The following is a 144,179-nucleotide window of genomic DNA, read 5'->3' on the forward strand; positions in this document are numbered from 1 at the left end:
TGCACATATTGCAATCAGATGATCCCAAGCCCCAACATTTACAAAAGCTGCCCGCAGTTGAATAAAAGTATTTTTGCATCAGTAATACTTGACTAACAAAAAACTTATAAATTGCAATGGCTCACATTTAGGTCGTTACAAAAACCTAGAGACTACACCGAATCCAAGCAAATCGATGAGCAATTCCTTTTAATTAATTGCCCAAAGAGTAGTGCTAGGTCCTCAAGTGATCTAGTCAAATTCACTATGTGCGTGTAGGAAGTGCGAAACTTGGAAAACGAAATGTACCACGTCCGTAAGCGCCGATTCGGCCAAACCACTAGGTCATACATGACCGTTGCCACTGTCATTCGAGAAAAGAGTTACATATACTCTTAGATGGGAAGATACCTTTTATGGTGTATCATCCTACGCCTTTAAACAGCGTCACTGCGCAGGCGAGTGTCGGCGAATCCAATACCGCGGCGTCTGCTCTCCGGGCATACATCTTTGGGCGCGAGTGTTTCTCGAAAGAAGATTTTTCTAGGCTGTTGACGTTAGTTCGAAGCGCTCTTCCAATGAAAAGAAATAACATGTGTGGCACAAAAAAGAATGGTTCATGTGCTTCACTGGCCACATACATAACACAGAGAATGCAGCCGGGAGCGGCTGGCCGGCAAAAAAATATAAATAAACAAACCCAATGCATAGTCCACGGAAATATGTTTTAAGCAAGCGCATAATGGCGAAGAAAATCTCTACTTGAAGGCAAACCGCTACAAGTACATTTTGCTCCGGCTAGGACAGCATGAAGTTTAAACATCCTCGCGTGTCACAGAAAAATTCGCAATCCTTCATCAATTTCACCCTCAATATGTACCAAGGGAAATAAAAGCCCTGCAGGCGTCCTCTATTGTCGCGTTTTGCATAGTAATATTTAGCAACCCTTCATCAATCTAACCGGTAATGTGAATTTACTAAAATTAAAAATCCCCCTCACTAAAAGCATCCTGTACACGCCTTTTTGCATACTATTGCCCAAGGACTGTCCAACTAGGCATGTATAAGTCAACGTTTTCTTCTTATAACGCCAACGTTCTCAGAAAGCGAGATTTGAATTTACATTCACCGCAGCCGACAAAAACTACAAATAATAGGCTTAACCCATGGCGCAGCGGGAGCTCCATAATTAACCGGATATTTTGCAATAGCGTGGGCACTCGGATCCGCAGAGCGGGCATCAAACCACAGCTGTTATCTATCGCGCTATATTCACGACTGGATAACGCCCACACAAGCTGAAGGCACACTGTGATTCATTTGTAAAATAACAGCTTTAGGATATTGTCTGCATGGGCACGTAGCTGGAGCGTGCTGTCAGCTCTTTATTTTTCCCATGAGAGCGTCGCTCGAGCCTCCCATGCCGATGTCAAGTGGCTGAGGTAATCTCGTGCCTGAGGATATCCCTAGATAGAAACAAACAATCAATGATAAGGTTAACGTATACTGAAGACACCGATTTAATAAAGACTCGTGTAATATCCTCTATACGGTACTTGCCGTGTGTTGGTACGTTGAAATGGGAGAGGGTTACATGGAAAAGCCATCTCTGAACTAGCAGTTATTTCTGCAATTTTTTACTAACCCGCGCGTTATCCAAAAAGGGTGAAAATAGAAACTAGTAAAGTTTAGTTTGGCCACCAGATCTATTAGCCATGTGCGCAGACATTGCGCAGTCCACAAAAACATTCTTGTCTGTACGCACAAAACTTGTGCGTACAGACGAGAAGGCCTTCGTACTTTCCTAAAGGAGGGAGCAGCAAATGCTGGAGCCATTTGGCGATCTTTATTAATGTTTAGAGTATACCGTAATCCTACCCTTCTTCGTGAGATCATACAAAATAGGACAATGAGTTTTGGGTGGAGCCGACACGTAGGAACCCTTGATGAGTACGAATAGGTGCGCATGATAGCATGAACTATTCGGAAAAATTTAACGGTCAAACGTCCCCCGCTTCTAATATTCGGAGCTTGGTGCTACTGGTAATCTGAGGACCTCGCCACTCTCATCTACCTCTACCTCTTAAATGTGGAACAATGTAGATCTATGCAACAGCTTTTAGGCTCCGTCGTGCGATATCCGCTGCTCGCTAGGGCGTGTTTTTCTTATTTTCACATTTCCCATTGGTGTATAGGTTAAAAAAGGAACACCGTATTCGACGCACAGCCGTTGGCCAAACTAAATGTTTCCTGTTTAACTAAGGCCCCAACTGCTTGTTTCTGCTTTTTATCGTTGGAGAATTCAGGCGAATGCTCCAAATCTCGGCCGCATGACATCCGCTCTTGTTTCGGCGTGAATTTCAACTCTACTGCTGTCATTCGCAGGCACACTTATTAGGACGACTCGTTTCGGGAATATCACAGCTGCAGCCAAGAATGTGGTTTCCTATTTTTTAATTTTTCGCCGCAACTTTTCATTCCTCGTTGTAGCAGTAAAATGACAGCTACCTATGCGAAGGCTGGTGGATTCTGCTGCGCGATATCCGCTTCGCCCTTCGGCGAGTATTTTGTTTATACTTCCAGTGGCTATCAATGTCCAATGCGGTTGTCGGCCACGTTAAATGTCCTGTATTGATTTTCTGTCACGCCCGCGAGTGCCTCTCATGTTGTGAGGGCTATCAAGCCTGTGTGGAAGCACTATCGGTTGTAGCAAAAAGGTTACACAGGATAACGGAAATCACCCCAGGAAGTCATTGTACAGCACAAAAAAAGCCCATAGCTAGAAAACTTTCAAACAACCTACGCAGTAATACGCGCCAACCATGCGGGTGCGCAGGGTTCTCGTTTAGGGCGGGTGGCGAAACATTACCGCAGCACCCCCCCTACTTGCCGCCAAATTCCGACCTCTTCCCACTGAAGGTCTTACGGTCAGAACGGAGAGCGAGGACAGGAATTGGCTGTAAAATAAATTTTTTGATCAGATAGAATTGCACCACATACAACACATTTCTGAGCAGAAGTTTTCATTTTCCTCTGGGCCGGGCTCACCCAAGAGAGACTGTTATGTCCCTGTGGACTTTCGCTTGTACCACGGGGATACACAAGAGAATGTATACGCTCTCACCTTCTTTACCCCCTTCCCCATCCGTGACTAGACCTTCAGTCTCCCCTTCCAAATAAAGAATTATAATAATAATTTTCAAGTGGAACGTCAGCAAGAGCAGCAACACCCAGCGCGGATGCGGCATCAGTTTCACGACGCGCTGCCGAAAGAACTTCCAATCTGCCTAAGGCAGGTTTCCCTACCTGAAACATTCGACACATCTGTCTTTTGTAATCTGCAAAAAAAGAAGACTTCAAAATGTCATCCGGTAAGCTGGCTGACAGGGTTAGTTGGTTTTTCGTACTGATCATAAACAGCAAGAGCCAAGAAACGGGGACGAAAAGAAGGGACAGAGGACAAGCTGTGAATGTAACGGATTATTTATTTATTTATGTATTTATATATGAAATACTGCAGGCCATAAAAATGGCCCAAGCAGGAGTGGGAGGTGGTACAACGATAATGATATGACCAATTACACAGTCGTACAGGTGTAGAAAAAAAACGGGAAAAACAGACAGGTATACAAAATATTCACAAGTAACATTAATCACACTTCAAAGTAATTTTCGAAAGATTTTAGTACATTTTCAGACTCAAAAATATGGTGCGGCAGTTAGTTCCAGTCTGTTATTGTGCGTGGGAAAAAAGAGTACTTGAAGTTGCTAGTGCGTGCAAAGATAGGTGTGAATTTGTAAGAATGGTATCCTCTAGTAGGGCGTGAAGATAACGGAGTTAGGACGTGCGAAAGTTCCATGATGCTGTTTTTCCTGGAAAGTTGAAAAAGAAATTTAAGTCTCGCTAGTTTCCTTCGGGATTCTAAAGTTGGAATTTTGTTATTAATCATTAGTTCTGTCGGGGAGTCAGTCTGGCGGAAGCGATTGTAGATAAACCGAACAGTTAATCTTTGGACTCTATCAAGATTGTTAATATCTTTTTTAGTGTGCGGATCCCAGACTTCAGACGCGTACTCTGAACAAGGCCGGACTATTGTGTTAAATGCGAGGAGTTTAGTTTTAGCGGGAGAGCTTTTGAGGGTGTGCCTTAGTAACCCTAATTTTCTACGAGCAGATGAGCAAATCTTTTCAATGTGGCAGGACCAAGTTAAATTGTTGTTGATTGTGACGCCAAGATATTTATAACTTTGTGTAAGTAAAAGGGGAGTTCCTTTTATAGTGTACGAGTAAATTAGTGGTTGCTTTTTGTTAGTAATGCGCATAGATACAGTTTTCTCGGGGTTTATGTGCATGTCCCAGCACTCACACCAGTTATTAACTGCATCAATACTTTGGTTCAATAACACTTGGTCATCTGTGGATTTGACTGAACGAAACAGAAGGCAATCATTGGCAAACAGTCGCATTTCAACACCATGTTTGGCACAGGATGTAATATCATTGATGTAGATTAAAAACAGTAGTGGTCCCAGGACGCTACCCTGGGGAACTCCGGAGTTAACAGGAAGAGGATTTGAGTAGGTACCATTTATATCAACAAACTGTGTGCGAGAAGATAGATACGATGTTACCCATTTAACAATGGTCGAGGGAAAACCAAGCAAGTTAAGTTTGTGAATTAATTTGGAGTGGGGTATTTTATCAAATGCCTTGCTGAAGTCAAGGAAGATAATGTCACTTTGACCGGATTTATCTAGGACTGAGGAGAAAGAATGTATACAGGAAACTAATCGGGTTGTAGTGGATAGACCTTTACGAAAACCGTGCTGGAATGGTGATAGTACGTTGCGCTCCTCTAGAAAAGTAATCATATAGTTAGAAATTATGTGCTCTAGAAGTTTACAACAAGTGCTAGTTAGGGATATTGGTCTGTAGTTAGACAAAAAAGTGGTATTTCCTTTTTTAAGAACGGGAATTACTCGAGGAATGCGCCAGTCGGAGGGAACAATGCCTTGGGATAACGATAAGCGAATGATTACTGCAAGGAAACGGGAAAGCGACTCGGCGTAACGACGTAAAAAAGCATTTGGCAGGTTGTCCGGACCACAAGAAGATTTTGTTTTAAGGTTCAGAAGCATGGAAAAGACACCTTCAAATGTTATGAAGTCAGCATCAATTTCTGCAGAATTACTACCAATGGTACTATTAAACGAGCATGGATTGGAAAAAACAGAGTGAAAGTAATGGTTAAACTCTGTGGCCATTTGTTTCTCATCTTGAATATTTTGATCGCCAAGCACAATGCAATCTGCAGTTTTCTGTTGATTAACTTTTATGTGGCGCCAAAACTTGGCTGGATCACTCTTAAGGAATTGGGGTAATTTAACAGAATAAAATACGTTTTTGCTGGACCGTATTTTTTCTGAAAGCGTTCTCTTTAATCGCTGAAATGGCAATCCTTTTGAGTTGCGCTTTCTCATACGCTTCATTGTCCGTGCAATTTGAATAATTTCTCTAGTTATCCATGGATTTTTGGAATGTTGCTTTTTAGTTTTGTTTGGAATAAAATTGTCGAGGCAATAGCCACAGAGTGACCGGAATATATTCCAAAGATAGTTTACATCATCACCAGAAAAGCGATCGAAGGCTACATCAAGGTAATCTAGAATTGTCTCGTCATGGGCTCTAAAAAAATTTTTAAACACTTTTTCTTTCCCGTGCATATTGTCAGATTGATTACCAAGACGGCATGTAAAGAGAACCAATTTGTGATCAGATAGGCCATCATCAACCGATACATGTATGTCAGAAAGGCATTTGCTATGAAACACGAGATTTAATATGGACGATGTGTGATCCTGCACCCTTGTCGGCACATTCACAGCTTGTTCAAGATCGCATGCCAGCATTAAATCAAAAACAACCTGATCACTTGAGGAGGAAGAGCTTAGTTTGGACCAATTAATATTAGGTAAATTAAAATCCCCTGTTAGTATTGGGCGGCTTTCAGAATATTCTACACAGAAATCATAGATTTTCGACAAAAAATTGTCATCTGAAGTCGGAGAGCGGTAGGCCGCTACTAAAATAATAGAATTTCCAAACACGTTTAGTTTCAAACATAAGCTTTCATGGTCATCTATTTGTTTCAATGGCGTAACCATCACATGAGTGCTCAAAGTAACGGCGACACCTCCGCCACGCGACGGTCTGTCCCTTCGATACACTTTAAAGTTGCGAGGAACAATTTCAGCATCACTGACACCTTCGTGCAGCCAAGTTTCGGTCAAGACCGTGATGTGAGGAGAGTATGCTAACAATGTGCTCTCTAGTTCAACGACTTTGTTGATAATGCTTCGCGCGTTGATATTAAGAAGACGCAAGGTTTGATTACGTGGAGGCGGGATTTGTCAGGCATTTTCCGGGGGCTTAGGTGCCGGTGATGAACTTAGACGGGTAATGGTTGGAACCTTTACGCGACAATTGGTGCTGTCATCCCACATGAACGTGTCGTCATCGATACGGAGCTTATCGTGCAAAAGATAGGGTTTCTTGCCGTTTGCCTTATCAATTTTAGCACTGTCCCACAGCAGTTTACGCCTGCGGAGCGTGCAGCGGGAGTAATCATTTTGAATAAAAATCTTTCGGTGCCTTTGAGCTTCTTGGCGTTGGTTAGTATTTCTTGTTTTTCGTTTTAGTCCTGTAGGTACAGAATTATGGGACGATTGCCAGTTTTCTTTCCAAGTCTGTGTATTCGTCCAATCGACTTGCACTCTACGCCAAGCTTTTTGCCAAATAGTTCTTTAACGACGTCATTTTTTAAATCATTTTTTAGATTATTTATCAAAAATGTTTATATATTCAAGAAACAAAAAAAAACATAGCACTCGAACAATAAAAGCGTTGTTTCAAAGTGACCAAGCCATTACTACAGTGTAGTTTACTAACAACTCAAACGCACAACCGCCCGTTAACACGGTGAAAATTGTCATATTCACGCAACATTCACACAAAAAACGCGAAGCCTATTTAAAAATACAGCAATTTGTTCAACGTTTACAAGCACTAGAATATATAAAACAAAATGTACAGAGAAGAGCGAGTTAGCATATTTACAACTCGGAGTTTTTCTTCCCACTATCCAGTACACTGTTTAAATCGACTTCCTTACACCAGTGAGACTTCGTTCTAAAGGTGCATGCGACAAAAATCTTTCGGAAGGTAACATGAGGGTTCTTCTGCTGCCATTATTTTGAAAAAAAAACATGCGTGGTTAAATACTACGTGAGAGGTTCGATTGCGGGAGGCTATGGGCCCAATTTGGCGCAACCCCCGGAAGATGATTAGTGCGGTGACCGTTCTTACATAGAGCGGACTCGTATGGCCGCCACCTAACAAAGGTTAATAGAGCTGCCGACCCTCAGTACCACAAGTGTAGATCATCTGTACACGGCTGCAGAGTAGCCAGCGTTAAAGCAGACGCTGCTACGAATCACTGTGTACGAACGTTTCTCCGCGGAACTATTAACGTTACAACGTATAAGCATAGTCTCTTAATGCTTTTCTGGTCAAGAAACTGCAGCCGAAGGTTGATTTAGGGACAAAAGCTTCCGCTAGGGCAGCCACCATTAGCACAGATGACTACATCTTATGAGGACAGTCTTTCGTAGGGGAGAGGATTGTTGAACTATACGTTCTCTTGTGTGTGTCTACTTACCTTCATTCTTTTGCCAGCGTTCTATTGCCAAACGTTGCACGAGTGTTTCCTGAAGCCGTCATAAAGAAATGTGTCATCTTGTGCTCAACACAGAAAGCTAGGTGCGATTGAGCATGCTGACGTTATTTATTGTGCGCTTTACATGGCGTAGCGTTCAGATTAAAAAGCAAAATAAGTAGCTTGCGTTTGAATACGCAGTTGAGCTATCTCAATCCACCAAATACGTCTACAGCCCTAGTTGGTGCCGCTCAATTAGATATGCAACAAGATGAGGATTCAATTTGGTTTCTTAAGCGCTCACTCTGGCGTGTATTTTCAGCCGAACCAAAAATGTCTCCAAGCTTCTGGAAATATATAGCGTTTATAGTAGCAGTACCTAGAGAGTTTCATGAGAGTCGCAATCGAAGAACACCACTACTGCATTTATTACCAAATGATATTCACAATTATGGTTTGCAAACACTGCAGTACTGATTTTGCGAAACTGAGCGTTTTACTCTGCACTTGCGGCCAATTTTTTGGCAACGTGTATTGTAAATTTCCTCTTTTCTTATACCGCATCAATAGCAGCTCAACTTGGAAAGTAAATCTGTTGGCTACGAACTTCTCTGTGTTGCCAATAGAGAACAGTTAAACATCAACTCCCTTTTCTGGCGCGCTCATGCGGGAAAGTTGAATTTATCGCAGGATTTAAGACGATTCTGCAACAGTTGTTTTTTTTCGTGTACTTGTGACAATTATTATCATCTTCCTCAAGACCATCTCGACATCAACTGCCACTGGTGACAAAATCGGCATAGATCTCGCAGCTACAGCGGGCTTCCAACATTTACAATAACAGTAACGCCTCGTTATAACGAAGTTATATACAGTAATCCATAATTAAAGCACTTTATTCGAAATATCGCTTTATTCAAAATTTCTTCTGGTCCAAACCCAAACACATGCATTTTAGGCTGCATGACTCGAAGCCCACGAAGAACCTGAACCGCTTACAGCGAAGCGGTGAGCGGTGGCGGCGCCGAGCGGCGGCCTCCCAGCGGCGAGTCAGGCTGTGAACATGGCGGTCAACGCAAGCTGGTGTTTCCCTGGCGACCTTCTCGAGCGGGTCGTGTTTGATTTACGCCATCCGACTTTACACAAACGGCCCAAATGCGTGGTAGGGTCATTGAATTTTGTTCCTAGATATTGGTCCATGGCATGGACGCGGCCTAGCTCGAACACCGACCCTCGAACCGTAGAATTAGCATTGTCATCTACAACGTTGCGCCGGAAAACTCATGCTTCGCTATCTCACTGCTGCACACCTCGAGAAAGTATAGCCCAGTGATCTTGCAAAGTCGGCAGTGAAAAGCGGGTCAGTTTTTATGAAAGCTCTATGTACCCACAATGAGCGGTTAATCGCTTTTTTTAAGTTCAACAAACACAACTTCAGACTCGAGCCACGGCATTGGCGGCGCTTTCAGCGCGAAACTCTCGTAGCGTTTCGTGATGCTACGGGACGCTATGGAACAGCCTCATTCGATGCTTTGTTCAATTAGAGCAGGGGTTGCTCGGCCCCAGAAAGAACTTCAAACAGCGAAAGCTCTCTGCCTCTTAGCACATGACGTAAGTTTTCTTTCACTGAATACATTGTGTTTTGATTCTTCACAGTTGTGGCGGAAATTATGCTCAACTGCTTTAGTTTTTCTCGAGTGGCCGCTTATATCAAAATGCCGCTTATAACGAAACTTTCCGCCGTGCAGCTGACATTGCTTTAACGAGGGATTACTGTAGACGAACCTCGCCAGTGCTACAATTATATGGCCCCGCTGCTGAAGTATCGACACAATTTTGTGTGCGCTGATCATCCTCGTACATTTTATTTAATGTCATTGAACGCATGGACGCCAACCGATAAAACAAGTCGGAACAGTATCCTGCATCGACTACAAATGAGAGTCTGAGAGTGGTTTACTTTGGAGCGCAAGCATGCTGTTTACTTGTGAGTACGGGTATGCGTTACAAACGCCAGCGCCATTGAAATGTCTCCACACCTAATGTTAACCCATTCTGCCATCCTCATGGCTTTGTTACCCGCGAATTTACGCGTCCGCAATGTAGTAGCTCGCACGTATAGGATGACGATGCTTATTTTGCTCTATGCTTCCAAGTTTACCGATGGCAGCAGCTACTGTCAGACTGATTCAAAAACGTGTACATTTCCGCTTGGTCGAAGAACGAGAATGCTTATTTTATAGGTAAGCTTTGTGTTTTTGCTGGGCGGCAAATGAGACACGTGGCGTGAACATGAGACAACACAACTATACATAGCAAGGGCGGTCGCATTGATTTCTTTTCGGTTCGCCTTCTACGTGCTGCAACCCAAGTATAAGAGAAATAAACGGACAAGGAAGAAGCGTTTTTCCGATCCTTTAAGTGCAATTCTCACTCAAATATGAATATTTAGTGGAGGCACGGTATTATGCGCCCCTTCGGTTCCGCAACTTGAAGAGTTCTGATGCGCAATCGGTGCGGTTACGCAGCCGAGCCCTTTCCCTTTCGCGCGCTTCAGTATTTATCATCATCATCATCACCAGCCTATCTACGCCCACTGCAGGGCAAAGGCCTCTCCCATCAATCTGCAATTACCTCGGTCCTGTGCTAACTGCGGCCAATTTATTCCCGCCAACATCTTGATCTCACTTGCCCATCTAACTTTTTGCCGCACCCTGCAACGCTTGCCTTCTCCAGGGATCCACTCTGTTAACCTTAATGACCAACGGTTATCTTGCCTTCGCATTACATGCCCTGCCCACGCCCATTTCTTCTTAATATTAACTAATACGTCCTTAAAACACGTTTGTTTCCTGACCCACTCCACCCTCTTTTGTCCCTTAATGTTACACCTATCATCTTCCGCTCCATTTCCCGCTGAGTCGTTCTCAATTTAAGTTGAACCCTCTTAGTGAGCCTCAAAGTTCCTGCCCCGTAGGTGAGTACCGGTAAGATGCAGGTGTCATACACTTTCTTCTTCAGGGAAAATATTAGGCCGCCATTCATTATCTGAGAATGTCTGCTGTATGCACTCCACCCCAGTCTTATCCTTCTAATTATCTCTACCTCATGGTAGCGATCAGGGGTGACACCTTGCGGGTTCAGTAGTTATAGGGCATTTCAAATGGAACTTTTATTGAGATGGGCGAGGGCACATGGCCGTAGTTTGGAGAAGGGGGACCGAAGGAGGAAGTGGCGATCAGTCAGTCATGGTTAGGATTCGTTGGATATGATGCGCGATATCTAGGGGGGAAGAGCAAGAGTGTAGACCTCATGTCATACTAGCGTTGCCAGGCTACACGTTTATTGGAAAAGCAAGAGCGTGTAGGAAATTACGGTCTCCGTACCGGGAAACGTCAGGAGGAGAGTTAAGCACCAATTTCAAGAGTCTGCTTTTGTCTCGCAATGCACGCGGATACCCACCGGGGTGTACGTTTGCTAATGTTTACCGTTTAGAGTATTAATTATTACCTGCTGGTAATGCTCGAGCAAATATGAGCTACTACTAGCTAGTCCAAGATCACATATACTCTTTGGAAGGGAAGTACAGCAGTGCAATCTGGGACCTATTGTATAATTCCAGAGCTATCGCTCACCTAACTTTGCCGCCTGCTGATATACCACATCAGTCCCCCTTTATTGAAGAGGACGGGGTGCTGAAGGTTTTACGCATTCAGCGAGTCTGAAATTTTCTATGGTAGAGTAATACCTTTTAGTAAACAGATTTGCATTATGGATCAACGATTTCTATAAGGCGCATCTCACTTAGGTGAGAGGTGGACAACATGATTTATTAACAACAGTTTTTTTTAACAATGCGTGCAGTAGAGACCCTTATATACGACACATACAACACAAAGATGACTCGTTTCGCAAGTGGATAGTTTGTCCGGGATTTCGTCGAGTCTTACATTTTTATTTGCCCGACCGCTATCTTAGCAAGCTGCTTTTGAGACCGTTCGTGCCGATTCCGTGTACTCCGAAACTGCGCACTCAGTGCCTGCAGGTTGGAAAACGAACACACTGCCTTTTTAAAGACTCTTAAGAAAAGCTTTCAAAAGAAAATAAAAAAACAAGCGCGCCTAAAGCAGGTAAAGGCTTCAGAAACGAATAGCGGGCGTATTGTACTATACCGAGGGTATTGAGATAAGTCGAGCAATATTTAGACTCGTGATCCACAAAGGGATAAATGAGACTAAGCATAAAGTTTGAAGCCGAATCATTATAGACAGAATACTTGTGATCACTCTTAATCAGAGACGCCGCCTAAAGCCATCACAAAAGCTGAGCAGTAAGCATTATTAGGCTGGATGAGGAGGTTACTGTGAGAGTTTCTGCGTAGATGTTCAAGCTGCTATAGACCTATAAAGAAAAGTGCCTGAATGACAACCGACCAACCGACCAATCAACCGACGACTGAGCATTCTTTCCTTGCCCATTCGATCTGGTGCGGCAAGATGCCAGTGACCACAGATGTCCAGTCCGCCCGACGGCGAGAACATACATCGCCTCATCCGCACGGTGCAGCCGATCGGTTAACAGGCACTGCCTTAACAGTAGCTGTTGGGAAGATGAAGTTACAGTTGATGCGCTGGCCCCGTCGAGTCCCTTTGCATAACGGGTATAAGCGTATTCGTCCCAAATGGTGACCATGCTCGAAGCCAGTGCGCCGGTTACTATGGTTACTACAAGGTTCACCCAGTGAACTATGCCAATGCAAATGATGTTAAGGATTTACAAAATACGCTCTCATTGTAACCTTATGGAACGAATTAGTGGCCTCCACTGGTTGGAAGGAGAATTGTTTTTTCTGCAACGACTCACCCGATACGGGCGCCGTTGGGAAAATACTTACGCTCGATACCATAGTTCCTGCACCCACACAGATTCTCGCTTACTCATACACAATAATGAAAAAAAGTTGGCTCCAATTCAAGCTGTGAAGGTGGCTGGAAAGCAAAGCTTTAAATGACACCCACAACAATTACGGATGCAACGTCACTTGAATTCCCACACGTGGCTCTACAAAGAGTAAAACCAGAGTTTCTGCCAGCCCTTACATAGAATTGGAGGCGGTGGCGTTCCGAACTCAGCAGCAGGGTCGACCGCTGCCGGACTGGAGCGTTGGATGCCGCCGCTGTAGCCCGTCCATGAGTTCGGGAGAAAGAAAACGGAGAGGAGGGCTTTTCCAAGGGTGAGACACCGGAACCTACCCGTCCTGATGTGCTAGCTAAAGGCTACACCCTCCCGCAATACAAGCGCAGACGCCGCAACAATTTGGAGTGTGAGCTTACTAATTTTCATCTATATCGATTTAAACTAGTTAGTTTAAAAGTAAGTTTGAGAATCGGGGACAAGCTGAGACCACATTTATAATCGCTATTTTTCAGAACCAGTTGTTTCTTTTGGCTTTTTGTAGTACCTCTTAAAACACAAAGGAATTGGTAATCACCAATTTAGAAAACGGAGTCTCATTCGTGCAAGCAGCCCAAAGGTAGCGTTTCTCTACTGGCCAGATGTCTGCATCCGGTGTGTACATTCTTTTTTCCCGCCCTGTAATGCAATCTTTAACGTATGCTCGCCCCACGACGACTTAAATCCGTCGGGTGCGGGTTACGCTGGAGGTGCTGTGTGCAAAGGCACCGCACATTAGACGCGAATCTGCACCAAAACAGGCCCACAACAGCCGTCTCTAAACCCGACGACAAAGCCGCACCGTTGCTGCACCGCCGGGGAGCAGGCACTTATGCGCGGGGAACGCTGGGCAAATTAGCAGCGCCGTCGCTAGTGTGCTCCATGAGTTAAACCGTCTACCCGCGCTCCCTCCCCACGCCACCACGGCCTCCGACGTGTTGGGAGTTTGGTGTACCGCACGCCACGAAAAAATGGTTGGCTGGTAGAGCTAGAAAGCTTTGCTTTAAAACACTACGCCCGAGCATGTATTGTTATGCTTTTCTGCACTGCATACGGGCATTTTGAAATTGTATCTAGTTTATGGGCTGGTAAACAATCTACAGAAAGCTGCTGGGGACACGCAGGTAATTGGTTTCGCTTCTTACATGAACAGGAGGTGGACATGCGTACAGATGGGCCAGGCGGCGCGCCGGAGTGATAGTTGTTGCGCCGCGCGCGGCGGGAAACCGCCCTAGAGCAGCGTACGCGTACCGGGCTGCCGTGAGGCCGGGGCTAGTTTTGCCCGCTCTTGTCGAGTGTCTTAGCGCTGAGAGGCTAAGTACAAAAAAATGGGGATACGAAATTGACGTTTCGCCTGCAGATCTGCGGTCATGCATGGTCCGTAGCCTCCGGGACGTGCTCTTGCAAGGCGGGAATTACCGGCCGCTCTAAGCATGCCGCGGCTGTATGCGCCTACGTGAATAAGGCAACTGACGATACCTGCACAAGCAGACCCCAGCACTGTGGAAAACCATCGAAAAAAACCGAAGCGGGAAGCGAACAAGAGCATGGCGGACCTGGTCCCAGCTATTTTGATTAGGACTGTATTCGCTCGACTCCCCTATTCACCGTGGTTTCGTGATTGATTCATTATGATGGTTAACGCGACAACGCTACACAGACGACCAGGCGCGCCGTAGTGCAGGGTTCCCGATTAATTTTGACCACCTGAGGGTCTTTAACGTGCGCCGAAATCTCGAACACACGGGCAATTTTGCTTTTCGCGTGTATCAGAATAGCTGCCGCCGCGGCCGCGACGAGCGCGGCCGTCGACGCACGACAATCCGGAAGTCGACGCTCGCGGTCGTGAGCATCGACTTTCTTTTTAGTAAAGAGCAGCAGGCCCTGCTCCAAAGGCTTTTAGTGTAGCAGTCGTGTCTGGCGAGCCGTTGTCCTCCCAAATGTTCGACAGCACGTCCACGGGTGAAGATTTCTGGGGCGGATGTGGCTGTGTCAAATTTAGAGCAGCTAATCGACTCCGCTTCGCCCACCTGCTGTAAAAGGAGGGCGCGTGTAATTCAGCGCGAAATGTGGTCGATTCTTTGCTCCATGTTACCCCTCGTGTATCTCACCTTTTACCCGCCGCCTTTTGTAAACATAGGGAAAAAGATTCGGCAGGTAGGCTGGGTTAGCCTGGCTCTCGCTCTTCGTGTTGTTTACGAAGTGTGTGCTGCGTATTCGTGTGTGTTTTTTGGCAGCCACGGGGAGACATCAGAGCTATTAGAAAACAAGAGTATTTAGCGCAGTGGAGCCACTGAATCATAAGGGAAAGGCCGAGAAACCGTAACTCACTTCGCCCGCCGCACAGCCCAAACCCTGGCTTCTTGGCCATCTGTCTCTAACCACTTGCCGGGAAACATATAAAACTTAACGAGGGGCTCTTTCCCTTCGTGTTTAAGACGCTGTTGTGGCACCCAAATGCACAATATTATCTAGTGCACTGTCTTTTTTTTAGGAGCGTTAGTTTCCGTCACGGCAAAGCAGCAAGATGCGCACGTCCCTACTACTGAATCTTTAAGACTGTGTCGCACCTCGCCCCTTTCTGTCACTAACCTAAGGTTCGACCGAACGAGCACGTTTTGTTGCTTCTTCAGAAGCCCACTGTGGCGTTTGCCTAACGTCGCTTGTTCCCCATGGCAACTGTGCTGAGCGCTGGAACATTCGCAGTCATCTCGTTTTCCCGCTTGTTGGATGCGCTCTTTTTTGCCCAACAAACTCTGCAAATTGTGCCACTTATTCACATGTTGTATTCTGTTGCCGCCCGCACTGGCTGCAGACTGGATTTTGAAACTCGTACACGGGGCCCCGCCAGTCAACACACTGGTCGAGGAAGAGGCAGCCGCGTGCCGCACTTCTTACTTGCCATATTCATGCCAACGTGTCGAGGGTTGCTAAAGAAGCCCCTTCCATGGCCTATCTCTAAACTCCCGTGTTTTGCTTTCGCTTACTCCCTTCCTAGACGGGATGACGCAAAAAAGCCCAGAGTGCCTCAGGAATTTTGTCGACGCGCCACATCTACTGCTCACACAATAAACGACGACGAGAGCAAATCACAAGACGTCAACCGCCACGGAACGCTTTCCGCCCTGTAGACAGGAAGAAAAAGATAAACAGCCAAGCCTGGTTTTCTTGGCACGTCTTCGCTCCTTGGGTAGCAATTTTGTCTTAGTGTGGTTTCTCGCTAATAACTTTCCGGAGTCAGGCCCCGGTTCTTTACAATTGTGCGTATTTTTAATTTAGCGTAATATTTTGAGGAAAACCTCTACTGGCTGCGAACCGTTACAAGTATATTTACTTTCGGCTAGGACAGCATAAAGTTTACACTTCAACGCGAGTCACAGAATATTATTTCGCAATCCTTCATCAATCTCAGCTTCAAGATATATATCTACTGGAATGAATGATCTGAAGGTATCCTCTGCCGTCGCGTTTCGTGGAGTTATGTTTGGCAACCCTTCATCAATCTCACCATAAAAGTTACTCTACTAAAATTAAAACATTTCATCCTAAAACCATCCTTTACACGTTATTTCAAGTACTATTCACCCTGGAGTGGCAAACTATTCATTTATAAACGTATATTTTCTTCTTATAGCGCCAAAGTTCTCGGAAAACAAGAACTCAATTTACATTCGCCAAAGCTGACAAAAACAGAGAATAGGCTCAACCCACGGGGCAGCGGGAGCTCCAAACATAACAGGATATTCTGCAATGGCGTAGGCGCTCGGATTCGCCGTGTGCGCATGAAACCACAGCTGTTAGCTATACCGCTATGTTTACGCCCGGCGTACGCCCACACAGGCTGCAGGCGCGAAATGATTCATTTGTAACAAGGCAGGTTTACGGCGTCGTCCGCATGGGCCGCCATTTTTCTCATGAAAGCGTGGCTGTACAGTGCTTTTCGGATGTCAAACGGCTGCGGTAATTTCCTTCCTCCGGACACTCTTAGCTACAAACAAAGAATAAACGGTGGGGTTAAACTATACTAGAAGCACTCATCTAATAAATCCTCGGGCGAGATTTCTTGTAATGTATCTAATGTGTGTTGGTAAGTGGAAATGGATGATGGTTGCCTGCAAAATATAAGGTGCCACCATCTCACCTAGCAGTTATTTTCGGGTTTTGTAAAACTATGACGTGCATTATCTATGAAGAGTGAGCATAGAACCGCGTGAACTTTAAATCTACCACCAGATTTACTACCCACGTAAAGACAAACACACTGACAGCCTTGTCTACAAGCATCTGCATGATATGTGCGTACAAAGAACGGGAAAGTCTGCATACATTCTTATACAACTCAGCCACAAACGTTGGAGCCTTCTGACGAAGTTTTCTATGTTAACGTATAATTTAATCCTCTTTCGGGCGGGGCCGACACGTATAAAGTGTTAAGAAAAATACTGTCCACCTTACTCAGCTTTTATATCAGGAACTCGCCGCTACTGGCAAACTAAGAATATATTGTACATCCCCTAAATCACGTGGCAACAGTTCGGATCTCTCTACATTTGGCAGAACATGCGCTGATCAGGAGGGTCAGTTAGCAGTTTGACTTATGCAGTGACTGTGGGTTTCACACAGCGGTGCTTCTTTAATTTGGCAGAAATTGCACCCGCAGAATTTCCGCAGCACGACATTCTCTTAATTTTTTTACTGTTGTCGCTTATGTGACTGTTTTTACTCTCCCACCCGTAAGTTGATTCTACTGCAATTATTACTGAAACTTTTTATATTTATTTATTTTCAGAACCTGCCTCACCGCGCGTCCAAATGCACGTTAAGCAGGTCCGAGTGGTTGTGGATGTAACCGCTCTATAAAGAAAGCTGGGTTCTTCTTCGATAACTTTGGCCTGTAGCAAGGCATAGTGAGTGTCGGTGCCTCAGATGGTTAAAAACAGTATATGCAAATATCTCGCCCAGGCAAAATAATAGCAGAATACATCAATAAATTCAAGGCAGTGCGCGAAAAACTGTACCTTGTAGGTACAATATGTTACAAACTATGCACAGCTGCGAAATAACACAGAAATGCTCAATGATACTCCTGCAAGCTTTGTGACGGCTCGTATTCAGAGACAAAACTCCGGCAGCTGGTTGACCTCAAGAAATTGAGCATGGCGCCATACTGGTATGCCGTCATCCGGCAGCACCACCAATCTAGGGAACCGGCACTGAAACAGTCTAGCGCTGTCTCTAACCTTGTGCAGGGCTTGTTAGCCCTGTGTATGTGTGTGCGGGTGTGTGCATTGAACCTCTAAGGATCAGCGACGAGACACCGGCGTGTGACCTTTCCCAAAAACAGTCCAGCGCGCCACTCGCATGACGTCACTGGGCGACCTATGTAAATTCCGGGAGCCTGCGCGAAGAGGCGAGTATGTTGGAAAGTTCCAATGACTCACCTTGTATAAGGCATGTTGGTATAGTCTTGGAGACGCCACTCGAACTCCCCAATAAGAACACCTTTTCTGACAACCCAAGTGGCTCATTGCGTTCCCGCCAGACACGAGGAGACAGTGGTCACTGAAGGCGGGAAGGAGAAGTGGAAGAATGCTACGGGTTTTATTAGAAAAAGGAGCCTGGCCAGACGAGAGCGGCAGTCAAATCAAGTGACAGCGATCCGGGGAGCGGACAAGGCGAGTCGCGAGATGAGTTAGGCCGAAGCTGGGCTTTGGGCCCCAGAGTCTAGACATCGCTCGGGTGCGACGTCTGACGCGAGAGCGAGCTGGGGAGCAGACAAGACGAGTCGCAAGAAGCGGTAGGCACAATACAATGGAGCTTCTTCGTTCCGCAGTCTATAGGAATGGCTCGAGAGCGACGTCTGACCACCCGCCTCCACACATAGGCAACCGACGTCCAGCCATCGTTCGAGACCGTGTAGCAGCAGCCTCATCGCGGCGGGCCCTTCGTTCGTTCAAGCCCGAGCCGGAGAAGCCCCATCGCTGCGTACGCCACTTCTTCGTACAAGCCGGCGCAGACGCAGCCTCATCGCGGCGGACCCTTCGTTGGAGCCCGAGCCACCGCTGCATGACCGCCGCAAAAGTCAGGCCCTTTCTTACAAGCCCGTGCCGCATCACGACGAAACAGCCCAACAACGCTGAGCCGTAAGTGAGATCGAGCAGTTGATCCTAATAAATACTATGTAACACTTCCATACGTCTCCGCCTCCATGTGATCACGCCCACTGTGTACCCAGGGTCACGTTGAGAATAACGACCATCACACCTTGTTATTTGAATTCCATTCCTTATGTAAAGCATTCGGGCTTGTAATACTGTACGATAAAGTAACAAGAAATAACAGAAGTACTTCGTGTACGACTGGGTATTTTAAACAGAAAAAAGACGTTAGACTCTGTAAAACTAACAAAAAACCAAGATCCTTCCTATAGTCTGAGCAACTGTCTTGACAAACATCCGAAATACGGCCAGCTGGTTGATAGTGAAGTGCTCCAAAACTACAAAAAAACTAGCCGTAACAGTTAAGAGCACACAGCGCGATTGCTAAAAAAACTGAAAGCACTCAATAGGATATACGAAAATGCGCTTTTTTAATACCCAAGTGTGCGCAGCATGCCCGTAGGGAGCATTTACACGTACCAGATAACGTCGACTGATGTAAACTGCGCCCTCCTGCACCCCTTCAAGCACATTTTCTCTGTCTTTTATCAGGCCCCTCTGGGCATGCTGACACACTAATCTTCCATCGTGTAACTGGACTCATTTACATTATTCCTGTCATGCTGGGGTCATCTGCACGACTCGCAATGAACCGCAAGGTTACTTCCGATCGTGTCTTAAGTGTGCTTGCTTCTCTTAACTGGTCGTAAGTAGCCCAGAAATGATTGCCGCATTGACTAAACCTTTGCCACTACGGGTCACGATCACTAACACAAAGTATCTGGGCAAGTTCGTTATAATTCCATCGTTGCAAATTACATGTCACGAAGTAGTGACAAAAAAAATCAGCGTTCATATTTATTTCTGCAAAACCCACAGCGCTCGAATGAACTTTCTAAGCATGTACCCCGAAAATACAGTCCCTAAAATCACACCTTTTTCGCATAGAGTACATTTCGAGTGCATGCATTAGGTATTAGCGAATCGAAAAAATTCTGCGGGCACTTAATTCTTCTCACATGGTCTGAAGGCGATAGTGTGGCGACATTTACAAACTACTTGTTTACTGGTACATTGTATTTGCGTCGCTTTCTTTGCTTTCATTTTTTTGCCTCTTGGCGCGATTTCTTCGACCGGCTTCCTTTCCGCTACCCAATGTTGGCGGCTCTTAGAACTTGTTTCTTCCTCTTACTCCGCAAATTACGTAAGAAAGCAGACTGGCACACGCCACAGCTTCACCCGAATTGAGATTGTGTGCGGCTGTGGCACCTCTTGTACACACGGGCCACAACATTCAGGTGTTACGCGGCATTATTCTGCAACTCTTACATTTCGAATTCACAGCTTTGTGAATTTAGTGAATTAGCACCTCAAAGCTCCCCATTGCGGGAAATCCTCCAGTAGTAGTGCCCTAGAATGAAAGTAACCACATCCACTTAACTTCTTCCCCTTGCAACGTGCTCCTATCGGTGCTTGTCCATGACTGACTTTTAATTCATTTTACTCTGGTCTTATGGCCTTTGTTGTAGCTTCAGTTCTCGTGTTATGTGGTTTCTTTGTTGCTTCTCGCGTTTTGTATGCTAGGACTGTTCACCTTTTTTGCTTGGGTCATTCCAGTGGCATTTGCTTTCATGTAATAATTTAAGAAAATGCTGTGGTATCACATTCGCTAAAGGATGGGGCTGGTGCTGTGAAAACGCGGGTTCAAATTTCACCGGATGCCTCAAGTGGTTCTCTTTTTTTAAACAGGTTGTACTGTTTCAACCATATTTTTAACAGCGAAGGTGTTTAGCAAATCATAATTTCTCGTGTCCGCAGTTAAAACACCGAGAAATTGCCAAGCTTGCGCATGCAAGCGCGGGCCTCGCATCATCGGCCAGCAGTTAAGAAACCAAGAAAATGCCTAGCGCTCGTGTTTCCGTGCGTCCCGACGACCGCCCGGCGTCCCCTGCGCTGGTTTAGCAATCCAAGCATACTACCTCAGGGGGATTGGCCAAGATTGCGGTGACCACCGGCCACCTAAAAGTGTGGTGGATCTCTCTTTCATTGGAATCGGTACAACACGAAATCGAAATGCGCCTTGACAGGAGCAGTTCAATGTTTATTGTGCATCGATGTGAACGTGCACATCGCCATTTCTATTTCATCGGTATGGCACCGCTAGACGCATCAACATTAGACACTGGACTACACGTGCCTGACCATTGCGTAAATCTGACTGCAACCATCGGGGCTCACAAACCGTGCGAGAGAAACCGAACTGGTTATCAGCGAATCGTTTGGTGAAGTCACGGTCCGCTGCAGCGAAAGGGGCATGATTTTCTTGAGACCAGCTTTCTTGTGATGTGCTTTGGAGACCCAAGTCCTCCTGTCAGGAAGCTTCGGCAAAGGTGCGACCACTTCGGTCGTGCTCCGTGGCGTGTACGCAGATGGTTGAGTTGCGACGAGCTCAGCTTGTGGAACGCGAGAGGCAGAGTTCGCATCCCCTACCGTGAATGCGTGAACGTGTTGCCCTTCCCGCTGGTGTGTTTCTTGTTGCACCAAAGCAGTCATGAGCGATACATTCGCCAGTCGGGTCCTTACCTTTCTGCCTAATGCAAGTTTCTTACGCGTGGCCATCACACCCTCAGCAGCACGCCAACTATCGGCGCACGTTAGCGTCCCAACGCACTACTTCGCCTCACCCCTCCTAGACGACAGCATCTTCTGAATAGAAATTCTGATAGGGAAAGGTATAAGGCGCGTTCGTGGAACTAAACAGGCGTGAGTCAGTAGAGAGTTTTAGAACAACGTACGCAGACGTACGCAAACAGTTAGCGAACGCTATTTTCTGCGTAGTTCGCAGTGCGCACGCGCCGCGCGTTAAGCCGCTTCTGCGTTTAGCGGACGGAAGTATAGCGGACGCTATTTCAGCAAAATAGCGTGCGTACGTGATGCCGCTTGCGTTTCCAAAATGGCGGCAAGTAGCGCGACAACCATCCACGGTTACGCTCTTCTGTGCGCAATAATTTGCTTCCCATGGGCCAAGTTCTTTGCTCCTGTGTTTTTAAATACGTCGAGTGGTTAGCACGTCGCCCTCGCGCAGCTCTGTATCGTCGTAACACGGCTGAGTGGCCGAATGAACCTTGCAGCCAAGCCAGCGACCGAAGCTGTGTGTGTGTATGTTGTAAACGCGTTCGCTTCGCGAAGAAATGTGCCGTTGTGCTTCTGCGGGTGGATTGTGCTTACCATGCTCTGGATTATTTTTTTCGAGCGACGTAAGACTCAACCTCGCATCGGGTATGTGCAATGTGCGTGGCTAAAAGCTTTCTCGGCTTGCGCGCCAGAGTTAAGTGACTTGCTTTTCGTCCCAGCAAACCGCGCGCGAGGTGAGTGCCGAATTTACGACGGGCAGGAGGAGGCAACCAATCGCCGCCTGTCAATCGCGGTTCAGACTTGCAACGCGTGTTGTCATGTTGTGTTCGTTCGAAACGTATCTGTGGATTGTTTTGAAGTTGAATAAAATGTATGCGTCAAACCCGGGCATTCGGTTGTGGGCGTTCTCTGCAATTGGGCGAAAGAAGTGCCACGGGTAAGGTGGCTAGAATTCTAGCCACCTTACTACGGGGCTTCAACGCTTTCTTCATGGAACGTATACTCAGGTAAGAGAATATTCATGTCGTCTTATGGCCGTGTTGTATTCAATACTAACGGGAAAGTGTTTGTTTACAATTGTTTGGATAGTCGTAAAATGTCCAACCACTCCGGCACTCCACTGGCAGATCAGCCGGCGATTCATTTCGCGAAACATTGGACAGATGGCGCCGTAAGTATTAGCGTGCCGCTACGCAAAACTGATGAGACGCTCTACTAAAACTCCCCTCGCGGTGTTTACGTAGCGTGACGCTAAAATTTAGCGGCTACCGTACGCAAAGGCAAGAAACGCTGTACTAAAACTTCCTAGTGCCAAATTGGCAGAGCGTATCACATCTCCCGTTGCGGCGAGAGTGATGAAGGACTCGAAACCTAGCGACGCCGTGTGAGTGGTACTTATTCTGGCGATGTCATTTCTGTGACCGGTATGACATCGGTAATGTCCAGCTGTACCCCGGCATAGCACTATTTTGTGTTAAAAATCAAGACATACCGTGCGCTCTAGTGTGCGTGTATCGTGGTGAATGCCCAATGCCCTCGGAGCACTTACGTCAAGCCAAGGAAGCTTCGGCAGGCTTCGGCACTCAGGCAGATTCGACAAGATTGGCCTAAAAACAGGTGTAGCGTTCGCCATAATCGTGGCACCACCTGGTCGGAACGAGAAAAACAGTTAGATTGATAACAGCGCTGGTACAGGACACATAGAGGCGAGAAGATTCAATGAGGTTTAAATCCGGTTCAACACAAGTTAGGGCGTCACCCCCTCAGCAAGGCGTCACCCCCTCCTACCGGCCCTTCTGCGGCGCCCAATCACCGCGCGCCATGTGGCAAGAGACATGAACAACTTTTATTACGCTTGCACACTGCATGCCTCATCCCTCCCGAGGTTTCACGTTAGTGGAGATGGCCCAGGATTCTTTGGCATTCGACGCTTCGGCCATTCGCTTCGGCAATTTTTTTTGGGTACGGTCAAGTAGTAGTAGTAGTAGTAACTTTATTTGAGCTCGAGGCGTTTTCAGACGCCAGACGGAGCGGTTCCCAGGTCGCGGGAACCGTATTGGGCCAGCAGCTCCTGGCCCCTGGCCGTCAGCGCGAGCTGGGTCGGCAGGGCGGGGCTGGACCGCAAGGTCTCCCATCGCTCGTGGAGTGGGGTAGGGGGGGTGGAGGGAGGGTTGGGGGGTATAGGGGCTTTGAGTTTAGTGCACTCCGCCAGTATGTGTGCGAGCGTGCCGCTGTTTGTTTTACAGAATGGGCAGCGGTCCCCCTCGTGTTCAGGGTAAAATGTATGCAACAGGACGGGGTGGGCTAGTGACTCCGCCTGGATGCGCCTGAGTATTGTCTGTTGCTCCCTGCTCAAGGTGCGGTGTGGCTCGGGGAGGGTACGCCGCTCGTCTTTGTATTCGTTCGTAATTTCTTTATATGTGAGTGCCGGAGTTGGGGTGTCCGTGTCCTGCCCTGCCCGGAGGGTCATTGCTCGGGCGTGGTAGTCAGCGATGACGTTGCCGGCTACCTTTGTATGGGCAGGCACCCATGTGAGCTCTATGGCTCGGCCCGGTGCCCTCTTTTTCGATAGTATTGTGGCTGCCTCTGAGGAGATCACCCCCTTTCTGAAACCACTGTAGGCTCTCTTTGAGTCAGTGACCACCACCCCGACGCCCGGTTGAACGAGCGCCAGGGCTATGGCCACTTCCTCCGCTGTCGTGGGCTCCTTAGTCTTTACCGCCGCGCTGTTGATGAGTCGTTCTGCATCGGTGACCACCACCGCTGCGCGATTGCTTCCTTTCACAAGAGAGGCGTCTACGTAGAGCACTCCATTTTCTTGTTGTAGTTGCTGGGACACTGCTTTGGCTCGAGCCTGCCTCCTACCGTCGTCCTTGCCCGGGGCCATGTTCCGGGGTAGGGGCTTGGTCTTTAGGGTCCTAGTCCATTCTGTTGGTATGGTGGTCTTGATTGTCGCCTGTTCTTTGCGCCATCCTATCTTGTCCAGCACCGCGCGGCCGGGAATTGTCTGGCTCAGGCGGAGACGCTGGCTGGATAGGTGGGCCTCGATGAGCTCATCAACCGTGTTATGTACGCCCATAATGAAGTCTTGGCAGTTTTTCGCGAGCATCACCGCTCCCCAAGAAGAGCAGGCCTTATGCTGTCAGAAATGGGACAAACCTTCCCTTCCCAGTTTGCATTGCGACGCCCTGCCACCGCCTGCACCGTTCAACTTAGATCCATACATTCTTCAATCATCCATCCTTAGTTCAATCCATCCTTGTGGCCAGAATGGGTTACGTCTTCCGAAGACTACCGCGAGGCATCGAGGCACAACGACTGAACGCATGAAGCCCAGCGTAGGACGCTTTTGTACGCAATGTTCAGACAGGCCAGGAAATTTTTTAAGAAGCATTTCCTTACCGTGAAAAGGACAAGAAGCTACGCGGTAGTGAAGAAAAGTTTTGGCGCCAATTTCGTGGCCGCCAAGGGCATAGCCTTTAAAAGCGCTAATTTCCACTCCCGTAACTAAGAATCCCGTGAAATCATGGACACGCTTGTGACAGCCCTGCACGAATTAGCCGATCTCTGAGAAGCGAAGTTGCATAATTCTGAGGGTGAATGATCAGGGACATCTCCGTCGTAGGCCTCCGAGACGCACAACTATCGGACGCCCTCCAGATGAATGCCAGTCTTACGCTGGCAACCGCCCAAGCGAGGGCCACGCTCGAAGAAATCGTTCGTCGACAGCAATTCCAATTCCGGGCCGGCAGCAACGAGAGAAAAGACTGGGCTTCGTCAAAGCACCTCCGTCTAAAAGCCCGCAACCAAATCAATTCCGCTAGTGATATCCGCAAGAGCCAGCGGCAGAGCAGATGCATCAGCCACAGCTAATGGTCTATCAGAAATATCCGTCCAATTAGATAGTCTATCTGATGTGCGTATCAGTAGAACCCTGCCGTCCCCATGCGTACGAGTGCACTCCTCTGTATGTAGCTCTTCTGCCACCATGCCATGCTGAGCAATTCAGGATCTCGCGCACTGCACGCGCTGTCATCTTCGTGGCTGACTGCTTAACATTTTAATGCGCAGCATTCCTCGCCACGACCCCGATAGCCACGACCGTGTAACACCACGAACTTGCATACAAATATAAATTTGCCTGAAGTAACACCTATAATTGTTATTGTATCGTAAAAAGGATAATTGGCCGTACAGAATTTTAAAAACAAAATCTTAGATACATTAAAAAATGGCATTTTTGCAAACATAATCTCACAAAATCAGAAATATAACGCTCTTAACACATTTTCCCCCAAAACTGAGGAATGAAACAAAAACGTTCGCAAAAAAAGTTTAACATATGGATAAAAAATGCCCCAAACTGACCAAGTGTGCGGTATCTTTGAAAAAAAAACATATTACGTGAAATAAAGGCATTTCATTGTTATAACGAAATATATTTAAATCCTTCAGGGAAATACACAAAAGGAAACTTCAAAAGAATTGCAGAATCCAACGTCGTTCGCTACGCATAGCCATATTTGGCTATACGGAACACATACTCTATTCAAGGGGCATGCCAATGCTACGCAGTAGTAGACAGTTCTCTGAATATCTGCAGAAGCGAGAACGCCCGTCTGTCCGAGATTGCGGCACAGGTTGAAAAACATCAGGTGGTCAAAGTAAATGCGGAGCCCTCCTCTACAGCATGCCTCATCGCCTGTGCAGCGTCGGTGCGTTTAACCCCACTATCAAACAATCAATTAGGCAAGCAAGCATGCAAGCAATCGATCAATGGATATCTGCCGATTTATCTTCTTTCATTTCTGTTTTGAACACGGCCTCATCTCTGACTGCGACCGGCGTGCCTCCTGTGGCACGTGCCTAGAGTTCACTGCGCTGTGATTTGCACCTTTTTTCCTCGAGGCAACATTCTATTACGGCAAACTCCAGTGCCGGAATAATGAGCTGTCTATTTTGAAAACGCCCGTTGCGCGTCCGTTTAATTGCGACGTACTTGCAGCTGCAGGCGGGATTTGGGTTTACTTTTGCGCGACTGTTTTTGCCAACACACTCCAAAACATAGGCCTATGCTGGGGTATCTTTTGTAAGTTCATTTCAATGTATTTTAAAATGTAAACACGATAAGATCTTTCAATGACGAAGTTGACAGTCGTCACCGCAAGGGAACAAATGTAGAAAGATAGAAGCTGCAGCCAGGTGCTTCCGGTGGTAACGGAGAAAAGAAACATTTGAGGCGGAGCATGATTCAAGCAGCCAGGTTTTGCAGGTCAACCTCCTCCGGCACACTGCGATGTGAAAGCTCGCACACCCACCCTTGGCTCGTGCAGGGATTCAATTGTTCGATCAGGCTACCGTTGGAGGTGGAACTGCCTATCCGAATGCGCCGTGCGATATTTTTCGGTAACATTCTGCTCATTGGATCCTGGAAGTATTGCAGTGCCTGTGGTAGTAAACAGTAAAGAGTAAACAGTGCTACGGCTGCTAAGTTTTCTCACGCTTGGACCACATTTTTTTTATGCCGGTGGCAAGAAGCGTGTATCAAGATGGCCACCCTCTAATACCTATTTCCCTATCGATGCACTTGCGCATGCTAACGCGAGCTTTTCAAGGAACATCTAACAATTTGTTACAGTGCTGCATTTCTTGGGTATCCCCGAGAGAGAAAAATCAGTGATTGTTTTGGATTTTTGTTTCTTAGCTACGTGGGTACTTCGCTTCAAGTCTTTTTTTTGTCATCTGCTCGACACCTATTGAGGACGTGGATGATCGCCTAATTTCGCCGCATGATGGTGATGGCGTAGATGCATCGGCTCACTTAGAGCTGCGACAGGAAGATAGTTTCTTCGCTAATAACCGCTGACTGAAAGCTAGCGGTAGGGAGGAAATAAAGGGCGAATGTCACTCCGTTATTGGCAGTGAGCACGCGCTGCCACCGGCAATGTTCGTCTCGATGCTGGTCGCACACCCATGGCACAGTCCTTTTCGAACTGCGGTATGCTCTGCAGGAACGTTTACCGGGTCAGCATTACGCTTTGCCCTCCTGTGACTCACGTGATGACCGGTACGTTCTAATGAGAACTGCCTAGGTTGTCTGCTCCCAATCGTCTTACTTGAGAAGCTGCGGTTCCACGCAGTAGCTCCGCCACCATCACATGACGTCACATCAGGTTGTTTGCTTTCATCAAGTCCGGACTCGCTCAAGACGGACAATTTGAAACGGACACGAAATGGTCTAAACTTGAGAATACCACCACAAATTTAAGTCTGCAGCTGCTAGTTTCGATTGTTTTGTGCGAGTTGTGACTGGCGTTCCAGAATGCCGCGTTCGATTTGAAGCTTGCGTATCTGAACCTCCCTCGCACGTTCTCTAAATTGTGTGGCGGCATTTGCCTCAGTTCAAACCATTGCTTAAGCTCCGCGCTGGCCAGGCCTCGCTCTTTTCCAACTGCGAACAATTTCTGAAAGTCCATCGCCGGAGTCAACACTCTCCGTTTTTCTCCGCCAAACCTTGCCTCCTCAACTCTCTTGGAATTGATCAGGGAGCTGTCGCGGTCGCCGTTGTTGTGAGGCGGGTTCTTTTGATGTAGGAGGTTAAAGAGGAACATTCGGAGAGAAATGGAGTTCGGTCACGTAGGCCAGGGAATAAATGAAATTGCAGGGACTAAATGCAGGCCTGAAGTGAGACTAATGCAATTATACAAATACCAATAAGAATAATATAATTGGCGAGACAAATACAATTAACCAGCGTTTGATTTCCAACGCCGGCGCCCGCTTTTCTGGTGGAGGGAAAAGCGAAAACCCCAGTCTCCTCTGGATTTCGCACACGTTGAAGATCCCCAGCCGGTCAATATAATTCGGAGCCCTCCCTTACAGCGCGCCTCATCATTTGTAGAGCATCGCCAAGTTGAACCTCATAATCATTGGTGCATTGGTACAAAATAGAAAACAAACCTATGAACTAATTTATTCAGGCCAGTTCTATAATAAGGGTTTAACTCAGTTCGCGTTCACATTCACGTGCGGGGTCGATGTCGGTGAGCTGGCTCGACGTGATGGCCGCTGGCGCTGTCCTGGTCGATAGATGACAGGGTGCTGTTCCACGTGCGCACACGCTACTGGTGATAGCGAGTATTCTAAACGAGCTTCCGCTTGTCCTATCCAGGGGGCTTGTCGAGGTTACAGGTGCCGCTGTAAAGTAATCGATAGAATGCAACATCAGGTCAACAGAATGTCGGACTGGGCAGTCGACGTCGCATTTGTTTAAAGCATAGCCGTATTTTCCATTCCGGTAATATGTTATTTTTAATTTTTTTCCTAATTGCGCACAGCATTGCATAAGCTTCCTGAAAGACGCACTGTACCCCCCCCCCTCTCGCACCCCCTCGGATTTACGTGTTTTTTGGGTTTTACCTGCCCAGATAGCGCCCCTCAACACTTCCACGACCCCATCCAACGAAGACCTCTTAAACACATTTTTACAAAAAGGCTTGATATAGAAGTTTGCACGGCGACTGAATGCAAACTCTTCATGCATTTTATCGTAGAAATTTATTTACCATAAACAGATGTATTTTTCGCCACGGAAGAAAAAGCACCATTTAAGTAATTATAAAACGAACATTGCCGTCTTTCTGTAGGAGTCACCGCAGCGCACTTTAAACCTATACTGCCGTTGGGAATCACGACAAAAACGTGTAGATAGACGTTTTGGGTAATATATATTGCACAAACATTGTTATCACAACAGAGAAACACCGATGGCACACATTTAAATTTTAGAACGCAAACAGCTAGACATCTGCTAAGGACAAAAGTTCATCCCGTATATTTTTATGCATGACCACCTTACCTCGGCGTATCATGAGCTCGTTGCAGGGGTTATAACGTGCACGCCAACCCAGCTGCTGCTATAGTGATATTCCTACAGCTGGCGCCGTGCCACAACAGCAGGACGCACTGAACTGCCACTCCCGTAGGTAGTTCAGAAGCATTTCTGGACGAGACCCAGCACTGGCAATCAAGTGCAACTTCGCAAACAATTATCATTGCGCACAGCACCGTAACAGAAGCATATAGGTATGTATTGATCCATGTTTATTACTTGGTGGAGAACGCCATGACCGGTTTCGTAAAAAAGATCTCCTCACGGAGCCGTCGCTCGCAGAACCCAGAACGTCGAGACATAGACAAAAAAAAAATAACGACTCGGGAGGGAGTGAGGGGATAGGACAGAAGTGTATTAAATTTGCTAGGGGTGTTAGAAATAATTTCAATAGAGTAGGGAAGTGGCTTGTTGATAACCGACACCTTGATACGAAGAAAACCATAACCGGTATTCAATTGGCGACGTTCCCGTCACCCGCAATGGATTCTTGGGTTTGTGGCACAAAACGCCGCTGTTGTATTAATCAGTACCGACTACAGGGATCAGAAATAAAATGTTGTGGTTTAACGCCATCGGCTATGGAACTACACAACCATAAACCTACACTCAAATAGTCCAGACGGGAATATTCATGTGGTCGACCAGCAAATTTTATTGCTGCGCATTTCAGGAGATATGATCTATCATTTCAGGAGATATGATCAGGAGATATGTCTATTCTATCTGGAGATAAAATTACTTTCATTTTGTGCTGATGAGTACCTTTCTTAGTTAAGCTCTGTCATCCCACACGCAGACGTTGACAAGAACGACGTAAAGAATGTGCTTGTAAGCAACTCCAAGGTATTGTGTGTGGCACACCATCTATTTCACACTAAACAGGGCGTCTCATACCGAGAAAGGCACTACCGGGATGTGCACTTGAGAGGGTGCGGCAGCTCCACTACAATAGAATCCAATCTGTGGCAGCTTCCGAAGAAGGCCCACAAGGACAACAAATGAAAATGATAAATATGGCGGCCTATAGCGCTCAAGGACTGCAAGGAGGACGGCGTCTATCTTCTAAACTCATTCCGTAGCTGTTTGCTAGCAGTAGTTGCAGGAAACTTGTGAAAGAAATGTTCCTCTGCAATGCGGGTGATGCTATTGAACAGTGGTACGGAAAAATACACCATCGCTAATAACAAATTCCTCACAAAAGATACACGCAAAAACTTTGTTTCACACGCAGTCGAGTCTACACGAGATTCGCTCGGGCACCATGATAAATCAGCAACGACTGAGTGCAGTTACCCTAGAAAACATTACGCACAAAACTTAGAACTTTTTAAAAATATGGAGGCGAAAGCCTTTTCGGAGCTTCTGTTGATCCACTGTTGGACTTAATGTTGAACTTTGTTTCTGGATCTGTCACCCCTTGACTAGCGTCCTCTCAGAAACTCGCTCCACTCTTTGGCGCCATCGCCAGCTGACTTCTCTTTGCAACCTTGGGTTCTTTGACATCCGTAAGCGCTTCGCGTTGCACGTCCACAGCGGGCTGCCCTTCTTTGGCTCTGCTGTCCCCCTCTTCGGAGCACGCCCTGATTTTCTGTGGGAATCTGTACTCCTCAGAAAGATGCTCAGTACCTAACTAAGTCCCTGGAACATACACAGCTATGACTTTCCAGTACTAACGGTTGCCAAACACGCAAGTACGCATTGCCGACCAGCACCAGTCAGGAAGAACGATTACCTTGTTCGCCTTTTGAACAGCTTAGCTGTTTAAGCTCATGGTTCATCCGTGCTTGGCATCCCTCAAAAACCGGCGGCGCAAAGTGGAAGGGACGAAACTTCTACGCAAGAAACGTCAGAGAAAATAGCGCGGAGACAAGTAGCCTAGGACCGAAAGTTGGGAGTGCGCGCGCTATGCAAAAACGCTTCACGTGGTCGTAAGATGACCTAGGTCCCTCACGTTATGAAACCGGGGTCTGTCCCACTGCGGTATAATCGCATTCGGGGAACCCAGCATTTCCTTTGGAATCGTAGCGCGGGCGTTGCCTTTGGACTTTGGCTGAGTTGAAGTGGACTTCGCTTCTCACTTTGGCAGTATGATTTTGGGATTGACGAGTGTTGTTCTGGATTTGACTTAACTCAGTTCGCTTGGAGAAAGCTTCGCTCGTTACCCATCTTTCTCTTACGAAAAAGACCGAGCTAAGGGAACCCAACCTAAAGCAAGCGAAGATCACCTGCTCCGCTGTCCTCTCATTCTTCGCATCTCTATTGTGAATGTGGCCGAATTTTTTTCTTTGTGTGCACGTATTAACTTGGTTGTACGGCAAGTTAAGTTTGCTAATTTGAATTTAACCTCAGTTATCCATCCGCCTCTTCTTGCAATTAGCTTGCTTTCCTTGTTTTTTGTTCGTCATCTTCATCACCATTTTTTCTTGGGATAGATATATACTGGTGGTATCCCCATGCACACTACTCGAATAGCGTAATTTTATTAAGTCGAAAGCCTCTTGTATCTACTCAAACCAGAAAACTGGCCGTCATTATTGTCAGGGCCTTTACGAATCTCGCTGAAAGTGATGTGACCGCGTAGGTGAAACCTGCGCAATGAAGGACCGTAGTCGTGCTCTGTCGCATTGCTCGGCTGTCGAATAGGCAGGTTGCTGCTCGGCATGTGGGTGCCTGTATGTCATTGTAAAGCGAGAGTGCCCAACGCGCAACGGCGGCAAACGTATGTACGGCAAATGTGTTAAAAAGACAGCCCAATAAGGGGGCCGGCCATTGTTCACTAGTATCTCCAATTGACGTCTTTTGAGCGGTGTTGGGGGTGCATTTTAAGGGGCCACCTCAACATAATACAAGGTAGGTTCAAAAATACTAGGTTTTTGTAACTCACTGATCAGCATTCCAGCGAAGAAACTCGGTTTTTAGACCGAAGAAAGAACGCAAGTAATGTCAAGAAGCTTTTGAACTTTTTCCTAAAGTACAACACGGGTAGGGCGAACGTAATGTGAGCGAGCGTGAAAAAGATTAGTGCTCTTCCACTCTGTGAAGAAGGATGACCTGCGAAGCTGGACGCTGTCTAAGGGGAAACGAAACTAAGCTTGCTGGTTTGTAATTCGCGATAGAGCATACTGCCTAGCCAATTAGCTGAATGATACTTGTAATAACCTGAGGTTTATTCTCGCGGACAAACACAGAGATGTTGCATTCCCGCGTCGTAGGCATCTTACTCCCTGTGTAACACGCCAACCCAATCCTCGACCAGTAAAGACAGCAGCAAGTTTGCATTCGGCTGTTTGACGTCCCGGTTTAAACCTAGTTCCATCACAACGGAGTTGTCATGAGCCATCGGTATGGACACAATAGCTATAGCTGCACTTGCACGATCCCCCCCCCCTTCTCCCTTCACTCCCAACCCTCACAACCTGCGCACGCATAAACCGGCAAATAGTTATTTGCGCACGCTTAAAGGGACCCTGAAAGGCGTTTTGAGCACACTAAATGAAATAGCGCAATCGTTACATTGGGTTGTCAACGTCACCTGTGCCAAGTATTAGTCTTTTACGCGCAGCGGAAAGCTCACACTTTTGTTGCAAAGTTTGTCGCTTTTTTCTCACCCTTCCCTTCGTGTTTTTGGACTCCGCCATCTTCACATGTCTACGTGATCGATTACCAGATGTTCGTCATGAGCTAGACATCCTGCTATTGGGCGACTTTTTCACGTACTTCCGGCAAAGAGATGAGTCGTCTGCTCAGCGTCGGCTCGACGGCTGATCTGCCAGCGTAGTGCCGGAGTGCTTGGACATTTTACGACAAACGAAACAAGTGTAAACAAACGCTTAACCGTTTGTATTGAATGCAACACAACCATAACACGACATGGATATTCTCTTACCTGAGTACGTTCCATATAGAAAGCGTTGAAGCCTCGAGGCTCTTCTTTCGTGCAATCGCAGAAAACACCCTGAGCCGAATGCCCCGGTTTGACGCACACATTTTATTCAACTTCAAAACAATCCAGAGATGCGTTTCGAACGAACACAACGTCACAACATGCGTTGCAAGTATGGACCGCGATTGAGATACGATGGGTTGCTTCCTTCTAGCTGCCCGTCGTCAATTCGGCACTCACCTCGCGCGCGGTTTGCGGGGACGAACAGCAAGTCACTTGACTCTGCCGCACAAGCCGAGATGGCTTTTAGCCGCGCACGCTGCACATACCCCAGGCGAGGTTGAGTGTACGTCGCTCGAGAAAGATAATCCAGAAGATGGGAAGCACTATTCACCCGCAGAAGCACAACGTCGCATTCCATCGCGCAACAAAGGCGTCCACAACATACACACCATCGCCTCCTGCAATGCCAAACGCGTCTCGCACTTCCCAATGGGAGTGAGTGTACGCCTGCAGTGCCCCCCTGTTGCGAGGTGGGGCCCCAAGATGAACCGGGATCACGGAAGCGTAACGGACTTGTAGAGTGGTTTGTGCCTTATTGCCAAGGCAACCGATGTTTGAGATTGTCAAAGAAATGGCGCTCGCACCTGCGCTAGAAAGTTCAGAGACGTGGCGGAGCATGTTTTACCAACGTTGCCGCTCTCCACTACGCGTCGCCCCAAGCTGAACTGGTCACATGATTGAAGCGTTTTGTGCACGGGTTCTGTATCGGTTGGAAATGTCTTTTTCACATGCCGCCGGCAGGAATTACCACCGCCGCAAAATAAGACCCGGCACCGGCGGGGCCACATCTGATACGGCGTTTTTTGGATAAACAGTGCGCGGTGCATCAAAGGGAACGAGCGCACGATCCTCACCGTGCGGCTGCGAGTTCACCGCCGATAAAAAGTCACGTGCCGCCGATAGCAACTGCGCAACGTACACCGCGAAAGGGCAAGGCCAGGCCACCGCACACATGCGGCCAGATTTTTCGTTCGCTTTTCCAGCCTTGAGCGGAGTGCGGGATTCATGGTGTCAACAAAGCTTGCCCGTAGCAGACGGCAGTGTGAGCAGCGCAATAGCGGAAGTACGTCACCGCTGAGGAGCGCAGCATCATGGGAGGCAAGGCTCGCATGCCGTCAACAGCGGAGAGTAAGTCGAAACGAGGAGGAAACGCGGAGCGACGATAATGCGCGGGTTTTGATTTACGATTTCTCAGCTAATACTCATCGCTTTAACAAAATTCTTGCGGGAATAGATTGCTAATACATTGCTTTATTTGGTTACATGTACAACCATGCATCGGCGGAAGGTATTTCAGGACCCCTTTAAAAGTGGGAGACACCGTCTAAAATGGCGCTCTGAAAGCCCTGTATGCTGAACAATCTTAATTGGCTCCCGTCGGCGTTTTAAGATGGCAAGCTTCTGTTCATCAGGCAAGAATTCGCAGCTACTCGTCGAATTGGAACTTGAGGTGCTAACTGCGGCTGCTGCGGCTTTGTGTTGTTTTCGCGACCACTCGCGCTTCTCTTCAGGTTGACGCTTCTTCGACTCCTGCTCTTCTTCCCCCAAGCTAGCGACATGTCTCGGTCAAATAATGACCTAAACTTTTGAAGGCCTAAAGCTTTATTCTAGAGGAAAGGAAAAAGTTTTGGCTGTCCGTTTCCCTCCCCCTTCATAGGTGTCTTAATATCTGTGTAACACACGAATCCAGGCCCAAACCGCTGGATTACGGAGGACAGCTGACAGGGCGCGTAAAACTTTCGTATTTAAATCTCCCACCAGCTCAATGGGCGTGTCATTGGTAGCGGCATGAAGCCCAGCCGTGCGTGCACGCGCCCTCCTTCAACCACAAACCATGCACGCATAAACCGGCAACTGGTGATGGACGGATACTTCCTCGGAAAATACACCGGCGGAAAGGTCGCTCTGAGACTCTTCCAAGCTCAAGAAGAATTATGGGTCCACGCCGTAGTTCCGAGGCTAGCAAGTTGCTCTTTAGGCAGCTACTCGCAGAAATAGAATTTGAGGGGGCAATGTCGGCGGCCACATGTTCTGTGGCGGCAGGTTTCAGTAGCTTTTCCGCACATTCGCGCTGCCAAGCACGAGGTTGCGGGTTCGACTCCCCGCCACAGCGGCCGCTTTTCTGATGGAGCCGAAAATAAAAAACGCCCGTGTGTACGAGATTTCGGCGCACGTGAAAGGTCTTCAGCTGAACAAATTTAATCTAGAACCCTTAATCCGAAGCCCTTAAATTTAATTCATCGCCTGTGTTGCGTGGGTGCGCTAAACCATGCAATTACTTAGGTTTGTCTTTGTCTTTTGGTTTGGTTTGTCTTTTCAATGTCCCCGTCCCTCGTCCAAATATGCAGCGCACGTTTATACTGAATTCAATCAATCAACCACCATGCGCGCACCTGTTGAGTCTCCGCATTGAGCTGATATCGGAGCTAGTGCCGTTGTCAGCCGATTGCGCAAATGTGGAAGCGGTATCGATGCTGGGGTCATGCCGGCGTTCCAAGTCGGCAAGTTGATCTTTACCCGGAAAGGATGCGCAGCTGCTCGGCGAGGTTGATTTTGAGAGGGAACAGCGGCAGATACCTGTTCTGCTGCGGTAGCTTTGAGTTGTTTTTACGCCCATTCGCGCTTCTGTGGATTCTCTGCAATCATGTGATATCGGCGCTAGCACCACTCGCAGCCGATTGCGCAATTTCTGAAACAGGCATCGATTGTGGCGAAGGGCAAAACAGTTGTGAAATAGGGTTGGATAGTGGCGAGAAGGAGCCCCGGAGCGGCGCCGAGTAAACCGGCTTCACCACAACAAAACCTGGGCCGGGCATAAAGCAGTAAAACATAGTAATCAGCGCTTCTACTTGCACGTCAGCAATCACGTGTCATAATCAAGCAAAACTAGGGGCCCGAATGCCGTGTGCCAGTCATGTTCACTGGTCTTTGGCTTAACTCGGCAGCCCGAATCGCGCAAACACTGTACTATGTGACTGACGTAATGATGCAATTACCAGAAAGCGGCGGAAGAGTCGCATCGCATCCAGTATTTATACAAAGTTTGAGTTAAAATAAAGCGGCTTTCGTTTACCACACGCCGTAATGCGGACTTTAGCCGCCGCGGTACTAAAACTCTGCCCGACCGTAGGTTGCCTCGGTTCAAGCGCCGCCGGGGTACACCAGCATCGAGGTACCCTAGCTAGGGTTGCGGATTTAGCTGCTGGGACAGGCGTAGTGAATATCCTTCGTCACAGGTTACGGTGACATCATCGTCGAACGCGCGACGGGAGTCGCTACTCTGGTAGAATCTCACAGCGGGCCACAACATCCCAGAACGTCTCCGCGGCCTCTGAATATCGCCCTTCCTCTTCCACTATCGCCCAACTTTGTTCCCTCTCTTTCCACCTCGCCCTATCTCGTCTGTCTTCGATTTCATCTTCCGTCGCTCGGTCATTAGAAGCTGACTGCGCCGTCAAACCACAGGAGCGGTGCTTAAAAGCTTGCGCTAAAAAATGGCGGGATCGCTACCCGGATACAACCTTCTCAAGGAACCAAACCTATTTGATTTTAGTGCGCAAGCACTTTCACTGCTGCTGCTGGAATTCGGCGGTGGCTATGGCGACGGTTTCGTAGTCGGCGTTAGAACCGGGAGAACGAAGGCAGGTACGAAAAAGTGGAGGAAAATGTTCAAACGTTTGAGGGACTCGGTAAAAAAAACAGGCACTAATGAGAAAACAAGTAAGAAGTATTCAAGAAAATTAATGTTACCAAAAGTTACCCTCATTAGAGTTACTAAAGCATTTAAAACCGTATCTAATCCGGCTTTAAACTTAATAGCTAATGTCCCACCAAATCATCTGACGATCGAAAAAGAAATCGAAACATTTAACGTACTTTTCGCCGGAAAAATGCTCACCTGGAAAAACCGCGCTTTTAAGTGAGAACAAATAAGTAACAAAGTAGATACATGGCAGCTGCATCCAGCCGATAAGATATCTTTTACCTATCTTACCCAACCAATTTCGCAGACAGATTTTGTAGTACTTACAGACGGCTCGCAAGATAATACCGACATAGGAGCAGCTTTTATAATTCTAGACAAATCCGGCAAAATAGTAGAAACCAAACAATACAAACTTCCGGATTACAGCCACAACTTTGAGGCAGAAGGAATCGCGATTTTAAAAGCACTTGAATACCTCCAAACTAGCTTCAAAGAAGGTAACGTACAGTTGTATACTGATAGCCTATCAACTCTAAAAGCAATTAGCAATCCAAATAATTGGAACCCAAATGTATGTAGAATTAAACAAATGCTAAAAAAATAGCAAGACAGGCCAAAATACGGTAACTTACATTAAGGGTCACAGTGGCAATGTCGGTAATAAAATAGCGGACGAAATGGCTAAAAAAGCCGCAAAATATGGCGAAAAATTGATTGGCCTATTTCACTACAATTTATCAAAACAAAAACAGCTCAATAAAAACCTAAGAAAACATTGGAATGTTGAGTGGAAACAAGAAGGATATGAAAGCTACACATTCCAATAGATAAAGAATATTCACGAAATTCCGGACCACTTTCTCACCAACTATTACACGTCACAGTTTATCACTGGACACGGTAGATTTCCGTTTTATTTTCGTAGGTTCGCCATTACAAATAAAAACATATGTAAATGTAACCTACCAGCAGACACTTTTGACCATTATTTAAGGACTGCGCAATAACAAACAAACACAGAGAACAACTTCTTGATATCCATAGAAATTATCTCGTAAGAAGGAAACCAGAGCTAATAAAACATACAAAAAGATTAAAAATTTTAGAAGAAATGACAATACCAATTAACGCTAATATTAAACAATACTAACCACTCAAATATGTTGTCACAATTTCACACAAACGCAGAAACAAAGTCAGCGGCAAATAACGCGATGATAGCTTTTTGATCTTTTGTATTTATTATTCTTCTGTAGTGAGTCATGTTCTGCGTAATTATCTTGTTTAATTACCTTTTTACATTTTTTATTTTAAATCCAAACATCCATTTTCAGTTTTTTTTATTTACCCGTTATACCTCATTGGAACGGGAAGGGTTTCAGTTCGTGAGGCCGTTTAATAAAGTAGTATGCTGAGACCAAAGGAGACGCTCGTCAGAGCGTCTGGCGAAATTGTGAGTTGGGGTGTAGCAGAGGCTGCTATTGCGCCATCTGTCTCATTGCCTCCCCTCACACTTTTGGACGCCACTACTCTTCCATGTACGTCTAATCCGAACCACGTGACATTTGCGTTGGAGCTTCAGACACGATTTGCAGCAACATGGTCGCCGGCGGCAGCGACGTACAGCGAGATACCAGCATAGTAGCGGGTGCCGCCGTGCGCTCGCTGATCATGCTATCACTCTCTGAGACGCAGCAGATATTCGCGGTGATCTAAAAGGCTGTAGTTGGCGCTGCGCACAAAAGTCGCATTATCGAGTATAGTAATCATCATTACATTTTTTCGGTGGTCCATGTGAAGTCCATGTGGAGTCCATGTATTTCCGGTATCTTCACAGCTTTAGCAGTGGTCAGAAATGAGGTAAAATAGAAGTATGAGGCAAAATAGAAAATGAGGTAAAATAGAAATGAGGTAAAATACAAGTAAAAAGACAAAGACTAGTCCCTCATTCTTTTAATAAAGGTACTCATAAAATCCCATGAACAGCTAAGGGGTGGCATAACTCGAGCACGAGTAAAGACTGCTTCACCAGGGTTTACGAATGCCTATCGGGGAGGACGTTTTTTAGGGGTAATTACAAGAGTTTGATACCAATATCATACACTCTTACTTTCTTGTATAAATGGGTTTTCTCCCTCATCTGGTGTGTACGTTTCGCAAACCGGCCAAGCGTGTTCCCACTGCCTTGAACGTAGAATACAATCCATGCCTGCCGAACGTCAGGAAATTCTGCAAGCCCTCCGCTACATTCTTCGTCGCCCACCAGCAGAATTGGCCAGATTAACGGATTTGAAGACACCCACCGTGGTGGCTCAGTGGCTAAGGCGTTGAGCTGCTGAGCACGCGGACGCGAGTTCGACTCTCGGCCGCGGTGGCCGGGGAATGGAGGCGAAAAGCGAAAACGCTTCTGTATACGAGACTTCGGCGCATGTTAAAGATCCCCAGGTAGTAAAAATTAATACGGAGCCTTCCAATACGGTGCGCCTCATCGCCTGCGTTGCGTTGGCGCGTTGAACCCTACAATCAATCAAATCGGATTTGGAGACAACGCTGCAAACCCTACGGCTTGCTAGTTGCATTACCCTATAGGAGCATGTATCCCGCGATGTCACCCACGGCACCATCTAGCCGATGTCGCGTGGCATTTTGTGCCCTTTCAATGGGTACCTGCACGTTGTGGCATTCTCGGCAACGCGAAAGCAGATAAGGCGACTCGCTGAGGGTTGCCGCTGCGAAATATGAGAAACATTTTATTCAGCAAGAACGAGACTGTAGCGTTAGCGAAGCAGCTTGTCTTGGAGGAACAATACAGCATCTGTTTTTTCACCGAACCTCATGACTTCTTCCGGTACCATATAGAGTTGGACCCAAGAAAGCGGCTTCCAGAGTGAACCCCTAGTCAACTTGAGACGCTTTACCTTTGGTTGCGCCTCAACGCAGCCCTTACAAACTCCTACCGCCATCGCCGCGGTCAGACCACAAGTCCTTCGTGCAATGCCTGCGGTTTGCCAGAAATTTTTGAGCACATCTTGCTCGAGTGTCACGCTTAGAGCTAGGAAAAAAAACCCTCGCTAAAAAGATCGAGTTCTTCTACACCTCGCTATATCTTTGCAAGCTCTTCTTGGACCCTGGTCATCTTTATCACCCTAGCGAAAAAAGTTAGTTTTGCACGATTATTTACACGACATATGTGTCTCAAAGAGAGTCTGGAACTTGTTACCGGCGGGGAGGCGTCCCCGAACCGGGGTCCGTTGCCTCCGTCTTGTGAGGCAGTGTGGTGGTGTGCGGCCACCAAGTGTTGTTGCCCTGGCGATGACAACAAAATGCCGAAGGCAAACTTAACTGTTTACTGCATAGCGAGTGCTCAGCCGAAGAAATACAGGAACAATATCCTTCGGGGAGAGGTTACAGTACAGGCCTCGAGAAGAGCAACATAGATTGGCTCCCCCAAACCGAAAGAATCTGCGCTCGGAGGCACCGCGTATTTACGCGCGAAGCTCTCACGGTCAGTTCGCCAAGTGCTTTCTGCACACCGGCCGAATATAGCACAGACACAATGCTCTTTCCAGAGTTAGTCAGAGGCTGACAGCAGCGGCGCTCGTTGAGTCTGATAGGGGAGATCTCGGCTGTGGCGTGCGCGTCCTTGAGGGCAAGTTGCTAGACGATCCGTGTTCTGCCACCGAAGGTTGAGCCACCGACAGCGAGGTGCCCACGCCGGCAGTTCTCTGGCAAGCTGCAACCAGTCCAACGCGACTTTCGTAAACCTCGGGCACTTCGCAACTTGCAGTGCACGTGAACATGGTAGCGGCGCGAAGCATCGTAAAAAACCTATGCATCATCGACCTGTGAGACCACCTTGACAGTTACGTAATCAACGGAAGTCTCTATGTTGCCTCATCTTTACCTCTGCCTTTTTCCAACTCACTCTGTTTCGCCCTGCTTTCTTAAGGGCCTTTATTCCAGTTGTCCCATCCGCTCAGAGTACATTTTGGTGAATACATGCCATCAAAGATCTCTGCTTTCTTCTAATAAAGGGCTCTCTCTCTCTGATGCGGCAAAAGCGGGGCACGTTGCGTTGCCGACGGTCACACGGGTTTCTGCGCTGCGCAGGAAGTGATGTGCTTAGGCTTTTAAATCTTTTCGCAAGTGTGTAGCCCACCCGTCACGGCATGTGGTCGTTTCGGAGTAAGGTTCGGTGTGATTAAGTGTGCCTTTGGTGGCCATGTTTGAAAAGCGTCTCTGCTGAAGCGCACACTAGGTGACTTGCACACTATTGCCATCTACGGGTCCGGTTTGACAGTCCCATTAGTAATGCGTAGCATTCTTTGCCAAGTACTCGCACTGCCAGAACCATGTAACGCCCTGCATTATCACAAAAATGAAGCTTTGGAGGAAGTACCACTGCAGGACAGCTAACTTTCTCTGACCATGACCATTAAGTGTAGGAAATTGTGGAAGGGCAAAGTGTAGAAGAGTTAAAACGCTTCACTGCGAAGCGACAGCTTCGTTAGGCCCCCTCCGTTAAAGGTTGATGTGTTGCAGAGGGAGGAGGGGACACAAGCCAGCGACGGCGCGGCGCATGTAGGCTTAAAGTCACGTCCAGGGGTTAATGTCGACAGCTGTTACCTACAGGTTGACGTACGATGAGAATGACGCGGCGCTTCACGCTGCAAGGTTGTTACCCGCAGGACGTCAAACCTAACGTGGCATTTTGAGGTTAAGGCCGCTGCGCCTAACGTCACATTTTGAGGTTTAACGCCATCCACAGGCACCACTTTGAAACACTACTCGCTCTACGCTAAGCCACAGGTACCGATTCGAGCTGTAGACCCCAAAACCAATCGTTAGACGTATGCAGTGCATACACGAGGCTTATTGCCGGTATTCTAAAAAAAGTGGTGCGTACCACCAGCGTGACACATATTCGTAGTTTAGGATTGACAATCCGATGAATTCATCACGAGGGACTTTGCCATTTAACCATTGTCTTCATTAAATGGAGGGGTGCATAATTTTTTACCTCAGTGCCGCAGGGGTATATTATTCCCAGGTTTCAACGCTAAAGGCCTTCTTTCGATCTTCGGTGACTGGAATATTTCTTTCCCAACTTTGGAATTTTTTTACTGCTAGGTTGTCTCGTAGGCCCATTTTATGGAGTGTGTCAGAAACTAAAAATGATCTTTATTTTGTAAAGGAGTTTAGGCGTGGGCGCACAGTATGAGCACGTTTATTTCTGGTATTGAAGCATGACGCGAGCAACTCACTCAGTCGAGTTGCGCCTGTTTCTCGCTCCTTTGCCTATGCACAATTGGGTTAGCGAATGTTATGTCTAGTGGTAAATTAAGCAGCGAAAGAATTGACGAAGAGGTGGCATTGGATCTGATGAACAGTGCGCCACTTGGTCTATTATTGTCTACGATTTGTTTTTGAAAAAAGCAAACGAGAAGAGGCACCAAACGTGTTGTGCGCGAGCCATCTCTGGAATTACGGTACAAATCTTCATGCACCATTGTATACACTGATGCGTCGCAGTGCGCGCTCCATATGACCTCAACGTCAAAAAACAATAAACAAGAACACCAATATTTTTATAGGAAAGGACAAGTAATTTCCGTCGCAGCACAACGCAAACTTCACTCCAAATCTATGCAATTGTCGTCTTTATACACTTTTTCACTTCCTCACAGCTTTTCACTCACTGACATGATAGTGGTAATATATCATACATGTTTTCTTTAACAAAACAGCCGACTCCAGCTATACAGTTAGATCTAGGACACCGTGAAATTTAGGAAAATAGGCTGTCCGTGCTGACACTGGGGCTTCACTCTATAGTACAGCAGATGACCGACACATTCGTATCAGGAATGGAGCCGCTGATACGAACCAGGTACAGCGGCAATGATACGACGAATGGAACCGACAACCGCACAAGTGGCAACGCAAAGCAAATCCAACAATGAGTATATCCTCTAAGGGCATGCAAAACATCCAATGTAGCCTCTATGTACAGCGTGTTACAAGGTGACAAACACTCTAAAAATTACAGAACACTGAAAATGCAATATTTATAACGGTTGGTGAAAAATCCCGCATGTCTGGTAAACAGATCCTATACAACATGGCCAAAAGTTCAAAGAATTGGACACATAAAGAAATGCCCGGTGTGACGTAATTTTTGGTCAGGAAAACCTCTGGCAAAAATGAATAAATTGAAGCACGACTTAAGCCTCGCACCTGTTTAGGGCGAGCCGCACCGGCATTTTCGAGACCAATACATCTCGGTGAATCTAACTGGCTGAGGGTGCACGCAATGAACAGGTTACGCCTTCGCTTTGACATCCATGTCAGAAACACTCGCTGAGTGCATCAGCAATGACGCCGGCACTATATTTTCAGTGTGGGAGGGGGTGAAGCGGCCGTAAGTTTTGTTTTTTATTCAGTTAAAATTTTTTCACCTTTTCAAACCGCATTTTCTGTCGACGTAAAATCTTCCCTTTTTTCCTATAACCATTTTTCCTATATTTCTGAACGCTAACTGAAGCCAAGCGGGGTATTCATTACGTGAATTGACGATTGAAAAGTGCTCTATTCAAGCATTTTCAATGTGGCCCCTGTGAATATTCTTAACGTTGATATGAAGAATGTAGGTTTGACAACCTTCCTAATGTTGACAAGAAAAATAGGGCAATTATCCTTGCCCCAGTTCGTGTTCAGGGGTTGTTGTCGCCGGATACACCGTGCAGCTAAATGGCTAAGGTACAGTGTGGGGCCACTTAAATTACGGTGTCGATGTACCCACGACAATTAATTATAATTAAATGCGCCCCTTTTCTGTTTTTAACAATGACTAATAATAACAGCTAGACACGCTGGTTAACTCTTGTTCTGTGAAGATGTGTTTTAATCGACTCGTATTTTCACTTAACGCACTCCTTAAATTTCTTAGTGTATACGGATTTTATTGCAGATTTCAAAGCGTGTGCACCCTCTGACCTGATAAAAATTAGTCGGGTACTATGCGGGCAGTTAGAGGCTGAGATACTCTCACTTCCTTTGCTAGACACAAGGGAATAGGGGGAACACCCTAGTGCCGTTTTAACGTTAATATCTTCTTAATATTGCATCACACGCGCTGTCTAACATGTTAAAAAGGATCTTTTCGCGTATATACTACCTATTTTAAAACCCTTCTTTGTCAATACCATTGCCATAAAAGCAGTATATTCTGGTTTATAATGAACAAACCACGATGCTGGTGTTGTTTAGAATCTTTTGGTGTTAGGCCAAGAAAAAGGCTCAATATTTATTTTTGGGAGATATAGAAAATATATGCAGATAGAAAATTCGAAGAGAAGTTCAAACTGTTATTTACTTCGGTGTTCTGGGCGAATACGACGTACAAGGCCATCGGACGAGAGCGGAAATAAATAATCTATACAACATTCAAACCAAGAAAATGGAGTGCAGTTTGATTTCAGGATCGTCTTTAATGTCTTTTAAACAACGATATGTTCTTTTTAGCGGCAATATTGTTCTATGTTTTCAATCACTCTGGCTTCGGTTTCTTTATACTTAGAATATGTTGGTGTGATTATTCTTCACTCGATATCACTGAACTTGCAACAGCTTACCCTCAAGTGTTTCTTCTTCTCTGCTCATATTGTTGGAAAGATTCCTAGTAAAAGTTTTGACCTGCCTTGACTCATATTTTGTGAGGTCCGCACACATTCGTACGTTGCACGTTCGGAATTAATGGTTGTAGCATTTTGGATTTGACAGGTAGCCGTTATCCGCAAATAATGTTTTGACCAGTCCTTTTTCCTCATTCGGAATAATTTGCCAAGTTTATCACGTTGAGATTTCGGAATTCGGCACATTGTGTGATAGGTGGTTCTTTGTACCCGCACAGCTAACGACAAGCTTTCTGCATGCGATAGTGAAGTCACTTGGTTCTGTACATAGCTTCACACATTTGTTCATATTTGTTCCGGCGCACATTTGCGCTGGGCATGTGTACTTGTATTTTCGCACCGTCTTTGCATCAATGGCCTGCTGCCAAACAAGCATTCCAATTGTGATTTCTTCTTGTTTGCACACTTTCTGGGAAATTTGGCAAAGATCATGTAAGTGAAGTTATGGATGCCAGGAAGATAAGAGAGCCAAGCAGGCAGTTACAAGCCTTTCAGTGAGACATGCGAACCAAAATGACAAATGTGAAAGACGGTGTGAGATGTTTCGACACATGTGACGACGTCATCGAGTTCAGAAATGATTTTGCAAAGATACGAATCAAAGAACTTCTACAGTAAAGTAGCATCCTGAAGGCTGAAAATGAAAGGCTCACCAATAAGGAAGAAGAATTTAGCAGCATAAGATGCTGAATAATATTTAAATAAGGGGTATCCCGAAAAACGAGCAGCAGAATGGTGATGATGCGGTGGTGCTTGTAAAAAATCTGTGAATCAGTTGCTGCAGCTCTTGAAGAAAGTCACTATGACGCCTTCTACTGGGTCTTCGGCTTGTGTGGAGGAAAACGCGCGATATTGTCCCAGCGAGTAATTTCATCGAGCAGCCTTGGCTTAGAAGAAGTAACTGACATGCATTAAACTTCGCCTTTTCTAGAATCACCAAGTGTGCGTTAATGAACACCTAACGCAAACGAACAAAAAAAAGCTCACAGCTACGCGCCCATAGCTGTTTGAAGCTAAGTGCAAGTTTGTGTGGGCAGGAAGCGGAAAGGTTCTTGCGCAGAACGACGGAAGCTCACCAGTTATTCACATTACGTCCAAGAATGACCTCTGAAGAATCACCTAGGTGCCTTGACTAGCCCCAAACTCGAACTTCATCGTAACAGTTGCTGTTGTTTCATAAAATATTTGCGACGAAAACGCCTAATACAAGTGTTCAGTATTTCAAAGAGCAATTATCTGGTTCGGAAGGTTTGCCGGTACTCCACGTCATTCTGAGAAACGTAAAGAACGAAGTAAATGTGTTATAACATCTTCCAAATTCGACTGCAAATCAATTTGATGCCCTCTTCTTAAATAAAATCTCGTCATCCGATCGTGACTACCCCGTAGTTCTCAGTGGATATCTTTGTCCCAATCTAACAAGAAAAAAATGGTGATGGTGTCGCAATGTACGTAAATGATACGCTAACTTCTGCGGTTGTAGAGAAGTGTTCCGTAAGCAAATAAGATATCGAGTGCTTTTAAATACGTTCAAGGAAGCGTACAGCGACCGCTGTTTGCAGACGTCGCACTGGTGCTAAGAAAACATTTCTCCACTGCTTGCCAAACCTGTCGACGTCGGTTTCCGCCCGCAACGACCTGTTTATTGTGACGGGTGATAGGAATATAAACTTGAGCGCAGACGATGCATGGCCGTCCGAACTGAATTGTTTACTGGCCAGTTATAACTGTACAGACAATGTTTACCTTCGGCCAAAGCTCATTGCAAATACTGCAAGCTCCATCAATATTTGTGTTTCGAACTAGAAAAAACCGATGTATCTAATGCAGTTCTTCTATCCGATATTTTTGTTAATATAGCGGCATTTCGCTTTGAAAAACATAGCCTTCGTAGTCATCAGAAGCCCCATGAACTCCAGCAGTTTCGCAGAATCAACAGCAAAACATCAGAAAACTTTCAACGACTAGTCACAAGACTATGTTGGCAAGATGTTTACAAAAAAATGCCGCCAAAAAACCTGTCAATCTGTTCCATGAATAAACACAAAGTTGATGATTTAGCTCTACCAATGCAAGGATGAAAAAACCCAAGAAGAGCGGAAACCACGGATAACCGCTGAGTTGTACGAAAGCACAAAAACGATAAACGTAATGTACCGCGAGTTCATAAAAACACGCGTCAAAGAACTGCTGACTTCCTTCAGAAGAACTAGAAACAAAATCCCAAGCAAAATAAACGATGCTAAAATAACGCTTTATGAGCATCTCTTTTTCAGCGTGCGAAATAACCCGAAGCACATATAGAAGGCCGATAACGAAATAACAAACGAAACGCCGACGAAGCGACTGGAGGGTAACGAATGTTGATCAAAGGAAACTGGCCCTCGAGAGGGAAACTTTGTGAATGCGGGTGCGAAGTGTTTTCTGTGCGATAGCGCAACGCAGGCGATGAGGCGCGCCGTAGTGGAGGGCTCCGCATTGATTTCGACCACCTGGGGATCTTTACGTACGTCGAAATCTCGTACACACGGGCGTTTCTGCTTTTCGCCTCCATCAGAAAAGCGGCCGCCGCGGCCGGGAATCGAACCCGCGACTTCGTGCTCAGCAGCAAAACGCCTTAGCCACTGAGCCATCGCGGCGGGTGCAAGTGAAAAGCAGAATTTTTCCTCAGCCAACCGATGCAGCAGAGGTACACTTTCTGATAAGTAAAGTGGAGAATGGTATGCTGCTGGACATGGCCGCATTCAACCAAAGCCAATTAAGAACGCTGCAAATTAAATACGCCATGTGCCTAACGCGCAGTATGAGTCTTAACATTTCTACTAGAAACTTCGGCGATCAACTTCAGCTTGCATTTACGACACCCATCCACAAAATAAAGCATTCGAAAAAAATGTCGAACAACCGGCCAATATTCAGGCTGGCTGTGTTTTCTAAACTTTTTAAAGAAATAATTTTGGACAAACTCTATTTTCTTAAACAAGCACAACGTTATCGCCGGTGGTCAGTACGGGTTTAGAAATAAAGGAATCTACGAAACACGCGCCGGTAAGCATGAAAGGGAACATAGTCAAAAAACATTAAACAAAAATATACGACAGGGTTGTTTCCAAGCATTCGATTCCATTGATCATGAAATATTACTAAGAAAGCTAAAAAATTATGGAAGACGCCATATGGCAAATAGTCATCTGCAAAGTTACTGATAGAAAACAATAGCTAAAGCTAGGGAAAGTTTTCTCCCCACTATTGAGCAATCAACGAGGTGTACAACAAGGATCGATATTAGGTCCTTTGATAGTTGTAATGTTCAAAAATGATGTTATAACGCCGTGAACCATGCATGGGTTTGTTTATTTATTGTTTGTTTTTACTGCCAGACCACGCCCCGCTGTGTTATCTGCGTTTCAAGCAAAGCGCGTCTTCCATTGTTTATTTTTATGCCGCACGGGCGAACACATTCAGATAAGCAGACTGTTTCGCCCTAACGTCACTAGCCCAGAATAATCTTCTGTGATCTACAATGTTCTGGATGTGAATCGACGGTTCCAGAAACACTCGCGCCGAAAGAGAAAAGCCTGCAGAGCAGACGCCGTGACATTCGATTTGACGACACTCACCTGCGCAAGTCACTTTCTTTACCGCTGCTTCGCCGCCTCTGTATTCTTTTGAATTGTTAGGGGAGCACAAGTTCGCCCCAATAAATTGTTTCTCCTTCAAGACAACTGCGTCATCCTTGGCTTCGTGACAATATGTATACCAGCATCTCTTGAACTTGTTATGTACGAAGATGACCCAAACATTTTCTTTTCTTCCTTGCATGCAACTGAACTGGAATCGCAAATTACCAAGTACACACAGCATTTATCAACCTAGTTATTGCTAAACAAGCTAGAGTTCAATGTAAAAGAATTACACCATCTTCCCGTAGGGGAACCCTGAGTAGTATGCGAAGCAGCCATAAGGTCGACTGAAGTTCCCATTAGTTTTCAGTTCGTCGTTTCCGTTGACGTTCATCTTCGCGTGCCTTCGTTGTATCAGTAGCTTCTTGACGTAGTTTCAATGAGTGAAGGACATAAGGCGCGTTCGTAGCACGTGCTCCCGTCTCGGTTTGTAGCGCAGTGGGAAGACCGCCACGTACCTCCCGTTGCGGCCAGAGAGTCGTGGGATCAAAACCGCGCGCCGCCTAAGTATTTCTTTTTATAGTGGACTGCGCTGACGTCAGCCCAAACACTGACGGGGCTGAAAAGACGCGCATGCGAAGTAGAGTGCGCATGGCGGACAACGACAACGGCAACGAGGGAGGGAGGGACACAGCCCCGAGCATGAGATGCATCGCATCTAAAACAACCACCTACGTAGTAGTTAGTCTAGGTAACAACATCACACAAACAAAACTCCTGCATAATTTATTGGCGTCACAATAGAACAAGTATTGCAACAAGAACTCTAGGGGTTTTGGTTTGAAGAAAAGGTCACGCGGACTATACGCATCACTCAGGTTATAGAGCGAATTGTTTAAATGTATGTCGGTGTAATATTGAGAATGACACATTCAATACCGCTTTGGCTGAAGCAAAAGTTATAAATCCCTTTTCTACTGTAAATTCTGCTACGTCGTGCTGGCTTGAGGCACAGCGACAAAAACAAATTACTCCAAAATAACTCTTCTGCAAGAACAGATCCTTTATATATAATTAAATTACCATTGTCGCCGTGCAAATCGGCGAATGGCTCCGTTGTGTGAGCGCTTTGCTATGCTTTGAGCTCATAGCATACGCTACTTGAAGCTATTGTGCACCACGCTTGAAATAAAAATACAAAATACAAATACCCGCATTATTTCCCACTATTATTTATGCGTAAATCCCGACACTCCCTGAAGACAATGATAATTACGGAAACCAAACTTTCTCATATCAATCGACTGAAATTTTAAACAAAACTTGGAAACTTGTAAGTTTCCATGTTTCTAGAAAGTCATTCAAAAAGAAAGTTAAACTATTTCTCGCCGATAAAGTGTGGTTTCTGGAATGGCTGACACTTTTTATGCGTTTTCTTTTCTTGCTGTTTACAACACCGCGTACAGATTTATCAGCGGATTTTTCAGCTATTTTTATTGTGCGCATTTTTAAGTTAGATATGCTGCCCCAGCGCCGATCGTAAAAAGGTACTTCGCGAGATGCATATTTTTTTTCATATTTTTGTTCTTTGTCTTAGCAGTAGGTATTTGAGCGCGATTTTTTTCTGTGTCCCACAGTGTATACGTATGTGTATATGTATGCGTACACAAATATTCATTTTTGTTTATTTTTACCAGATAGCGTTTTTGAGCTTTTGTGCTGAAATTCTTGTTCTTTGTTTTTTTTTGCTGAAATTCTTCTTCTTTTTTTTTCCCCAATTCCACATGCTCTTTTCGCAGTCGTTTATCGATATTTCTTATTCACCTATTCGTGAAAACGATTTGGTGGGTTCAACTGGATGCATAGACAAGTGTACTGACATGTACGTGCCGTCACTGCGTAAATATCTGAGGTCCTCCGTCAGGCCGTCTCTGCCTTCAGTCCCATTGTTCTATCGGTCAGAAAAGACATAAAAATTAAGTTCATTTTCTAGAGAAATAGAATATGTGCACGTAACTTAACGCTACCTTAAATTTTATCTATAAAACGAAAAACAAACCCAGGACTCAAAGCGGTCGGGTTGTGAAAGAATTTTCCAGAACATTTTGGCGGCGGGTTAGGTGTCCGGTGCATTCCATTTTCCCCGCTACACTTCATATGTGTTCCCGCCCTTTGCGCAATGTACGTCACGGGTACTTCATACCCTTTACATGCTTGTCGTTCGCGTTCGCACATGTCATGTCTTTTTTCAGACCGTTTGAAACACGGTACACATGAATTCCATTACCTACTGCTCATCCCACTCGTGACTTACCGATCCCATTCTGCGCGGCATTACCTGCAGAATAACGACTGACGTTAAGTTACAGCTCTGGATTCTTCTACATTTGGTTCTCGTCGTGCCACTTGTAGCGGTGTTTCGAATGGATGGCTTGTTGCCTGACAGGACAAGATCAACCCCCAGGCGCAGAACAAATTCCTATAGCCCTTACGTGTGCATCTGCGCTTTCAAAGCGAAGGCATGGCCATGCTTATCAGACTTCTTTACTGCTACATCATTTTGGCGTCTCTGTTTTCGTTTTAACGTCTTTTTTTCCCAAACATCTGGCATACATAGACCTTTGTAAAAATACCTACTATTGACTGTGCAAAATTTTAATTGAATTGGTAGCGCGTACAATTCATCCTGCTACGAAGTTGGAAGACTAGGCACTCGAAGGTCACAATTCTTGCCGATCGTCGAAGTTGGTATGTGCCACATATAAAAAAACAACCAGTGTTGGTTCACCGCTTTCAACGTGCGGAAATAGCGCAGTTGTGGCGCATTCAGGCTCTAATCGGGAAATTTAGGATCAAATACTACACGAACCCAAGGAAGATTATTGCCCGTTGCAGTGGAGGTCGTTTTTTCTATAGGGCAACAACAAAACTTTATCCATGAATAGGGCGCAATTTTTTTGTCTCGGCTAGGCGTTAGCCACAGTACCGATGTAAAAATTGAAACGGGGAGTACGAAACATATTTAAACCCGCCGCGGTGTCTCAGTGGCTAAGGCGTTGCGCTGCTGAGCACAAGGTCGCGGGTTCGATTTCCAGCCGCGGCGGCCGCTTTTCTGATGGAGGCGAAAAGCAAAAACGCCCGTGTGTACGAGATTTCGGCGCACGATAAAGATCCCCAGGTAGTCAAAATTAATCCGGAGCCCTCCACTACGGCGCGCCCCATCGCCTGCGTTGCGTCGGCGCGTTAAACCCCACAAGCAATTAAATCAATCAACATATTTAAATCATCAACCGAAAGAAATAGCACAAAAAGGCGGGTACGTTGGGAGCAACGGTTATCGCGACAGAGAAGGGTAGAAAAAGGCCTAATAAAGAAAGAACGCTTCATCCCAAGACGCACATTTTTCCCGTTTTTGCTTCCACTTCATTCAAGTCCGAATGGCACTGCGAAACCAGAGGTCAGGATCAAAGGTTGACAAAGAAATTATCTTTAGTAAGTACGTGGCTAAAGGTCTTCTCGCAGACAACTATGTCTGTATCCTTAGATAAATTAAATTATTAAGACAAAAAGAAATGGAAAGGGTCAAAGTTAGCTGGCAGCAGCAGGGAAGGCACGCGGCAACTAATTCTGAGATTCCGTTGCTACAGCTCACAGCAAATATTAACGGGAAAATTCGAAGCCAATATATACCCCAAATTTTCTTCTTCTAAGACAAAATATCGATATATTCTGATGAAAGAAAACGTATAGTCTACATCGCTGTCACAGTGATCGAAAGGTTGCTGTAAACATAGTTCAGGGCTCACTGACCGGGCCTTCGAAATAAAACGCAAGAACACAGAGCAGCGGGCAGCCCCGCTGAGTAAAATTATCCTGTTCTGCTTGCGTTCTGCATGATCATCGGTTTGACCCGGGTATGTTTTGCTCGGAGGTGCAAAGAGGCTTAGCGTCACAACCCCAGGTGTGCTTTTCGCAATGCACTAGCTGTAACATAGGGGCAAACCCGGGAAACCGCAGTCACATTCACTGATATTACTCCAAACATTTCATTCGGAGGAATACAGCATCCCCCCACTTCTTTCCCACAAGCAGTGCGTAGAGGAGATCCTTTTTACAACACCACAGTTCATTCAGACGTCTTTTCGCGGCAGCAACTCGAAATTCAGAGAATTTCGGCATGGCTAATATTGGGAAGGAATGTTGCTGTGTGGGCTGTTACAACTTCAGCGTGTATCTCACTCAGCCTGTAAAGCCTTGGAAGCTGTTCTTTCCAAATGCATGGGCCTCACATTTTACCAGAAATTGACACAAAAACAGGCCAAAGATCTGCAAATTTCATATGGTGTTCATATATATCAAGTCAACTCGTGGCTATTGCCGAAAAGTTACTTTCTTTTCGTGGTTTTTCTGGGGTCCTGGGTAGTCGGAATTTTGTGCGAGAAAGCTAGAAATGTCAAATGGTCACCTTAAATTTTTTTCGTGCTGTCCAAAGCTCTTCATTAACCCTAGCTCGCTTGCGCATGAAGACAAAATGAGTACGGCTGCCTCTCTGGCCAGCTGTTATTCCGGTTTAGATGGATTGCTGTTTTTCTGCCATTCCTGACATCCCTTTATCATTGATTTTTTTTTCTGTTTGGTACGAAATATTTTGCAGGAGGGGTTGTGATTGTCGGGCGGCGCTTCATTGGGTTCCTGTCTAGTAACAGGTGAGTACGCTACCCACGTAGACATACAGTGCTAAATTATATCCGCTATTAATGTTTGCGCACTTGTGTAAGGTGGATACCCTTTGCGCGTTCACATCTCTGTCAGTGAGGGTTCAGGTACAGGAAAACTGCCCCCCCCCATTTCAACGGAACTTTTTTTAGAACTGACGACGTTAGACAGCAAGCGTTATGTCTTGCTGCTTGAGATAAAAAAATTGTTAGGATGACAACTTGCCCTATAGAAGTGTAGTTTAGGAGTGAAGTTTTGAAAGCAGTGTTTTCACAGTGTATGTAATTTCAAAAAAAGACGTTGAAATTTGTAATTATTACATTGTCGAAATATGCGAAATTGTGAAACAATGTCCGTCAAATTTTGCCCACTGTCCGTACTTCCTAGGATCATTTTAGTTTTGCGGAAGGCACCGTAGTTTTCAAGCATTCCATATTTCGTTTACGCATGAAGTATGCGTGAACGTACAGTGCTCAGCGATTGAAGCGCGACACTCGGAGCGCGTGGCTGCTGGTGCTTGTTGCGCCACAGGTGAGCTCTTGCGAATGCGAGCTGACGCATCGTGGTACACGGAGAGGGCGAGAACGTCCGTGACGCATGCTGACTGTATCCGGTAGAGAGCCCTTCAGTGTGTGGTTCTTGGGGGCGCCGTAGAGGAGCTGCGTGTCATGGCTTCAAAGCTCTGATTTGCGTGCCGTGCCACACCACTCGCAGCGGTCGGAGCTGGCAGCGCGTGCCTTGAAGACATTGCCAGCTCCCACAGCTTCGCGCTGCGCGGCACGGCACGCAAATCAGAGATTTGAATCCATGGCATGCACCTCCCCTATGGCAAGGCCAAGAACCACACACTGAAGGTCTGTCTACCGGATGCAGTCAGCATGCGTGACAGACGCTATCGCCCTCACCATACACAAATATATATATATATATATATATATATATATATATATATATATATATATATATATATATATATATATATATATATATATATATGTGTGTGTAAGGATGAACGTTAGTGACAAATAAAACGTGTTACTAAGCAATCATACAAGGGTTGTCCATACGCACATTCACAGTGTACCTTCGAAATTATCGTAAAATTAATGCGCGCAGTTTTATGTTTGCCTCGACGTCTGAGATCTCCCGCTGTCTCACCTATTTCACAGCGCTCCACTGCGGCGTGGCATGTAGCGAAATTTTAGCTTCGGAGCGTAAAGCCTGAAGTAAAACTGAAATTTTGATCTCCGGCGGGAAGCGTGTGGGTAAAGGTAAGGGCGGGCGCTGTCCCACAGCTGGCGCACGAGCTATGCATACGCAGAAAAAATGAATTGAATTCAACTTTGTGAGTGAGTAATTTTAAAAGACCGCTCACATTGTATATCTTGGACCGAACCTTGGGCTGAAATTGGTTTCAGACATAGTACGCACCGGTAGTGTTTGTAAGCGAAGTCAAATTTTGTGTATCAATAAACTAAATTGTCTTTGAGAAATTGTTACTTGCCCAAACCTTGATTCGAGACATTAGGTTCCTGTTAGGGAAAATCTTTTGAAGCAGGTATATAGATTAAATACACCAAGAACACCTCATCTGATATCTAAATGACCTTGCGATAACTGAGACAATTTTTAAAAAAATTGTTTCCCAGCTCACATTCCGCAGACCAATTTTTTTTTTAAATTCAGCAATACTGAGCTCGTGCAGCCTGATAGGAATTTTCTCTTGAAACTACAAGCCTTTGGTGGCGACAGCACAATTCTGCGCTGCCCTGTTATTTTTTCCCGCTGTTGAGGGTGTGATTTGAATATCCCTCCAGCGTCCTAATAGTGTTTTAGGCAAAACCACACATTTTGGCTGTATTTTTATGAGCAAGATTTGTCACCCAAAACCCATCGACATATCAATTGTTGGAACATATATTGCGTATCTGTAAAAGCAAGTAATCCATTCTCGAACGTTGATCTAAACCGTTAGGGTAAGTTCAGGCGAAACCATGAAACTACGTTTTACAAATACGATATCTCAATGGGGAAGCGAGACAACGACGAGCTTCCGAAAAAAACGATTTTGCCCTTTTTCTTACGGGTGGTATGTTCACCCAAAAGCCTTGGTTCCCCATCCACGTGCGCATTCTCGAAATGATAAGTTTCGAACTGCCCCTTCCCCCCTTCCGCCTCCCCCGATTACGGCTCGGCTGAGAAGAGTCACTCAGTGTGTTGGTGGTCCGGGGGCTTTCGTTGTATATGTAGAAAGGCTGCTCCTTGCTGATATTGCACTTGCTAGATTAAGCGATCTGTGCGTTAAGCCTACGCTTCCGGAGCTTCCAACTTCGAACTCCAAATATGCAGAGGAGAGGTTGCATGCCTGCTGCAGTCGGAAATCCGGCTTCGATTTCCTGGTTTCACTCAGGCAGGGCTTTGTTACAGCAGAGAGCTTCCCGAAACGTCATCCACCCGCCAAACACTGATAATTGTACTACGTACCACCATGTGTCAGCCGCAGCTGTGATGGTCGTCGCTAGCGCCTGTTGCATGTTGAATAAAGGCAATGAGCAGATGGCATCCCAAGTGCCGTATGAACAGCTGGTTGGAAGTTAGATGTAACATCCATTGTTGCCGGGGCCTTTTGCGCTTGCCCGATGGAGGTCCCACGACCGCATTCATCCTGGCTTTATCCGTTGGCTTCGTCGTCCTTCCCTTCACTCTCGCCTCCATCGTATTACCCCGCTTTCGTGGTCGTCCTGAATGAAGTGATGGGGCAGAAACTTTTGGCAAGTAAATTTTGTGAGGAACTGTTTTCAGACGAGATTTTTTGTAGAGTAGGCTACGAACAAAGTTGTTTTTTTTCGAATTACGCTAAACATTACTGCAAAGCCAAAGGCTGTGCAAAGAACTGTAATCTGAAACTGGAGAATTTGCTAGACCAAGATTGCAACAGTGAACGGTGGATGTACTGTTTTACCGTCTTGTGATCATGTGCGCCTCAAACGCTAGCACACTATTTTAGAAACGTATAACACATACACATAACCTACGTAACTTCCGTAGGATTCTAGGTGTTGTCTAATACTTCGACGTTCTGCCCTTTGTTGGAATGCGGTGGATACCGACCTTGTGAAGGTGATTTGTGCAGTGGCGTTTGGACTGGGGCCAATGCAAGACCAATGAATGGTGGTTCAATTAAACGCATCTGTGCTGCAGTGAATCCTTCTCAGGCACAAGTGCAAGATGAAGCCTCGCATCGAAGACAGGGTTGTGTATTCTCCATACCCGGACATCGAGATTCCCTTGTGCTCATTCTACACCCTGATCGAAGAGCAGCTACAGAAGAACCCCAACAGCATGGCTTTGGTGAGCACTTTCTTCGAAATGTTGACAGCTGGCACAATTCTCTGGTTTTTGAGGTTTTAAAATTAAGAAGAAAATGTTCCTTAGTGAAATCTCTGTGAACCATATAAGCATGTTGGGATATATAATCGTCCTGCATTGAGCTCCGGCGAACTTAATATAGGGAGTTATTTTTCGCTTGCCCTCACGGGTGCTATAATGTGCTACAAAATCAATGTTTCATTTTTGGGTCTTTAACGCGCTGAAGCTACCGATAGACGTGCTATGCGGCACGCCGTATCGAGTGCTCCGGAATAATTTTAAACACCTGTGGTATAAAAAAGTTCGGGTCTCACACAGGACAGTTCGAGAACCAACCCTCGGAAGGATTCCGTTAGCGCGATCGCTATAATTAGTTATTTCTGTCCTATGGCGCATTAAAGCGTGTATTAATGGCTCCAATTTAGAAGTTTGTAGTAATCTGTGCCGTGAAACTGACTTTTTCTTTGAAGTAAAGAAACGTATATTTAGTACTGGTGTCCTTAGTACGGCATGTTCCTAACGCGTTTCAGAAACATTTCTGAACCTAGTGGATGTGAAAGCGATTGGCGATTTCTAAATTAAAGAAAAGGATCGCCCGCTGCATAAGATCGGAGAATTTGCCAATAGTCTGTTCTTTCGCGCACTGTTTAATGTTTGACTGGAACCTCTCAATAGTGAGGTAGTCGTGAGGTGTGGGAAGCGGTTGCTGTGCCATAATAAATAATATAATTAGCGCAGCTCACCACCCCGTAGTGAACAGATAGATCGGATATCGCTCTGCATCTGCACTTTCAGAAAGAAATCGAAGTTGCATATCTGTGACTAATATATTCAATGAAAAGTGGATTCCGCCTGTCTGTCTTTATATTTAGAAAATTCTATTGTAAGTGCTAAATTACGCACACTGAAGCTCCTTGGATGCCTTTACCAGGCAAACAAAATATATTTCATAAAACAGGGTTATATGGTTGCAGTGCATCTGTTGTTTATTAACTAAATTATTGCCCTCAGAAAGAAAATACGTTGGCTTTACTGAATCCTATTCAATACAACACCTGTCACTGAACAAGCCTACTCAAGATTGTCTGAATGGCCATGTTGCTGAAATTTGTAATGATTCCTGTATTTACCGCATGCGCAACAGTACCTACTTTATTCATTTTCGGGAAACGCAGACGAACGCGATGAAACCCAGAAATACCCCAAAATATATGGAAACTGTTAAAGTGTATGTAAAAAGTACCATTAGTTATAAACTGTTCTTTGTCCCATCTTCCACAAAACCATGGCTGTCCGTGTGCGGTCTACGGTCAACAAATTGTTACACCGTTTTTAAATCGGAAGCAATAAATTAACCTAGAACAGGAAAGCCACTGTGCATCATCTTTAGCCGCAAAACAAGCCCGAAGAATGGCAGTGGGGAAACAAAGAATAAAGGTAAATAAATTGAAAAAAAGCAATAAAAATTTCGTACGCGATAGGATCTCAACCAGAGCTTCTGCAATGCGGTTCAGTTCCGCATTCACAGATCACAGGGCTGTCTTGTTTATTGCTGTGCTCGGGCATCAACAAAAACCGGTAAAATATAAGCTCTATGCACGCTGGTGGAGCTAATTTACAACGTGCATGCCTAATTATTTGATGAATTTGGTTACAAATTCATACACAGGACTCTGCGTTCTAGATCTCCACAATCCTCCGGATGCTGTCACAAAATGCCGTATTGCCTTCATAAAGCCATTGCGACAAACTATCCATCGTCACATATTCCGTCAAGCACAAATTGCGCAAACAAACAACAAAGCACACTGTCATCGTTTCTAATAACTAAAACTGAATGTTTCGACCATGTATCAGGAAATAGTTGTTTGGCCTACAGTAACAACATCTCACACTCTAAGAAGACCACACAATGTGGCTTACCAAGTTAGTGTGCACACTTCCGCCGTTTGTCACTTCGATTGGTCATTCGAGAGCGCTGTGGTTTGAGAAACGTGCGTTGCCTTCATCTCCGCCCAGTAATTGAAAAACATGTATTCCACAGTTTCTGCCGTCATCAGTGGGGTTCAATACGCACCCCACGGGAGCAGCAGATGCGTGTCCAGCAATATGTTCTGACAGGGGAAAGAAAGTGGTGTGTCATTACAGAAAAGAGGTCTTACGCCCGGTGAAGCTACAATCTTTCTGACCAGTACTGGCACGCTTTCTTTGGGTCGTACACAATACGAAGTTTTATGCATACGAACGGGTTATCGTAAGACATTAGGGGCGGTACACTTTTTTTCCATTGTTACTTTATGCAATTACTCCGAAGAGAGCCGCATTGGAACAGAGGGAGTCGCATGAAAAACATGACAAAAGCAACCGTATGTTCCTCTAGGATATGAGTAGATTGTTGCGGAAAGTTTCGCAAAGCGCGGCCTAAACCTACCTGAATGAGTGCGTAGAAACAGGACCTTTCTATTATACTGAAAAGCAAACAACCACCATTTTTTGCTGAAAAAGGTGCCACAATAAGAGACCCGTGTGTAGGCGTGCCGAAAGAGGTTTTGGAGACTCGTTCGCTCCAACGGAAACCAGAAACTCATGGCGTATTTGGTTGGCCGCTCCGGTCCTCTGGCTCGGAGTCTCCAGATGCCAAGGCGGCTCCCAATCAGAGCGCGAGAGGTAGCGTACCAACCGAATGCATCGGCGATCTCGGAGCAGCGCACCTGTAGCGCCGCAGTGCAGCCAGCGCAGGAAGCCGCCGGATAAACCACGGTGTTTTGTGTCACGTGACCCTCCTCGCGGCCAGATCGCGCTACACTCTCACATAGAAGTCAGAGCGGTCGGGAGCGCTCCGAGTCGGAGGCTGACGCTCCGAAAGAACCAACGGAAGGAAGTTCGAGCGCTCGGATTCTACCAACCGAAGGCGGGGCCGCTCTTCAGAGCACTCCAGAGTGCTCGTAAACGCCAAAACGAATACGCCATCGGATTGAAAACGAGCAATGTATTTTGTATGCACAGGGTGGTACAGTGAAGAACGACAAAACGTACCACACTTTTGCTACTAAGAATAATTTGCACGTCACCGTGCCCTCTAACATTGCGAGCATTATTGCTTTCCGTGCCGATTTTTTACTTATCCGGTCCGTCTATCATCTGCCTTTGTCATGATGGACCACGGCAGCTGTTGTTTTTGAGTGGCCCATTCTAATACTCCGTTGATTCTTGCATACGTACTTGGAGTAAAATCACAGTTGTCACGTAAAGGCTCATAATTTCTGGACTTAGAGGATCTTGCGGAACATTCACAAAACATTTCCACTTCATCAATCACCTCTCCTAGGTTTCTGTATTTTAAAAAAAGGGATTTCATCTGCGTAAACGAGCAGGCCCTCTTCGAATATGTAGAAAGGACCGCCGCAGATGCAGGTATCGCCAGTTATACTCGCGCAAAAGTCTGATTAATACAGAGAAAGGTATGTTGGAAAGGCAACAGCCCTGATACAGTGTACCAGAATAGATAGGTGTGTCGTCCTCGGCCGATTAGGGGGTCCCTTTTGCGATCACAATTAGTGCTGAAAAACTTCTGTTGCACGTAGCGCCCCTGGCGGCCCCTGCTTACCAGTGAGTTTCAGAAAATTCTGTTAAATTATTCCCAATTTATTGCCCTAACTAGTCTTTTTTCTATATTTCATGACATATTGTTTTATAAAACCCATCAAATAACTGTTTAGTTGGATTTAAAAACCTATAGGTGTCGCTGGCTGCTACAGGAGTTCTCCGGGGAACGCCTGTGCTACATAGAATTTTTTAACCCAAAGGGGACGTGCGATCCCCGCTACTTCTTCCCCCGCACGGCACATAACTACCTTCTAGTAACCTGAAACGGTGATGTGGAGATAGTGGAAATTTAAGTGTTAACAGGTGTTTAAAAAGTATTTCTTGTATGAAGCCTTTCTCTTTGACATACACCCTTCGTCATGACGTAATCTGGAATATTATACAACAGTTTTTATGGGACGTGCTCATAAGCGCTGTTTATATTCATTGGTAGCCTGATCACAGCACATTGCACACAATCGTAGCATACCCAGTTCTGCCCTAAGCGAAGAATTGTGTTCTAACGCAAGTACGGGTATGTAGCTCTAGCTAATTAACGGTGCAAAGCGGGGCCGCCTTTTGCAGTTAATGCGGCGCTTCCGCTTGCTTTAAAACATCGGGGTCTGGTACATCCAGCTCAACGTGCAATGAGTTTCGCGTTGTTTGATCGGGGCGTTAATCTCAACATTGCTGTGTAGCTACAAATAAAGACTTAATATAGTGTGTCAGGATGAGAAATGAATGTGTTGGAAAGGTTTTCTAAAGGTACGTGTTATAATTGTAGTTCAGCTTGTTGTGTTACCTGCATGGCCGCCTTATTCTCTGAACTTCGCAGGAAAATGTGGGCTTAATACAAAACTAGCACTGACCGGTCTGGTTTGACAGAACAACCACTAGGACCGCTCACACAAGTGGAACCCAGCGTCCTTAATAGTCTTTCTTCAACCCCACGGATTACGACATAGCCTACTCGAAAATTTTATTGGCCTTATTTGAAGAGCTCGTTAAAAGACGGTTTAATATGGGTTTGCGTGTACTTGCCGATGTTAAACAGTATTATTAGTATGAACGTATACCCTTTGCGGCGTCTTCACAATGGTTTTAGAGCCTTAAAAGTGTCGAATACTTTTCCGCATTATAGCTCTTCACTGGACACCGACGATGTCGAGAAAAGTGCTCTTTTTTCTCCGTAAGGCTTATATCGACATTTTCAACTCCCTTTCGAATTACAAATGCAATACCATCTTTTTAGCGACCCGCACATATCGTTTCGGGTTCTCTAAACTACACAATGAACGTCGTCTATCTCGACGGTGCGGTCGTGTGCGGGGAAAAATTAAGGAGCAGTTGTGACGCCTCTTTACGCTTTGAAGCTCCTGACTTTTGTTTGAAGCCGAATGACTATTTTGGGGTTTTGTCAAGTTCAATATTTTGGCCGCTTGGTTAACAGAGCAAAATAGTTTAAGCCTGAGGTACGGTTACCTTGGACAATCCCAAGAAATTTGTGGTATCTGCAGTAATTAGGCAATGCGTGTAACATTTACGTTCATTTACAGGTTGATGACGTGGTCAGCCTCACCCGTGGTGAAGTCCTGGCGCAGTTTAAGCGTTATGCCGTTGGGTTTCGGAGCCACGGTGTGATGCCAGGCGACCGTATTTGTGTTCATTTCAACAATAGCGTCGAAAACATTGCCGCCATGTACGGGTGCGTCCTCGCTGGAGCAACCGTCGTAATGATGAAGACGTCGCTCACAGAACGTGAGAATACAGAAGAGCACACTTTATAGAGATCTTTCTGACGAAAACAGGACATATTTGAAGCCGGTGGTTTCATTGTTTAAATAAAAACGGCCATCGCACTATACTACGCAAAGTAAAGTAAATATCGACAGGGATGAAATTGGTGATATCGTTTTTATGGCCGCTCTTATTCAATCTGAATCTCCTCCTCGGCAAGTTCTTATCCCTGTTGATCGAGATATTTTTATTAATTAAAAAAAAACTGCTGAGGACATTTGTTGGTATAAATTCAGTGTGATACATATCACAATCCTCGTGTTGAAGTTACAAAACCGAAGACGCCTCTCACTCAACATTGCGTTAATACCTTCCATTTTCTCCCTGGGCTAGAGTTTCGAAAACCAGTCTCAGTCGAACGTAAATTAAGCGTTTAATGCAGCCTATATAACCTGCGGGGTTATATAGGTATGTGGTACGCAATTTTTAAAGTTTCGCAATTAGATGAATACTTCTAAACTTTATTCCGGGTGGATATGTAGTAAGTATTAGGAAGTCTGCTCAATATTTAGCAAACGCGACCATTTTGACAAAACAAATACTCAGGGCTAAAAAGATATATATACACGCGGCAGCTGGCCAGGTTCTTCACACGCAGGTGTTGTCGGCAAAGAGCCCGGTGGAGGGTTTCTCCACAAAGCAGCATAACTACTAGCCCGAGAAGGGCCTTTCCCTCCCTCCCTAACTCCCTCCCCCCTCTCTCTCCCTCTTTCTCTCTCTCTCTCTCTGTCTCACACACACACACACACTTTCTTTATCGAAAACATGCATGGACAAGAGAGAGACCGTAACTAAGTCACTGGCACAACGTACACAGCCGAAGTGCGACCTAATTTTTACCCAATCGGCTCCGTTACTGCCAAGAAGGAGGAGTAATAGACTTTTATTGAATCGCAATCCTGACTCCGTGTCAGATTGGCTGTGTCAGACGGCCACGAAGATGGTAAATATAAAAACCACCACCACGTATCGGTTCCGTTTCTTGGATGGGGCACTTGTCCCCCTGATATGCGCTGAAAAGAGAGGCTTCTCTAAATAGGCAGCCTCACGGTCTTTCCCTCTGCAATATTATCGTTAATTTTCAATGCATATACCCGTGTACATTTTTAAACAAAATGACCATTATTATCATTCGTATCGTATGCACTACGGAAGTGCGGATATACCCAGGTACGCGCCACAAATATGTCGTCGGTGACTCCTCATTACCTCGTGTGGCATGACGCCGTCCTACCGATAGAAGTTCATCCTGAAAAATTGATTCCTTTTAGAGCGAGGATATAAGTGCAATTTACCTGGCGCATTTGAAGAATAACTTGTCTTTTTAAAAGGAAGAGCTGAGATGCTAAACCGCGCAACGAGGCAATATTTATAATTCATCTTTTCACAACGAAAATAAGATCATCCCGTTACATTCGACTGCGCATTGATTTGCCAGAGTTTGCCATGAAGAGTCAAATAAAGCGTTTTTTTCTCCCGCCTTATACATTGGTGAGGAGCTGCATCCAAATATTTGCCTTGGGTTAGCGTGATTTCAGTAACTTTGTTCATTTTGGGTGTAACGCAGGTTGTTTTTATGATAAAGAGATGGGGCTGACCCGGCGGAGAGGTAGTGAGGTTTGCTGGGGTAGGGCATGGGCAAAGATTATTCCCGAATCAATTACATATTAGAATACACAAATACAAATCAAGGCTGATCTGTTTGGAACAGAACATGCCGTACAAAAAATTAGTATTTAAAAACAACAGCGAAATCGACAGCAGACCGCGTACGCGTGCGCGAGCGAGTACTTTGAACTCTGCTCCAACACGGCGTTACCCGTCCCATTCGCACAATACGATCCCGACCCTTCAGAAGCAATAGCTGCAGCCAAACACGAGTCCAAGCAGTCGTTGCAGAATTTGGTTCCACCAGATCCCGCTCCCCTGCCCATTGGATTGCCCAGGGGCGCACAAGTGCTTCTGCACAAAGCATGGGCTGGTGCCGCTCTAACCGATGATGTCTTCGCGAAGTAGCACGCTTATGTTCTAAAACGTCACCAGCATGCTGTCCAGGATCAGCAACCTGTGGACGCAATTGCCTGAACCTCCTGCTCCACAGGAGTCACGCCCACTATACACCACGTGTTGTGGGAGTGTCCCGGCCTTGAAACGCTACGTTCAAAGTGTCTCCCGCCCGGCGTCCAGCGGCTTGGGGACTGGACAACGCCACTTTAACCCGCCCTTTCACGACAGAAGCCCCTCTCTCAGTGCGAGTTCGGGCGTCCCTCAGGCGTCGATCGCCAAATGTAACCTTTAAACTTCACCCCCCGCCCCCCACCTTCCTTTATTTATTATGCCGACCGGCGTGTCCACCTTCTGCAATACAGCTTTGTTAAGTTATTTGGAAACGTTCAGGCTGACGTGCCGGGTCAAGCCTGCAGGTTGGCCGATAACATCCGTGTCCTGGTGATGGCCCGGTCGTGGCCGAGTGATGACGCGATGTTGTGGCCGTGCCGTCGTTGCTAAAAGAAGATGGCTGCGTTGCGGGGGCTCCTATGCCTTCACTAGTGTTGTTGGCCAGAAGAGGTAGTGGATTGGCGTTGAGGTCTCCCGGGCGTAAACGACCAGTCGAGAGCTCACCGATCATTCCGTTCTTCGTGTATGCGACTTATGAAATGTTTTTGCGCTAACTTCCTGTTCTAATGGTTGGTTGCTTTAGAGTATGGCACATACCTCCGCCAAGAAATCGGCGAAGAAGCTGTGTGCTTATACAGATGTTTTCTATATTATTTAGAACATTTAGAAAACGGAATAGTGAACAGAAACTACTTTTAGAATGTAAAAGTGCAGTCAAGGAGAAAAAAAATAAGTGTGAATATTTCACCGGTTTGTCGCCGCAACATAAGATTGAAGGGCGGCCACTATAAACCTTGGTCAAACTTGTATGACGGAAGCGCCTAGTGACAGCACAGCGGAAGTAGGAAGCGGACGGTGGAGTGGCGTACAGGTTGACTGTAGATGTGTGCGTCGGTTCGTGGAGAAGCTGTGGCAATTAGAAAGTGAGTGGTCTATATTTTCCGGTTGTAGCAGAAAGGACACTGAAGGAATAAAGCCAGGTTAGATGTGCCGTGGGTTTTGAGGTGGGGGTTTGGATCCCACCCGGCGGGCATTTTTTCACCACTTTCTTTCTGACTCAAAAAAATCTTCATCTGTTTCTATGACCTACCGCATTCCCCCCTTTGCTTTCCGATGTTTTCTTGACTGCGCACCCTTATTCTGTCTTAATTCACGGAGCCCCTCAAATACCATTTGTGATTCGCTACATGCATAGCGAGGACCTCTGTTCTGATAGTCTTGGTGCCAAAGGTAGGCTAAGAGGGTTCAACAGTGGTCGACCATTCTGGACATGTAGACACTCGAGTCACGGCCCGGGGGTTAAAAAGAAGGTCCCCGTCACCCCGAGTAGTCTGAGTGGTGCTGGCTACGACCCCCTAGTGCAGAAACAAAAAAATACCGTAACATAAACACCCGAGAAAGTGTTGGGGAAACAGCCCCGATGGCAGCGTAGTAGTTATCGCACCAGACCGGTATTCTGGAGATCGTGGGTTCGGATCCCACCCGGCGGGCATTTTTTCACCATTTTCTTTCTGCTCAAAAAATTCTTCATCTCTTTCTATGACCTACCGTATTCCCCCCTTTGCTTTCCGAGGTTTTCTTGACTGCCAACCCTTATTATGTCTTGATTCACTGAGCCCCTCATTTCCCATTTCTGGTTCGCTATATATATTTATACATGTATGTATAGACCCTCGCTCTTCACTCTGATTTTTCTTTGATTATGCAGTCTCTTTGCAGTTTGACGAACCAATAAAAATACCGGTTCGGTAAAGGGGCTGGTTCAGGCGAAATTATTTCGTTTCGGTACAGTTCCGGTTCCATATGTTCACGTACCGAACCGGTTCGTGAACCTGTTCGGGAGCTTGTACCAGTTGGCGAACCGGTTCGAGGAGATGAAATATCACTGAAATTGAAAAAAGAAATTAGTAGTTTAAAACGACAGTCAAATCAAAATACCAACACAAATTCAAAATGCTACTTTCCTCCAAGGGCAGTGTAGCAGTTGCAAAGCAAACTTCAAGCAATTAGGAGATATTAGAAAAGCAGATGAAGTGGCGACGATTTACTACCTACTTTCTCTCCCAGACATCATGTGTTCCTAGCGACTATTTATAAAGCCACCACCAAGAGGTATGACGGTGGGATATATTTTCTGCCGTTTCCTTTTTTGTTGAAATCGAAATTGTCGCTATGGAATCGCCCATCACGCTAAACTTGAAGCCTTAAGTATAGGCCTGCGTACTGGCGCGTTCAAATACCAGCGCTTAATACCAATGGCGCACATTTTTTTATATTTGAAACAAAACAGAAAAATCAGGCAGAACAACAGGCACGTAAATACTACCAATGAATTAGATTATTTGGTCACCCTGAATAACTTGTTAGCTGTCAGCGCATCGAATGTGTTAGCCACTTTTGTTAAAATTAAGCTTTAGCTAACGATCAGTCACTGCATTATTGGACAGACCACTGCAATTCCTTTTGAGGTAGCTGTACCGGATGTGTGCATTACAATTAGTATGTCATTGTACCGCCTCACCCCCGGCCATAGTTTTGTGTGCAACATTGCAGAATCTTATAACAGATTATGGTGTTACAAAATTTAAGGGAAATTTCACGCGCGTAGCGTAAGAGGGGACTTTTTTGGGTAGTCGCTCTTTAATTCGTCCACTGCAGTACTCCCTTCCGGAACGAGTAGCAGAAGTAATGTAGCGAGTTGGGCAGTCAGTACAAGTTCACCTTCGAAAAAAAAAAAAAGCAGATCTGAAACAGAAAAAATTCATCAGCAGCAAACGGCTCGGCCACTGAGCAGCTACTGCAGTCACACTTGTCAAAAATTAACAATTTTTAGGGGTCGGACATTTAAAAAAATTACAAAATGCAAAACATTTGCACACATGGGGTGTGGGTTTTCGCTGTTACGCAATGGAGCACACCTGCAGTCTGATTGCTCCAATAAAGTTGCAGCTAGGGAAGGACAAAGCCGTCTTATATCCCCTGCAAGCTGCCGAGATGACATTTCGTTTGAACAGCCTCCACTACGCTCGCGCTTCCAGCAGTAACAGACCATCGCTACATTGGTCCTCTTTCATTTTGCCTGATGTTGCATAGAGAGTGATCCCGTTCAATTGTCTGGTTGGGAAAGTGCGCGAGTGGGTACGAAGTTGATGGAACGTGAAAGCAAAAAAAAGCCTGAATTGCATTGGCCGTGCAATATTCGTTTCGGCATAAACCTTAACAGTTATTTCTTTTTCCGGTTCATGTACGATTCGACGCCCTAATATATATATATATATATATATATATATATATATATATATATATATATATATATATATATATATATATATATATATATATATATATATATATATATATATATATACATTATTATAACTATTTATGGCCTTGCCCGTAAGCCTACAACATAAAGAAAGTTTTACTTGGTAGCTTCGTCGCAGTATGTGACGCTTTTCTCAAGTTGTGTTCACATACTCTGCGCTCAAGATGGCAACCTCAAGACCTCCCTACTATCGAACTCCTTTTTGCAGAAGAAATCCTCTACCAGGCTCAAGACTGCGACAGCACACAAATTCTCACCGAAGTGGAGTTTACCGAAAAGATTCTGTCTGCCACCGCAGTACTAAATATGAAGGTAATCTTGGCAGAAAAAGAAACTGATTTTTTTCCTGCCGTGAAGCCCGGGCGCCGCCTTTTGGTGTTGTGCGACATTTTTGTAGTGGGAATCTAGATATAATAGATGTTTGCTTCAGGTATTACGCATGTCGATTGTGTCAATGGCAGATTTTCGACAAGGAATACCTTGCTCACCGCGCAGTCCCACCGTTCAGGTCAAGCTGCTTACATACAAAGTCAAACAATGAGTATTTGTGCAACTCTAGCTTTTACAAACGGTGCATCCATTTGCCGTTTTAGCAAGCGTGCCTTTTTAAACAAGCTGAAGTCTCATGGTCAGCCAAAACAAAACCAATAAGAAAAATCTGTTTAGAAAGATCGATTGCAATGCCCGTGATTCACTTTATTGTAATATACTTATTCTCCCTTGCGAAGATGATGATTAGAGGTTACTTCGAATTGATAAACCCAAAAATACAAAATTACGCACAGAATTTTATGTTTTTATCGGCTTAGTGAAACTTTGCTAAGCCGTAGGATAATCAGTTTTGAAACCTTTGCTGTTTTCTTGTAAAACACTGCCGAAGTCGGCCTGAAATATTTACTCCGCGTGTGCATGCTTTCCGGTAGCGCGTTATAGGCCATCATATTCAACTTAGCACCATAGGACCAAAGGGCCTACCCATTAGCCGTAAATAAATGGGATCACGGCGAGCCTGATTGAGACAAAAATGCAAAGTGTTTCAAGAGAACCATCTAACACAGCAACTTTGTTTTCTCAGGGCCTTTTCTCAATGGGCCCGGCAGCTGGTTTTGTGTCGGCAGCTGACTTCGCAACGCTCGACGAAAGAGAATTCCAGGATTGTCCCGTCACAGATCCGAAGAATACCATTATGGCAGTATATTACACCTCGGGGAGCACGGGTCTGCCTAAGGGAGTTGAGATCTCGCACTACAACTTCGTGGCCTGCTTCTACACCTGTCGGTAATATGCGGAGTTATGTTACAGACAAGTTTCATGGTAAAAAAGTGGCTCAACTTGCACTAGTTGTAACGGGTAGAGAAATAACTCAGCCGTCGGACCCTCTCCCTCCATAGGAGCACCGGCTGTTTCACCTCACATGTATTCTCAAACTTTCCGCTGAAAGTTCTTTATGACTGGCAGGGCCGGATTGTTTTGTCCGCAGGTTTTCACATCTCTCCCAAAGTGGGCCGCGTGCGCGCGTTCTAGAACCGGCAGCAACCGGTTTCATGAACTCTGCATATGTAGCGCGGGCTGTCCTGTTCTAGCCTGCTTCAGGCACGAACGCACGTGACCTGTTTCCTTGGAATTTTTAGCGTGCTCCTCACGTGACTGAAGCCAACGCATAATCCTGGAGAACGCCGGGCGCTCCTCACGAGGCGTACGATTATGTGCGCTCACAATTTTTTCTTGGTAATTTTTTTTTGCCGAACGCATTTTTCGTTTGCCACCGCACCAAGGTCAAGCTAAAACAAGAGCCATTTCACAGGCAAACTTTACCTATACTTTGGAAACATATGCAAGCTCTTCTCGCACACTCCATTCACTGTAACCTAAACGGCTGCGTGAGCTCGCAATACGCAAAGTGAACGTGGTACTGGGGTGGGCAGAGAGTAACGACAACAATGTGGTGCTCCGACGACCAAACATCACAGTGCGCCACAGCGCACCTCACCTTTACCTTATGGACGTTATACATGGCATCTATCTCGCAATCGTTCATAAAACCTAAATACCTTGATGCTTATTGCTCTATGTTCCATCTTCGCCTTCACTCGTGCTGCCTAACAGAGTAAAACCTTTGATGGAGTGTGACTATTCGGAAACCACAAAGACATGCAAAACTACCCTGAGGTTTTGACAGCAAGAAATATCCGAGGTGAGTTTGCTCCCATTGGCGCAAATCTTTAGAGGCCAACAGAGAGGCAGGGGTGGCAACAATAAAAAACATTCCTGTAAGTAATTTACAGAATGGGCAACACGAAGTACAGTAAAGTATTCACACGCAAGGATGCATGTAATTTGAATATGTAGAACTGTGGTTGTGTCACAGAGTGCCACTTACCGTAATTACCCGATTCTAACGCGGACTTTTTTTCCGGAAAAATAGGTCGAAAAATCGCATGCGCGTTAGAATCGGATACGAAATCGAAACTGCCGAAACGGAAATTTCGTCCCGCCCATCGCCATCGCCATGATGGCGCCAAAGCTTTTAGCAACAATTTTTCGGACGCAGGAAGCATAGGCGCTAGGCTTTTCTATCGGCGTTCACACAAACCGTCAAATCGTTCCACTTGCGCGCTTGATAACAGCAATGGCAGCAGCGGCTCTCACACGTTCAAAACGAGCGTTCGGCTGAAGCGTGCGCCTCTGGAGAAGCTCGCAGGATGGGCGTGCGAGGCGTGGGCCACGATCCCATCGATCATGGTTGAACGCTCGTTATGAAGTGTGGCATCGCTAACGCGCTCGACGGCACCAAGGACGAGATGTTGTGGTCAGCGAAGAGCGACGAGGAGTGAGATGAGTGAGATTGCTTCGAGAAATAAATCGTCCGTTTCTCTCGCATTCGTTTTTCTTGCTCACAAAGTTCCGTGCGCGTTACAATCACAGGTGCAAGTTTTTTCGGTTTTTTTTTGCCGGGAAAATCGGGTGCCCGTTAGAATCGGGTAATTGCGGTATTCCTGTTTGTTTTTCTGATACACTTTTGTTGCCAGTTGGAAAAATCTTTAACACTTTCTTCGTCGTTTTTAAGGTATTGGCGTGAACCAGCCTCAGGAAACCGGTTTGCTCATTATTTGTTTTAGCGCGTGCCGGAAGAGGGTGGTTGTCCGATCTCATGACAATTGTGAGACATCCGTTAGTTTCGTTGGCCGTGAGATCGCGCCCATCAAATTTGTTAGATCACAAATAGCGTACGTCATTTCTCACCCACTTTAGCTTTCCCTATTTTATCGGCAGTGTGCTAAATCTGACATGTGTTTCTGAAAACGGCTGCATTTCCAAATAAAGGCTTACAGACTAACCGAGTCTTATTAGATTCGGGACCTCTGGATTGCGCGCGTCACATTGTGTACTGCTTCCGCCACGTTTGTAAATTTATCCTTGTTTATTGCGGAGGACAACTTTGCTCCAAACAACGTTAATTACAGCAACAACATCACCTAATTTTGACTACGTGACATATTTTACGCACATCTACAGATACAAGTCCAACCTTTAAAAGCGGACGTCCTCAGGAAGGCACCAAAAATTGCTCGTTCTGGACACAGCCCAATTATATCCGGCTTTTGAGTTGAAGACTTTCAAGTTTTTGTCCGTACCTTGTACGGTTTAGGAGGTTGGGTGTGCAAATTAGGTTTCATAGATAACAACTTCGGTGAAGGCTAGAGACCCTATACCTGTTGCGCTATATTGCTATGTCGTATATTGAGCTCATGCAACAAATTTGGCTATTTATAGTTAAGCTGAACGGTCATATTTCATGTTTATTATTAACCGGAACATATGGTTGCGGTAAGGTTGTTGGCCTTACGGCACCCAAACAGCCCGTAGAGCTACGGTTACGGGCTACAAGACGAAGGGCGTAATGCCTTAACCACGTCCACCTTTTAATAAACTATTTCTATAGAGCCGTGTCAGCCCCGGTGTCACTTGCTCGACTTGCATACTAGATACCCTCTGGCTGAATACCTTCTCACCCAAGTTTTCACAAATTTATTATCAACTCAATTACATTGCCCTTATCTCTTTATGCCACCAGCCATTTAAAACACCATGCCGCTGCCCATACGCCAGACAGCGTTGTGCTCAGTAAGCATAAAAATAAATCATTGGTGCCACTCCCTAACTTGAACAACACTATATTAGCGCTGCTACGAAATCGTTTGTAGGGCGAATGCGCTTCCTCTTGTTTCTGTACGCTGCGGCTGAATGTCGAAACGCGAATGCTGTGCCTGGTATGGTGCCTCTATAAAGACGCCGGAGATCAAGGTAGTTGTCTGCATTTTTCAGCCTCAGTGTTCATGAGTGCAATTGTAATGCCTGGGGCCAGACAGCCATACTGGGCTATAATTGTTCGGGTGAAGCGTTTTAAGGGGGACTCATCTGATCACAGTACTATGGGACTTAGTAATTCATGACTTATCGGCTAGAAAAGCATCGCGTACCAGGTGCAAAATGCTTACAATTTCATAGAACCGCTTCTAATAGCCTAGTTTGCTTCGTTTAGAATTATTTCACTCACTTTATGAAAACAAATAAACAAAAAACACATTTTAGTGTCTCTGCTTTTCAATACCCAGTCGAAAATATCAACAGGAATACGACAGAAACCCAACAAGAATTCCTGTCGTACGACACAATTTCTGTAGTTACGACAGAATTCCTGTCGTTACGACAAAGTTTTCTGTTGTTACGACACACATTTCTGTCGTAACGACAGAGTCAATCTTCTCAACGACAAACATTCCTGTAGTCCCAACAGAACTACCCGTCGTCACGACAGCCATCATGCTGTCGTGACATAGCCAGCTGTCGTGACGTCTGTCGTTACTACAAGACTACGACAAAAATGCTGTAGTAGCAAAGCTGGCTGTCGTGACGACAGAATCTTGTAGTAACTACAGAGGCATAAATGCTGTCGTGACGTCTGTAGTTGCAACAGGACTACGACAAAAATGCTGTAGTAGCAAAGCCGGCTGTCGTGACGGCAGATTCTTGTCGTCACTACAGATGCGGCTGCCGTGGCAAAATATGTCGCGATACATGAATCTGTCTACACAACAGCCAACAGCTCGAACAAGATAATTCTGTCGTGAGGACAGCTTTGCAACTGCAGTTGCAAAGCTGTTATGTGGTTATTTCTTGCGATGAAAGAGAATATTTTTACCACTTTCCTGCTCACAGAATGAACGACGAAATGAAACTTCCAATTTTAAAACCGGGGACGCGGGAGCAGAATTCAGTTTACTATTTTGCTCGCTGTAACACGACGACTAACAAAATAAAACACACAATATCGCCCTAAACCCGACACCGCAACTCACAGCCAATAAAAAAATAAAAAGGTGCGAACGCCCAAGAAGTTTCTTTCCATAAAAACCAAATTGTACGTGAGAAAAAAGGCTGAAACCAAACTCCACACCTACCCACATCGTGGCAGCAGGCGAACAGGTGAAGCACCAATGACAAAACTAAAAGAGAATCAATAAAGCAGCCACAACAAAGTCCTAACCACATGGACGCGAAATCACGCGTCGCGCGATCGTCGGCGTCGTTCGGCGTCAACGCGCGGGCCCTCAGGAGAGGGCGAGCAACCGCATGAGACCGGCGAAGTCGCGCGCCAGTAGCTGCGTCAGCGGGCGTTGCTGGACGTCAATTGCCATCCTGTTGAAGTCGTTTATGAGCAGTTATTATCGATTATTGAACTGCAATTATCAAGACTTTAGCTTTAGCAAAAAAGAAAATCACTTGGCATATTTATTCATTGCTATATAAGTATGTTGGCAATGTATCTCGAGTCATCATGGTCAAATCTGAACAAATAAATAGGATGATAAACGAAGACGCACCTCGCAAAACTGCTTTAGTTGCTTCTTGATTTAACCTGCATGTTATGTACCTAATGCAGGTGCATGAATTCAAAGTGTAAGCAAAACAAATTTCAGCGCTGCCTTGGTACTGAGGTTACCGTCGAACGTCATTTGTAGGTTAAAAGGCAAGGTACTCTGGCACCCTGACTGTACCCTGTAAAGAAAAAAAACTGATCAAACCCTCGCCGAAAAAAAAAAAAGGGCTTTTTGAGGATTCGAACCACGGACTTCAAAACGAAAGTCCGACACCCAACCCCTCGACCACACAAGTAGACAGGGAGGCACAGAGAATTCGGTGTACCAAACGAGGCTGCCCACAAATAGTGTCGGATGTGTTTTGTTTTGGTCGTGTTTGAGAGACTTGAGCAGTGGTAACGCTTGTTTCTTGCGCACCGATCTTGGAGCCGAGGACGATAATGCTAGTGCTACGAGCGATGTAACCACAGGTCCCTCATTTGAGTCAAGAAAAGCTATAGCACATCCCCGGTCAGCGCAAGCCACGGGAGCTACGAATGGAAGAGAATGCGCCGCTAGAATTCTGGCGTTGATAACGCTTGCTCGTCACGCACCGATCTTGCAGACAAGCCACATTATGCTTATACTGGATGCGATGTAGCCAGAGCTCCCTTATTTAAATCGCAGATCCCCGATCTCCGTGTTGAAAGCCGAACAAGCCACAAATGGATAAGCGCTTGCGAACAGAAATAGCTGGCAATTTGTCTCAAGGCAACCGATTACCGCAAGTTAAAAATAAATCGATTGTTTTCTGCTGAAAGGAATGCCCCCAAACCACGCGAAGACGGACGCTGTCGCCCGCTTTCCGATGCTCTCTCGCGCTGCGTCGACGCCGATATCTGGCGAGCGTAGACATCGGCGTCGCTCGGGCGTCAGCTCGCGTAGCCGTGCATTTCTGGCGACAACGTCGACGCGAGAAAACGCCGAAAGTGCTCTGCATGTGGTTGGGCCTTAAAGCAGCCCCGACCACTGCAAAAAGAAAAGAGAATCAGCGCACATACTATGTAGCCGAGCACAGTGCAGAAACACGGTGCAGAAAATGATGTGTGTGCTATGGTGTGACTGTGAGACTGTGATAACACATGAAAGAACCGTGCTGAAGTTGGAAGCTGCTATCACTGGTTAATACAGTGCTAATTTTTATCAAGAGGTTTGTAACCCGCTAATAAATTATGTTCATTATTACAACCAAAATGATTGAGTTTTCATGTATCGCTTCATCGGCTTCATCTTCTGGCATCAACCAACGCCGCCTATATAGGCCGACTGAAGCCGTAGCCAGCCGTAGCCGCAGCCCTCACTGTTGCAACACACATGGCAACACACATTACGCCGCGTTTCTTTTCTTGCGCTGGTCGATCGTTGTCGTATGCACTAGTATTCTAGTTCACTCTAGTATGCACGTAGTGTGACCGTGTAACAAAGCGTAACCGTGTAACGTTTTCGTTCAGTATGTTTTGGAAGGTAGAAGAGAAGTCGTTGGGCCTACGGACGAGCGTAGTTTTTTTGTGGTGGACGTCGACGACTACGAGCGTGGCGTGGGAAGTGTTTTGGCTCGGCGACAGCGAGACGCGGGAAGATTATTCGACGGCACCATCGTTCACATGACCGGTAAGTGTTCTTACCCTTAAATTGTGCATAGCAGTGTCTGAGCGCTTTTTAGCAGTTTTACATCTGCCACTACCGCAGAAAGTAAGGAATGAATATCGGCATGCCGGCTGTGCCGTCGGAAGGCGCGGAGATCCGCTTCACAGTATATGGCGCCGACGCCGAAGAAAATGGCTCGTATTACCACCTTGCACATTTTCCACGTAACACGCTCTATTCAGGACTGTGCTGGCTACCAGTTAGTCGGGTTAGGAATTCATCTGCATTGTTCGTGTCTGCGTCGAGTAGTCGCCAAGCCACATTCTCACGTACAGTCGGCAAAAGGCTTTAACGCGCGAGCGGCGTGCTCCGGAGTGCGCGGGAGACACGTAGTGATAACGCCTGGTTTAAGATAGGTAGAATGTGTGCATGCGAGGCCCGTATCAGCGCGATGGCTGTGTCCCTCCTCGTTGCACCCGTCGCCTTGGCTTCCACGCCTTCTTTAACCGTAATAAGCGCTGTGTGCCTGCGCTGCCGGGCCGGAAAACAAAACTGGAGATTACCCGCCTTAACGCTCGTTGTGCGAGTTTTTCGTCTGCGTTAGCCTTGGCGCACAGCTGTTCATTGCGTTATCGTTCCGCCAATAGCTGCATGAGTCCCTTGAGCGCCACTGTCCGGTTTCAGGGCTCGGCTTTGCATGTCACTGCTGACGGGCTCACGCCACAATACTCAGTGCACTGTGCAAGCGATCACGGCCCGATATCTAGTTACTAGTTATCGTGTGTAGTAGGTGTTTTTTTACTAAGTTGTATTGCGTATATTTGCATTCCTTCCCACCTGCAATGTTCCCATGTATGTGTCACTTCAAGTGACTTTTTTTGCACATTCTCTTCTTTTTCTCTTTATTTGCTGTTCCGTTCTTTCAAAGTTCATTCAAAGTTTGATGTTCCCTTACAGTTCTGTCGCGACACTCACCCTTTGTTACCCCCCTTACACAATGCCCTGCAACAAGGGCCTGTAAGGTATTTTTAAATAATAATAATAATAATAATACTATAAAACACCGGCAGCGATGCGTTTTCTGCTATTGTCGTTCGTTGTCTCGCATACAGGAAAACACTCCTGTCTAAATTGTGTAGGGCGCCGCAAAAAAAGCGTTGCGCGTAGTTAAACGCAGCCAACGCTCTACTACCAATCGCTCATTTCCGCTATTGTTTCCCGGCCCGGCAGTGCAGGCAGCGCTTCTCACGATGAAAGAAGGTACGGAATTGAAGGCGACGGGCACAGCGACAAGGGAAAGAACCGTCGCGCATGCTCGCATTCTACCGGTGTCAAACCAGGCGTTCTCACTAAGTGTCTCGCGCGCAGTCTAGAGCACGCCGCTCGCGCGTTATAGACAAGCCTTTTGCCGACTGTACGAGCTTCGAAATCGTGGTTTTTCTGTGAAGGCCATCTTGCCAGCAGCCACTGCAGTAATGTTATTTGTAAATGCTCTTATCGAACATGACGCACATAAATGCCAAGGCGCTAGAATAGCCACCACTTTCAGGTATGTTTATTAGGGGAAGTCAATATTTGCATGAAAGTTGACCTCATAACTATCATTAAACACGTGTAAAATGACACTGAAGTGTGCTTGTTGCTTTAAATAGGTGTCATTATGGTGGACGAGGCTCGGAACAAGTATGGCATGTTATCTCTTGACCTCTCATTGCAGGCAGACAAAAAAACTGCGAAGGCAGAGAAAAGATCAGCGAAGGTCGACATCATTCTTCGAGCTGCCGCAAGGGACCAAGACCCTGTAGCAGTTTTAAGGAAGAGGGTCGTGCAATTGGAGGCCGAGATGCGGGGGCTGCGATCACTCAACATGGAGTGGCCGGCAAGTTCTTTTCACCAGTGCGTAAACAATGCTCCATCTGTGTGCATGGCTTCTTATCACTATTATGAGCTAAGCAACGTACCAGATACTGCAGTTGCTATCATGCTTAGTTGGCTGTAATGTCAACTGTTGCAGGAAGGTTTCACTTCCTCAAACATGTGGCATTACCATCTAAGGAGCCTACAGCCTGATTGAACAGGTTCCTTTCTTTGGGTGGGTGAAAACAAAACTGCCCTGCAGCACGACCTTGTCACGTGGCTTCTATACGAAGATTTTGAGCTATTGGTTTATCCAGTTGCTAGCCATGGCCTTTTTGCAGGCACTGCATAAATTACTGCCCATTGAAAGTGCTTTACTCGCTGTAAAGGATTTTGACAATGAGATTGTTTGGAAGAGAAGGCCTAGTAAAAAAAAATTCATAAAACTGCAATTCCAGTGAAAGTGCAGGAACACGGCAATGCTGTTTTATGTTTTGTAGCAGACTTGCTAACAATGTGACTATGAGTGAGCAACACAACTTATTGCTCTATATTTTTCATACAGCCCCAACCCTAAAAGTGACTTGTTAGTCTCATAAAAGGACAATCTGCACCTATGTAGAATGACTTGTTTGCGATTTTGTGCGTGCTGAGAATGGTATTGACCAAACTTTAAATTCCTTTAAAAGCGGAGCAATTTATTAAAGGCTGTGGCTAGCGTTCCGTCCAGACGGAACGATATACAAGTGCTAAAGTTCCGTCGAGACGGAACGGGGCGCTGCGGGTTATGCTTCCGTCCAGACGGAATACGTCTGAGCGCTTAGCGTTCGCCGGCGTGAAATTTGTACAGCTCCGTCTAGGTGAAAGGAAAACCGGCTGATTAGACAACGTGCTCCGTCTTCAGATTTGGTGTAGGCGTTGTGCTTCGGATAATGGCAGTATTGTACTGGGTTCGATTCCCCCCGGACATGCTTTTTTTTTTTTTTTTTTTTTCCTTTGCGTGGTTGAGCCAGCGTTTTGCAACAGTTAACTTCTTGCCCACTTTGCAATTGACGCGGGGAGAGCAGTCGGTCTTGATTTCGCACTCAACCGGCTGCTCCGCTACCGCTCAATAGAGCCAAGGCCGACGTGTCCATCGCCAGAGTTCCGATCACCTCTAGTTCGTAATGGTGATTCGTAACGGTGACTCTAGCTAGTCAATGAGCAGAAGTGGTTTGACCGGTAGGGTAAAAATCTACAAAACTCAAGAAAGGCGATCGGACGGAGCATTTTCTGCCCGCGAAAATGCGCCGCGCACGCCACAGGCGCGCTGACGCTGCAGCGGAACCACTGGTACGCTGCGACCGGCGCGGCCAGTGGCAGGAACATGGCGGCGGCTTCGGCCGCGAAGTGGTGTAGGGAAACTATGGTGTCGGGAGCACGAGCGACCGCTCAAAATGCCGCTCAAGACATGCACGAAGTTGCTTGAGCGGTAAAGGAGCTTATAATTTTGGGCGAGAATGGTACTACAAAACATCATCCGCACAGCTAGTGAAAGCGCCCATGCAGTATCTGCCGGGGTGGTGGCCTAAAATCTCTGGCTATCTATGCTGGCGGAGCCAGCCGGCTGAGTCGAGCGCTTCGAAACTGCCGCCATGAGGCGCATGCCTCCCCAATGGCGCAAGTCGCAGGCTCCTCCCACTGCCGCGCGCGACACGCGTCATTTTCTGAGTGAGGCAGCTAGAAGACGCGGGCGTCAAAAAAAAAACCCCCGCTTCACAACAAGCAGCGAGGGCAGTCGTTCTTGATATTTACCCAGCTGAATGAACCGCTTCCGCTCATTGACTAGCCAGAAGAACCATTAATTAGTAATCACCATTACGAACTAGAGGCGATCGGAACTCTGGCGATGGACACGTCGGCCTTGGCTCTATTGAGCGGTAGCGGAGCAGCCGGTTGAGTGCGAAATAAAAGACCGACTGCTCTCACCGCGTCAATTGTAAAGTGGGCAAGAAGTTAGCTGTTGCATAACGCTGGTGCAACCACGCAAAAAAAAAAAAAAAAAACCAAGCATGTCCGGGGGGAATCGAACCCGGTACAATACTGCCATTATCCGAGGAGCAACCCCTACACCACATCTGAAGGTGGAGCAGGGCGTCTAATCAGCCGGTTTTGCTTTCGTCCGGACGGAACTGTACAAATTTCACGCCAGCTCCGTCGGGACGGAACGCTAAGCTCTCAGTTGTATTCCGTCTGGACGGAAGGATAACCCGCAGCGCCCTGTTCCGTCTGGACGGAACTTTAGCACTTGTATATCGTTCCGTCTGGACGGAACGCTAGCCACAGCCTTTATTAAAACTGATTGCCTGTACTACGTATTGTTTTAAGAGTGACACACTTTTTCATGTGACTCAGGCACCTCTCCAGGGAGTGAAAAGAGTGGACATGGCCTGCAGCTCCCTGCCAGCATGAGCCCTGCAGAACCACCAGCACCCGACACCAGCTGCGCCAGCACGAGCCTGGCGGCACTACCAGCACGAGCCCTCTATGGCGCTGGCTGTGAAGAAAGTAGGTGTTTAACGCTTTCTTTCTGTTAGTCCCAGAACTTGGCTTGTTTTTGCTACTGTAGAAAGTAATCGTTTTGTAAAACATGGGGTATGTTCGCCAAACAGGGTCACGTAAGACAACTCCAAAGCGGCGGACTGCTGTGCAGCTACAACAAGCATAGTGTGCCCAGTACCAACAGCAGTGCTCATCAATATTTCTATGCTTATGTGTATTTTGTACTTTTATTGTTTCTCGCACCATTCATGCTGCTGTAAAATGAATATGCATTGCATTTATGCGCAAATAGCTCATTTGGAAAGCTTGCAAGCCGTACCTAATTTGTGTTTGCTTTTGCCGGCCTCAGCCAATCGCACAGCTGGGCACATAGGATATCTAGGTTCTGTTGCGGGAAATGAGCTAGTGGGTTGCATGGCCATTCCCTTTTTCCTTACTTATATAGCTTATTTGGGGATGAAAGTGGTGTCACTATGATTTTAACGTGGCAATCTTTCGAATGAACCAAACTTGTGATGTGTCTGCATGGCCCCTTTAGCTGAAAGTTTTACAAGCTGGCATATACTTTTGGAGAGAAGTTTTATGAGTGTAATGTTATGCTCTGCAGTAATATAAATGAGAAAAGCACCACTTTTTTAGCACGGGGAGCATTCGTTTTACTGCGAAACAGTCTGTGTTTCAACCCCCCCCCCCCCCTTTGGGTTTTATTCCAGTGAAGCCATTTTCTGGGTGCCGCTTGCTCTTGTCATTTTTGCTAAGCACACACATATAAGCGGTTGCTAGTTTACGCGTGCACATGTGGGGACCAGAGGAAGGAGGGTAGGTCGTGCAGGCAAAACTATAGGTTTCACACCCTCTTACATGTGGAGCCTTACACATGGATGTCGAACAGCCAAATGCGACCTGTCTGGTGTCTTCACTAGTCGAGCAAATTGGGTTGTGTGCTACGCACACAGTAAGGGAAACAGACAGCCCCATGTTTGTTTTCTAGAATAAAGCTCGAGTCTGTCCAAGTTTAATTCAGTAAAACGACTGGTAAGTATGCTGCCTTGCAAATTATGAACAAACGTGGTTTGTTTCGTGCACTTCGTCGACTGCGCCCGGCTTCGCAGCTCATCTATGTGGAGCCATTGTGTTTCGTTCTATGAAATGGCAGAGGTTAAAAACACAGTTTTGGCAGTCTAATTTGCAGTCTTTTTACGTTGTTTGCCATTGTCTTGCATTACATGTATTGTTTTGTTCTATTGATGCAGATCCCTTCTGGCACTACCTGCAGATGAAGGGCTGCGAACCAGGAGACATGAGCAAGCGACACATGCTGCTAGTGAGATATCTAGCACGAGGGTCTGTGGATCTGCACCAATAAGAAGGTACATGTTTACTAATTTGGTTGCTGGAAACCTAGGCCAGTGTCTCTACTGTTTTAAAGGGACCCTGCAGCACTTGCCATCGACTACTCGGAATGTAGTTTGGGGTAAAGTCTATTGTCCTAGAAATCGCCCTTCGAAGAATTATGAAAAGCCCTTTACTGTCACCGAAACTATGCAGGATTAGAAATCGCGCATAGTTGTTCTCTCTCAACTCGACTGCGGACAACGCAACGAAAGCTGTGTGCTCTCTCCTGGAGAGGGGGGCGGCTTGCAGCGTTCTCTTCGGCGTCCTTGGACATATCATAGGCTGGGGAGTATTCTCTGCAACGTGGGGGGGGGGAGTCAATTCTGGTTTGGTGCCACAAAAAAGCAGGCATGGCTGCCTGCTTGCAAGCGCGCGCTCAGGCTGGTAGAGCGTTTTTGAAGCATTAAGCAATTGTTGCCTAGTGGTCTCGTTGAAAGGAGAGTATTGAGTTTTTCACTCAAACTCCGTGCGCACTCAGCAAAAGAAATACCAAACTGCGCGTGCATGTTTAGGCATAGAACAGATTGGTACACAGCGCCGATGACGGCGAATCCTCACAAGAAATGTGAGAAATGAGTCGCAAAGTTGACCAGCGACAGCCAATTGAACAGCCATGGCCGCAATGACGTCGTTTAGGCCATGCCAAGAGCGAAGAGTGCGCGGTTGGTTTTTCCCCGTCTTTCGCGATTTGTGTGCTCACCGCTTCACATGGACTGGTAATATTTGGCTCAGGTATTCCTGGCAGTGTAATCTAAACATTGTGCAGGTTTACTGGCACTGTTTAAAGAGTGTTCCAGGGTCCTTTTAGTCCAAAATGGTCAGTTACTGAAACAGAGGCATTTTTGATTGTCTGCATTGATAGTTTGTTTGTCTAAATTGACACGGCAACTACGCACCTCGACTGAGAAGACTGCAGTTCACGCTGCGCGCAAATTTTGCATTAGGGAGTATCGGCACTTTTTCTTTTTAATATGTTTAATTTGCTGAACTTTTATCGTTGCTTAACTTTACTTAGAGATTTATGAGCTGGCTTATATATAACTCTTTGGGGAAAGTTTTATGAGTATGATGTCACGCTGTAGTAATTTAACTCTCGTTAGCACTGGAAAATTGACCGATATTTAGGGGTCCAAGAAAAAAATTTTTTCTGCAAAATCATTGGTAAGAACTAATTAAGATAAAAAAAATTACCACGCGTGGTGCCCGTGCCATGCGGTGAAGTCCAACCTGAGTTTCAACATGGGCAATTTTGGGTGGTTCCCTGGAAGAAATCTGGCGATTTGACATTATCAGAGGCACCAATGTGTCCCCGTGTGACGTAAAAACATTTTGTCAGTGACTGACTGCATTTACAGCCAGCACAGTATTCGGGACAAGCATGCGATGCGGAAAAACATGCATGGAGTTGAAAATGTAACTCCGTGGTTGATGCTTGTTGACGTTCACTGTCAGTTATCGCTAAAAACAAACTTGCGGTTTATCATCACCTTCTGACTCGCTATTGTAGCCTTGCTTACAGAAATGCGGTGCAATGCGCTAAAATCGTGCCCCGCAAACTTTGCCCAAGTAGCTGTTGTGCGATAATAAAGATCAGCACTATGAGCCTCATGCATTGCAGCGCACCTAACATTTTTGAAATGAAACAGTACAAAAGGTATTGGAGACTCCATCCGAATAGACCTTTCAATTAAGGAGCAGCACTAGACCTCTGGAGATACCCTTGTATGGAAACGAAACTGGCAGGCGGACAGCTGGGGGTGTGTAAAGCCGGTTTGAAGTGCTCTTTTCGTCGGAACTGATATCTGGTGACTGGGCGTTATCTTTTGACTTGCATCGGAAGTTCTTATTGCAGAAAACGTTTTAGGGTGGGGGGGAAATCATGAGTGGCATGCTTTTTTTTTGTGAGGATGTTTAGCGGATGCTCAAGGCACCATGGCAGGTAGGCTTGAAGTTGAGTAACTGCAGAGTAACACTACATATGAATTTCGCGATGCAGAAACAAAACTGTTGTTAACTGTTTGAATGGTCCTGTGGTAAGTAGAACTACAACACAACTAAGAACAATGTGCGCAAAGGCAATAAGACTGCCTAAAATCGTGAAGTAACTTTGCAAACGGGCACTGCTTGATATTTTCAGCCGATTTCAGGGGTTATTACTGTGTGACTGCAAACCTGACGTTTAAAAATTATCATCTGATTCACCCTTCATGCCCTGATAATAAAAAACCAAACGCTGATGCAGAGTACCTACGGTTGGCATGCATTGTTCTTTAGTAGCAGTGACGCGCAAAGACCACTCCCCTTTCTGCACCCATGTGATGCAAATGCATGTCAAAAATCACGTTTTTGTTGAAAAATGAAAACAAAACTGATTTTGAAAGGACATTTTCTGAGCTAAGTCCTAATGGCTTGACTTGTTCCAGAATTGCCAGGAACGCTGTGGAAAGGGGCTTGCAAGGTATCGTTTAAATTGAACGTTTTTGAATAGGCACAGTAATGTGAAAAGCACTTTATCAGCAATAGAGAGCACTTCTTATTGCTCAGCATGCAGAAGCATGTTTAGCTTTTATAAAATGGCGCAGTTTAAGGACACAGTATTAGCAGTATGATTTTCAGTCTTTTTGTGCTGCCTGTCATTGTCTTGCATCAATGTTCGTTTTTTTTTTTTTCTATCAATGCAGGTTTCTTCTGGCATTACCTCCAAGTGAAGGTCTGCGAGCAAGCTGAAATGCACAAGCGCTGCAAGCTTCTGGCTAGATATCTCGCGCAGAATTTCGCTGATCTGCGCCGATAGGAGGTACATGGGCTTGTTTGCCAATTTGGCTGGTGTGAACACCAGAGCCAGTGTCTCTACCGTTTTAATACTAAACAGTCATTGTGAGAAATGGCGGCATTTTTAATGGTGGATGTAATTTGCAATGTCGTTTTTGTGCTTCATGAGGTGTGCATTGATAGTTTTTTTGTGGCTTTCTGCAGCTGTACAATTCATTAGTGGCAGCCTGTAGCTATTGGTGGCTTTTCCCTGGGAATGTAGTGTATTTACTATAAGGTTTTTGCAGCTTCAGACAACTTTGCAGCGTTAGAATTGCGCGGATCATCCATAGTGTGTGTAGTTAGGGACGGTGCACTTTCAGCCTTCGGCAAGCCAATTCTAATGGTACTTGTACTTGTTTTTTCGAGCCTGGAGCTGTGTGTGCATGAAGGAAACTAAAATAAAATTTTTGTATTCTCTTCAGTTTGCCTGTGCATGGGCTCGTGGCATATTTGGGCTGTCTTAACTGTTCACTTACAGTGGACAGCCCAAATACAGTGCTAGGCTGGATTCAAAAATACTGATATTTGCTGCAACAGAATTGTTATGAATGCATTGTGCGACAGGTCAGGACTGCAAGACGCCAGGAATACATAACACAGCATCAGGACTTCGACAAGACAGGCATGATTCTCGCAGTAGAGCATCAGAACTGTGACATACTACAGGATTACTACAGGACTACGACATACTACAGGATTACTACAGGGCTACGACATACTACAGGATCACTACAGGTTTACTACAGGACTATGACATACTACAGGATCACTACAGGACTACAACACACGATAAAACAACAAAATTGCTACAGGAATACTACACACGACAAATGTCAGAATGACGACACAACACGACGACTGTACGACAAGACTACGACGGTACGACTGTACGACACGCAAAAATACGACAAACGACGTACTACAGAAATTTTTCTGTTGTCATTTTCGACTGGGTAGATGGCCATAGCTGTCTGGCAAGTGAGAGTTTTGTGTATCTCTTTCAGTACAAATTCACATACTTCTAAAATAGGCAAACTAGGGTGCTGAGAACATTTGTATGCTTTTGTAAAACTTTTCCTACACGTGGGCCATAGTTTTAATCCCGTCGGTTCAGAAGCAGTAAGTCCCTTACAAACGTCAACAGCCGTTTCATTCCTTGCCCAGTACCCCCCCCCCCCCCAGCCAGGACCACGTAACGCCGAGCATTTCCACAAAAAGGCAGATTTGGCGGAAGTAACGCATTTATTTTTTTTAAGATCGTGAACAGACATAACTGGTCATGCAGAGTTTTTAGAAACCAAAGAAAAAGAAAAATGGGAAAAATAAAATTTTACCCTAAACGAATCTGACACCAAAAATATGTGTTTTATTTATCGCCCCAAAATATTAAGAATAATGGAAAAAAAAGTCCGCAAAAGAACGTTAAATTTACGATAAAAATAGCGAAAATGGCGAACCGTGTAATCAATTTCATTTCCACTGGAATACAGATGTGAAGGATCTAACACCTTTAATCGTTATAACAGCGTAAGTGGAGATTGGTGGAACAGAATTACAAAAAACAAAGAGAAGAAAAATAAAAATTAATATTTCAGAAAAATTATGTGGCATAAACAAAAATGTGTATCTCATGCATCTAACAATAAACGAGGACTGAACAAGGAAAGTGCGGAAAAGGACGGTGAAATTACAAGAAAAAAAACTGTAAACCGAACGACTCGGCAGTACGCCTTACATTTTCGGAAGCAAAACAAGAAAGCATGATTTGATAAGTAAAGGCACTTCATCGCTATAATGGTAAAATTTACATTATTCAGGAAACAAAAGAAAAAGAAACTGAAAGAAAATAAATAGGAAAAACTGGCGAAGCTTGCAATAAGTCGCGCAAGGCTTGAACCATAGCATAGCGACGCTCCATTTATTTTTGCAGGGGAAGTGGATTGCAAATCACCACGCATTTGTACTAGTTTTACATTATGTTTTTACATGTTCTGTCGCCGCTTTGTACTGTGCTAGTAGTAGTTATCGTCAGATGCATCCATTTCGTCGCGTTCCTGATGCCAAGCATTACATGCGGGGTAGCCCTTGACGAGCGCTGGGCCGCAGCGGCTGCGCGTACGTGCGCGACGCATGCCCGCCTTCCTGGAGTCGTGTCGATGTTCCGGGGAGCAGGTGTTGCGCCAGCTGCGGTGTTGTTCATTGCTAGTCCACCCGAAGCGCTCGGCGTTATTTCCGCAGTTCTTTGGTTTTTTTTTTTTGTTTTTGTTTCTGCTACAGCCACTGAACATGTTGGGGACGGTCGGCGGTTGCTGCAGTGCACGCGCTCACGTGCTCTCGGCATTTTCTTGGTTTTTTTAACGCTTAACGCGTCACATATTACGGCCAGCTACAGCAGCTCCGCTGTCAATAATCTGACGTCTTTCGCTACTCTTATTCATGTCTGGCTGTAAAGAACTCCTATGTTACACAAGCGACATAAAAATGCTACGCACTAGTAGGCAAATCTATGAATTTCTGGAGATGTTTTATACTTTCCGTTTTATGTTGACATATTTTCTGACTCTTGCCTACATAGGTACTAGTCTTCTTTACTCCTCCTTGAATGAAAAGAGTAATATCACTTACTAGCCTTTTTGTTCGGACACAGGCAGCACCTGCCATGGAGGACGACTGAAATTTCCCTCGGCGCCAACCCCATCACGCACATTTCTGGACTGATATTTCAAATAATGCCCGTTTTGAACGGCGCAGTCGGTGCTGTTGTATCATCTATGTCAACTCCAATAGAAATTATAGACGCCATCGACAAATACAAGGTAGGAATCTTGTGGCATTCATCAATTATTTATATTGGTTGGCTCAACGTCGTTTTTATTGCGCCATGTGTAAACGTTCTAGTCCTCGGAGAGTGCAACAACGTTAAACATGGTTGGAGATTTGTTGGATTCAAGCTGAGCTTCAGAGTTGCCAATTCGCATACCGTTTTAGGCATTTTAGGTAGTCTAGAACAAGGTCGCAAAGTGCGAAGTAAACTCCGGTGGTGCCCAAAAGAATATCGATTTTTAAACTACAGCTTCCTAGCTCACCAGCGAAAGGTTCCTTCGCGGCGTGCCGGACAGGAAACTCCTAACGCAGCTGAAGGGGGTGGGGACGGTTTCAGTGTAGATGGCGCGTTGAACGCACGCTCAAGCGTACCACGCCTGCCAGCGGGCTAGACGGCGGGCACCATTCCGTAGGCTTCGTCGTCTGCTTTAGTGACGGTCATTTTGGCCCTGTTTTGTCGCAGCTTCGCGTCCGTTGTGCGCTTCGTTCGTACGGCTTGATTAACTTGTTCGAAAGAACCTCCTGGGTTCCCGGACCCAACGTAATTAGGTGGTCGTACGGCAAAGATACTCTAGGGATCGGTTTGCAGGGAGAGAACACAAAATGTAGAGACCACGTTCAGACATCTGGCCGTACAGAAACGCTACCTTTTTCGTGTTGCTTGCCAAGAATAGGACTACGTCATCGAAATTGGTGAATACCAATTCGGTTGTTTTTTAAGAGGTATTAGGAAGGCAAAAAGAGCAACTAGTTCTGATAACATGCGATTACAAAAGTTCTCTGAGCTTACTAGCAGTTCTCAAGCTTCCTAAACTAACTAGTTACAATCGGTAAAAATGGGAATTACTAAGCTCACATGCCGAATTCTTTCTCTGTCTGCCCTTCCGTCGCGCGGTGGTGTAGCCCCGAGCTAGCACATCGGAATGGCTAGGTTGCGCTGTCTCACGCTTGGAAAGACGCTCCTGTCTGCTTTCTTTCTGCCGACCCACGGCTGGGCTAGAGCGACGGCGTCCGCTGCTGTAGTTCGGGATTGGACGGCGCTGCTGCGTTCGGGATGCTGCTCTCAGCAACTGACGTGCTACATTGAAAACAAACCTAAGATAAGACAAATCTAAATTTTTCGTAAGACTTGGCTTACGTTTACAATAGTGTTAAGTTATGCGTTTTCTCCACTTGTGGTATAATTGCACGGCATATTTGGCAAATGGGTCAGTCGACAGCGGCCATTTTTTGTTTTCCGCCGTTTATGGGGCGAATTTATAAATGGCGAAAGATGAACCGCAAATTCCATGTAAGGGCTGGTGGCCGAACCTCTGGTTTCGCTTGTTGTATAGCCACGTGTGTTGATTCAAGGGACGTCGCATGGGCAAATGTTGTGGGTGTCGTTTGAAGATTTACTTTCTAACCACCTTCGTTAGCCTGAATTGCAGCCAATGTTTTTACCTCTCTTTTTACCTTTCGTAACGAATAAGCTTCACTGCGCCCTATGTGGGAATGTCACATAATTATGAAAACAAACACGCCTTGCACCTGTGGTATCCGAATGAAAATGAAAAAAAAAATATCCTAAATTCAGCTTCTTTTTACTATTAAAACCATGTTCAAGCAATCTTCAACTAGTTTCATGCTTCTGAAGTTACCGGCCGTGAAGAATGCAATAACAAATTTACCAACCATTTCTAAAGAAAGTTAGGGGGAGGGCGAAAGCTTCACGTGCTTTCACATTTTCCTGAAAGCGCGTCCAATCGATCGTAAAACCTTTAAAGATCCAAATCGCAAACGCAAAACCAATCTATACGATGGGTTTTGCGCACAGAGTAAACACGTGTACCAACGATGTGAATGTATACCAATGCGTGGTTCATGAGATAAAGGTAAGCTTTTAAACTCCTTCTTTATTTTCGATGCGTCAATTGAATTATCTACCATTGTTCCTTCCTTCAGATTTTCAAGTTTCTCTTTTGACCCATTAGAACCCCGGTTTCCCGAAACACGCCGCGTGTCCTAAGACTTTCCAGAGATTTTCAGGGAAGTGACCTGTCTCTGGAGAGCTGCATTACTTTTTTGAAACAGAACATCATCGGTCCCACTAAAAAACCTTTCGCTTTAAAATTCTACTTCACGTAGGCACTTCTCTTCAGGTTGTGAATGGCAAAGCGTTAGTGTATAAACGGGTAACAATATTCCTTCTTGAGGTTCACAGCCTCGCTTCACAGCTGCTGTAGATGTAGACTGTTCAAAGTCCGCCGGCGAACAAAATACAAGCCATCAAATTCTGCGGACAAATGTCGCCTGGAAGGCAGCGCATTTGCTCCACACACGATGATAACGAGCTGCCTGAAACGATGCGTGTTCAGTACTGAACATGTGTCTTATTATTGTCATGAGCATAGTTTTACCTTTGCACAGCTTTCTTCCTCTTATAGTTTTTATGAATGAGAGGTTTCACCAATGGCCGTTGTTACCTGTATATATACGCTAATAGCGGGGACGTGCTTTTCAACTGAACAAAATATTCATTCTGTTTCTTCCAGGCTCTAATTTCCCCTTCAGTATCCAGAGTTCGTCACGCACGCCTGTTGCTGGGTCGAGAGCAAAACCTTTTTGCTTGGTTTACCTTTATTTAGCTAGAATTATTCAGTTATGGTTATGACAGGGTTCTGTGCTCGTCTCGCATTCAGGAGTACTGTGGCTTGTATCGCACCCAGTGAAAATTTACCGAATTCTCATTGGTACTCTATTAGCTGCTTTGTGTACAAGATATTGCCTAAAATATAGCGTCATTCAGAGCTCGCAGAGTGGCATGTATTTTTTCTCCCAGCTGCCCGAAATTGTGTATTCCGTCCGTCGCCGCTTTTGCGTACCGTGCCTCGCTGATTTTCTAGCGTCCACCGGCAATTTTTAGTATTATTGATGTCTTATTCCCGACAAGAATAGGCTATAATGCTGTATCATTATAGACAACCGCAAGTACCAAATTCTCCAGCACCCCGCACGGGGCACCTTGAGTATTCATGGTGACGGTGAGCAGCGACACCGCGGACCCCGAGCTCCCAACATAAGCCGTGTCCAACCGTGGCGAGGTGTTTTTAAGGTGAAGGGTAGAAGCCGTAAACGGTGGCCGTCGGAACCTTGGTCAAGCTCCGGCCGACGGGCTCCCTGCCTGTCTACCAGGCAGGGAGCTCCGGGACCTCTTTGACTACCAGGGTAAGGTCAAAGGAGAAGGTACCCCCGTCTCCCTGCTTTCCAATGTATCATATGGAATTTTCAAACCCCCCCCCCCAGACGTGATCGGCCCCCGAAAAGGGGCCGCACCGAAGTTTTCTTTCCACCCCTACCAACTATCAACGTTCCGAAACATGACAACTATCCCCGTTTTTTGGTCCTTGAATCAATCGACAAATCCAAACCCGTCTCCTCCCAATCTGTATTCCTCGTCTCCAAGTTCCTTGAAGGAATTATTGGCAAATCTTTCGAGGCAAAAAAACTACGGACAGGCGAAGTGTTGGTTGAAGTCAAGACGCAGCAGCAAGCCACAAATCTCCTGACCCAATCCCGCATGGCAGATCTGGACATCACTGTCACACCCCACCGCAGCCTCAACAGCTCGCAGGGAGTGATATCTCAACCAGATCTGCTAAGTGAAACAGAGGCCGACCTTCTAGAAGGTCTGAAGGATCAGGGCGTAACAGCTGTCAGGAGAATCACCATCCGTCGCGACAATGTAGAAATACCCACAAAGCACATAATCTTAACATTCAGCAGTTCAAATCTTCCTGATCACATCAATGCTGGTTTCATTAGGTGATGTGTACGTCCGTACATACCTAACCCGCGCCGCTGCTACAAGTGCCAGCAGTTCGGGCACGCTACGACGTCTTGCCGCGGCAAACAGACCTGCGCAAAATGCGCCGCACACGACCACCCCACCGAAAAATGTGATTCCACCACCTTCACCTGCGCAAACTGTCAGGGGCCGCACGCGGCATACTCCCGTAGCTGTGAGAAGTTTCACCAAGAAAAAAAGATCATCCACGTGAAAGTAACTGAGAACATCTCCTTCCCCGAGGCGCGAAAGAGGTTCGCCTCTTTCCCCTTGGGGAGGTACGCCGACGCAGCTCGCCGGGGGGCGGAGCGGCGTCTTGTTTCGGCGGGGACCCAGTACCACGAGTCGGACTTGGTCCCGCCTCCGCCCCCCCCTGGGTTGCCTCTGGCGACCCAACCCGCCACCGCACCGCCTGCTAAGTCAGCAGCAGCTGTGGTGGCATCCACGTCCGTTGGGGATGCTGCTGCACCCTCTGTTTCCTCCTCTCCACCGGCCCGAAGCACATGCGAGGGCCCGGAGGAGATGGAGCTGGAGCTGGAGGAAACCGCAGCAGTTCCCACCTCCGCCGCACCGCCTGTGCCACCTGGGGCGCTCCTGACGCCCTCGGCGGTCGCGGCCAAAACGAAGGGCACCGCAAAGGGTGCCAGGTCCGGGGGGTCCGGTACGCCGGGTACCCCTTCCAAATCAGATGATGACTTGGATGTGGGACCCTTCCTGTCTGCTTCGCAGCGGAAGGAACGGGTCCCTCCATCTAAACCTCCAAGGAGGTAAAGAAACCCCGTCCAAGAGTCCAAGCCCCGAAAGACCTTACATAAATAGTCACACTCCAGTAGCTCTAATACATAATAATGGGAAGAGAAAATATCGTTCAATGGAACTGCAGAGGCCTTCTAAGTAATCTTGACGACGTCTATGAGATCCTGCATGCTAATCAGCGAAGTGCAATGTGTGTTCAGGAAACACACCTGAGTTCCAAGAACACAAATTTCTTGAATAGTTACCTGGTATACAGAAAGGACAGGGTTGGCTGCACACACTCTTCTGGCGGTGTGGCCATAATCGCCCGCAAATCCTTAGCGTGCCACCCGGTCACCTTGAACACAATCCTTGAGGCTGTAGCAATACGCTTGATAATATTTAATAGGTTGATAACGGTATGCTCCATATACATTCCTCCTGATGTTTCACTTTTAAGTTCTGACTTCGAGGCGCTGGTTGACCAGCTGCCCGAACCATACATCCTGACAGGCGACCTTAATGCTCACAATACTCTTTGGGGCTCTTCTCGCACAGATGCCCGAGGTCGCCTTATAGAGAAATTCCTTACATCTTCAGGAGCATGCCTTTTCAACAATAAACAGCCTACATACCATAGCATAGGACACAACACATACTCATGTCTTGACTTGGCGATTGGCTCCGCAGTTCTCTTTCCTCTCCTCGAGTGGGCTGTGGGCACTGACCCATACGGTAGTGACCACTTCCCCACCTCACTCACATACATAGGTAAAGGCCCATGCTGTCCATCTTCCCATAATAGGTTCAATGAAGCACGAGCTAACTGGAATACATTTACAGAGACATCCAAACTACACCACACATCCATAGGACACCTACACGTTGAAGAAGCTACCCAACTGCTCACGGCGCACATCCTCGACGCCGCCGAAAAGTCCATTCCCCACGTCTCTGGTGCCCCGCGCAACCAGCGGAGGCCGTGGTGGAATGAGGACTGTAGGCGGGCGCGAGAGGCCCAGAACAAGGCGTGGGGTATCCTTCGTCGGTACCCCACGTCGGGAAACCTCCTCTTGTTCAAACGGGCCAAGGCATTAGGAAAACGTGTGCGCCGTGAGGCAAAACGAGAGAGTTGGCGTACATTCATAACATCAATAAACTCCTACACAGACACAAGGAAAGTATGGACACGAATACGTAAACTCAAGGGACAACAAACACACAGCCTGCCCCTGGTCAGTACAACAGGGGACACTCTGGAAGACCAGGCTGACACACTCGCACAACACTTCCAACACGTGTCCAGTTCAGCACACTACACGAACACTTTCCTGAAACATAAAGCCTCTTGTGAAAAGAAGTCTATACACGACAACAACAAATCACAGACTTCGTACAACTCCCTGTTTTCACTACATGAGCTGAGGGCTGCTCTGAGCACGTGTAAACCCTCAGCTCCAGGCCCAGACAACATTACATATACAATGATACAGAACTTACACACAGACACTCTTGTAACACTTCTTCACCTTTTCAACAAGATATGGCTTTCGGGGCACATTCCAAAGTCTTGGAGGGATGCCATAGTTGTAGCATTCTTGAAAGAAGGGAAGGACCCTTTTTCTCCCGCTAGCTATCGACCCATTGCCCTGACCAGCTGCCTGTGCAAGCTTCTCGAGAAGATGATAAACCGGAGGCTCGTGTACTTTTTGGAGTATAACGGCCTTCTCGAGAGCTGCCAGGCAGGCTTCAGGGCGGGGCGATCCACGAACGATCAACTTGTGGCACTAGAGTCGTATATTAAGGATGCCTTCGTGCATAAACAGTTCTGTTTAACTGTGATTTTCGACCTAGAAAAGGCCTATGACACCGCTTGGCTTTATGGGATCCTTACTGACCTGAAGTCATTCGGTGTTTCTGGAAATATGTTTAACACCCTTGCTAGCTATTTGCCGGAGAGAACCTCTCGCGTCAGAGTTGGTTCTGCACTGTCAAAGGTACACGTGCAAGAAAATGGCGTGCCGCAAGGCGGAGTTCTAAGCTGCACTCTCTTCATAGTAAAAATGAACTCCCTTGGGAAGGCACTGCCGCATACAATTTCTTACTCCATGTATGTAGATGACGTGCAGATATCTTTTAAATCATGTAATATGTCCATCTGCGAACGTCAAGTCCAGCTCGGCGTAAGAAGCTTGCCGGCTGGGCAGATAAGAATGGTTTTAAAATTAGTCCCGGAAAGAGCTGTTGTGTTGTATTCTCCAGGAGGCGTGGGGTCCACCCGGACCCAGACATCATTCTTGCGAATGTGCCAATTCCTGTCAACAAGGAGCACAAGTTTTTAGGCATTTTATTCGATGAAAAACTTACATTCATTCCTCATGTCAAACACCTCAAATGTAAATGCCTAAAGGCAATGAATATTCTTAAGGTTCTCTCACATCAATCTTATGGGGCCGACAAACAACTCCTGCTGCGCCTGTACACGGCGTTGGTGGGGTCCCGGCTCGTCTACGGCAGTGTCGTGTATGGGTCGGCGACAAAGACCGCACTGAGAATGCTTGACCCAGTGCTGCATCTTGGCCTTCGCCTCTCATGCGGCGCTTTCCGCACTAGCCCTGTCGAAAGCCTTTATGTCGAGTGCGAGAAGTGGTGTCTAGGGCATCAGCGGGAGTAGGTTGACCTGCTGTATGCATCTAAGATTGTGTCCCTTACCAACCATCCTTTTAATCCCATCATGAACAATACATCAAACTTGCAACTCTTTTTAAACAGGCCATCCGTTTCTTTACCTTTCTCTCTCAGAGTTAGGGAGGAGGCTTCTGCACTCACGGTCCCTCTTTCAGACACGCACAAGACACCCATTCAAAATTTCATCGCACCATGGCATCTTCGTCCTGTATCATGCGACCTGTCATTCACTCTTGTAGAAAAAAATAGGGTACCCAAGAATGCAATTCTGCAGCACTTCCTGTTCCTGCAGGACAAGTACAGGTGCGCAGAATTCTATAGCGACGCGTCGAAAACTGGTTCTACGGTATCTTGTGCAGCGCACGGACCAAATTTTAGAGTAAGCAAAACAATGAATTTTCATAACAGTATTTACACGGCAGAAGCATATGGCATTTTACTCGTTACAAACCACATCATCAAACATAAAATTCCCAAGTCCATTGTGTACACAGACTCTCAAAGCGTTGTACAGGCACTGTCATTAGGAAGGTCATCTAAAAACTATGTCATAAATACTCTTTTCAAGGTACTAATGTCTGCATATGCCTCAAATCTTGAAATAACTATATGCTGGGTACCAGGGCATTGTGGAATCCCTGGCAATGAGGCCGCCGACCAAATGGCTGGTGATGCTGCCCTCATGACTACAGTTGACGTTACAACAGTACCTTACACCGACCTAAAGACACACATCAGACGACAGCTTCGTAACACATGGCAATTACACTGGAGTCAACAAACAGACAACAAACTACACATAATAAAACCACAACTTGGACGCTACATAACTTACTCACACAACAGATACACTGAAGTCGCCCTGGCTAGGCTGCGGATAGGCCACACACATGCGACGCACTCCCACCTGCTCACTGGAACTTCGGGACCCACGTGTAGCAGGTGTGGAAAGGGCCTCTCCGTAGTCCACTTTATAATCACATGCAAGGCACTTGACACAACACGACACAAACATTTCCCTGAATTATACAGACAACACATTCCTTTGCACCCATCATACTTTTTAGCCGACGAACCAATGTTTTCTAGTCAACGGGTTTTTAAGTTTTTAGCTGAGGTAAACTTTCTGCAGCTCTTGTCATATCATGTGTAATCACCCTGGCCCTATACACCAGCCATCTCCATTGTCTTTTGTTTTGCATCATCACCTTTACTTTTAGTCACATGTTTTAGTATGTGCGGTCTCATCATAATTCAGTAACTTCTTCTTTGGCGCTCTTTGCCCATAGTCGGCCTTGCGCCAATAAAACCCAACTATCATCATCATCAAATTCTCCAGCACATATGGCTGGTTTTTGCCACTCATGGCGAAGCTACTGTTTTTAAAATACAATATTTGTGCTGAAATGGCAATAAAGGTTTGGCTAACGTCATTACACGCCACTTTTTAAAACGCAGACGCATGTCTGGTTGGGATAAAGTGAAAGTATAATTTATTCACAGTTACACAGGAATGCAATCCAGCTGAGTTTGGAACACAGGCGATAAATCGGTTTGAAGGCGTGGCACGGGCTGCTACCTGTAAAATACACTTATGGTATTTGAAAACATTGTAGGATTTCCTTGCTAAAATTGTAGTCTAGACTTTCTAGGCCATGTTTTGACCTTGCACTCTCGGGGTGTTTACGCTACTTTATGTAGTACAAAAATCAAATACAAAGGGCTATATTTCTCTGTGCATCCTCCTTGCCGATTTGGTATGACGTTCCGTATGACGCTCCGCCGAGATGGCTTGCCTTGACTGCGCTACTGCGCGGCTCGCCGACCATGCGACCGAGTAACTATGCCGGCCACCAGCGGGTCGTCCAAATTCGTTTGCTTAATTTAAACAAACCCACAACAGGATTTGTGCCTGCAAGAAAAGCTATTTTTTGTAGTTTGTCGACTGTATAAAGCTCAGTGAACTATGAAGTCATAGTACCTTCACACAAACGCTCGTTCGAAGCTTCGCTGACCGGTACGCTAGTAGTACTACATCCAAGGCGCAATAAAGGTTGGGAATAGTCCGCGAAGTTAACGTATCAACCGAAGCCTCTATCGTTCAGCGGAAAATCAAGCTGCGGGAAAAAGTTTTTTCGCTGGGTGAACTGACACAGCGGGCAGCAGCACGACCATACATCTGCGAACGCTTTTCTGCTCAAGAAATGCAGTCGCTAGAGAAGAGTAATCGAGGGAATTCGGGACGCTCAAATCCGAAGCGGCAATAAAAAAATAGAGACAAAACTCGATTTAACGAAACCCGAGTTAACGAAGATATCCTAATCCGTCTTCAGACACCCACCGAGCCGAAGGCTTTGTGCAACTCAAAATAACGAAAGCAAAACCATGATCTGTCCGAGATTAACGAACCTTTTATCAAAAACCACAGCCCTGAAAGTGTTAAATTTTGCTCGATTTTATATAGAGCACCTCAAAAATATTCATGGCGCCCCAAGATAGCATTGCATAGCACGTCTGTCCGGCTTTTACGAAACTTCGCGGCGCAATACAAAGGTGTTATTTTATGTTTGATTCAGCATATGGCACCAGTACTAAAAAAAGTTTCGTTCGTGCGTCATAGATAGCCCCAGAGGCCGCTCTTGTTCGGGTAACAGTTTTGGCACTCTCTTTTCATACGCAAGGGGCGCACTTTTATTTTAAGACCATTTTTGCTTCACAAATACGACGCCGCATAAGTTTGCTGTATGCCGCTACGGTATATAATTGAAATACCCAATAAACAAACAAAACAATAAACAAACAATAAAGAAACAAAAGGTAAACAAAAAATGCTTGATTCGACTTGACGAAGTTCTCGATTTAACGAAATAATCGTCGACGCCCTTCAATTTCGTTATATTGGGTTTCGAGTGTTGTTATCTAAGCTGCTGGAAATGCGGAAACTAAAAAGAATAAACGTTCTATGCGATAAATATTTCATATTTTCGCCCACCTCATTATTGTGGCCACGTTCGAGGGCAATAACAAAAAGCAATTGGCTATGGTTAAGCGTTCTGAAGCTCTCGCTGTATGGTTTCGGAATTATCAGGTTCTAATCCAAGATATGGCTTTCGTTTTTTTTTTTACAGGAAGTTGATTGTTGCGCACCAATGCCTAGCATTCTTTGCCTAGTAACCCCAGAGCCAGGACCGTGTACGACCAAGCATTTACACAAAAATGCAGACATCGCGGAAGCCCTACCTGTAATCGCTATAATGGCGGAAAGGGTATAACTGGTCGAAAAACTTTTGAAAAACAAAAAAATAAGAACGATATTAAAAATTACTGAAAATGAGGAACTGTATAACGCCCTAGATTTCCACAATCATGCCGATTACGGGAAAGTCGCAAATATAATCGTGATAATAGCGTAAATGGAGATAATTTATAGGACGAAACATTGAAAAAAATACATACACTAAAAATTACAGAAAATGGCAAAACGTAAAACACAAGCCATTTCCAGAATAATGCAGATTTCGCAAAAGTTTCACCTGTAATCGTTACAGTAGCGTAAATGAAGATCATCCGTAGACCCAAATTTTGTAAAACAACAATAAAAATATCAAATCATACGCTACATGGCGAACCGCATTGCGCCCTGCATTTCCACAATAATGCAGCGGCTTAAGAATGCAACGCATTAGTAGATAATTTTCTGAATTTCTGCAGAATTTTTTAGACAGGGATTTCTATACTGAATTTCCCATTTTGCGATGCAGCCTTCATTTCTCCATGAACGTGTTGGCAGACTGCATGCAGACTGACACTGACGCGCTGGCTAGCTCTCGTTGGCGTGGCGTAGGCATAAGCACTGATTGCTTGCGGTCCCAGTGCCGATTCCGCCGCGGTTTGGCCGGTTGCGAAGGCGCCTCTTGCGACACAGGGCTGAGCCAACCAAGCTTCACAGGCGGAGGAGAAGCGCAGCGAAGTTGAGCGTTCCAGACGAATCGTAGGGCGTTCAGCCACTGTGTATGCCTCGGGTAGTGATCTTTACGATTATCAGCGGTGTTGGCAGGCCCATTAGACGCATTCTGCAGCCAAAAGCATGGGAGATGCGTGGTATGCCGATTCCAGAGGTATCGGAATACCCAGCCAGTGATAACATCACATGCCAAGCATATTGTTCCATAGAACGGAAACCGAACCTGGCTTGTATTCCGATCTTGGACAATCGCATGGCAACTCGAATAAGCGCGGCTGCAGTTAGTTGCTGCTGCCGCGGAAAATGTCGCATTGTGTTATTTCTTCTTTCACTCTTTGTAAATAAATACTGCTATATCGACCCCATAAACGATGGAAAGTGTGTTGATTTAAGCCAGTCGATGCAAAGCAAACAAAACGGGAAGTTTGACACCTAAACTTCAGTGTCCTTTAAAGCAGGCTACGCAAGAAATGAGGATCCGTTAAATAGAACACACCATTTGAGGACATGGCTTCAGTTCCTAAATTGCGAACACGTAAAACGCAAGACGGCGAATGTTGGTTTTGTCTCCTGTAGAGCGTTTTCATTTTACGGCTACACCTACGTCGCCAAATATTCTGACACTCGCCTGGCAAAGGATTACTAAAAATACAACCTTCTGAGTGGGGGTTAAAAGGAGACAAGCCGCTGAATCTGCACAGAAACATTCAGGAAAAACTTCCACTCGCGCCCAAGACTTGAATGGCGACGCTGTTGCAAGTGAGCATTGCCGGACACGCCGTTCAGTTTCAGTATCATACCCGCCGCGGTGGCTCACTGGCTAAGGCGTTGTGCTGCTGAGCACGAAGAGGCGGTTTCGATTTCGAGCCGCTGTGGCCGCTTTTGTGATGGAGGCAAAAGGGAAAAATGCGCGTGTGTACGAGATTTCGGCGCACGTTGAAGATTTCCAGGTGATCAAAATTAGTCCGGAGCTCTCCACTACGGCACGCCTCGTCGCCTGCGCTGCGTCGGCCAATTAAAGCAACCAAACAAGTTTCAGGATCAATGCTTATTTCCATAGTTGCGGTGCACGTAACCGTCGTCATAGCATCGAAGTGGTTGTCGTCTTTGCTGTGCGTGGTAGATGCAAATCCATCCTGACCATTGTACACTTCCACAAGTCCAACTGGCGAAACTTGCAAATGTTGCGCAATGCTTAAACCATACCGAAGCTGCAGAACGTCGTTGCACGTGAGCCCTGAAGGACACTTCACAACGACTTTTCACTAGTTTGAAATTGTTTATTTACATGTTTCGCCATTGCGTTCCACTGTGCTAGAAGTAGTCATCGTCATATGCATCGATTTCATCGTGTTCCTCATCCCAAGCATTACATGCGGGATTGCACTTGAGGACAGCACTTACGTTTTTTTAAAGCCACCTCGCCAGTCGGGGACCTGTCGTTTTTTTGTTGTTATTGTTGTTGTTCCTCTTCTGGTAACACATACCCACGTGGGGGATTGGCCAAGAACCGGGGCGGCTTTTTGGGGCTGAAACGCCAGCCCTATACAATCAGCCTGTAAGAATTCGGGAAACGGTTACTGAATTATATAATCGATCTAGAGAAGAATAAGTGATTGATGCCATTTTTTGGTGAAAAGGCGAAAAAAGTTTGACCCGGTTAGCAGCACATGCGTCTGGTCTCTGATATGTAGGCGTGAATGGCTGCAATAATCCCTCTATGACAAAACCCTAGGGATGTGGCCCCGAACCAAAGGAACACAGGCATCGGTAGTCGTCGCAAGGCACGCGCTCACGAGTGCTCGGTATTTTCTCGCCTCTCGTCGTTCTTGCCAGTTTTTGTTTTCGCTAAAGCCACTGCATGTGCTGGGAACGCTCGGTGGTCGCCGCGATTCACGTACTCGCAGTCACTTCGCATTTTCTTGGTATTTTGCCCTGCAACACAGAGCTTACGGCTTGTACAACAGCTCCGCTGTTAATAAATACAATCATTAGAAGAAACCGAATAGCTTAGGTCCAATGGCCCATGTCCTGCCATTTAATATCTTGAAGTTGCACGGCGAAGAAAGTTTTAGGTCACCGTTGCGAACATTGTGGTGAAAGAGGAATTACTCATTTGGATACCAGGATTCGCGCGGCTCTACAGCATACTGAAAATATCTTCGATTCTCACACGGTATGACTTATCGCAAATTGTTACTACCATGACTTCTGTTAAGTACGAGTCGCGTCTGTGTTCTTCTAGTGGAGAACGTTTTGCCTTTGTATACCTATAAGTGTATAGATACCGGCCGAACTTGAAGGTTAACAAGCAATGGTTTGGGGTGTGTAGTGTACTCTATGTATGCCATTCTTCATCTGGCTGCCTTACGTAAATGTTTAAATTCAGAAATATTTTAATCTCTAGTTGAAAAATGAAACGAAAACGTCAAGTAGACAAAATATTCTAATTGCAGTTCCATCTTCTAGGGTAAGAACACTCAGGAAATACAATTTTAACCGTACGTGAGAATCTATTAGACATGGCCGAGACTTGTAAGTTCAACAAAAATCGTTTCAAACACTGTCTTCTGTTGTCTGGTGATTCTGCAGCGCAGAATAGTTTGTGAAATGTTATTGCGATTTGAGCATCGGAGCCGCCCACAGTTACGAGGAAAGGCGCCAGACTCGTCTGTAATAAAATTGTAGCAAGGCCATACAGCCATGTCTGTCGACAAGCGACGTATAACTATGGTTATTTTCCGCAGACGCTAAAGACTCTACTGCGTCAATTCAGATGACCATTTTTCCAGCATGCATGGGAGAACTTGGGCTATCTGCAGTCGAAATTTAAAACTGGGCACAGGCACGAAGGAAACAAAACAAGACAATTCCGACCTTTAGTTGTTGCCATATCGCATACCTGTTTCAGAGATATTATTTGGAATAACTAAGTTTCTTTAACGCTGTTAAATAGCGCCCTATGTCAATACGCAGTAGGGTACATATAAATACAGAAGTATTTCAGCAATTCTCAATAAACAATACAGGAAGAACTTGTGGACAAGGGTTTATGATGCTCACCGAAAATGTCCAACCCCATACTCTATCGCTCCGCGCAAAAGAGAATACCACCTAGGGGTGGGGGAAGACGGTGAAGACCATGAGGGAAAACGAAGAGATCAGATGACGTACGGGCAACGGAAGAACCCCCCCCCCCTCCCCTATAGCTCAGAGAATAAGGGCCCTGGCATGATAACCATTGCAAATGACAATGGCGTCAACAGTGGAACGATTACAAAAGTAAATCACAAGACGACTAGCACAAGGTGACTTCTTAAGAAGGTATCTAGCAAAAGAAGCGGAATATAAGAGTGGGTCTCACATGACTCATACACTCTTTCGTCTCGCGCTACACAGCGTACGTCGGGATTTAGCACATCTGGTACAAGTGAGAAGCCAAGATCAAGGTCCTCAAAGAACCAGGATCAACATCCTCATCCGCAGTCTGAGGACTTTAAGCTTGGCTTCTTCTCTCGCTCTACACTTGCTGCGTCTTGACTAGAGAGTCAGCCATACTTGCTGGTTCTTGGCTGGTTGCTGTGAAACAATGCTAATTTTTTTATGTTTATAATTGATACCATCCGTCCATGGTATCGGTAACTGTGGGGGGAAATGCGAGGCATCAAACCACCAAGGAGCATGTTGTCGTTGAAAAAGTGGCCACGCAAGCACATCACTTTTTAAGCGAAGCTTGTATTGATTCACTTGTGGTGTCCAAACTCGTAATGGTGTTCTAAAAAAAACCACCCGCCTCAAGAAAGAAATGCTTCCCGTGGTCGAATCAACGGACCCCGCGTGGTGGCATTGTGAAGCCGACATCGATAAGATCACGCCGTTCGGACACGATATTCATTTGCGAAGCGTTGGAGGGTATCCGTGCGCTGCGTCGTTGCCACCGACGTCGCCGTGTCTAGGCCGCACTGCAAGCCTGGATATGAGTGGCTAATTTAAAATGGACGCGCTGCAGACTGATGCCGCTATATACCGAAGCGGCGTTGGGACGGAATATGACGAAGATATGCCACGCTGCATACCGGGTAATGTGCGGTTGATTTGAAAGTTCCTGACAACTATAACATTACATTTCCGGTGAATCGGTATGTGATAAGGTCATGATGTGTTTCTTTATGTTATTAGGCGTGATATTTTGTATGGTGTGCGCGGTATGCTTTTCTTGGAAGATCGGCTCGCGTTTAGCAAATGGGCGGGGTTTGGTTTGCGTTCGGTCAGGGCTTGGGTTTTATGTTCATGGGTTATGGATTTTGGATCGAGGGTGGCGGTTTGGTGTTTTGATTTCTGGTTTGGCTTATACTTACGTCTGACAAGCTGCGCGGGCACCCCATATCTGTTTAGGAGAGCGAGTAGTTAGTTTTATTTATTAACAATAAACATGTTAATTCTTAACAGTAAACATTAAACACTAAGAAATAACAATTACATTACAAATAAAAATTACCAATTCGCACCTTAGTTCATTAGTTCACATTCAATTAGGAGGCATATACTTCTTGCGAGCTGGCTGCTTGCCTCAGACGGTTGTTGTAAAACACACACTGCACAATTAAATGATATCTTTTTGAACACTTTCGGAAAAAGCTCACCTTATAAAACGCTATCACCGCAAGGCTGTGATGTCGCCGCCGAAATGTGCTTAAGAGGTTTCTTTGGAGCGTCTATTATACGGATGAATATTATTAATATCAAAAGACGAAATTGTTCAGCAGGTTTACTCTACCGTATGGCAGAACGTACCTGGAAATGACTGTTGACCCGTCAAGGTCTGTCGCTCTGCTTGCTGTTTCAATGTGTATCTTCCGTCATTAATGGTGCACATGGAGGATATTCGCACGGAATGACTAGCAAATATGGTGGACATCCGCTTGCGTAACTAGCGCGCAAATATTTTTGGAAAAATAACGAGGACAGTACATGCGTAAAGCTATTTTTTATACCTTGCCTTCTCCCCATGACAGGCCACTGTGATGCTGACGTTCCCGGCTTTGTTGCATGCGGTTATACGGGAGATGCAATGTACAGGGCGTCGCCTACCTACCATGAGGCACATTGTTACTGGTGGTGCTGTGGTAACAGAATGGCTTTCAAACACCGCCCACTCTACGTTTGGAGGCCTTCAGCGACTGCAGAATATATACGGCACGACGGAAGGGTGTCTTCTTATTTCTTCTCAGCCGGAAGACCTCGATATCCGAGACCGCGGAAGCGATGTCGGCTGTCCAGCAGTGAATGTCAGGGTGAAGGTAAGGGTTTTTACTATAGTAGAACGCTGCACTTGGGTGTCTCTACCTAGCTTAAGTGATCACAGCGTCTTCGACAGGAGCGTTCGCAACCGACATGAATCAACACAAGCCTAGCGTTTAATGATGGTACGGGAATGGCGGAAAGATTGTGGACGTCGCTGCGAAGGAAGAGGGTGCAGGATACGGGAGGGGACGACTAAATCTCTTCAAATAAGGAAAGTGGGAAGATTTGTAAGCCTTTCATAGCAGTTCTAAATGCAAAACTATTATTTTACACTTGAACACCTGAGACTATTTCTTGTTGGGCATCTTTTCGCCACTTCAGACAATTTGCTCCACAATCTGCTTACACCTTCAGGCCTGCCACCATGCAGCGATGTTTGACACACAACTCCTCGAGGGTGCCACCGTATTGCGGTGGCGTGCGAAGCGCTGTCCACTTGTTGCAGGCGCTAGCCTCCACGACTCATTGAGTGGCCAATGCGTACCGCTTGATGCCCGAAACTTAAAGAGTAGAAGCGCTTCTAGCAGACAAAACAAAAGTTGAAGATAACCAAGAGAACGTAATATTTACGGATTGTTGCGCAAAGTGACGGTCATTGTAACTGAGTGGGCACAATTTACTACAAAGTTCAAATATTCAACTTGATATTTCGCCGTCAGTGGCTCCGTGATATTATCAAAGATTGCGAAAATGGGCGCATGCGCCTTGTAGTTAGGCTCTGCTGTGATATGAAATCTTACGTTTGCCTGGCCGTTTTGCGGCGTAAGCACTAATTGGCGTTAGCACTATTCGTATGATGTAATCGTCAGAAAAACGTGACATTCGGTATGTTTACTCTTGCCTAAAGATTCTAGTGTGCAGCGAAGAGCGCACAGAAACAAGGAAACGATAGGACGTGAAACAATACAACGCGTGTAAACAAATCTTCGACCCAGTTCGCACGCAGTGCTTACAGAATTACAAAATACCGAGTGCGAATAATATTAGGGGCGAAGCTCCTTAGGGCGTGGGTCTGTCCATCCTCGACGTATGTATGTAGCCACCTCTAGTTTAGTTCTTGGATTGTTTACTAGATGGCGTGGCTACCTCTAGTTTAGTTCTTGGATTGTTTACTAGATGGCGGTACTTGTATATGATGAAAACATGCGCTTGGATTGTTTACTAGATGGCGTGGCTAACTCTAGTTTAGTTCTTGGATTGTTTACTAGATGGCGGGGAGCGTTGTAATAAAATCCGTTCGCTGTTGGCGCGCGCTCGGAGTTGCCCGGTGGATAAGGCTGCAGATGTGCGTGCCCGCGAGGCAGAAGCGCTCCGTGAAGCTGCGTGACGCCGCCGCCAAGATCCTGCCGTACGAGAGCGGGAGGCCTAAGCGTGTCGTCTGGCTGCGCGACGACGCCGCCAAGATCCCAGCGTTCAAGAACGAGAGGCCCAAACGTCACGGCAACGGCGCGAGGACCCTACCGTACGCGAAGCGGCACGGCTGCGGCGCGAAGAGGATCTCCAAGACGTCAGAGAACAGGAAGCGGCGAGAAAGCGCGCCTATCGGCAGGCAGACCCCGATGCAGTGAGAGCTCGTGAGGCGTCTGCAAAACGCATCAGGCGAGCTCAGCCCCAAGGTGCCGACGCGCGGTTTAAGCGAGACTTTCTAGACGTTACGTTCGGACACAGATGTAGTGGGCGAACTTTCAGTGAAGAGTCACGGTTTTACCGATGATTTCCCCTCAGGAGCTTCGCCCACTCATCATCATTCACCCCGTCGATATGCTGTGAATTTTTTTTATGGTAAATATTGGCGAAAAATACTGAAAATGTCAGTTTTTTTCAACTGCGTGCATCAAAATTTGCGAGCGAAGTTCTGGTTACTATGGGACAGTACCGTACGGAACTTCACCTGGAGGCCAGCAGCCTAGCACAGCAGAGTGCATGCGACAGCACAGCTGCGTTTTAAGGGGTCGCAGGTCACACTGGAAGCGAAGCGAAGCTGGCCATCCCTGACTAGAACTTCTTTGATGTGAGGCTCCTATTAGCGGTGGCTACTATAGGCAGGTCACTTTCGATAAAGCCGGTCATGCTCCAGAGAGACGCGAAGGCACCCACTGGCTTTACTAACTTTCATCCCTGATTACTATCTTCTGTTCTCTTCATGATAGTGACCAACAAAATGCTGCCACCACAATTGTCCTGGGTCCCCAGTCTGATACAAGGTCCTTATCTGGTGATATGACAGGCCAGTAGCCGCTGAAGCTAAAATCTTCTCCTTGAAACACTAATTTTGTAGTGGCATCTGCAATGCTTTGCGTTCAACAAAATAATAGGCAGGTATTGGCCCCCCAGATTTTTTAAAAGAAGGAGGATGTTCTGTGATCTGTGTATCTTTACTAAGTGGCAGATTATGCGGGCGTATAACAAAAACAACGTAACCCCTTCTCTCCAGGGAACAGGAGTGCACGCAAGCCTTGTCGAACACTGTGAAACCATATACCAATTCTTCGTTCATTCCATGTCAAGTCAAATGTCCAACCCCTGCTTCACGGACCCTTTCAGTGGCCACCGTTGCTATTTCAGCTGGCTTTTCGATTGCCAGGAGGACCTCGTCCAGCACAAGCACGTGCACGGACACGCTCCTGCTGTCGTTCTTTCATGGCTGCCTGCCGAGTGGGCAGCCTATACAAGGCGCAGCTGCACTTAACCTGGCGAGAAGACGGTGGGCGTGGAGACTGCTAACATACCTTTCTCTTACCGAGGGATGGAGCACCTTTGATTGGCTGGGATTTGGCTTGATACGGTGCGCCACTTGTGGGAGTGGCCGCCAGCTGCGGGCAGGAAGGGACATCTGCAGGGGGGAACGGAGGGATAGAGGTGGGACGTACGGCGAACGGCATTTTGGCGTAAGGCGCCGGCAACACCGATGGCGCCCATGCTGCGCTTGAATATTGCAGAATATTACTTAGCGGAAACCCGGAACGTCTTTGCGTAATGTTTTTCTGAGGCATGTAGACGTTCGTAGCAGCAATACTGTTTGAAAGGATGACAAACGCTTGTCATAGCCTATAGAAGAAAACAAAAGGTAAATGAAGTATAGTCGGCAGCTTCAACGGTTTCTAATTGGTCCTTGTAAGGGATGCTCAATTCCCTGTGTCATTCTTTGCGCTCGAGATAAGGAGCCCGCAATAGCACCCAATGAATTATTCACCAATCAGTCAGTCATGTATACAACCAATCAATAAATCAAACAATAAAAAACCTACTGATATATTTGTTCAATCAATCATAAAAATCCCAACAAACGTATGAACACCTACCAATAGACTTAGACAGAGTTATGTGGCAGGGGGGTTTGGGCTACGAAACATTTTTTGCTCGTCTTGACAGTCTAGCATCTACTACTCATTAGAAAGTGACTTGCTCAGGTTTGTTTCACCACGTATGAACAAATAGCTGCTGCTGTACCTTTATGAAATGGAGAGGGTATTTTTGGGGAGAGATTGGCGCTGAGGTGAGCTTGGCAATCGATAGTAGATTGGTACGATGAACGAGTCATTCACTGAGTCTATATGCTCGCTATGTTCTCGTACAGAACCTAGGTACGAAGAAACAAAAAAAGAAAGACGAACATTGCTGAACGAAAGAGTAAGAATTTCTCAAGGCAAACCACGTCGCATAGTGCACCTATAGTCAGACAGCTGAAAAGCATAGTTATAAAAACACCCCCTAAACACAAAAAATACCATGCTCAGCCCAGCAATGTTCCCAAAGATGTAAATAACACATCCATCATGGAAAGCAAAATCAGACCCGTTATTCCAACAAGCGTAATAATTGTTAATGGGCAGAGTACCCTTGAGATAAATCACGCTCCTTGAAAAAACTTTCGTTTTGTAATACTATTTGCGATTTGAGAGTTCTTAGCGTGGTTACGGTACAAATAAATGTCCTTTTTATGCTTTGTAAGCAGCCGTCTAGACGGCGTTGTACCGTCTTTTATGATACATTTAATGTCGCCTAACCTGGGTGAATGCACACAAGCAAACTGGGCCACAATATTCCCGCCTTAAGGCCATGCGGGCAGAATACACCTCGCACGTGACGTAATGAGCAAACGTTTCGTATTCAAACATTGCACTCAAGGTACGCGTCTTTTAAAAGCGAAGATGTTAGTAAATAGCAATTTTTTGTGTCCGCAATTAAAAATACCAAGAAACTGCCGAGGGCGCGCATGTGAGCGCGGGCCTCACGGCGACCGGCCGGCAGTTAACAAAACCAAGAAAATGCAAGCCCTAGTGTTTGCGTGCCTCGAGACGGCCGCCCATCGTCCCTGCACGAGTTTGTCAAGCCAAGCGCACCAAGTTAGAGATATTTGTCCCTAATAACAAAAAAAAGCTTCAGCATTCGCGGTAATTGTAGAAACACTTACTCGGTGCGAGAAAGCACCAGCCTTCGCCGGAATTGTGGCAACACTTTCTCGGAAGGAGAAAGATTCGAGTGTTCGCCGCAATAGTGGGAACACTTGCTCCGAGCGAGACGGGCACGTCATAGCATACGCCCCTCCAATATGATGTCCTATAATTCTCCCTTCGAAGAAAGGAAATAAGTTCACTGTTATGGCAACAAGAATGGAGTGAAGGTCATTGAGGCAGCGAAAAAGAAGCAAATCGGCTGGAATGGTGACTTAAACCTCGTGGTGGTTGTTAAGCTTGCGTGTTGTTTAGCTACTTTTAAGCCTTCCGCGTTAGTGTGAGCTTCGTTCATTTTTTATATTGTGCCCGCATGGGACCCACCGACATAATCACGTGACAGAAAAGACACTAATATAAATGGCCACAAAAAATAGGGCTCGTGCGGAGACTAATCAATTCGAGCCAGGAACATAAATTTGGCAAATGATGGATGTATGTTTGCTTTGTAGGTTATCGGCATCATATCGGGGGAAAAGCTCGGCCCTAATCAAATGGGCGAGATATGCTTCAAGAACGCTTCGATGGTGAAAGGCTACTACAAGAGGCCTAAGGAGTCGGCTGATCTCTTCGAGAAGCATGGCTGGATGAAATCAGGTGATCAAACAGCATATCCCATAAATAGCCCAGACGCGCTGTGTATAGGTTTAATATATTTATACAAATCTTCCAGTTCATGCATGGTAGAGGTCTGGGGTGATATAGCGATTGCACTTTGTATTTATAGGGAAGTGAGACACCGATTGGCACTGCCTGTCGACTCAGTGAGCTCTGCAGTTGTTGCTTGTACGTTTGGAAGCTACAAAGAGCTTTGATTGTTTCTTTGGCCCCTTTTTTATATTTTGCATTGTTTTTGCAGTTTTGTTTCTTGTTTGAGCGAGTAGGGAGCTGATCCTCAATTGTACACCTTTCCTAAACAAAACCTAAAATAACGATTTAAAAGAATAACGTGCCTTTCAGAAAAACAAACTCAGCCAAAAAGGCTGCATATTCAGTTTAAAAGGCTTTTTCTGCTCATAGAACCGATTCGGCAATTCGCGAGTTTCCATCAAACCGTCCATCACCTCAGCACATGCGGTATCGCCGAGGGTATTGAACGGGTTGGGGGAAACGCTGGAGAAATTAAGGCTCACAAAGTGACCCTAAAAAGAACGAGTGTACAGTTTCCCTTTGAGTGTACAGTTTCCCTTTAGTATTTACAGACTGCTCGCAAGATAAAACCGACATAGGAGCAGCTTTTATAATTCTAGACAAATCCGGCAAAATAGTAGAAACCAAACAATAGAAACTTCCGGAGTACAGCAATAACTTTGAGGCAGAAGGAATCGCGATTTTAAAGGCACCTAAATACCTCCAAACTAGCTTCAAAGGTAACGTACAGTTTTATACTGATAGCCTATCAGCCCTAAAAGCAATTAGCAAACCAAATAATCGGAACCCAAATATATTTAGAATTAAAGAAATGCTAAGCAAAATAGAAAACAGGTCAAAATAACGTTAACTTACATTAAAGGTCACAGTGGCAATGTCGGTAACGAAATAGCTGACGAAATGGCTAAAAAAGCCGCAAAATATGGCGAAAAAATTGACTGGCCAATTTCACTACAATTTATCAAAAAACGGATCAATATTAACCTAAGAAAACATTGGAATGTTGAGTGGCAACAAGAAGGAAATGAAAGCTACACATTCCAATGGATAAAGAATATTTACAAAATTCCGGACCACTTTCCTACCAATTATTACACGTCACAGTTTGTCACTGGACACGGTAGATTTCCGTTTTATTTTCATAGGTTCGCCATTGCAAATAATAACATATGTAAATGTAACCTACCAGCAGACAGTTTTGATCACTATTTACAGGACTGCCCAATAACAAACAAACACAGAGAACAACTTCTTGATATTCATAGAAATTATCTCGTAAGAAGGAAACCGGAGCTAATAAAACATACAAAAACATTAAAATTTTAGAAGAAAAGACCATACTAGTTAACGCTAATATTCAACAATACTAACCCCTCAAATAATTTGTCACAATTTCACTCACACGCAGAAACAAAGTCAGCGGCAAATAACGCGATAATAGCCTTTAGATCGTTTGTATTTACCCTTGTTCTTCAGTACGTAATTTTCTGTGTAATTATCTTGTTGAATTACCTTTTTACGTTTTTTTTATTTTAAATCCATACGTCCATTTTCAGTTTTTTAATTTACCCGTTATACCTCGGTGGAACGGGAAGGGTTTCAGTTTTTGAGCCCGTTTTAATAAAGTTTCCCTTTCATAATGAATTTCGCATCTGTAAAATTACTTGAATGTAGGTCGTAGATTTCCTGAAAACAGAAACAGAACATTTTGCCTGTCTGAAGAAGAAATGGGGGAAAACGCATATAGGAGTCGCCCGATATTCGGTCACTTGTTCCGAAATGCGAGCGTTCTAGAAGCACCTGACAAAGAGCGATTGTAAAGCCGTTTAGTATCATGCGATGCGATGCACCTCAAACACCCGACGCATGCTCTACTCACCAATTGATTTCATTGATTGTAGGCTTTAACGCGCCGACGCAACGCAGGCGACGAGGCGCGCCGTAGTGGAGGACTCTGGATTAATTTTGACCACTTAGGGATCTTTAACGTGAGCCGAAATATCGTACATACGGGCGTTTATGCTTTTAGCCTCCATCAGAAAAACGGCCGCCGCAACCCGGAATTGAACCCACGTCCTCGTGCTCAGCAGCAGAACGCCTCCGCCACTGAGCCCGCGGGGGGTTCTAATCACCAAATACTTGTTTAATTCACAGTGCGAGCGCTACAAGCTGCAAAAAACGTAAACGAAGTCAAGGTCTCTCGTGCAAACCGGAAAACATCATAATTATACATTCAGGAATGTTTCGAAACTACATTTTTAGAAGAACAGTGGTAGCGAACACGTGGCAGAGTATCAATATTTTAAATATGTAAGAACTTGAGCTCAGGGAAAAAAAATTATTTCCCGGTTACGAGGATGACACTCTGCTTTGTTCACACTTGTTTATGTGGAGGTATTGGAACGTTTTCTGCTCCTCATATTATTAGTGACAATAGTGTTTGAATGTGAACTGGGTGGCTGCGTGTTAATGATAGTCTATAGAGAGATGTGATTTCGTATAAGCGCGTAGTCACTGATGCGAACTTAAAAAATACCCCACTACTAAAGCAAAACTATACCATACCATCAACTTCTTGATGGCCAGCGGGAACCGTTTTATGAAGGAGGTCGTGCGCCAGATGTTTGTGTATACACCCATCATTCTGAGCACAATTTTTTGGCAACTGTGCGCATTGTTGCGTACACCGTAGAGCACAACATGTCAATGTAATTGCGACATGCCGCTATGTGTACGGGAGTGTGTAGGCATTCTCCCGAACAAAGTTATTCTGCTGCAGCGTTGGCAGCGCCCTTTGCACACGCATCCGCAACTGTTGTGCGCTCATGGAAACCAAGATGAAACATCTGAAGCACATAAAATTAGTTTATTCGTAGAACTTCATCGGAGTGGAATAACCTACCGCGAGTCCTAACGGCAGTTGAGGAGTTTATAAAAAAAACTTCGGATTACTACATTGCAGTCCAGTTTGCGACTTTTTTTTCTACCACAGTGTTTATTTTGCTTTAAATATGTTTATATTTTTATTGAAATCCTATCGCCAGGGTTAGTTTTTCATGCCATAGGCAATACCTGCGTATATTAGTGTTAAACCTTTGTATATCTGCATACGTATAGTTCAGTGTTTGTAGATATTGTTTCGTATGTATCTAATGTTTGTAAAGTTTGAACATGCTGATGCTCCTCTCCCCTAAATAATCGCCTCTTCGTCATGATTGTAGCTGAAGCAAATTAAATGAATAGAATATTTTGTTGCAATAGTCGAATAAAGAGTAATCTCATCTGATAAAACCTTCTAATATCTGGCCAACAAACATTTCCACGTATTACAGGGTAGCTGGCGTGTAAATTATAGACATGGCGATCCCTCCAGCTGAGCAGTGTTGTGCATGTCATTAATCTGAAAACAGCTTTTCCATAATTTAAAACCGACTCTTGTGCAACACAGGGTAGCTCTGCGTGTTCCCTGTATCGCACGGTCAATAGAGAGTTTTAGCGTATTGTTATTATTACTGTGTTTGCTTTACCGTTTACCGCGGTGCCGGAAGCTGGAGTGTCCGCTTACCGCTGAAAACGGCACGACACGTTTTAGCACACCGTTGGCGGTTAGCGTATTCCGGCCGCCGTGGCGCACTTAGCGACATCTGATGAATTAGTCTCAAATCAAGTCACGCATAAGTTTGTATCTCATATCTATTTGCTTTCGTTTAAAGTAGCTTCAATATTTCACTTTTCGGGTGAAGCATTCACAATACCTGTAGTTCTTGTAAATACTGTATCCATCAAATGTAGAGCTTTAAAATGAAAATAAACCGCGCAGCCATCTACCGAGTATAGTTAAAATCAAGGTAAAATAGAATTTGTCACCGCGCTAAATATTTAGGCAAGGAATGAGTAAAATATGTTGCAGTGAGAACCCAGTAAACAACACTACCTCGCCCATCACAACTTTGGAGCACTTAAGCGAGCTCAGAAACTTATCTGAACTATTTGAGGTGGGAAGGCTTAGCACGAGTAGGGTTGGCCATTTTGCTCGCCCATCTGAAAAAAAATGGGCGTTTGTTGTTCTCTTGAGAATTATTTAACAAAAAAACTTAATAAACATCTTCAAGTAAGATTACGTTTATCGGTTGTACCAAGCATAAAGCGCCGAGCACATTGCATTTGCTGTAATCAATACGCGACGGTTCACTTCGTCTGCTCAGGAAGCTCGCTGGCGACGGCAAAGCCTGTGCCGGTAGTAACCGTTCGCGGTAACTCTCCCGCATGCGCCGTCGACTCCCGCAAACACGGTACATGGGAACGTAAACACGGTAACGCTATACTAAAATTCTCTAACGAATACAATTTGCGTTACCGTATAAAGCCCGCAATACAGGTTTGTTCTTCAGAAGAGGCACAAAAGTTTGCGCATATATTTGATATTGGTTTTATAATGTGGCAATAAAAGTATCTGTATTGTTTGGAGAATTTTTTCAAGCCTGCTGTGAACCAGAGCTAATAACATGACACCACATTTCTCATAAAAAATCCCGGGCCGCCGCCACTAACGTGGAGTCTTGGAAGGGGCGATGCGTGCAGTGTATAACTGTAATCTTGGCGGATTGGCGTTTTTGCCGCGGAGTTGAAACAGTTAGGGCGTACAGACACACAGCTTTACTGTAAAAGGCTCTTGTCTTTGAAGCACGAAACACTGTAGCATGAGGCTTTTTAAGTACGCGTTACGAAGTGGTCTAGTGCGAGGCGTAGGGAACGAGTGTCCCAGTGTTGTTTTACCACACGTTACACTCTAGCGTGAGGCGCTAACCAGTTTCCTGGGGTTTTAGTACCGTAAATACATAAGACCAGAGTATGACGACGATGATTACGGCGACGACAGGAGACGCCTACCGCCCCAGCCCCTAGGGGCTTTGCCACTGATAGAAACGTCACTTGAGAATCCAACAAGCGGACGTTTTCAAAAATTTCCCGAGAAACTTAAACAGTACCTAAGCTTGCAGAGGAGCCTGCTTTCCTAACAGCATTGGTCGATATTTCTACCAGATTTTGAAAAGCTCGAACGCGAGGTTTAGTCATGAAAGGTGCATTTACAACCAGCCTATTGTTTCCCAACACCTATATGTTTCATGCTGTTATCCCGAGTAAAGCACTTCCAACGTAACTTAACAAAGCAATACTACGAGCTCCGGCACACACTGTACACCCTATCCGCAAACATTGCAGGAGACGCAGGCTACTATGACGAGGACGGGCGACTATACTTCTTCGAGAGGCTGAAGCAGATGATCAAATGTATGGACAACCAGGTGGTTCCCGCTGAGCTAGAAGAATTGCTGCTCTTCAAGCACGGAGATGAGGTCGCCGAAGTTTCCGTCGTGGGCTTACCGCACGCCGAGTACGGCGAAGCACCTGCTGCAGCCGTTGTGCTCACAGAGAAAGGAAAGCAGCAGGAGCGGGCACTTCTAGCCGCCAAAATGAAGGCCACAGTTGCAGGTAAGGAATCATGAGTACTGAAACATTGTGTATTTCATAAATAATGGCTACAGAAAACGGGAGTCACAGTTTTGCGACTGATTTTGCGATCAAGTTGACGGCTGCTTAGAAGATTGCAATATCAACGAGGAAATCGTTTCCTGGTACACAATCAGCGGCTCTCACGGAATGTACTGCCAATCCCACAGAGTGACTCATGCAGGATAATTGATAACAGACATGCGAGTCCTTATCCAGTCATTCGAGCATGTTCACCACTTTGCCGTTCCTTGACCCTCTTGTATGTAAAATGTCTACCCGCTCCTGCACCACCACCAAAACCATTCCAGTCCTCGCCACCTCCTTCGCTCCTTCTGACACTCAACTTCCTAATTACCATACCACTATATACGTCCTCTTTAACCCACACTTTCACCCTACGCGCACTACACGGGTTTCCTGTGACAGCGTTACTGCATTTGCGCTCGTATTACCTTACTAAGTAAAGGCGGGCCTTGAAACATTAAAAGCTACGGCACTGGGATCCCCACAAGTGTATTATTCTCCTGAATCCCCAGCTGAAACCGTGGCTCCCACAACAATATAATTAAAACTGGTATCGCCTCTGAGAATAACTATGATTACAACATTCGGTAAAAACCCCTTCTCGCGACACCCTCCGTCGAATCTCCCCACACCCCTCAGGCGCAAGGTAACGAAGAAACCTAAGCACACCCGACCGTTTCATTTACTCTGCAAGAGAAACATGTTCCTCGCAAAAGCTTCAAATGGTGCAGCCCTGTGCAACAAGTACTGGCTGTCCCACTCTCGCTTGTTTAGCTACGGAGTGCTATTTGCGATTGACATCGCATGACGATTCGATAATACATCCCACATACTCATGTTATCCCAACGCTGTTTTGTGGACTTTGTTGTCAAAATATACAATTACCAACTCGCCCTACTCGCAACTGTCCTATATAAACAATTACGTGGGCTGTTTCCTCATCAGCGCACACTGTCGCTCTACTTCCACACTCGACTTCCTTCTCCTTTATGGCCCAACCAGAGCACCAGGGACGATCCTTTTCTCACCAGCTTTAAAGGAGCCATGAAGACAAAATACAAGTTCGGTTTATTAGAAAGACCGATTAGTCCCGATAACAATGATACCAATATCATCGCAATCTTCGAACAAATAATAATATAATAATAATGAAACTTTATTTCTGTTCCACAAACACAGATACAAATACATAAACACAGATACAGAAAAAGGAACCGCGGAAAAAAGCTGTCATAAACAGCTTGATGAAGCCGCAGCCCCCTTTTTGCTCAGGCAGCAGCATCGCGACAAAAGAAAACACACAGTTATAAAGGCAACCAAAAAAAAGTAACAATAAAAGCTAACAATAAGACTTTTTTGCACGTAATACCCATTAGTTTTAACAGGTATAAAAAGAAAAGTTGAACAAGAAAGCAAATGAAAGACATTGAAAGGTTAACACATTTTAGTACACATGACACGTAATTGCCGCTTAGAACATTTATACATATCAAAATCGCCGCACTCAAATACATTTAAAAGAGAAGGCAGGGTATACTGTAAGCGCTCTTTCCTAGTGTTTAAACGGGCTGTAGGGACCGCCCAATGTTCCTTATTAGTGAAAGGGTAACTGATTTCTTTCTGTTGCAACCGGGCCAAAAAACACATGCAGTTTATGTTTCTCTTGGTTTCTATTTTGAATCGGTTACTCAAACGATAATTGTACAAGCTGAAGATTTTTATAACACCACTTTTAAGAAAGAGGTCTCTGGTTGGCTCCCTATAACCTTTGTTATAAACGTGACGAAGAAATTTTTTTGTAGTAAATAAACTTTATGTAAAGGGCAATACTTTGCGGTACCCCAAACAAGTTGACAATAGTTTAAATTAGAATGAAAAAGAGAATTGTACAGAAGCAATTTCACATATTTGGGGAGAATGTACCTTAAACGACCAATAACACCAGTGATTCGAGCCAACTTATTTATAACACGATCAACATGATTATCCCACGACATGTTTGCGGAAAACACACCTAGGCATTTGAAGCAATCCACAAACTGTAAATTTCGCGAATTTAGTTTAACGGTAGAATGAGAGGGAACCGGTTTGTTTTTAGGGCGAAATATAACTGCTTTTGTTTTAGTTTCGTTTATTCGCATGTAGTTTGCATTAGACAATTTGTGCAGCGGATCCATCGTGAGATTGCATGTACAGATAAGTTCATCGATATTATCGCCAGAAAAAAACATACTAGTGTCGTCTGCATAAATAACAAATGTAGCTGTGTGACCAATATTTACAATGTCATTCAAATAAAGATTAAACAGCAGAGGCCCCAGTATACTGCCCTGCGGGACACCAGAGACCACTGGGCTAACACTGGAGTAAGCGTCATTTATGTGGACAACCTGTGTTCTATTAGACAGATATGACGTTATCAACAAACCACTAGTTCCCCTAATACCGTAACACGCTAGTTTCTTGATCAGTAGTTCATGGTTCACTAAATCAAAGGCTTTGGAAAAATCTACAAAAATTCCTATGACCAGAGCCTTATTTTCAAATTGTGTAAGGATATATTCTTTTTAATGCAGTAGCGCCAGTTCTGTTGATTTGTTTTTCAGAAACCAAATTGATTTTCTTTAAGGATTTTCTGTAAGGATCAATGAATTTAGACAATATACAGTGCCAGATTTTTTCAAACGCTTTAGAAAAAACAGGAAGAATAGACACAGGTCTGTATTTTCCAAGGTCATTGCGATCCCCACTTTTGTAAAGAACAGTTACCTTTGCTATCTGCATTTGTTCTGGAAATATAGCTGTAGTTATACAAATATTACATATATGTGCGAGAACTGGCGCAATTACATCCACCACATATTTAACGGGCTTCACTTGGATGCCGTTAATGTCACGGCACCGGCTGTTGCTCAAATTTCTTGGTAACGGAGATATTAAAGAAAACGTGTGAAGCAGTCCCGACCCCCTAGCCATTTTCCCGCAACTTTTCCATGACGTCAGGGAAATTTGTTTATGCGAGCAGCGGCCTCCTAACTGACCTGTCGCCACGACACATGACTGGACGTCCGTAGTGGGGCCTCTAGTACCATTTGACCGCTTCACTTGAATGCTAGCGTGCAGTTAACACACTGAAAATTATGTTTTATTGTTCGCCCGTATGACGTAATTCTTGCTCAAAACACGTCACTGTGGCGCAAAATTTGAACGTTTTTAAAAACTGCTTGCTTTTTTCGGTAAAAAACATCCTTTGTGGCTGTAATTGAGCTGAGTGAGATACTGAATTGCAGTTCTTTAAAAATAAACGAGGTTGTATTTTCTCTTCCTGGCTCCTTTAAGGCTGCCTTTTGTCGACTTCTGCTTCTCCTAAGCGCCATCTGTAGGTTGGAATATTTGAACACGCTCGATATTGAGAAGATATTTAGGTGTTCGTCACCTTCTCGGGAGCTATGGGTTCCACCGACTCTCCCGAGGGGTCTCAGTTGGAAATTATTTTCGAGTACCTCTCCGCAGACATTCTTAATTGCTTACGCACCAAGTCATCCCTGATTCCTTTGCATCGAAAACATCCTATACCCGCCTTCATGATCGTGCAAGCCCCACAGCTCCTCGGTAGCTATAGCTGATCACCTCCGCATTGGTGGCTTTATTTTCCAGAAAAATGGGCCTGCATACCACCCCTAACCGGGCTCCCCACCAAATTTTTTGAAACAAGGTGTGTGCTTTGACGAATACCAAAACGCCAATAAGGGTTTCGAAGCTTTCCGCGGGACGAACCCCGTCCACTCATACCTATTCCTTTTCTCTGACCATTCCTGCGCCGCATCGGAACGAGTATGCATCGCAGGCAGGAACGCGTATGCGGCGCAGGCAGCGTTCAGTAAGACGTAAACAAAGGCCTGCCGAAACATATCGATCCATCCGAGCGCTTCTAAGACGCAATCGTATGACGGGTATTGCAGATCCACCAAACAAAGAATGAGGAGGAGTAATATCGCACGCCGCAACATGCAATTTAGCCTATTTCTGGTCACAAATAATCGATGCAGCTAGAAAATCGCCCTTTCTTGCTCCCCCGCTCTCCTGCTGCGTGCGAATGTGTTATCGCACTTTTGGAATCGCTATTGGTCAGGGCTAGTTGTCTTTTTTCGTCTTTTGTAATAGCTGTTATCACAACCCAATTCGGTGAAGCGCTGTTCGAGTTCATTTTTTTTCCAATTTTTCTAGTTCATTCTTCCACCTCGCTGTTTTAGTCCTGCATGTAGGTAGACATCTGCTTACCTGGTGGCCCAGCGGTTGCAGTTCATCTGATTATATGGGGAGTCCAGGTCCACATTTTCGTATTTTAACTTTGACGTTATCCACTCAATTTTCTTCTCTGATCCTGGACGCTGATTTCCTGTGTCTAATAAAATGCCACTAGCAACATCGTCTGTTGCCCGTTCCATGCGTCACTGTGCCAACGTACGATTTTTCTAGCAGTTTAGGTAGACTACAATATTCCGCTCCATCTATCAGCAATGGCATTTGCATTGGTTGTATACTATTTTATTACTAATAAACTTAGGCTACGGTTCAATATTGGGAAAGGCTGCCGAGTCCGACTAAAATTTAAAATTTGATTTAACGGGCATCTTCACACCCCTGCGCTGTCTCCATGTTATAAACTTTTCTATTCGACCTTTCTTCAGTCTGAATGATTAGCTCCGCAAGAAATGTCCACATGGAAATCGGGGAGACGAAGGCAGCTGGAAGAAAAAGGCACTCTTATACCTTAGCAATTGCCTTTCTTAAAGCCATTTTTTCTAGTGATTTCAAGGTGTAAAATGTGAGGGGAACTTTTTGTAATTGTAATATTACTCGTAATACCGTAATACCTTGATACTCGTTAGAACATTTTGTGCAATAAGATGTCTTTGTACCTTTTTAAGATGAAGGTGAAATATTCTGAGTGACGTAGATGATTGGTACTTGACGAACATCAGTGATATGGATGGGACGCATTTCTATTGCAGTGCCGTTTGTTACCTCCCTATGGTCAAAAAGAACGGGTTAAAAAAAATTCCCAACGCATTCTTCTGCAGAACGAAAATTTGGGCAAGAAAACCTTGGGTCGTAATTTCTCACAAAAAGTTGCCCGCGTAATTCTAACTTGCAAGGCATTTAAAGTTTGGTGGTTTTGCAAACTCTGCCCCATGGAAACAGCAGAGATGTTAGCCAATTTTCTACGTTAGTCAGGGAATGTTACACGGGGTGGCGGAGCACTGATAATGCGAAAAAAGCTTGTGTTTCAAACTTTGGTTTTGTTGCCTTTTCAGACCACCTCTCAGTGCACAAACACCTTCACGGGGGTGTCTTCTTTCTGGAGTGTTTCCCCAAGACTGAAACTTCTAAAGTGAACCGTCTTGCTCTGGCTCGTTCGCTTATCATTATATGAAACAAATAAACAGATTCCTTCACGTCTTCTCGGCTTCCCATCTTGAACAGCCCATCATGTACGATTCAAGTGGGCGCTCAGTGGCTTTGTGCCTACACACACATGAGAGCAAGGGAGACATCACAGCGCCCGTGAACATGCCCTGCTGCTGGCGGAGGCTTCGGGATAGCGCGTACCTTCATGGTGAGGTCCTGCAATCTCAGTGGGAAGTAAAGGTTGGCCGTAACGCTCGCTGTTTTCCTTTTGAAAAAAAAAACCTTACATGCAAGGCTGAGTGTTGCTACGCATAACAGTGAGCGAACCTGCACCAAATTTCTACTACTCAAACCAGTCTTAAGGCAGTGCCTAATGGTAGATTTAGATAAAATGTCACTAGCGATAAACAGATCACAGGGCAGCTCTCCAACCAAACTGTCGCTCGCACGCGCAGTTTGGCTGGTGTAGAGCTGCTGGTAAAATTTGCCTACTATGATCTTCCTGGTAGGATCTCAGGCAGTTCTGATGGTGAGATTCCCAGGGGACAAGTGGGGCTGGCTAGTCGAATAAGTTCGCTAACCCTAGCTTGTAATTACGGCATAGCAATGCAAGCATTACTACCGAATGACTGATAAAAGCATGAGCAACGATGTGAGCTGCCAAATGTAAATAGGGTCGCTCATCGGCAGTTTTGCTTTGGAGCACTAGTATGGACAGTGTTGTAACTTTCTATTTTCAAACTTCGGATACTAGTATGGATTTTTCGCTACACGAAGTACGCTAGGCACAACCATTTAATGTCGAATCACAGATTCAGGGAGTCTCTGCAAATAGTCATAAACCGTGCGTGGAAGATTCTAGGCAGCCAACGGTGAAACACTCTCTTTGGGGATGTCATCGCATGCAGACCTTGAACTGAGCATTATGCTGGGCTACTGTGGCATTCTCAAACAGTACAGTCTGCGCTTCACCCGTCCGTGCGTTGAATGTGTGCGTGTTTGTGCTCTGTGTGCTATGTAGGCATGGTCAACCATTGGAACTTTCCCGTGCTGCCTCCAGTCATTATTCTGAGATTTAAGCCCACCTGTTGGATTCAGCTATTAGGTTATCGAAATCAGCCCCACCAGGTGTAGTGATGGCGTACACTTGATAGCGCGAAATATTCTCCACCTCGCCCACGTGACGTATAACGGCCGCAGATTCAGCTGTATAGATTTAAAGGGCCTCTCGTTTGACGGTTTCACCAGTAACAGCGTTTATCGTCCCAACGGCTGGGTAAAGAGCTGATATCCCGGGAGTAGCAACCATTGGGGGAATTATCGGATGGTCTCATGAAAGTTGGTGTACCGTCGCTTGAACAAAAAGAAGTTTTTGGAAGAGAACTTTTCTGCAACACTGCACTTCCCTTCTGGTCACCCATTCACTTGTGGATTCATCGGAGGCGTTTACCATTACGTATGGCGTAGTAATGTGTAGTAGGTATGCTATCAGAGTAGCACATGCGAAATGGAGCTAAATCTGCCTAATGTGTAGGCGGCCGACGATATATAATCACTGAGTCTCTGCGTATTCCGGTTGCAGAGGCTTGGTATTGGAGGTGGAAAAGCGGCTAAGAACAACATGAAACTAAACCCCGAGTACTTGCCTGGTTGCCGCGCACGAGGTTATTGTCTGTAATGATAAAGAAATCGATGCTGACATTGCTGCAGCGTTTTGGTAGTTCGCTACGCTGTATAATAAACCTGGATATATTTTTCACTCCCGGCGAAAAGAAGTAGCCGCTTGGAAGTGTACTGAAGTACTGAAAGGAACAAATAGGATGTGCAGTGCGGAACACCTTTGTCTATAACACTGAGTTCAACGTGAACTGTTTACCTCTCAAAACTGCGGACTCAAACTTGTCACAGAAAACATTGGGCTCAAAATATATGGTCAAAACTTCGGAATCACACAATAGTTCTCTTCAATTGTTTTTCGGCGGAGGCGAGATAACGCTATAAGTACGAAACCTGTGTTATAGACAAGGGTGTTGCCCTCTGTACATGCACGGCAGCCGAGGCAGGTTCAGACATGTCCAAGAGATACTGGGGCGGGAGGCAGGGAGAACACTGACCTAAATATCTGCAGTTATATACCAAGCTTTTTCGAAGCAAGGAAAAAGTACAGTACGCTGCGCCCGGTCATAAATGGCCGGACGTAATCAGTGAAGGTCTGGCTGGCAGCAAGGACGCGTCCGGGTTGTATAAAAACGTCTCGTGGAGGAGGCATGCGGCGTCGTCATGAACGTGCGGGTGCAAGTGCAGCGACTGTAGAAGTGAATGTTAGGACAGACGCCAGGAACAACTTGAATGACTGTGACAACTCGAGATATAGTGCGGTGTAAACACGCCTCCAGTGACTTGTTTCGTGCGTCTTGGCGTCAGCTTTGCGTCTTAGTCGCCGAAGGTGCAACTTGTATACCCACGCTGATAGACAGAATTGCGGAGAGCACCAATGGCAAGCTGTACTAAATGTTTAGATGCATTTGATATCTGTTGTGTAGGCAAGGTCTTTCGTTATCGCGGGATACCACTGCTTAGCTTCGGTAACAGCAGTGATGTAGTTCGGGTTATCGATCCAGGTAGGATAACAAGTTTATGACACTTGTCAGGATGGGGTGTACCTCTCAGGTGTTCCTCAAGGGACGGTCCTCGGGCCCTTACTTTTTCTCATATACATCAACGACCTACCAGATAATATTTCTTCCAGCATTGGGTTGTTCGCGGACGACTGCGTCATTTATCGCTCCATTATCGATCCCACTGATAACGTAGCACTCCAGCAAGACCTAAGGAAGATAGATGAATGGTGCAACAAATGGCTCATGGTTCTAAACGTTCACAAAACATCCATCATTTCATTCCACACGCGTCACTCCTATTCCACGTACAAATATTTCTTAAGTGGCTCCGCTATATCTCCTGTCTCGTCCACTAAATATCTAGGTCTTCTTATTTCTCATGACCTTACATGGACATCCCACATAAATCGCATTACCAGTGACGCGAATCGCGCGCTGGGCTTCCTCCGACGTAACATAAACCTGGCTCCGTCCACAGTTAAATTGTTGGCCTACGAAACGCTTGTTCGCCCTAAGCTGGAATTCGCGTGTGCAGTCTGCGACTTACCGCAAGCTAACTCATGTACCATCCTTGAATCCGTCCAGAACCGTACGGCCAGATTCATCTTTTCCGATTATTCATACCACACAAGCGTAACACATCTTAAACGTAAAGCTAAATTGCCAAGTCTCAAAACACGACGTACAGTAGCGCGATTTTGCCTCTTCCACAAATTCTACAACTCGTTATCATGCGAAAGCCTCTGTATAAAAACTGCTCACCACCCATCGAATCGCCTCAACCACTCAAAAGTAGTATACTCACCTCACGCACACACGACCGCCTATCTAAATTCATTTCCTGTTCTGACAGCCATCGAATGGAACAGCCTTCCCGAAAGTGTCGTCCCCCAAACAAACCCGACTCAGTTCAAAGCTGCCGTAGAAAAACTTTTGCAGTGATTATTTTTGTGTCGTGTATACGATTATCTGTACTGGTGTTATCTACTGCGTTGGTTGGCATTGTATGCTTTTTTATCAACAGAGCGTGCTTGATACCCTCTGTATTCGTGATGCGCTTGTTCGGTTGTATTGTTTTCTGTTTTTTGTTCGGTTGTGTAATTTTCGTGCTTCAACACCCCTCATGTAAAACCCCACCCACTGTGGTCTTTGAGGTATCTGTAAATAAATAAATAAATAAAGACTTGATGTGGCTGTATGCGAAGTGTGTTGCTTGGATTGTGATTTCGGCGTAGACCTTTGGAGAGACAGCACTTCAGACACACATGCACCGGTAGTAGAGTTGGCGGGCGTGTCTAAGTGCGAGACGTCCGTGTCGCGGTTCTTGCGTCACTGCGGATGTCGTAGCCAGGATGCGAGATTTCTGCAGGAGAGACCGATCTGCTTCGAAGGTAAGTTTCGATCTGTGCAGCCGTCACATCTCCTGCGGGGCTGCAACATGATGTAGCGTTGAGACAAGACGTAAATGTTCACCTCCGTGACACTGAACGCCGCAATGGGAATTAGCGTTCCCAGGCATCAAGAGGTTGCAAATTGCGGCATAATGCAACATTTCTTGTGACCTGGGAACGCGTGCGCTGAAGACAATAGCGTCGGGCAGTTATGACAATGATAGGTGCGTTCCATGAACGGGTACCATGAAATAAAAGCAGGCTGCCGGAGATGCTATAATGGTAGAGAGGTTTTTGCAGTCTGCTTGGATGCGTGGGCGAGATATTGTTAGCCGGTACTGTACGAGAAGCCAGTCGGGTGCAAACGAAGGGGTCGGCTTCACAAGTAGTGGAAAACGTGACTTTCTAGCTAAAAATGCCAGATGATGCAATGAAGTGTGTAAAACTCCGCTACACAGCAGAGGTTCTCAAACTCTAGATTTAAGCTCACCATCATGGCAACATCATTCAATGCCAAGGAAGGAAGACGGCCCGTGGTACCGCCCTTGCCTCTGTAAGCATCGATGCCGGCTGGGTTTCCGTACGGTGAACTCCAAATTCTGTAATGTAATGTGTCCGGCGGCTTGATCTACCCCATAAGACCATAGGTAGCTTCTTTGTCGGCCTTGCGTACCTGAGCTCCTCAGAAAGCGTGCCGGAGAGGCAACAACTCTCCAGGACGATGGAAACTGTGGTGGGGCTGTGAGGGAGCCAAACAGAATTATTGGGGCCATATTTGGAGTTTGGTTCTTTGTCGCCAAACATCGTGTATATAGTGGCTGGGTGAACAGCGGGCTACTAACAAGGCTAAGCCAATCCCAGAACGTTCTCAGATGTTCCAAGCACAAACTGTGTTTGGCAGAAAGTAATTAGTTTGGCATTGTAGTCCGAGTACGTAGAACCGTTCTCACATGCCACTCCTTGAACCCCCCCCCCCTTACCGAAATTACGCAAAGCATTTTTTTATTTATGTGCACGTTTGTGGGATCCGCATTCCTGCGATATCTCCCCTTTTATCTTGAGAAAAATGACAAAGGTGCCGGAGAGAAAGGTGCCGGAAACACGCAATCATTAAGGATTGGCTTCCCTAATGGAACACGCTGAAATGTCGCGCGTGCCACCAGCCTTACCCCCGTATTCTGCATCCCTCCTCCACTCCATGTGTTTCCTCCACTCGGTCGAGTGGAGGATACGGCAACACCTCCACTCGAGGTCTCAACGTATTTTATAAACGGGGTGAGGCCGATCCTCCGAAAAAGTCCTCCATTTCGAGCGACCCTGGAGATCGTAGTTTCTGAGGGGGAGCGAAAGGCATCTGGAGCCGAGGTGATTGCAAATTTCTATTCAAGACATGAAAGTACGGCCGAAAAATATAGCTTTATAACGTTTTTAGTTTCTGTTAAATACCTATATGGGTATTTTAGGAATACTACTTTATGTGATTGAGCGGAGAACAAAAATGACATAAGCTAGGTAGACAAAACTAGATATAGCTGTTTTTTTGTCTGGCCACACTACACACATACTTCGGTAGCAGACAATAGAACTTTTATTTTGGTGCATGCTGCTCCCCGTATCGTGTCGTTTCTTCCGTTCTTTCTGATCTTATCGATCACTATGAGTTTCAGCGCCCCCACTGCGGATGACGGCAAAGGTAACGATGCCAGTGGAAGAGCTGGAGGTGTACGGCGCTTTTGTTTTTATGCGTGGCGAGCCTATATTTTCGGCCGGAATGGCCGACACAGTGATCGTTCTTTGCTCTTCACGCCACTATCCTCAGCTAAAAGCCCAAATACTGCTCAGATTAAAAAGGATTGTGTTTGTAATTTGGATGGCACCGCAATAAAGCGAGTATAAATGTTTGCGTTCGAGATTGTTGTTGTTGTTGTTCCTGTCGATGTGGCGCATACCCACGTGGGTGATTGGCCAGGAAACGGGCGTGAGAAGGGCTAATGCGCCCGCTTAAAACACCGGAAACTGATACACCTCTCTATTTATAAGCAGAAAGATAAAAAATGGAATTGGTTGAAAGTTATAGGTGGATTTTTGAGAAGAATAACTGAGCTTTTTGGAGCGGAAAAACTACATGCCAGAATCAACGCTAACAGGGCAGGCGCCTGGACTCAGAAACGTATGCATGAATGGCTGCAGCCACCCCTCGGTGGCAATATCCCAGTGATGTGGCCCCAAAAGATAGTAGAACGGGCATGGAAATAGGCAGGCCAATTCGTCGTAATGGCGTGGCAAGATGACGTTGCCTTATCATAGAAAAACCGCGGCAATGCAATAGAAAGTGCTCTAAAGTCTCATGATCACCGCAGACAGCACATCGGGAGTAGGAGGCTAGACCAGCCCGGTGCATATAAAAGTTGAGTTGGGGGACTCGACATCTGAAGGTAGTCAATGTAACCTCGCATTGTCGAGATTCGCAAAAACGGGTATTCCAATTATGTTTTAAATGGACATAATCCGCAAAATTAGTGATGATTCCTTCCTGCACTCCTGCTAGGCGTTGGTAGGTACGAAACCTTGCTCCTGCTGCAGTGAAGGGAATAGGGCATAGGTCAACTGGAGGGCCATCTAACGACGATCGCGCCAAGGAATCCGCCTGTTCATTAAGCTGTAACCCTTTGTGACCTGGAACCCAAATGAGGCAGATGTCCCGCAAATGGGAAGGCACAAGGAAGTTGAATGTACGAATAAGAGCGGAATTTTCGGATGAAGACAGAGCAGAACAAACCGATAAGGAGTCAGTAATTATTGCTACGTTAAAGTGCTGCGGAGGTACGTCTTGTAAGGCCAGAACTATCGCTAAGAATTCGGCTTGAAATATTGGTGTGAAGTCAGGTAGACGCAGCGAGACTGACCAGTTAAGGTGTGGACTAAAAATTCCCACACCTGCTCGCTCCTCACGCTGGGATGCATCTGTTGCAACTATTGCATAATCCTTAAAGCTTGTCAAATGGTCGTGGAGTATTCCTGTTAAAAATCGCGAAGTAAGCCTAAGCATTTTAGCGTTGCTGGGGAAAATATTGTGGAAAGTTAAAGGCGCAGGAGGAACGTCACGGGGCATTGTCAGTACTGTGGGAATGTTGATATTCAATGGTGAGAGTAATGACTGGGCATAAACACACTGTGGTCGAATGTACCGAGGCCACCAAGAGCTGAAAAAGAGTGCTGGCTGAGCAACCATCAATAAAAAATATCTGCTCTGTGGAGGTTCACAAATCCTCATAACCGTCAGTGCTGTTAGTAGCCGAAACCGAGACTCCAGGCGCGGAATGCGGGCCTCCAAATAAAAGATATTATTGGCCACGCACCTTGGGAGGCCGAGGCACAATCTCAGTGCACGATGCTCCAACATAATAAGCTTTCTGAGTTTGTAATCTGGTGAACCGGAAAAGAGGGCGCAGCCAAACTCTAAAATGGGACGCATGTACCCCCTGTAAATAAAAAGTAAAGTGTCCCTTCTCATTCTAAAAGTCCTATTGCTGAGTCTCCTCAACAGTCCAAGTGCCCGCTCCCCTTTGGTCGCAATATGGTTTATATGCGGGCGCCAGTCCATTGTCTGCATGCAAGCGCGAGGTAGCAGACGAGCAAAAAGCGCAGGCGCTTGGAGGGGCCGGAGCCTCACAGCGCGGGCGACGCGAAGAAAAAAGAAAAAAAAAAACCAGCGCTTTCAGCCCACGATACGCTCAATCGCTTCGCTACGGCAATCGTCTGCTTCATACGCACTGTAATGAGATTACGGTAGCCGTGACATAGGTTAGTGGGACACCTTCATAACAGAGTGATGACTTGCGGTATATGACAGTGACAACCTTATCATTGCGAGGATAAAGACAAGCCCGCACAGATATCTCGGAGCCCACCCACCGTCGTAGAAAACATCACGACGCTTCCAATTACGAGTTCCAACCAACGCCTGGCGACGCGGCTTGCCGGCGGCGAGACGTTGACGAAGGCGCCCATCACAAATTGAAATGTCCCGGCGCCATAACATCGCAATGTAACCAACAGCCGCAACGCAGGGAGCAGTGGGTGGCCGCGGTTCCTGGCGTTTGGCTTGTAGGGTAGCCACCTCGGCAGCTCCTGCAGTGATCGATGTGGTAAAGCGGCGCTCCGACACAAATTCGCCCTTGCTGAAGTGCTCAAGCGTATTCAGCCAGTACCTTATGCGCTGAAATGAAAAATTCAAGGTGCGTAAATCCCCTAAATGTTCAATAAATGCCTAGTCAATGCGGGATACATGCTCCGAGAACTTTGCGAAAGAGGCGAGCGAGCACAGCCGGTTCGAACCGAGAGGCGCGTAAGCGGCCACCTTGAAAATAACACTGGAGGGCTGCTTCAAGGTAGCACAGACGACACCTTGCAACTTGGAGTGGCTCGTCCAAATCGCCGAGCGGCTCCTCCGTTGGAGTACACACTCGAATGGCGGTTAGTTTGTGAAACCTAAACTCGCTTTCAAGGGTCTTCTCGAGCGGAGGCACGAGTGGAGGGGGGACTCAGAATACGGGGTTTAAAAAGCGATGACAGCAACTCCGAAGGATTCTGTCCCACAGGTTCGCTTGCCACCCCGTAACAGCCGCAGAAAAAAATACCAAACAGGCTTAGGTGGACTACCTCCCAACCTTTTCACCATGTGGTTACTTTCGTATATCTTGGGGTTATTTTTGACAATAAGAACTGTGCTCTCGGCTGAAGTCAGCAGTTCTAAGGAAAGAAAATCACCCCTACAAGCCGTGAAATCATTGTATTGTAAGCGCAGAAATATAACTTGACAATACTGAGTTTTGCGTTATACAATGTACGCTTTCAGAGCACTTATTCTGAGTGTCCTGAATTGGGTCTATGACATTCGAGCGCCCTAAAATGGTGTTCGTTGTCGAAAAACGATAAGATATGCTCATGCACGATGCTGCCTCCGTAAATGGAAAATATCGAAAAAATTGTTTTTGCTGCTCGTAGTGCTAAATTTCAGATAAAACTTGAACACGGTTCATATTTCGAAAACCTTGCAGAGAAGTTTACAGAAACTGCAAAGCGGGCAGTTCCACTCCCAAGCAGATGTAGAGTAGCAGCGTTTGGATCATTTTAGTTCAAGCGGTAGGGAGACATCTGTTTGCCATCACGCTATGTTCACCGCGTATTTGCAACCACGCACGTTTCGGGTGTATTATTATTAACGTCTGTAGAGGAAAGTTTTACATCCACCTAAATGCAGCCATACAGCTACAAAGGACCAGGACGAATTTTTCTTCAACAGCGAAGTTTCTGAGAAAGTTGTATAGCTTTCCTTTGTAGCCGTTTGGCTGCATTCATGTGGATGTCAAACTTTCATTTAGAGAAAATTACTCCACCTTGGGGATTTTCTTTAAATCTGGTGGATTAACACCTGTGCTTCACTTCGAGTTGTTGATCAATTCGCTTTCGCGCTGCCATCGACTGGCCTCCTGGTCAGCTCAGTTGGTAGAGCGACTGCTCCGGTTAAGCTATGGTCCCGGGTTCGAATCCTGGACAAGGACGAATTTTTCTTCAACTGCGAAGTTTCCGAGAAAGCTGTATAGCTTTCCTTTGTAGCCGTATTGCTGCATTTAGGTGGATGTCAAACTTTCCTTTACAGAAACTTACTCCACCTTGGGGATTTCCCCTAAATCTGGTCGATTATGATTCACTTCCCACAGAACTAGGTAATGGTGCATTGTCACCAGCACAGGCGCCGTTCTGGCCTTTTTCTTTTTTCCGAGAAAAACGTCCGCTTCTCCCTCTAAGCTGATGTCGTATTAGGAAGGTATTTCGTGGAGACAAACCACCTTACAAAAAACGCCCGTAAATTGCTCTCTCGCTAAGTACGGATCAATGTACGCCCTCAACGTATAATTACATGTTTGTGTAAACGTTTCTGTGTGAACTAGTGTACATTAGCTTGTAAACCATCAACTTCCTGCCCCGAAGGAGCCATCGTCTTCCTATATTTAACCTCGATGTTTACTGCCTCAATCGGCTTTTGTACGTTTCAGAACAACCAATCCCCATGTTGGAATATGTCGCGTTCATATTTACTGTGTCTCCTAGATGCACAACCATATTATTGAAAATAAATCGCTTTTTCTGACACAGCTCTTTAACACCAAAGCATTTTTACTCCTTTATTTCTTCTATTACGTGGTGAGTAAAAAGGTCGATTTTCTAGGGTATAGCTGCTACACTGTTTTGTTTACTTTGGAGCTGTTTATGTTGCTTCCAGCTAGATGGCTTTATACTACCCTAATTCTGTTTACACTAATATCTTTCTTATGAGGCTCTCCCCATTGTTTTTTACGTTTCTTTATTCCCTTCGATACTTTCGCCGCGTCCTTGAAAGTTCATGCTTATTCTGTAGTGGGGATAACCAACAAAGGGGCAAAACTACTCAGCCTGCAATGCTGCAATTCAATTATGGTGTGAATTCTAACTGATATCAATTGACTACCCTCTGCAATGCGATCACATCAATACCAGACAGACACCTGGACATTAGTTTTTACCAGATTGCGGATTTTTGAAGACCCGAGGCCAATACCATTCAAAGAGCACTTGGCTTGGTTACAATGGCGTAGAGTAAGCGAGCGATCGCTGCACCGCCGACCCTCCATGCGAACCTATCGGCCCCCTCTGCCAAACCAGGACCCGCATGCCTATAATAAGCCATAAATGGTTAAAAACATCAACAAGGTCACCAAAGAAATGCCACCAACGCTATGTTTCCACGAGCGCTAATGACAGTAGGGTCATGGAGTCATGACGAAGTAGTCAATGTTCTCGCCGGTTACTGCAGTAAGCAATGCAGAACGGGTCCGATCACTAACGAGAATCTTTCAAAAATAATCTGCAGAGATGTAGATGAATGTCTACAAACGCGTAGCATTCTTATGTCGCGTGCAAAGAGTGTAACTTGATTAGTGACACATATTTTAGGTTATTTAAATTTAGTTACTCTCTATATACTCTATTAAAACTATTAGTCGTGGGACATCCGCCAAATCTGCATTTTTGTGGAAATGCAGAGTGTTCCACAAAACTCCACTTTTTTTTCTATTTATTGGTTTCTTAGAATTCTGGTCGAACAATTGTCTCAATTTAGCAATTATAACGATTACAGGTGGAACGTGCGCCAAATCCCAATTTTTGCAGAAATGCAGGGCGTTACGTGGTTAGCCACTTCTCTGTATTTTTTTTTATTTTTCTCACTTTTAACTTTTTGTCAAGATTCACTTCTCAATTATCTCTATTTACGCTATTACAACGACTACAGGTGGAAATTCCGCTCACTTGCATTTTCTAGCACTGCAGGGCGTTATACGGTTCGCCACATTTCGCCAGTTTTCTCTATTTTTGTTATTTTTTGTTGTTTCCAAATTCTGTTCGCCCATGTGTTTCTATATAGGCTATATAACAGTTATATTTGGAACTTCCCTGCAATCTGCATTTGTGTGGGAATGCACTCCGTTATACGTCTCGCCGCTTTTCGGTCTCCTTTTTTCTATTTTTCATTTCCTGAGTTTTTGAAATACTGCTAGACCAATTATCTCCATTGACTGTATTATAGGGATTGCAGCTGGAACTTCCCCGAATCCTGACTTTTCTGTAAATGCAGGGCGTTTCGCACTTCGCCACATTTCACCCTTTCTTTCTGTTTATTATTTTTCTCGGATTTTTAAATTCCGTCCAACCAATTATGTCTCTTTAAGCTATCACAGCAAGAACAGGTGGAACTGCCGCCAAATCTGCATTTTTGTGGAAATGCAGTGCGTTACACGGGCTGCCACTTTTAGCCATGTTTCTACTTTTCTGATGTTTTGCAGTTTCAATATTCCAATCGACCAATTACCTGCATTTACGCCGTTATACCGATTAGAGATGGAACTCCCGCCATACTGCATTTTTGTAGAAATGTAGGGCATTACACGGTTCACCACATTTCGCCCTTTTTAATTTTTCTTGTTTCTGGGCTTTTCTAAACTCTGTTCAACAAATAATTTTTATATACGCTATTATAACGATTACAAATGGAACCTGCCAAATCTGCATTTCTGAGGATTTGAAGGTGCTACATGGTTCGCCACTTCTCGCTATTCCTTTTATACCTTGTTTTGTATTTCTTGATTTTTCAAAATTCTGCTCGACTAATTATCTTCATTTACTCCATCAAGAAAATTACAGCTGGAACTATCGCGAAATCTGAATTTCTCTGCAAATTCAGAGCGTTGACGGTTCGCCACATTTAGCTCTTTTTCCTGTTTTTCTTTTTTTGTCCTTTTCAAAATTTGTTCTACCAATTATGTCTATGTATGCCACAGGAGGAACTTGCGCCCAATATGCACTATTGTGGAAATTGAGTATTGTACACGGTGCGCCATTTTTCGCTATTTTAGTTTTCTTATTTTTAGCCTTTTCAAAGTTCTATTCTACCACAAGAAGAGAGCCGAGTTGTCCATGAAAAAAAGAGTGTTAATGACATGTGAGCAGAAATTAACAAGAAGAAATGGACTGGGGCAGGGCGTGTATTGCGAAGGCTAGGTAACCCTTGGTCATTAAGGGTAAAAGAGCGGTCCCTAGAGAAGGCATGCGTGGAAGGGGGCGGCAGAACGTTAGATGGACACGTGAGATCAAGAAATTTGTGGGGATAAATTGGTCGCAGTTAGCACAGGACCGGGATAATTGGAGATTATAAGGAGAGGCCTTTTCCCTGCAGTGGGCTGCAGACACGCTGCTGCTGATGATGAAAGGATGAAAAAAAATTTTAAAGAAAGTTTCAAGCAAAAGCTCAAGGCCTTGAAGGACCTACCATCGAAAGCCTACGAAGGGAGATTAGGGGAATCCCACATTGGAGGCTTCTATGAGACTCTTGCACCAGCTGTAGTGACCTCACAGCACACTCCATGAAATGTTCGCAAATGTCCATACATCCAACCTCTCCCGCCATCTTCCAACTATCAATACACGGCCATGAAAAGCATCTCAAGTGCTCGTGAACAAGTTATATGTTCCTCTGAACGGCGTCAGCCACGTCAAGGACAAACAAGGCTGCCAAGTGCCGCGGTGCTGTGGAGCGCCGGTCTTGCAACCGTTGTCGCCGCAATTGCTCATTACGCGAAAGTTCGCCTGCTTTCCCCTTTATTCTCTGGACTGCCGGTGCTCCTCCACCGGGTCCGCTGTATCTTTGAAGGCCCGGACCGATGAAGTTGAGGAGGAGTGGTCCTTGGTACACGAAATAAGGTAACGATGGACGGTCAGCACTTGCGGCGGAGAATATCCATTCCACGTAGTGCACAAAGCACCTGCAAAAAATTAGGTGTGCGCTTGCCTTTGACTCGATTAGACGTAGATCCGACCGGATTTACCTTTACTCGCGAAGAAACAGAATTTTTTTAGTGCACGTACGCCCTTACAGGGGAGAGTAAGTGGTTCTCTAAAGCAAAAATCTGTCCCCTCATCATACGGCTGATCGTTCTTTATTGTAACTACCACAAACAATAACACCAGTTGATGTGCTACCACGGCAACGTACCCATGGGGAGTGTTACGCGAATACTTAGGAAGGATACCCATCAGTGACAGTTTTATAATAAATAAAGTGGGCTCCTACGGCTAGCGCGTGCTTGGAGAATGTTCGAAGAGATGGCAAGCATTATGCGAAAGCGGAAAAATTGAACTGAATTTCGTGGCCACAGGGGTAATGTAACAATACCACTTGCCTCATTATAGATCTGTTGGGACACAATCGTGAAATTGGGTTTTTCGACAACTGAATGCGTAAACATCGCAAGGCAATACAAATGACATAAATGAAAGAGCTGTGTAAATGTTCAGCAATTTGTAAAAACAATCAATTTTCCCGATATCTTGATTGTACCTGTTATGTGGAAGGTATTGAAAAATCATCTAAAACGGTGTTATGATAACTGTATAAGTTTCCTACATCAACGAAAACAAGTTCAATGTCAGTCGTTTGGGCGATAAAAAATAAACATTTGGAAAACCTTTTAGCAATGTTTGCTGTCTTCCAGTTATATTTTTGAACATTTCAGCAATATTTAACTTCTACATTGTAATCAGCATGTGCTGATGAAATACGAAGCCGCTAAAGCCAGCAGTTTGGCTAGGCATTGACGTTATCTGTTTTGCCTTTTTGTTCCTGTCATCAGTGTCATTACAGAAATAATTCGTTAGTTTCACCGGAGTCCGGGGCGAAAGCTTTACAGTGTTTTAGTGCAATTGTAGAAAACTCCCAGCAGTTTTAGCTGGGCGTTGATGAGTCAGCCAGTAAGTCAAAAAACGCGTGGGACACTTCTGTTTTAACAGCGAAGCTGTTTCAGCAATTCGTAGATTCCGGCGTTTCACAAAACTAAGCTTAACGGTAAACAGAACGGAAATCACCGGCGCCCGCAGGATTAGAACTAGTTTATGATAGATATACGCTGTTAGAGACGTTCGTCTTACTCTGTTGGGCTGTGAACGTCAGTTAGTACCCAAGAATGAAACCCCTATGTCACTCGGCAGAGACTGGGGAGGAATCACACCACCTTCTCTACATATAACACGCGATATGGTAAACATTATTTATTTATTTATTCAATATTTATTTATTTGTAATACCCTCAGGGCCAATGACATTATTGAGGGGAGTGGTTACATTCACAAGTACAACGAAAAAAAAAGCAGCGAGAGAAATACATGTCAAACAAACAACTTATACAAAATTAGGCAAAACAGAAAGAAACTGATCAAGCAAGCATAACTGCCCACAACAAGCACGAATTACACAATGTTGACTATGGCATTTTTGAAAAGCGTGTGATTTACAATGGTTGCTGTAGGAAAGGGAAGGTGATTCCATTGTAATGACGTACGAGGAATAAACGACTGAGAAAAAGCGGCCGTTCGGCTTGATGCTATACCGACTTTGTGAGCATGATCAAGGCGAGAAGAAACGTACAATGCAGGCAAAATGAGTTCTTCGTGCAGATGTTCGTGATGACATATTTTGTGGAACAACGAAAGTCGGGAAATTTTTCGTCGAACTGCTAGGGATTGAAGGTTAAGGGTAGACTTCATTGTTGTTACGCTAGCGGTTCGGTTATCGTTAGGCAGAATGAAACGGGCAGAATTGTTTTGTACCATTTCCAGTGAGTTAATGAGATTGTTAAAAGAAGGATTCCAAATAGACGAGGCGTGTTTTTATTTACACCGAATAAGTGTTTTGTACAACAGTAGTTTAAAAGAAGATGGTGCCTTAGCAAAATTACGCCTGAGGTAACCCAGCATGCGATTTGCATTGTTAATATTATGTTCAATGTGAACGTTCTGGGTGAGGTTGCTTGTGATGTTAACACTGAAATATTTATAAGAAGAAACAGAGTCTAGGGCGCTGCTATCAAGGTAGCAAAGAGGTAATGTGGTATTTTTTCTAGATACACGCATAAATTTACACTTGCTAACATTGAGTTCCATGCCCCACTTTAAACACCATGACGTTATAGAATTCAGGTCAGTTTGAAGGGTGGTACGGTCATCGTCACAGATTATTTCTCGAAACACTACGCAATCGCCAGCAAATATATTCATATAAGATGAGACTCTCGACGTTAAATAGTTCATATATATTAGAAAAAGCAGAGGGCCGAGAACGGAACCTTGTGGCACACCGGATTGAACGAAGGTGTTATAAAAATTATGGTTGTTAATAGAAACAAACTGCGAGCGAGTAGTTAGAAAAATCTCAAGCCATGCAAGAAGTTTAGGTTCAATGTCAAGCTGACGTAACTTGTGTAGTAGTAGTTTATGCACACCTTGTAAAATGCTTTCGAAAAGTCTAGATATATGCAATCAGCAGATGATGATTGATCAAGTATGGCATGAAGCTTATGTGGGAAAGATACCAACTGTGTTTCACATGAGTAACTTTTGCGAAAACCATGCTGTGATCGCGTAAAAATGAATTTTATTCTAAGAAGTTAACAAGGTGTGAAAAAATGACATGTTCGAGTATTTTACAAGGGATGCTAGTAAGTGCAATGGGTCGGTAATTAGGCGGCGAGTTTTTGTTTCCTGATTTATAAAGCGGAATCACATTCCCCACCGTCCAGTCGGCAGGCAAACAACCGCGTCAAGTGATTGCTGAAAAATCTTTGTTAAAAAGATGGAGGAATATGCGCAAGTGCTCTGCAAGAATTTAGGGCTGATGTCGTCACAACCAGGAGCGGAAAAAAACTTTGTGGGATTTATTTCCTTTAGCAACTCCGGTTGGTTCAATAATTATTGGAAACATATCAATGTAGTTAAATGTTTCGAGAGGTGAGAAGAAAACGTTCTTTTGCACACGGGGGCGCCCAGTTTAGGTGCAAGCGTTCTGTTCGTCCGTAAAGCTTTTTCGATTTGCTTTTTCTTCACCGTTATAGCAACAAAGATGGAGTAAAGGTCGTTCCGGGAGCGAAGCAAAAGCAAGCCGGCTGAAATTGTGTACTTGAACCGTCCTGATGGTTGTGAATGTTGAGTACAGCTTCGCTATCCAAGTCTTACGTGTTCGTGCGAGCTTCCTTCATTTTTAGGTATATATTCTAGGCCATTGATTTGAATGCAGGTTGCAATACCTAAATATTATTCGCTGTATTGCTTGACTGGTTTAGCTATACTTTCAAGGAATAGATAAATAAGATTTGATGCTACGTGGTTTCAAGGCGGTGCTATTACGCCCCATCAATGCCCTGTTTGGTGTTATAACGCGTTTGCATGCCTGTGTTCGTATTTTGACAAAAAATACCTGTGGCAGGCTGATTGGCGACCATTCACACTAAAGGAAAACTCTCTTTCCCCAAAATCACGGCTTTCTTAGCTGGAGGGCGCCTTTCATATTCACGTATCGTCCCATCCACCGGCCACGTGAAAGGACGTGCGTGGATTACGTGGTTTACTAACTCTTGTTCTGCTGCTGATAACGTGCTGCATTCGCTGGGTTGCCACGCACTCGTCTTTTACTTAAGGAAAGCAGATTCGTTTTGCTTAGAAAATAAATGTCTAACCATACCATGACAATCACGGTGTTGGGCGACATGTAGCACTTAGTTTTTCCCCTCAAAATGTTCACACAGTCTGCAAATGTGTAAAGTTCCAAGACGTTATAACCAATCGTCTCCTTGTAATAGGCTGGATTGCGTTCCACTTTATTCACACCTTTTATTAGGTCCAGGGACATCCCAGATAGAAGTTTGTATTATCCAAAGTGAATGCCTTTCTGACCAACATTGGTTTCCCTGCGCATGAAAGCAACGGCTCGTATAGAATACTAACCGCCCGTACGTGATACCCGCTCAACGTTCCGGCCGTTGGAATACTAGTTTCGCCAACATTCAAGGTCAGGTTCCCCTTGAGAAAAGGCACGTAACTAGCATGAATATCGTATGTCTTCTTGCACGTTCGATGGAAATAAGGGGTCCGATTTAGTTCTTTGAAAGCGAAAAACGGCCGCCTTTAATGCATTTTCTGAATTCACGGATGCAGGTCCTTGTTAAGTGAAGGTAAGCTAATTAGGAGCAACGACTATTTTTATGATCGACGTTTTTCTGCGTGTTCGGTCAATGTCACATTGACAAATGCCTGTACCTCCCCTAACGGTAGATGAATGTTATCCAGACGATGTTGGTTGATAATATAATTAGCCGCAGATCTGTGGAAACTCAGGTAATTGTCTACTAATGCGTAGCAATAATGTTCCACTTGTATAAAGCGTGAGCTATTACAGCGAAATATGGCTGTGAGTTAAAAAGATGTTGCATTATTTTATTTTTGTAACGTTTTTGTTTTTGCGGAAATGAAGTAAATTTACACTATTGGTGCGATGAAGTGCTTTCACTTTGCTACTTTTGTTTTCTTTTTTCTGAGGCGCAAGCCGTACTACGCAGTTGGTACGTTTAGGCTATTATCATGTTCGTTTTCTTCGTATTTCCAACGTTCTTTTGCGGATTGATTTGTTTTTTTTTCTGGTATGGTTTCAAACGTCTAAGATATATCTTTCTAATTCTGTCAGATAATTGGGTGAAAATAACATTTTTGTTTTTGGTATGGTTTAGTTAATCAAAAATCTGTGTGACCAATCTTCCTAATTTCCGCTCCTATAACGATGAAATGTTGAACTTCACTAAAGTAGCATTGTTGTGGAATTTGTAAGCGTTACACGCTTCGCCATTCCACCAGGTTTTTTTTTTATTTCAAGTCCCCTTTTGCAGGCTGTTTTATGTTTTGCAGGCTGTGTTGCGTGAGAGGTTTAAGGAATATTTTTGTTTTGTCAGATAATTTTTCTCAAAATTTTATTGTTTCATTTTTTTCTCAGTTTCTGATTCTTCAAACTCTGTTCGAGCAATTAGCTCCGTTTACGCTACTAGAGCGATTAAAGGTGGAGCTTCCACCATATCTTAATTGTTGTGGACCCGCAGAGCCGTTCACCGTTTTCTCATTTCTTGGTGTTTTTATTTTCTATTCTGAACGTTTTTTTTACTTTTTGCTCACCTATTATTTCAAGATTTAGTATTTAAAATAAATATTGTCTATTTGGCACACTGTGGTTCAGAAGAAACTGGGCCCTTTTTGTAAAGTGGTACACCATGATTTCAGATTGTCTTAACCTAGGGAAAGCGGCCGTGGCTACTTTTGAAGCTCAGGCGTTTTTGGTTCTTAACCACAAATTTTCTGCTGTCACGAAAATTTGACATTGTTCTGTCGGTGCAAAAAATAAAAAGAAACAAAACAGGAGCAAAAAATGCAAAGTTGTGCTAGCATGAGGAAGGCCAATTTATTCGCCGGGAGAAACTTTTTTCCAATGTCACATGGAAATTGCGGCGTAGACAGGGTTGGCAGCACTAGAAGCCTGCTGGAGTAAATACCACTCTTCACGGAGCTTACTATACCAATACTTGCACCCACCACCTTTTTACATGAAAGGCCAAAGATCACTAACAACATAAAACGAACATCCAGGTTTTCCAGATTTTATTGGTGGAAAGTGCCACCGGCGGCGAGCACGCTGAAAACTCGAGTTTCCTAAATGCACCAAAGCGAGCCTGGCGACCAATGTGATATACTAGACCTGTCTGCATGAACACAGCGTCGTTTAAGTTTATTTAGAGCACGTACAACCGGTCATCGGCCATTGACGCCCGCTCACGCCAGCCAACCAGCCGCAGTTCTCTAAATCAGGTGGCCACAGGACAAACCAAACCCCCGTGACCACTGCGCCACTCCACTGCTGTGGAGGCCCTCATGGTGCAATGAAGCGAACTGGGGCCCGTTGACAGAATCGCAGGGGGCAGGTCAATATAAAAACTATTCTCTAGCTTAAAACAAGAACTCTTTGACTAAAGTCTCTGACATAGATGCGCTTTGTACGCTCTTCAAGTCAGACTAAGACGACATTTTTACATGAATCCCCGCACACTGCGACAAGTGCATGAACTCGAGCAATACTGAAAATATTTCAAAGTTCTTACGCTTACCACGCGGAAACCACTCCTTTGCGGACTTCCACATTTTCCGCCTGCCCTTACTGTCAACAGACAAACAAAATTATGAAACTTAGTTGTGCCAGGAAAGTTTGTAACAGCTTCTAATCAGGACCTAGGTTTTCGTCACAGCCACGATAGTGAAACTTCTGTGAGAGAGAAAAAAAATAACCGAAAAGTTCTTACGAGAACGAATAATGGAGTGAAGAGATTGGCTTATGATTTTTACCGTGTAATCAGAGATGGTCGAGTGTGCTGTGTGGGAAGTTTGGCGTGGAATGACCACGTAATATTTTGGTGCTCTTTCCTCCTTCGGGTGGGCACATTTTGAATTGTTGTTCTTGTTTTATTTCCGTAGAGTTGGCAAAATCAGAACACGGTTTTTTTTGTGTTGGAATGCGGCATTGAGCCTTTAGGCTATGTTTCTGCTTAGTGCGTTTAGTCTCAACCTGCAAAATAAATATTTTGCCCAGGAGTAAACCAAAAACAGTGTCTTTAGTACTCTATGGTTACAAGCCCCACGTTTTTGCTGCAAAACCTATGCGGCAATTTCCTACGTCAATTCTGTCCAAAATTCCCCACAGATACCACCGCGATATGAATGCTGGGAAGTGTTTTTTAGTATTCGGAACTGCCGTTTATAACATTTAAATGCCTTTGTGGCCGGTTTTGGCTCAAGAGGCTTCCATATGAGTTATGCTAACCCGATATAAAAACATAACAGAAGGACAGTTAAAGTAACAATAAGTTGCAATGTCAAAGAGAAGTGCTTTTGTATCGTCGGGGATTTCCTTCTCGCAGATGGCGACAGCTTTCTTCGGATTTTTGCTGACTGCATTGCATGTGATAATTCTTTCGCAAGGTGCAATGTTTCCAGGGCCCAGAGGTAAGCTTGACTTTGAGCATTTTTTCAGCGCCCACTTCAAAAGATCAAAAATGAAGTTTCATGCGGAAAAATTATCTCCTTTTAGACTTTTCGAAAACCATGACGGCACAATGCGCACTAAAACATTGATCGCTCTTAGGGTAAATAGCGACTTATGTACTTGCTTGTAGCACTAGCGAGGATGAATGCTACAGCGTTTATTGAATGAACATTGCGTATTACTAAGAGAAGAACGTACACCATGCCTATTACCCGCCATTCAGTAGCCCTGGAACAGGCAGTTAGTAACCTCATAGTATGAAGGTCATTGTTTTTGAACTTGCCTTAAGTACGGTGCGCTAAAGAAATTAGCCGCTCAGTGAGTAATGCGATATATTTGAACGTTGCGACTAACCCAATGGTTTATTAAAGATGCAAGTCCAAGCAGCGCTCAGATACAGGAATGCAAGTGGTCGTTTTGTGCGTTGATTGGCAGTGGCCCAATAATAACTAAGTGGTCACACTTTCGATTTTAATTCAGCAATGCAAGCCTCATGGGCTTCATTACTAGTTCAACTGCTCTTGATGTTGCATAATTAGAAGAAAGATGTAGCGAGAACGTGCATAAAAGCGATGCATTCTTCGTCTACTGGTGGCTTTGACCGCAGTCTCTTGTCGTTTGAGCCAGTTTACAGTGATAATTTTTCTTGTGCGTAGTGAGAGACGTTTATGCCGCAGAAATTGTAAAGCTTTAGATTAGCGTGGTGAGATGAGCTAGCAAAGGCGTGTTTATTAAAGCGTTCATAAGTAACAAGCCTGGAAATTCAAGAAATAGAACGCTAGAAATAGCGTAGATGATTCAGCGCGCTTAGTGTTATGTCAAGCTCCCTGTCTGAGTGACGGAGAAAAGCAGCTGACTACTGCGCGCGTGCCTCATACAGAAACGAGCAGACTTGAGGGCCAGTATCGCAACCAGCCCAATTTACCTGCTGCTTTATGCTGTTGCCTATGGTGCTGCTCTATGATGCCAGTGGGAGTGTCGTCAAGTGGTATTTTCATATTTCCTGGAGTGTCTTTATCAGTCAGAGTAAAGGAGTACGTAATCAGTTCGTCGCGGCAAATACTGCAGTTAGATGGCTCTCGTTGGTGCCTCAAGTGCCTCATTGACACTTGATGATTAATACACTATATATATCAAGTTACATAAATATTTACAAATATCTAATTCTTTGTCAATAACGAAACACATAAGGGGCTTCTACACCACTATAATGTAAAGATTTTGCAATACTTTTTGCTCGATTAACAATAGTGCTGTTTTTTTATTTTGGTGCATGATAGCTGACAGACCCTATATATGTATGTTCCCTTTCAGGTATGTTGCTAGATTGGCCTAAAAAAGACCCGTGTGCATTTTTTCAGAAATATAACCGTTTCCTACTAATGGATATAGATTCGTAACACTACAACATGGGTAACACGTTTGTAATACAGAATATACTGAAATTTTAAGGTGGTTTTGCGTTGCATTGAGCGAGGCGGTGGTTCCAATCAGTCCTCAATTAAACAAGTATATCATTTTTTTGTACACCGCTGTTCTGCCGTTTGACCAGTACAGCTATTCAGTGGTGTTTTTCATTTCTGTCGAAGTATTGGTACGCATACATTACTTGTTATTTTTATACTATGAACAAAGGAAGGACGTTTTTCTTCCAACAGCCTCGTCCGAAGAAAAGCGTGTTTGTACCTCCAAAGTCTGCAAGCAGCGAGGTTGGTTTCTTTCTACAACCTTTGGGGTTTCTATGGTATTTACAGAACAGCACTGAATGTGCTATTGGACAGACAAAATCCGCTTGCCAAGTTTTTCATTTTCTGAGCAAGTACTATCTTGGATTGATAGACATAAAATAGTGTTGAGGACGTGAAAACTGTCGATGTAAACACCAACTGTGCGTCTAAATTCGAAACACGCGACACATCCCAAACCCACGCAGTTTGAGAAGCTGCCAGATGAACTTCCTATTAAAATGGAGAATGGCTAGTAAACAATAACAGCAGCTTTTGTAGAACTGGTGACTGCGTCCTCATCGCACAAGGATCAACGTAAACGATGCACGTAGAATATAAACAAGTCCGGCACATCGGCACCAGCTTCCGTTCTAGGGAATGTTTATTTTGTTCTTTTCCTAGGTACATGAGGGTAAAGGCCTTCTTTACTTTCCCAGGCTAGTGTTTCGTCTAAGATCTGCAGCAGTAATACTGTTTGCGACGGTAAATTTATTCTATTGGTGTTATTGATACTCAATACAAAAAAATAAACTGGCGGTTGTTTTACTTAGAAAATAATAAGTGGCACAGCTTCAGTGTAAATAAGTGACATTGTTCTTTTTGCTTTCTTGATTTGTCATGAAATATATTGAGTCAATACTTAAGGCTCGGTCAGATGAAGCCCGTCCCGCATTAGAGTATTTAAGTTTGGTCCGAGCAGTGGGTGGCTGAGCAGCGAAATGAATGAAACACTTGGCAAAACGTGTTTTGCCTAGCATTCCCGACACCCTTGCTGTTGCCTAGCAGAGGTTTCTTGTTCACACTTCATTCTTTCGGCCTGTGCCAGTTGTTAGAGCGCCGCTCTGCTTTGCATGACCGGGACAAACGGCATTGTCTAGCGAAGCTCTTACTTGCATGCGCAGCACTCTTTCTCTTTGGGATCTAGTAAGGAATGTTTTATACCGCGATAGAATTGCAGATTCTGGTCTACGAGGTAGTTTACATAGAGCACATGCAATAAGAAAGAGACCGGGAGAAAAAAAAATTACCAGGACTATGAAATTCACCTTGTTACGTTTCATAAGAAAACCGACTGCAACTTTTCTTTCAGCCAAACTGATATTGTCTTCTGTCGACGAGTCGGTGGACCCATGCGACGATTTTTACTTGTATGCCTGCGCAAAGCGAGTGAACGCTTCCTATACAGGTTCAGTGCGGAGGCGTACACGTACAATACGACACAGAATAAAAGGTAAGCTAGAATTCACTATCTCTTCAAAATATACATTCTCTCCTAATTATGTCGTGTTCGGGAAGGTATTTTTTCTAAATGAGAAGTTTTGATCGCAACATATTTGGAGTGAAACATTGTAACGGCATAATTTGGTCACATATCTTCCGCTACGGTAGCATGCCGATCGGAGTGAAGCAGTCAAGGCGTTGAATAAGTTTTAAAGTTAACTGATTTAATTTGCTGGTAACATTGATCACATTCAGCACACAAGAATCAGAACGAATACACTTGTTACATAAATGAGAATGACAGTCAATAGTCAAGAGTACTTAGCGGGACATGGCTGACCGGATCTCGGTCTTCCGGCGGGAGGGCACGACGACGGGCGGCAGAGTTTCCGAAGTGAGTCCTGGTGCAGGTCGCCCGCCGCCCCCAATAGCCGGAGGCGCCGCGTTATATTCGCTTCAAGCGGTCCGGTAGGGGACGTATTGGGGAAAAAGCGCATCCTGGAGGGTGCGGACGCAATGGAACAAGGCTTTCTATAGCCAATCGGGGAGACGCTTTTTAGCTCCAATCAGACATGTCCCGGCCAAAGTGAAAAGGAAAAAATCAAACACAGAGACAAGGCCGAACCCGACAACGCGCACTCGGAGAACCATGCGCGTAAAGAAAGTAGTTTAGACTAAACGCACTAAAGTAAAGAGGGGAAAAAGAGTTGTTCTTGTTGAACACGTTTATTTCACATTTTGAAGCAAATCTAAGGCTGCTGTGAAAGAAAAAAAGAGGTAAAGGTTTCGTCGTTTGATCACTGGCTTCGGTTGTGACGGGCTGTGGATCTGGCAGTGTGTCCGAGCCCGGAACTGAAGAACACTGAGGACACGGAGACCGAACGCGACCAGCGCACAGGCCACGGTGGGAATGGAACGCCGCGGCCGCGGTAACAGAAGCCGAGACGACGGCTCGCTCCCCTCAACAGCCGTCGGCTCCTGGTCGGCCGACGGGCAAACACACGCGCTGGAGCCGTTTCTCAGAAAAAACGGGGCTAGGGCCCAGCCGCGTCCGAAGCGTTTTCACACAAAACACTTGAGAGGAAGAGCCCCGGCGGCGGGAACAGAACTCAAAACAACCAGAAATCATCAAGAGACCTCCGCTCTGCGACAACACAATAAAGACATTTTATTTATACTTTTTTCACAGGCTTACAAACTGAGAAAGGTTTTTCAGCGTTAATGTCGTCGGTCGCTGTAATTATGTCAGCGCCGATGAACCCCGTCAGGACGATGACACCCCTCCCTTCTTCTGTCCTTGTGGTGTACCCCTCCTTTGGCGGAAGCGATGGGCGGCCTCCGCAGGCGCCAGCAAGTCGCAACCCTTTGTATGGGCCTCGCCGGCGGCTTTTTCCGCGGCGTCGGGGAAGGCTTTGCTGTCCTCCTGACCTTCGGGACGGCCAGGGGGGGGAGCGGAGGTCAAAACCCTTATTGGCATGTGCGCTGCTGGGGGGAGGCGGCTTTGCTTGCGCCCTGCTCGCGCATGCTTCAACGAGTTTGTTCGGAGCTGCGGCCCAGAGCGGTCCAATGAAGACTTGCTCCGGTGACGGTTTCTGGGCACCAGAGCCCCGCGAATTCCTCGCCAACCGCGCGGGGGTTCGGCACCTTTTTTGGCCTCTGGGCCCCCATCAGGGATCGCGCCGCGATACCCCCCTTTTTGCGCTGCGGCGCCTTTTAATTGTAATGCAGTTTTCATTTTGTGTTGTGCTATGTTTCGTCGTATCCCGTAAATAGGTGTAAATAGACTTCTTTTTCTTCATCGTCTACTTGCCTCGACTCGTCATCGGGTCCTTCACCACCCTTCACGACGACACCACTTACCTTCTTGAACGAACCTAACTTTACTGGCGCAGCCCGACAGCGTCGTGGATATCTTCGTCGCTTCAAGTGACGAAATCATGACCGAAGTGTGACCCAAAGGTGACCGCGAGAGCAGAAGAAAAAAGTCGACTACACGCAA

The 144,179-nt window shown here is 45.5% G+C and overlaps 2 protein-coding genes across 5 annotated transcripts; both read left to right on the forward strand.

The window, feature by feature from the left end:
* The first annotated feature begins 29,346 nt into the window (after nucleotides 1-29,346).
* LOC144175166 (putative 4-coumarate--CoA ligase 1) lies at nucleotides 29,347-118,765 on the forward strand. Of its 3 annotated transcripts, none has more exons than XM_077704267.1 (11): nucleotides 29,347-29,523; nucleotides 52,956-53,007; nucleotides 56,138-56,368; nucleotides 61,528-61,729; nucleotides 67,420-67,523; nucleotides 68,287-68,489; nucleotides 85,974-86,142; nucleotides 102,378-102,662; nucleotides 107,573-107,717; nucleotides 112,995-113,264; nucleotides 118,629-118,765. In XM_077704267.1, exons 3-11 carry the CDS (start codon nucleotides 56,246-56,248, stop codon nucleotides 118,745-118,747), a joined length of 1,620 nt encoding a protein of 539 aa, XP_077560393.1. In that variant the 5' UTR covers nucleotides 29,347-29,523; nucleotides 52,956-53,007; nucleotides 56,138-56,245; the 3' UTR covers nucleotides 118,748-118,765. The 3 variants fall into 3 exon arrangements, with proteins under 3 accessions (XP_077560393.1, XP_077560392.1, XP_077560394.1); XM_077704266.1 differs by having other exon boundaries at nucleotides 56,151-56,368; XM_077704268.1 differs by having other exon boundaries at nucleotides 56,219-56,368.
* LOC144175167 (uncharacterized) lies at nucleotides 74,439-83,747 on the forward strand. Of its 2 annotated transcripts, XM_077704271.1 has the most exons (6): nucleotides 74,439-74,743; nucleotides 76,437-76,598; nucleotides 78,971-79,123; nucleotides 80,371-80,487; nucleotides 82,936-82,970; nucleotides 83,194-83,747. In XM_077704271.1, the coding sequence occupies exons 1-4, from the start codon at nucleotides 74,737-74,739 to the stop codon at nucleotides 80,481-80,483; spliced, it is 435 nt and encodes a 144-aa protein (XP_077560397.1). In that variant the 5' UTR covers nucleotides 74,439-74,736; the 3' UTR covers nucleotides 80,484-80,487; nucleotides 82,936-82,970; nucleotides 83,194-83,747. The 2 variants fall into 2 exon arrangements, with proteins under 2 accessions (XP_077560397.1, XP_077560396.1); XM_077704270.1 differs by lacking the exon at nucleotides 82,936-82,970.
* Nucleotides 118,766-144,179: the final 25,414 nt, after the last annotated feature.

This window comes from Haemaphysalis longicornis, unplaced genomic scaffold (assembly GCF_048455015.1).
Source record: "Haemaphysalis longicornis isolate Haplotype H1 unplaced genomic scaffold, Haemaphysalis longicornis Haplotype H1 scaffold_3, whole genome shotgun sequence".
In the NCBI taxonomy this organism is placed as follows: Eukaryota; Metazoa; Arthropoda; class Arachnida; order Ixodida; family Ixodidae; genus Haemaphysalis; species Haemaphysalis longicornis.

What these genes read in the sequence shown, in the direction of transcription:
- LOC144175166 (XM_077704267.1), top strand. Translation starts at nt 56,246, where the DNA reads ATGAAGCCTCGCATCGAAGACAGGGTTGTGTATTCTCCATACCCGGAC. An exon ending in GAAGACGTCGCTCACAGAAC is followed by an intron (nt 61,730 to 67,419) that starts GTGAGAATACAG and finishes TCCTTTTTGCAG; the next exon opens with AAGAAATCCTCTACCAGGCT. An exon ending in AATGAAGGCCACAGTTGCAG is followed by an intron (nt 113,265 to 118,628) that starts GTAAGGAATCAT and finishes TTGCCTTTTCAG; the next exon opens with ACCACCTCTCAGTGCACAAA.
- LOC144175167 (XM_077704271.1), top strand. An exon ending in CACTCAACATGGAGTGGCCG is followed by an intron (nt 76,599 to 78,970) that starts GCAAGTTCTTTT and finishes CATGTGACTCAG; the next exon opens with GCACCTCTCCAGGGAGTGAA. An exon ending in TGGCGCTGGCTGTGAAGAAA is followed by an intron (nt 79,124 to 80,370) that starts GTAGGTGTTTAA and finishes CTATTGATGCAG; the next exon opens with ATCCCTTCTGGCACTACCTG.